At 39.7% G+C, this 116645-nt stretch overlaps 1 protein-coding gene across 2 annotated transcripts; it reads right to left on the bottom strand.

Annotated features, from left to right (window-relative positions):
• Positions 1 to 45184: 45184 nt before the first annotated feature.
• On the bottom strand, positions 45185 to 113316 carry Ttc21b (tetratricopeptide repeat domain 21B). 2 transcript variants are annotated; one of them, XM_028769272.1, is made up of 29 exons: positions 113213 to 113316; positions 108769 to 108898; positions 108564 to 108674; positions 106604 to 106770; positions 104697 to 104819; positions 100071 to 100228; positions 97560 to 97644; positions 95834 to 95932; positions 94327 to 94519; positions 93895 to 93992; positions 93370 to 93570; positions 90935 to 91064; positions 88764 to 88921; positions 86680 to 86901; positions 85853 to 86091; positions 84087 to 84159; positions 83478 to 83588; positions 82626 to 82764; positions 77792 to 77898; positions 71083 to 71271; positions 69822 to 69932; positions 68627 to 68708; positions 61518 to 61668; positions 61164 to 61325; positions 58210 to 58405; positions 52233 to 52457; positions 49218 to 49338; positions 47030 to 47097; positions 45185 to 45700 (listed from the first exon to the last, which is right to left on the bottom strand). In XM_028769272.1, the coding sequence occupies exons 1-29, from the start codon at positions 113231 to 113233 to the stop codon at positions 45623 to 45625; spliced, it is 3948 nt and encodes a 1315-aa protein (XP_028625105.1). In that variant the 5' UTR covers positions 113234 to 113316; the 3' UTR covers positions 45185 to 45622. The 2 variants fall into 2 exon arrangements, with proteins under 2 accessions (XP_028625105.1, XP_028625107.1); XM_028769274.1 differs by having other exon boundaries at positions 45286 to 45700; positions 52233 to 52454; positions 113213 to 113315.
• Positions 113317 to 116645: the final 3329 nt, after the last annotated feature.

The raw sequence follows: 116645 nt of genomic DNA, 5'->3' as shown, positions 1-116645 counted from the left end.
AGATAGATAGATAGATAGATAGATAGATAGATAGATAGATAGATAGATAGATAGATGATAGAGACAGACAGACAGAGATAGGTAGATAGACAGACAGATAGACAGACATAGATGATAGACAGACACGCAGGCACATGGACAGATAAACATATACTCATTCTTACTCAGCTCAGAATAGCACTCTTTAAGAAAACATTGCAGCCTGGAAAACTTGAACAGTGGAATTTATCTTATCTCCTCAGTTCTAGAGGCAGACTCCAGTTTTGATGGGTACCCTTGTCTGGATTTTCAGCATGCTTCCTGCAGTTTTACACCAGGTACAGAATGTACTCTGACCTCTCTTCCTTATTTTATAAAGAAAGTGACACTATAATGGTATTTCAATTCTGATTTCATAGTTTAATTCTTATCAGTTCCCAGAGTCCATAAAGCATAATATACCCATCAAAAAATACTAGAGAAATACACGAGTGCATTTGGATTCCATGTCTTATATCTTCTGTGTACAACAAAGCTGTATATGCAGGAAAAAATAACAAAATAAAGTGATTCTCATTTTAACGCAATTTTAGAAGCAATGACGGAGCTGTAGCTACAACCCAAGATATGCTGAAAACTTTTTTCTCCATTAACTAATTAATTTATGTATTCATTTTGCATCCTGATCACCACCAGCCCTTTCCTTCCACCACTCCCCCTTCACACAGTCCCTCCCCCAACTCTCCCTCACCCCCTGGGATGTGCTGAAATTTTATACAATCAGTGTGCTGTTAATCTTTTATCTGATGACTCTTGCATGCTGACAACATGATCCACTTTATTGAATTTCCCCACACCCTAGCCAGTCATGAGACTTATCTTATGAGTAAGAAAACCGAAAGCTGAGCCTTTGCACTAGGAGACCAAAGCAGAAGGATTGCCACAACTCATGGCCAACATGAATTGCACAGTGAGTTTCAAGCCAACCTGAGCTGGAGTGAGGAAAAGTCCAAACCAACTAAAAAGGCAATCAGGTTTGAACTAGAACTCCTCTGTGTCCAGGGCACGTCACGTTTGTGCACACAACACATACTACTACAGCCTCACTGATTCAGTTTGTGGGAGCGCAAAGAAAGCTCCCCTCATTTTACACTCCTGCTGTGTTTTTACCACCACTCCCTTGTCCAGCTTACTTTCTTCCTAGATTTCTCACTGCTGTCTTTGGTAAATGGATAGCAAACAACAAGATTGGATTCTTGAGACATCAGATAAGCTTTGTTTGTTTGTTTTGTTTTGTTTTGGTGGGTTGCTTCTGGGGTCAAAGTGCTTCTTACATCTATGTGAGGTTATGAAGAGGGGTGGATTTAAGATAAAAGGGTAGACGAAAGAGGAAAGAAGAAGGCAACAACAGAAACAAGAGACAGAAAAGACAAGAAGGGAGGATCATGAAGTGTTTCTCCAGTACCCTTAATCCTTGAGCACAGTATCATCCTGAGCTGTATCATCCTGTCATCTTGGGTCTCTAGCCAAGTAGGTGGTTTGACGTGGTTTGTCAACAGTTAGCAGAGTCTTGGGGAGTCATTACAGTGACTGAATGACTTTTCTCAGCTACTCTTGCATTCTAATCTTACCCTGAAGTCCTTTGGTTCTTAATCTTGAAGCATGTAAATATTTTACTCTGAGCTATGTTTCAGAAGCCTGTTTTCAGGCAGGTTAATTCTCTCAGTTTGAACAGTAGGCTGAGGTGACTCTATCCCAATTTCCCTGGCCTGTTTCTCTTGCTGTGATGTTATAGTATAGGTGTTCAAAACTGACATTATTTTTATCTACTTGCCTGTCCTATTAATGTGGCAGGGAATGTTGGATATGGGGAAAAATGTTTAAGGTCCAAGCATGCATCCAAGATTTCAATCCACCTTCATTCCACACTTAAAAGAAAGCAAAACAAAAATAGTCATGACTCAAATTGGTTTCCTAGCTCAAGCTTGGACTTTTCTCTACCTCTGCACAACTCCAACATTTATAGAGTCCTTTCCTAATGATCACTCCGGATAGCTCAGGTATTAAGAACAAAAATTCTTAAAATGTCAGTGACCTAAAATGAAAGGTGTGCTTATTACAGATATACTTGACTCTGGTCTGAGTCCTGACTGAGTAGAAAGCCCCTTTCTGGAACACACACAGTCTCTGGTCAGGTTACTAAGAAATCACATTCTGGCCATTTAAATTTCCATCCTTGGTTGTTCATCACAAGTCACATGGAGTCTTCTCACTAGGAAGGCTGGCAAGGAGGTCAGGCAACCCAGAGAAAGACCAAGGATATTTTCAATAGCATAATCTTCAACACTTTTACTGAGTCAAAATTCTTATCTAACTACATTCAACTTGTAGCTTAGATTTCTGCATCTCAATAGGCAGGCAGCAGGAAGAGAGAGTCCCACTGGGCCTGGCTTGGGCTTCTGAAACCTCAAAGCCCACCCCTCAGTGACACACCTCCAACAAGGCCACACCTACTCCAACATGGCCACACCTCCAAATAGTGCCACTTTCTATGAACCAATGGGGGCCATTCATTCAAACTACCATAGCAGTCAACAGTGGCTATCTAATGCGAGAATGGCAGAGAACCCTGTAGCTGCTCCACCATGAAGCTGGATTCGACAGCAGTACCAATCTGACACTGAAGGCCTTGAGAGTTCCTGGAGAACATCTAGTCTTCAGTTCGCATTGGAAGGCTGAGAAACCTGGGTTCTGATGACGAGAAAAAATGGCAGCAAAAACAATGGAATGAACTCATTCACCAGCAAGAAAGGAAATCGGGCCAGGAACCAACACTGCTTTCTTCCTGGACCTCCAGTTATCCAGCCACTGCCCCTAAGTGGTGCCTACTCTGGGGAAAAATGAACTCTCCCAGTTTACATTTCCTGGAAATATCCTCCCAGACCAATTCAGAGTCACGTCTCTGAGTTGGTTCAGGGTATAGTCTATTTAGGTCAAGATGAATCATAGTACCCATTAATTAGCTTGATGAAACTAATAAAAAAAAAAAGTTGAAACTTATGTCTGGATCTTTTTGTTCCAAGACCAATACCCTTCACTTAAAATTGCTTCTTCTCCTGTTCTTACACTGCACTGGTTTTTTGGTCAATGAGGCTATTAACTATACCGTGGGTGTGGAGTCACGGTAAAGTGTTTACTTTTTCACCCATCCATGCTTCCATTTGCTCATCTGTAAATGTAGTTTGTTAGTAGTTCCTATAGCATATTGTACTAGATACAAAGAGATGTGCAGGCAGTACTGAGGAAATAGGAGCCGTTTACTAGAACTCTTATTGGACTAGTGTCTTTTAAGGTCCAGTCCTCATACTATCTTCTGAAGCAGGAGGAGGAGCAGAAGATGAGAAAATTGTGTGAGAAATAATAAAAGGAGAAGTATCGAGGGCCCCGTGATGACGTAATGCAAATCTATGCTAAGGTTTCTCTTGGCAAATACTTCCTTCATGATACTGCCAGCCTTCCCCTACTCCTCACCCCTTTTGCCTATGATTTCATGTCTGTGCCTAGTAAGAAAATATAACAGTATGGAGAGGGACTCACTGCAATCCTGTTGTCGTTAGTCAAACCCAAGACCAACAGTGTGGCAGTAAGAAAAGCAATCCATTATTTGTATCTTGAACTTCCTCATTTATGCAACTTTCTTTCCCTTTGTTCCCTGCATGCTCTTTTTCCATTTTGACCTTTTCATAATAGACAGTATCCTGTGATATTACCGATGGGTCTGTAATGGGAAACTTTATAGAAGATTTTTGTGTTGCAGCTAATTAGGACTATTTCCTTGAAAAGAAATTACATAAGGTAATGCTGGGATGGGTAACAGGCATGAATAGTGGGTTGTTTTATCATACGCATGCACCCCACAACCCCATGCCCTGTAGACACAAACATGAAATGAAGAACTGAGTAAAAGAAGCTTTTAGACAAATAAGTTGAAGTCAGAGTCACCTTGAAGTACCAGGGGAAGTATCAAGTTTCCTCTCATGGCTGGGTGAGCTCTTGCCTCACAGTAAGTCTCTCTAGGACACCACAGCGAAAGTTCCTGCAAACATGTTTAAAGGAATCTGACATTTGACTTTTAGTTTACACTTTTGTCTTTGTTATTATTTTCTGTGTGTATGTTTGAGGAGGTTAGAGGATAGCTTGTCGGAGTCCATTCTCTCCTTCTACTATTGATCTCAGGGATCAAACTCAGGATGTTAGGCTTATGCACTGGGTTCTGACCTGCTGAGCCATCTCATTGTCCAGATACTAATTGGTTTTGTTATCATAAATGAAAAAAAAAAGCAATTTCACAGAACTTCATTGCATCTGTTTTTACTTAAATTTTCTTTCCTTTTTAAAGAGTATTTTGAGAAGGGTAGAGGATGGGTGAATATTGAATTTCCCTCTATCAGTTTACAGTTTACAATTTGGAAACTGTAAAGTCTTAATTCATCCTAGTCCAACAGTGCTTAGGGATAGGTTGTTGTTGTTGTTGTTGTTGTTTTGCACTGAGATAGGTATTTTAACACCTTTTACCTCTATCTGGAATTTTTTTCCTGACAAGAAGATGTGAAATGTGTCAGTCCCATGACCTTGATGATTAATATATTAGCCTATGCTCCGGTAGTTGACATGGGCTTAGCATTAAAGCTTAGAAACCTCAAGCAGCCCAAATCCTCTTGTCTTTTAATGTTGTGAGCAAAGTGTTAGGGGAGGGGAACTCATGCTCCGCCCTTCTCTACCTTCTGACCTTCTAGCATATCAGTGTGCTCCATTGCATCTGCTGTTAGTACACAGACAATTCATTGCATAAATATTGACTTAGCATGTGACATACATACAGGATCTAATATTCTCAGCTCTACCTTGAATCATGCATGAGGAATCTATCTGGGGATAGGAGGAGGAGGGGTAGGAGATGAAAGTTCTTGTTCCAGGAAGTTCAAATGTTAGGCTAGGGCTATAAAAGTTATGTATTGCCTCCAGAGGGGGAGAGAGAGAGAGAGAGAGAGAGAGAGAGAGAGAGAGAGAGAGAGAGAATCTGTGGAAAAAGAGATCCTGGGAAGCCAACACCCATAGCAAACTAGAAATAGAGTGTAGAGTCATGTCCCCTCTCTCCCTCATCCTGGAAAGCATAATTGTTGTCAGCTACAATGCATTGGAGAAATGTACTTCTGCTTACATCATCTCTCCATGACCCAGCTTTCTTGTGAGGAAAGTGATGTAAGAACACTCCTTTCCTTTCACATCTCATGTGGCCTAACTTCATCATGTGAGATGTGATTAATATTGCTTAAATTGTAATCAGGTTCCAAGTGGGATGTTTCATTACACACAGTGTCTGTGCCATCGTCTTATCCCTCAGCCTTTGCTAGCACAGAGTTCTTGTTTTCAAGGCATGTGAGCATGGTGAAGGGTAGTCAGCGATACATACAGAAGTGGACTGAAGGTCTTGAGGACTTCAGTGGTCTAGAAATGATCAGAGTGCATGCAAATTTTTCCAGATACTGTACGCTGGATGTTATTCTGAAGGATTTAAATTTGTGAACATCTTTTTTATGGTGAGAAAGCATCCATATTCTAATTTTAATGCACTGGAAAGATATATATATCCTATTCACCTTAAATCAATGTCCGTCACTACTATTATGTGACATTGTCAACTCGAATTTACTCATATTTTCATCACAAAATTATTCTAGGAACGAAGTTTTGTCAAATCTACTAACCTGAGAAAGTTTTTACTTCAGTTTCATTCTTGGAATTTTATCCTACCACACATACTCACATGTGTGTTCAAACATACGTCATCATGTTTGTTGCTACTTGAAGAGTTGTTGTTGAAACAAAGGAGCCATAGAAATGGCCCAATTCCCCTTCAGTGCAGAACTAATATAATAAACTATGGTACAGCTATACAGATAATTACAGTATACTTAGAGTGAATAGTTTACTTTGAGTAGTTTTATTTCAAGTGATACCTCGGACAGATTTTCAAGTTGTCAAAACTACAAAAGGAAAGAAAATTAGGATAAGGCAGAAAATTCCTGTTTGTGAGACATAAACATATTTATGCTTGTGTGTCTCATGATTCATTCAGTACACTAAAAGGGTGTGTTATCCTGGGAAACTTCTAGAAAGATAAGAAGGAAGTACAAACGATGATTATTACTTCATGACTGAACACACAGCTAAGGCAGCTTCACAGCCTTAAAACTCTTCAACTTTCACCATACTAATATCTTTTTATTAAAATGCTTAATTAAAGCAAAACCATAGCAAATGGAGAAAAGCCATTTTCAGGTCAATTCCACAATGGTCAATAAAAGACCAAATAAAAGCAACTTTGACATGATGTTCATATTAACAAAGCACCATTTCTCAAAACTAGTTTTATTAAAAGGTCACTTTCTAATGACTCAAAATTAATAAAATGTCTTAAATGATAACTTAGTTTTCAGAGGAAGTATGTTTTATTCATGTTGGAGAAAGAGAGAAACTAAATAGAAACTCTTTTAAAAATAGTCTTATACAGAGCAGTGTAATTGCTTTAATTTTCCTATATTCAAAGGCCCAAAGCACAGGGGAGCCCCATGCTCTTCATTGCAGGGCACTAGGGTAATATTTCTCTTTGCTCTGGAGCACAGTTCGCTTTGGGGGCAATGGGCCAACTTTTTCAGTTTCTGCCTTTCATGGTTTCCTTCTGTCTTCCCCTCTGCTTCAGTTCAGGTCAGGCACACAGATAAGCATTATGCCTAGAATAAAACCGGCTTTGTCCATCTGGACTAATAAATGAATGGAACCAGTTATTTTCGTTGGCTTATTCTGCAAGGAAACCAAACTGGTTTCCACAGAGCTTAGAATGGTCCTAAACCCAGCTACTTGTTCTTATTAATAATCAGCAATGACTACTCCAAAGTGTTAAAAGAAAAACCCAATAGTTTATAGAGGTAGTTTTGCAAGCTACTGGCAATTGATCTGTGTTTAGACCTAGAAACTGACACAGGACTCTGAGCATCCTGAGGCCTCTCACATTCTGATGTTGGGAAGTTTGAGTCTCTCAGTTCAGTAGATACCTCCTTCATGTTCTAGAAGTGTTGATGTTCCTTTGGGCAGTGTTCCTTCTCAGACTATGCTTCTTTCTGCTGATGAGCAGAGCATTTGTGGTACAGGCACAAGTTTTTTCAAAAATGCTCTGTGTGATGAAGAAACTTAAAGCTCGCACCTGTATTCCCAGGATTCCGACAGGTCACTCACTAGTTCACATGTGGAGCCTGGAGCAGTAAGCTTTTCCCATGTGCACATGTAGTGAAAGCTCAGGGTGATTCTCACCTCTGTTGATGAAAGGCAAGCACTGCGTCTTTCAAAGGGCATTCAGGTTCTGGTTAAGACCCATGATGACAGAGCCAGCGTCTGACCAATGCAGAGGTAGATGCTCACAGCCAACCATTGGACTGAGCACTGAGACCCCAGTGGAAGAGTGAGGGAAAAGACTGAAGGAGCTGAAGGGGTTTGCAACCTCATAGGAAGAATAACAATATCAATTTTCTAGATCCCCGATAGATCCTTGGGACTAAACCACCAACCAAAGAGTATACATGGAGGGACCCATGTATGTATGTAGCAGAGGATGGCCTTCTCTGGCATGAATGGGAGGAGAGGCCCTTGGTCCTGTGAAGGCTCGATGTCCCAGTCTAGGGGAATGCCAGGACAGTGAGGTAGGAGTGGGTGGGTGGGCGAGCACCTTCATAGAAACAGGGGGGATGGGATGGGGGTTTGTGGAGGGAAAACCAGAAAAGAGGATAACATTTGAAATGTAAATACATAAAACATCCAATAAAAAAAAAAGATTCATGATGGTACTTTTCATTACTGTTGGGGTCCAAACTCAACACAGGATAGGAGTTCTCAACTGGAAGCAGGGATATCTGGAAGGCACATAATAAATATACACTGACTACTTTTGGGGTACAAGCTGACAGGCAATTTTTCAAGTCTTAAAGTTTCTCTTCTCTCTCACTCTGCTTTCTTTCTCTCTCACTCATTTGCTTGCAGCTAGAGGCTGCACACCCTCTGCATTCTCCTGTGCAGTCTGCTTTTCTCCTGTGCGCTTTTCTTTTCCTGAACTCCCATACTCCTACACACCTCTGTGTGTTCCCCTCTCACTCTCACACACATTCTTCACACACATCTCACATACACCTCACACACACCACATGCACTCTCCTTTCACTCACATACACACTCTCCATACGCACCTCACATTCTCTCTTCACTCACTCTTCATATTCTCTCTTCACTCACACCTCACGTTCTTTCTTCACTCACACCTCACGTTCTCTCTTCACTCACACCTCACGTTCTCTCTTCACTCACTCTTCACCTGCTCTTCTCATGCTCTCTCCCCTTCTTCTTGCCCCAGTCTTTTATTGATATTCCAAAAGCAGATAGAAAAAAGGACATTGTATAATCATTGCCAAATCAAATTCAAAAGAATAACCACATCCCACAAAAATTAAGAATTACAATTGTTCCCCAAAGTTTCAAGCTTCCCTATTCCTAGGCCTGTAGCCAAAATAATAATAATTGCAAACTTATCATTATTAACTTTTAACTTATACTTCAGAGCTCAGAGCCCCGAGGTCAGCTACTTGCGTTTTCCTGTGACGCTCTAATGATAAATGACATGGGCAAAGCTGCCAGGCAGTGGTCAGGAAGGATCAAATTAACCCTTAACTCTGCAGTTCCACTAGCTTTCTGCTTCTGTACATTGCACACAATGACTCTCCTAAGAGTCCCAGTGTTTTGACTTAGTTTTACTAGCATAAGATGTTATGTATTCTATACTTCCCTATCTAGAATCCACTCTTAAACGTTATGAAAAACTTATTTCATAACTTCAGTAGATTTTTCCTTTCTTGGGGTTCCAGTGTTGGCTCTATTTCATTTTCTAATAATCTTTTCAAACTTTCTTTGCAAGTCAAGCATTGATCTGGAACTACCATTGTGCAGTTATTGCATTGTTTCCAAGATGAGAACACACAGCATGGGCCTCGGCCATTAGGACTGTGCTGTGCTGTGCTGTGCTGTGCCCTATGCCTCCATTTTTAATTGTTTAAGAATCATTACATCAAGGAACATCTAGTTTCAAAGAATTCACCAGAGCAGAAGGAGAAAGAAGTAAGAAAGTCAGATATAATAGAATAATTATGTACACCAAGGCCAACTGAAAAACAGTCATGCACAAATGAAATCTATGCAGCCGTTGTCCAGGGCTAAGGTTAGGAGAAATGGGAACAACTTTTTTTTTTTAAACAAAGAGCTGCCACGGTCTCCATCCCTGACTTACTGTAGGGGGACCCTTATTTCAGATGGTGGGTCCTCTGGAGGGATGTGTCTCCCACTTCTCAGGGTCCCAGACACCATTCTCTTTACAAGGAGCTGCCGTGGGCTTCTGAGATGTCTTCATCCTGGCCTACTGCAGGCAGTCCTTGTCATTGTATGCTGTCCCCAGCACATTACACTTTTAATACGTTGCCTAAATTATTTTATAGAATGTGCAGAAAAGCATAATTGTGTGGGGAGCTGACAAAACGGATCAACATCCTCACATAATATCCCAGGCTGTCCTGGAACTCACTATGTAGCCCAGGCTGTCTTGGAACTTGGAGTAATCCTATTTCAGTTTCTTCTTCTTCTTCTCCTTCTCCTTCTCCTTCTCCTTCTCCTTCTCCTTCTCCTTCTCCTTCTCCTTCTCCTTCTCCTTCTCCTTCTCCTTCTCCTTCTCCTTCTCCTCCTTCTTTTTTCTTTTTTTTTGTCTTTTTTTTCCAGAGCTAAGGACCGAACCCAGGGCCTTGCACTTGTTAGACAAGCGCTCTACCACTGAGCTAAATCCCCAACCCCCTATTTCAGCTTCTTATGTGGCATGATTACAGACATGAGCTATTACATCTGGTTTTAACTATTAGCCCACGTTTCAAAAAATTGGAATTGTTGTTTCATAATTCAAATTTTGCTTAGCTGTTGCTGTCAGTTGTTATTGCTGATATATTAACATACTAAAGAAATTATTTTGTACAGGGAATTTAAATCAATATCAATATAAACTTGCCATAATATATATTATATATACATTTAACTGAAACAGATCCAGATCCTATCTGTAGTCCTAAGCCCCCAAAGAAAACTATGGTGAAAATGTCCCTGTGTCTTCATAGAGACAGCAGGATGGCAGACCTTAGGGAAGCCCAGATATATTTAAAGATAAACAGGATCCTCCAGAGAGGGCTCGGGACATACTGTCCTTTGGTGTGTTGATTATTTTGAGGTGAGATCACTTGGAAAATAGCAGGGGAGAGAGAGCTTTCTGCTGTCTCCTTTCTACCTAAAAATAGACTCCATCACTTTGATGAGGAGAGAAAAAGTCCTGACCATCAGAGACTTCTATGGCTTTTGCTCAAATTCACTACTATAACGTTGTTTCTCCTGTGGGTCTTTTAGCACCTTTCCATAATTTACTGCTCCTAGAACCTCAGCCCACTACAGGATCACTCTCCTCCTATTAATAACAAACCAGTCAAAGAGACTGGTTACTGGTTTCCATTTAGTTGATTTATACTGTACACTATAGACAAACATTTAAATAATTCTACCGTAGACAAACACTACCATCATTCCGATTCAGCTCTTCCCTAACACTACCACAAACACCTGAGCACATTTTTTTCTGATCATCTTTTCAGGTTTCCTTTCTACAAGTTACTTGCGATCCACGTTTAAGTTTTCTGCACTGTATTCGCAACATGAAAATGTTTAAATTGTTGAAGAGTAGCTCATATTTCACCCAGAAGTTACTCAGACAGAAATTTTAGGTGGAGGAAGTGGAGGTGGAGGAGATCAGAAAGTGATGCTTGATCTAGGTAAAGATATGAGAAATTGGAAAAACAGTAAAGCTGGCGAGATAAAGCAGGAAGATACTGAAAGACTGTGTGCCGCTGAAGGCCAGAAACAACTTGAGGTTGCCGGCCTGCAGGAGAAAAAAATAAAACAAAACCCTCAAATCTTTGGTCTGAGTGAGGGTAGCTTTACAGTTATGTTCAGGAGACCGGAGACCGGATGAGACAGCAAGAGAACATGCCTACAACTGCTTTCAAATATTACTAACTTCTCAGTAGGCAAAAAAATAAAAGCCCCCTTTGCTAACTACAATTTAAAACAATCTCTTACCTTCTTTCCCCACTCTTAAGTTATTTAGATCATGACCTGCTGGGTAGACCTGATGGACCAGTATCTTCTCAAAGCAAATACATTTAGAAAAAGAGGCTTGGAAATCTTTCCAACGTGAATTATGGTTACCGCTTACACCTGTTTAAAATCCAGGGGTGTCTGTACAATGGCTGAAATCACAGAGGTGATTCAGCAGTTTTCCAAAATAAGGGCCTGGTCAGCACTTGAATAAAAATGTAGCCCTGTGGATATTATTTCCCTGCACTCCTCACTCCAGGACCCACCCTCCCCAAGGACACCTATATGACCCTGTAGGGCGTTTCCTTCAGTCTTTGTATAAGCCGCAGGCAGACCTTCTGGGCAGGACCCAAGGATCAGAGAGTACGCATGCGCTTGTGGTGAAGTTCAACAAAGGAAGGCCTGGCCACGTGGTTTCACTTGGTAAACCCACATTCGTACCAAGTAAAGCAAGGCTTGGTTCCTGCTCCGAGTGACCGAGATAAATACTCTTCATCAGGTTCTTGGATACCGAGATAAATACTCTTCATCAGGTTCCATTTGAGTTTTGTTTTGTTTTGCTAGAGCAATGCACACATCCTAGCTTTAAAAAACTAAACCAGTACATGAAGACTCTTAAGAAAATCACTTCTGAGCTCCAGCATCCCGGGTCAAAAGCAAGATTTTTTTTAACACTTGATTTGTTTATATGCTTCCCCAGATGCCTCCACTACCTGCTTGTTCTATGAGATTTCCAATTTGGGGCATCAGTATGAATGGTTGACCTTCATCTATAATGACAACAATTTATATCCAGGGCTCTGCCACATTCTTCCTGCCATGTACCAGAACGAGATTTTTTTTTTTTTTTTTTTTACTTTCTCATTCTTTATAGCACACTTTGGGGTTAAGTCAAAGTTTAATTTTTACCATTGCTATGACTGTGTCAATCACTTACATCTGAACCATACAGTCCAGTCTTGTAATTGATACTGCTTGTGTGTGTGTGTGTATGTTATAGACCTTAAAGTAGCCTTGTCTCCTTACTGTATCTATCATTAGTCAGGAAGTCTCAGATTTTGTGGTGCTTCTATTAGACTATTAGTAAAATCAGATCTACTTCAGTGAACCGCCCCTGGTACCTTCTCCCAAGATCATCTTCCTGCAGCTGTCTGTGGTTCAGTAAATGACGTCGGTGCTTAGTCTGAAGATCTCACTTACCCTCATCTGTAATTAACCTTTTTGTGGTTCCATTCCCATATATTTCTTTTTTATTCACTTTCCCATTTTGAAGAAACAAATTGTTGAGCAGCCTCTTTCTGTGGGGCTGTTGGAGGCAAACATGTTGGAGGAATCCAGGAAAGCACCTGCAGTTTCCCCTCAAGCTTGGCTGTGGTTTGGCAGGGCCAGAACTTCTGGGTTGGAAGTCACATTCCTGAAGAATCCTGGAGACAGGAATATGATCCTGATCCTGGATGCTCTTGAAGAAGTTTAGTGAAATTCGATCCTGATTCTAAAAAGATAAAATGTTTTTGAGTTGTTCTTTTATCTCTAGTGTTCTGATGATGACCCAATCTGAGTCTTTCTTCATACACACACAGGGACGTCAGCCCTTCCAATTCATAAAGATGTACTTCAGTTCAATTTTACAGTTTCTCCTTTTTTTTTTTCCTTTGATAATGCTGCTGTCTCTGTTCATCTCTTCCTTGTGGAATTATTACTGACAAGATATGATGATTTCTAGTTTTTGAACAGCTAATTGGATCTTTCAAGTCACAGATCTGGTCCATGTCAATAGCCTTGCAGACTGTCTTAGACACAAAATCTGTTCTTACCATATTTTATATCTCTATTTTTAATTCTATTTATGAAAGTTTTCTTATATTGTAATTCTTTTGGTTTTCTTGGTAGTACTGTATTTTCTTTCTTTTTTCATTTCCTTTTTTTTTTTTTTTTAAATTTAGAGACCTCTGTCTTACTGAGTGTTCCTTTCAGAGAGCACACTGCTATTTTTCATGCGTGCATTCTCTACTTTTGCCTCTAAAATCATTGCTTCCATGTGTTTGTTGTACTGCTCTCTGATGGGATCCCAGTTTCTGGTATAATGCTGAGAGCTCAGACTACAGATCATTCCAAAGCCAGCACCAGCATTGTCTTCTGCCATTAACTTTGGGCAAGCGATCTGGCCTCTGTTTTTCTCAGTGAGCTGGAACAGGGTATTTACTGGATAGGATGATAGGAGATAGGAGATACATGAGAAATGTGTGTGTACCAAGCACTGAGATTACAACCAGGAAAGAATAAGCCTTAATGATATTTGTCAGACTGTGTACACTTCCTGTTTATGCTTTGTTAGTTTCAGGCTGTATCTTTTTAATGTCAAATACTGGTGATCTTCAATTCTTTGTTTCTGTTTAAGAATAAAGAACTAAAAGCTGACTGGATTTTGTCAGAACATGTTGGACTTCTAGACATGTTAGCATTTCAGGAAATACACAACCTTATAAACTCAAAAGAGTACTTTAAGAGCAAAGAAATGAATGAGAATTTCAAAGAAGCCTTCTTATAAACGAAGCAATCCTCTTAAAGCAAAGATTTCTTTAGTCTTAAGAATTTTATACATGCATACAATGAAATATGATCATATTTAAGCTGATTGTCTAAAGGCCTACATGTTTAAACTATAGCATAACTCTCATACTGGGAAGGATAATTTTGGACTTTGAACATCTTGACAGAGACTTTGTGTCTAAGATATATTTATTTCAGTCAACAGACTCTGTTTACATTTCCTTGCTGGCTTTATTTCCAAGGCTCAAAACGAAATTAGTCCTCACTCACAGAAGCCATTGGTTTGAGGAGAGGGAAGATGCAGAGTAGTCAGGGATCTCAAACAGGGAACTCAGTAGCTAAGCATCCAAACTGGGAAACACTTTGCAGAGCTGTAAACCATATTATCAGCCATTTACCACATAACTGGCAATTTTGGCTATATTCGCTGGCAATTTTACTCCACCATTTATTTGATATGTTTCAAAACTCTTAGCTTAAAATGAATATAATAGTAGGCTAGCAAGAAAAATTTTTGCCTGTTTTAATCACATAAGGTTACAGTGAATATGAGGTAGTACTATGTAAGCTACGTGAGAGATATTTATTATTTATTGAAACTACTATCAACGCTATTCACAGGCCAATCTTTAATATATCAGTAGTTAAGTGCTGTGTTTCAGAAAGGGAAGATGATAAGGAAAACTAACCATTGTATACAATTTATTCGGTAAAAATGATTGATACCTTTAAAAATTGTATTCTGTCTCCATACCATTATAGCTGTTGCTTCACTGGATCACCTCCATGTGAAGAAGACTGTGGCTGTGGACTGTGGTGTAGGACAGCCACAAGGAGAGCTGCAATTCTTATCCCACATGTCAGAATTACCCAGAGAACCAGCTACTTATTCATTAGTCTTTAATCTGTATTAGAGACTAAGAATTTACATTTTAGGAAAGGTCTTGGGTATTGCTATTACCATCTGCTCAGGGACCATTCCTTTAAAATTACTGAAACACATCTATTCTATTCAGTTTGGACAAACAAATGCTAGGTGGTATCAAATAATTCCCATTGACCATTTATTGATACAACAAACCCGGCAATTTTGAAAGGCATCAATTTCATTCTTTAAATGTGTCTCCATAAAAAAAATAAGAGAAGAAAAAGGCAAGTAAGTTTGAGCTCATTTAGAGATCCTAAAATTTAAACCTAGATTGGGTGAAGCTCAGTAACAATGGCTTTCATGGTCAAGTCACCTTTAAGCACCCTATGTACTTCACATCGACAAAAACATTGGATGAATGTATCTATATGTCTCTGTACATTAAGAAAAACTGATGCCTTAAAGGAATAAGACAGGCTGACAAGCATTCTGCCTTGCGCAGAAATTCCCAAATCAAGGAATCCTGGACAAACCAGGGTGGTTAATTGTCTTAAACAGGAAGGCAACTATTTTCCAACTGATATGCACTGAAAGTCGGAGAGTGTGACCAGGTTTCTAGTATGTCCTTCAGGGTTATAGGGTGGGCTTCCACCCCTGCCATTCAACCATAGTCCTGAGAGATGCTCACTCTGTGTCCTCAGCGAAACAATCAGAACTAGAACCTGTACCTCATATAATACCTTACATTTACAATAGAGGAAGCTGGTGTCTGGAATGGACTGTTTAATCAAGATGACCTTTGACATGACTTTTGAGGATTGTCTTTGAGAATGAAACAGATTATTTTATTCTTTACATTAGAAATCCTAATATTTGAGAAAATAATGTGTCTTTCACAAAGAGATCATGTTTCATATTGTTAGTCATGAATGATAAAATATATAAACTGTAATAATGTGTTTGTTGTATTCTAGAACAGTTGTTTCCAATAGAGAAGAAAGCAAGGGATAAGCCAAACTCTAAAGATGTATAAACATTGATAAGTAAGTGAGATTTTGTGAGACATACCCAATATAAAAGCAGAACATATGGGTGTGAATGTGAGCAGGAAGGATGGGCAGATCACTCACTACATGCTAAATATATATGAAGTGCTTGTGACACAGCAGTCCCATTAAAGAAACTGTGCAGTGCTGTATGGTAAGAGCTCACAGGGTCGGGGGAGGTCTTAGCCACCTGGGAAAAGCTAGGTTTCTAGATGACTCATTCCTGAACCTAATTCTGAAGGAAATCGTGGTTGGTTAAGGAAAGACACACAGATGGAGACAACCAGTTTGAAGAAGTGCCTGTGGAGTTGAAGCAAGGAATCACTGTGAGCTGATAATGGGGAAATCAGAGATAAGTCAGAGATTAAAAAAAAAAAAAAGAGCACTAAGTAAAACAGTACCCAGGAGGTATTTGGGAAGTTCACAGACTAGAGGGCAGGCGAGACAATAGGTTGCTTTTAACCAAAGTGCTAGTGTTTCAGTGCCTCTAGCAACACTGATTCTATAGTTACATCTGTCCTTATCACTATTATGGTTTTTTTATTTAGGTAATCTGCCTCATTTTGAATAACTATATGCATTACCTTATGCTATGTGCAATACTGCAAGGCAGGTGTAATGAAACCAATTGTGTGCATGTGTGTGTGTGTGTGTTTGTGTGTGTGTGTGTGTGTGTGTGTGTGAGAGAGAGAGAGAGAGAGAGAGAGAGAGAGAGAGAGAGAGACAGACAGACAGATAGACAGAGACGAGGGGGTTGGGAGAGGGAGAGGGAGAAGGGAGAAGGGAGAAGGGAGAAGGAGAAGGGAGAAGGGAGAAGGGAGAAGGGAGAAGGGAGAAGGGAGAAGGGAGTAGGGAGAAGGGAGAAGGGAGAAGGGAGTAGGGAGAAGGGAGAAGGGAGAAGGGAGAAGGGAGAAGGGAGAAGGGAGAAGGGAGAAGGGAGAAGGGAGAAGGGAGAAGGGAGAAGGGAGAAGGGAGAAGGGAGAAGGAAGGGAGCGGGGTATGCCCTTCCATGCAAGTATATATGAGCAAGCCCTAAGGGCTTTGAGATGTGTTTTGAGAAATGGCGCCATTGGAGTAATAGGCATCCTTTTTCTTCCTGGGGTCGTGCTCCAGAGAATGCCCTTAATGTGTCTGTTGGATCGGAAGAAACACAAAATTTCACAGAGAATCAAAGCCCGTTTTGATAAGGACATTTGATAAATATCTTGAGCGGTAGTTATGCTGGGATCCTAATTACCGAGAAACAGAAAAGCCATCTGCACAAGGCTTTCTGTCAGGCATGCCTAACACTGGCCAGACTTGTTTGCTCATCCATTTCCTCACTGAAGCTCAGAGATGTAAACCTTTAAGGCACGTTCTGAGAACGGGAAGCTTTAAAACCTGGTGAAGACAAACTTGATGTTGTGACTACTGTACATTTGTCAGTTTTCTCTATTATTATGAGAAAAGGGGTAGTTTTTTTCTCACACTGAGGATTGTGTTGTGTCTGACACCACATTACAGATTAAATATCACTAAATGACCATAGAGATGGATGCCAGCAAAAGCTTGAACTCTCGCTGGACTTGGTGACACAATATGTTGCATTATTGCTTAAACCTGTTCTTCTGTTGTTTGCAGCTAAATGCATTATAGTTGATTCTAGATCGATGGATTTACTTCCAGTGGGGCATATTTTTTACAATAACTACAATATGCTTTTTTTCCCCCTAGACAACGTCCCACTGTACTAGAAGATCTAGGAAACCCTATTAGTAATTGGAAATTACTCTCCTGTGCCCTGCTGGGTGTGGAGCCATTAAAAAGACAGTGGTATGGGTGTCCAAAGAGTTTTAACAACTTTTTAGAAAATACCTAGAAAGAAGCTTCCTTTCCTTAGTTACTGGGAGATGCCAGAGACTAGAAATAGCTTTCTTTTTTTTTGCCTAGGGCAATGATGGAGACCCCTTTCCCTTTGTTTTTGTTCTTGCTTTTGCTTTGCTTTGGTTTGGTTTCCTTTGTTGCTTGTGTGGATCATCACTGATCCTCATATCAAATTTATACTTTTAAAATATCTACATTTTAAAAGATAACAATACAGTTAATGATATATTTTATTTAATCCAATATATCCAAGTTATCATTTCAAAAATTCAATCAAAATTTTACAAGTTCAATTACAGTACTCATTTCACACTGTCTTTCAGATCTCATATGTGTTTTATACTTCTAGCATATTTCCACTTTGGCTAGCTACCTATCAAGTGTTCAGTAGACAGTAAGTACACAATTAGCCACACGTATATCTTCTCTGTTTCAATCACAGCATATAATACTCAACACATAATATATAGCACCAAGCTGTATTACCTTGCTCTCTGAGGAAGCACTAGATTAGTGTTATTCTGTTCCCATTTCGGATTTAATACAATCTTATATATCATACTTTCTAATACTGAGGTGAGAGCTAACCTTGATAGGCACAGGGGATGTCATGACCTCATCTGTCCTTAAGGATGTTCTTATTTTCTATTGAATGTCACTTCACAGCTATTGGGCAGAAATATTACAATCCATCCTAGGAACTCTTATCTTTCAACTACACATTGACCAGAAATATAAATGAACTGCGTACTGGTTTTCTCTGAGTCAAGTAGAATAGTTATGCAAGGAACAAATGACTAGACTAAAATCAAATCTTTGTTCATTGCTCTTTGGGTTTGAAGTGTTTTATATATGGTTACTTAAGTGGCGAGTATCTTAGCAAATTGATTAAGAGTCCAGACATGTTTTATTGTAGAGACCATAAATTTTAATCAAACAAACTCTGTTATTTAATGGTAACATTTAGACATCTTTATTAACTTCTTACTCATAGAACAGGAGCCGTAACATCACAAATAGAACTATTTGTATAAACCTAAACATATTTTTCCTGTTCTTTGTCATTTAAAAGCGAATCTCTCAAACTAGCTACACCCATATGCTTCTCAGAACAAAATCCCATCTCTGGACTCCCCTGCAGCTCAGTGCATCACACAGTCGATTTCTGGTCATCAGAGTACATCATAGACATGTGTCTCTCACTTCTGACAAATAGCCTTAGAGCAGAGGGGAGGGTGATTTCCTTTGTGCTTTCTGTGGCATCCAGAATTCAGGCAGTAGGCAGAGTTGGGGTGGCCACTGAGCCATACAGTGGAACATACATACAGTGGGACATAGAGAGAGAAGAGGCCTGGGCTGCTCATGAATGTCATCAGGGCAAAAGTTCTCGTCTACCTACCTGGGCTTTCAGAGAACATCAGTTTCCGGTTTCTTTCATCTGCTTACTGATATTTATTTTCTGTAACTTGCTACTGAAGCTAACACATGTGTAATCCATAAGACTGTTTTGAGAATCAAATAGACTAGCATCTATGCAGATCACTTCCTGTTGTGTCTGGCACACAGAAATGCAGGTGCTTGATACATGACTGCTGTTCCTCAGGCTGCTGTATTGCCTTCAAAGGTTACTGCCAGAGTCAAGTGGCAACTGTAAGCGAACATGCTTTCTAATCTGGGAGTCTGAGAAACCACGGTATGAGTGTTGCTTCTCTTTATTAAATTAGTGTAGGGAGTTAGCCAGTGGCCAGTGATCTACTTAGATCAATCTACTTAATGAACATTGGATACAGCCTTTTTTGCTTTTGCTGGGTTTACTTAGCTTTAATCAATTATGAATGCCTGTATCCTTGTTGTTACATTTTAAGCTAAGACACTCTTCTGAGTAGTGGAGAGAAAGCTGTTAGATCTCGATGAGACTATGGCCTATGTCTCCCGTTTACCTTTACCTTAACACACTCACTACGACAGGCTGGAGAGATGGCTTAGCAGGTAGCAGCACTTGCTGCCATGCTTGACAAGCTGAACAATTTTTTTTGGACTGTCCTGTCAACGGGTAAGACATACAAGAAAGTATTTGCTTTTAGGCATTTTAAAAACTTATAGAGATTAGCCAAGGAAATGTCTACTGTGTTCAACTTGCAGGCAGCTAACTGTACAGCCTTACCTGTAACTACAAGACAGTGAGGTCTCTGAGTGGTTCTCAACCTATGTGCTGCAACCCCATTGGAGGGCTTACATGACCTTTTCACAGGGGTCACATATCAGATACCCTGCATGTCAGATATTTACATTATGATTCATAACAGTAGCAAAATTACAGTTTTGAAGTAATAATTGAAATAACTTTATGGTTGGGGATCAACACAACATGAGGAACTGTATTAAAAGGTCAGAGCATTAGGAAGGTTGAGAGCCAGTCCTAAAGCTTAAGAGGAGCTGAGGGAATTTGAGTGTGGAGGGGGATGGAGGGGGTTCCCAGGAAAGCAAGGCAATTATGGCTAATTTGGCTCTGGAGCAAAGCAAGCTCTGTGTGACAAATCCTCACCCAACAAGGGCAAACAGTAAGTTTCTCTTGGTTGACAGAGGCTTTCTCCTTTTAAATCTGATTGCTTTGCCATTGCCAAAACATTTTATGTATAGTTACACTAGAGCTGAAAGACGACTGGAAAGGAAGAAAGGTGGGGAGGGAGAACAGGAATTTTCAAATGCAAACATACTCTTCAGTAGGAACTCAGGTAAATGATGTTAGAATAAATGAATCCAACCATACCCCCTTTCCTGAGCTGGAATATCCAGAAACTTATATTCATAGAATGTCAGCCACATGACATCACCACCCCTGTAGGATACCACTGCTGGAGGCTCAAATTAGCATGCCTCGGTGAGAAATAACATCGGTATCAGAAACATTTCGTAGTTTTTGCTAGTTCTGTGAGCTTGGAATCCATTCCTCACAACATAAGGAAAGTTCTGTGCATGGAAGAGGTGACACCTTTCCATGAAGCATCCTCCACGAGCAGGCAGCTTTGGTAATTTGTACAAAGCCCTTGTTGGTGGAGTCTCACTTGAGCTGGCTGAGACACCAGGGCTGAGTGGTGTCCAGTAGTAGCATCACATCCGTCAGCGTGTGGTGTTCTCAGAGTTACAGAATCAAGGAATTTTGGATAAGCTTGGAAATTATGGACTCTGTTTATTTTATAGTTTTGAAAAATGAAGTACTTTTAACCTAAGTTTATATGGGCAATGATCTTTTTAGTAAATAATATTACAATATTAAATGAGTTTCTATAGACTTATTTACTAATACATTGATTTTAAAGGGAGGTGGAGGGTGGTTGAAGAGAGAAAACCTTAATAAAACTTTGAAATCTTGGAATGGTGGCTTGCACCTATAATTCAAGTACTTGGAAAACAGAGGCACAAAGATTTCTGCAAGTTCTAGGGCAATGTGGCCCATCACATGGAGAGTGCCAGGCCAGCCAAAAAAACACAAGAGACACTTTCTCAAGAGGAAGAAAAAGTCTGGAGGTTAGGCTTATTTTGCTTAATTTTTAATCTACATGAAACACTCATATTCTCCTGTAAGATTTTAGGAAAGTGACAAAACCATGGTATTGATAAAGAGACGACAGAGATGATTGAGTCTGAGAGATGATAAAAGGTTTCTGACTAAGCATCACTACTAAAGTCCAGGCAACTTCTTGTGAGTGAATTCTATGACTCCAAAAGACTGGAGAAGATGTCAAGAAGACCAATTGTCTATGTTCACATTCAAATAAAGATTTTCTAAATTCTTCCAAGGGATAAGTGTGAAGATGATGGTGTCAATATTCTAATCTTAGCACCCTATGGAATTCTTCATACATGCTAGACAGCAGAGAAAGAAATGGACTTCTCTGGAGTACATTTAAATGTCCATGAACTTCACTGAGAAGCTGACAAGTTGGTTTTATAGTAAATAACCCTTTCAAAGATAAAACCATACTGATTTTACATACATGCACAACCAGACACACAGAGAAAAGATAACTTGACCCATGTCTTTCAGCAATTATGTGTCAAATTCATGTTTCCCATCCTTGTTATGTAGAATCCCCTAGGAAATCTAATTTATAAATGTATTGAATTTATTTTTAGTGCGTGTGTATGTGTGTGAACATGACTTTAGGAGTACACTTGCTGTGGCACCAGTGTGGAGGTCAAGGGGCTGATTCTTTTCTACTGTGGCTTGTGATGATCAAACTTATATGGGAAGCTTTTTTACCCATAGAGACATCTCAACAAACACTAATTCTTAATTTTAGGCCATATAAGAAGCCCAAGGAAGCTTGATGGCCAACTAGGCTAAGCAACCCTAATCATTCTATATTAACAACAACAAACCAGGGAATGGACTGTGTAGTGAAACAGGATTGTGAAAAGGCCACTCATATAAGAGAACACCAGATGGCTGATACAGATATGGTAGTGTTAAACCTTTCTGATAACCAAGAGGCTCAAGTTAAACTGAGATTTCCCTTATGCACTGTGAGTCTGTTAACAGTACAACCTTCCAGAATATCAAGTACTGTCTAGACTGAGACATAAGAACTTCATTACAAGGTTATGGCCTCTAGAATGAAGTCAGTTTGCAATATTTGGAGAAAAGAATTAGTGTGCATACCATAGACCTTGTAATGTCATCTACTATCTACTTTATAGGTTATGGGAACTGGTTACAGATAAGATTCAATGTGAAAGGAATGGATAACTAAAATGTATTGGAAGCATACTATGGAATAATATGCAGTGAGTAGGTGGAATGAGTTATGACATATAGCCCCATCCTAACTATAGTGTGGAAAGAACTCAAAGTAATCCAGAGAACAAGATGTATTGTTAAGTGTGTAAATTAATTCCACGCACATAATGAGTTTGCTTATTTTGTTCAATGACAAATATGTTTATATATTCAATGACATGCATGAAAATTTCTATGATGCCTAACGTGGAGGAGGGGAAATGGAACTGAGTTCAGGAATGAATTAGCTAAAGTATAAAAAATGCAAGTATGAAGGCATGAACATAAGGCCTTAGTCGCCTGTGTGTCTCTGTTAGGGTTTCTATTGTTGGGATGATAAACATCGTGACAAATTACAGTGATAAACTACAGCTGACAGACAACTTCAGCAAAGTGGCCGGATATGAAATTAACTCAAACAAATGAGTAGCCTTCCTTTATACAAATGATAAACAGGCTGAGAGAGAAAATAGGAAAACAACACCCTTTGCAGTAATATAAAATGTCTTGGGATAACTCTAACCACACAAGTAAAAGATCTATATGACAAGAACTTCAACTCCCTCAGGAAAGAAATTGAAGACCTCAGAAAATGGAGAGATCTCTCATGCTCATAGTTTGGTAGCATTAACATAGTAAAAATGGCCATCTTACCAAAAGCAATCCACAGATTCAATGCAATCCCCATCAAAATTCCAACAGAATTCTTCAAAGACATGGAAAGAGCAATTCTCAGTTTCATGTGGAAAAACAAAAAAAACCCAGGATAGCAAAAACAATTCTCAACAATAAAAGAATTCTAAGGGAATTACCATCCCTGACCTCAAGGTGTACTACAGAGCAACAGTGATAAAAACTGCATGGTATTGGTACAGTGACAGACAGGTTGATCAGTGGAATAGAATTGAAGACTCAGAAATAAAACCACATGCTCATTTCATCTTTTAAGGCGTTCAATTAAAGACATGAATAAAATTTTACCTATCACAGCTCTTGAATTTTACCAGTGAGTTTGAAATATTTTTTCTTTTCTCTCTTCTGCTAACTGTAGTTTATCGGAAGCTTAAAAAAAAAAACCAGTGAAATTTAGCATTCGAAGGTATAAGCATTACATAATTACATAATCTGAAAAGACTTGAAGAGAAGTCACAGCCTTTCTTCACATTCAAACAGCACCCTCCAGATAGCTAGAGTAAGAAATCCCCATGACTGTAGCTGTGTCTACACATCCAGCTATAGATAGGATCTGGAACCTGATCACATTTTTACTGAAAGTCCTTTGAAGCTGGACTCTTAACATGACTACTGATACCCAAAGTGTGCCCTGCAAACATCAATCCTTCAAATACAAAAGCCAGGGTTTGCCTTAGTGGTGGGACATGCATTACTTTCAACTAATCTTAAAATAACCTTCACCAGTGAATGCTGTTATTTCATTTTTAGAAATGAAAATAATAATAGTCACTCGGCCCCAATGGACACAATGACAAAAGATGGATCTGATTCCCCGAGCTGCTCAGCTCGGAAGCAGAGGCATTTCATAGTGTGCTCACATCAGTCTGTGTTCTTTCATCTTGCTCACCCTGATGCATCAGACAGCAGCTCTTTTTGCAGAAGTGTAATTGTTAAAGAAAGGTTGGGTGGTCTGAGCTCTGCACCATGTATTTGATGTGCTACCAGTTCAATCAGATGACCATTGACCAACTAAAGGGCAAGTAAGTTACTGCAGGAATCATTCTAAATATATATGAAGCAGCTATTGCTACACAATGCAAACCACACTTAAAAGGTTTACAAGACTGGGCTTTGAGCAAATTCCTATAGTTAAATACAAAGAGCTGGGCATTTTCTAATCCAATAATTTCTTAAAGTAATACTAATAGAAAACAGTTTTCAAAGGCTTTCCAATTGCTTTCCAGAAACAATTGATGATCCTTTAATTTTTACTTTCATTTCTTTAAGGTGTGTGTGTGTGTGCGCGCACGTGTGTGTGTTTGCTTGTTCATTGTTGGGAGGTACATACCTGTATATGGGTACACACGTATATATGTGTGTGCTGTAGGTCAGAGGTCAACATCAGGTGTCTTCCTCAGCTTCTCTTTACTGTGTGTGTGTGTGTATGTGTGTGTGTGTGTGTGTGTGTGTGTGTGTGAATCTTTAAATTTTATTCATTATTGTGTGTATGATGTATTTTGTGTATATATGTATGTATATATGTTTCTTTAAATTTCATTCATTGATGTATATGATGTGTATGTGTGTGTTTGAGAATTACTATGGTGTATATGGGGTCAGATGACAGTGTTCTGGAGTTGGTTTTCTATTTCTTCTTTTGCTTAGCTTCTAGGGATTGAACCCAGGTCATCAGGTATAAGCAGAGCAACAAGAACCTTTCCCATTGAGCATCTCAATGGCTCTATTTAGTTTTTTTTTTAGACAAGATCTCTCACTGAACCTGGAATTCACTGACTAGCTTATCCTGATTAGCTGACCAACAAGTCCCAGGGATCTAGCTGTCTCTGCCACTCTAACACTAGGGTTTGTAGACTTAGAGCTTTCAAAACCGAATTTATTAAGGGCTCTCAAAGGCTTTGATCCCCCTTGTAGCCCACCATTCAAAAGCAGAAGGGAAAAGATGGTAAATAGGACAAGGGGATGTGGGCGTGTTTAGAAGTGGTTCTTTGAGACAATTCCAATCTCCGCTTGTCAGGATACCAGCTGTCCAGTTCAGTAATGTCAGGATACCAACAGTTGAGTTCAAAAGTTTCACCAAACACTAATCAGCAATGGTGGCATGATCCAGCAGAAACCACCAGTCATCTGCAGAATCCGGATGAGTCAACAGGAGTGTCCAGGACCAGCTGGAATGCTGGGAGTTCTTTTCTGTGCCTCTCTCTACAAAGTGAAGACCAGAGAAGACCAATGAAGTCTTGCAAGGCTAGCTATGCAAGCACCTCATCACTGTTCATTGTCTCACTTATACTCTCTCCAAACATCACGTGTCCTCCCACAGGTCTTGCCTCAGCAAAACATCCCATGAGTCTACCTCAGCAAAACACTACATGAGTCTGCATCACATGATACAACCAGAAACTTCCACTTCATGGGCTATTGAGGGTTATCATCAGAGTAGCTTTTATGTGGGTGCTAGGGATTGAATTCAGTTCCTCATGTTTGCATGGTAAGTGCTTTACAGACTGAACCGTCTCCCCAGAGCCCCTCACATCTCCTTAATATTGCTTGTTACTGATATACAAGGCCAGCAAGATGGTTCAGTGGGTAAAGGTGCTTGTTCAGTGAGCATTGTAAACTAAATTCAACCAGCAGAATACAGGTACACATGGAAGGAGAGAACTGACTCCATATACTTATCCTTTGATCTTTATACACAGAGAGAGAGAGAGATTTTTTTTTTTTTTGAGGGAGGGAGGGAGGGAGGGAGGGAGGGAGGGAGAGAGGGAGGGAAGGAGAGAGAGAGAGAGAGAGAGAGGGAGAGAAAGAGAGAGAGAGCGCCATAGATACAATGCACACACATAACAATGATCGTATAATTAAAATCCTGATGTTTAGCTAACCCTGATAAAATGATGCAAAGCTAGTATCTATATGACACTGCCAAAGCATGAATATATATTATGCTTAGTCCTCCCCCAAAGTGGCAAAACTGGCTAAGAAAAATGAAAAGATTGCCTAGTAGGAATGGAGAGCAGAGTTCAATTCCTAGAACCTACCTAAGCAGCGATGTGTGGTAGGTCATGCCTGCAATCCTAGCACTGGGGAACTAGAGGAAGGCATCACTAGAACTCCATGGCTGTCGAACCTATCCTTACTGGAGAGTTTCAAGCCAGGGAAGATCCTTTCTCAGATAAAAACAGAAGACCACAAAAGACAGATACCTGAGGTTTCATTTTGACTCGCAAATGAGTACTTTCCATTCTCATGCCCCCCCACCAACATGAGTATGCCCTACATGTACCAAATTGATAAACCATTTAGGAATATTTCTTTGTGATAAAAATATTACCAATGAGTGATAAAAATTTTTAATGTTTCTTTTATTTTTGAGATTATAATGCAAGTATGTCATTTCTTTCTTCCCTTTCCTCCCTCCAAACTCTCCCATATATGTTTCTTTGCTCTTTTTCAAATTCATGGACTCTTTTTTTTGTAATTTTTGCTACATGAATATATGAATATGAGTATATATATATATTATGGGTATGTATATGTATATATGTACACATATGCTTATGTATATGCATACTGTACATACACATATATGTATACATATACATACACATACATATATACTGAATACACACACGCACACACATATATATGTATATATATATATATATTCATTTCTAAATAAACTTACTTGATCTGTATATTGTTATTTGTATATATGTTTTCAGGGCTGACTATTTGGTATTGGATAACCAATTGTTTTCTCTTCTCTGAGTGAGACTATTTTTCTTGTTCTCAGCATGCTTTAATTCCCTATAGTTTTGTGTGTGCGCATGTGTATGTGTGCATGTGTGTGCGAAGAGCTGAGGCCATGTAGGCTTTCCCTCTTCCATTTTGGCATGCTTGATTAATTCGAGCTGCAAGGCTTTTCCTTTGACTTTTCTAGTTGAGTTTTGGATTTTTCAATTCCATCTTCATTTCAGCTTGTCTTCTTTCATGTTTCTATCTGACTTTTGAATTTCATTCTTAAGCCTTAGATTGTTTTATTATTTCCATTCACCTTATGTTTTTGTTTTCTTGGGTATCACTCAAGCATTTATTCTCCTTAAATTCTTTCTCTTTAATTAATTGACCTGTTTTCTTGTGTCTTTTTAAAACTTCTTGAATTCCTTGATGAAGCTTAGGATTGTTCTTTTAAATTCTGTGTCCTGTCTTCATCTAAGTAATTCTTATTGCCAAACATTTCTGCAGGACTGGTAGGCTTTGGAGAGAAGATACTGGCTTGATCTTTCATGTTGTTGGTATTTTTGCAATGACATGCATGTGACTTCTTTTGTTAATGCTAAGTCTGATATGAACAGAGTAGGCTCGGGGAGAAGGACAATATATGGGTTGGTAGGACTTAGAGATCAGAAATGGCTTAGGTAGAGTGAAGTCATGTGGATAGAGGGGGATAGGTTGGTGTATAAATACATCCAGGAGGGTTAATGTTAGTACAAATTTGTAAGTATTGCAGTTTTTCTCTTAACCAGGCTATCTTTCAAATAATTGAGATAGGACTATTAGATTTGTTTAACAGCTTTAATGTTCAACAACTGAGCAATATTAATCTATTTTAATCTTCCAAACTAATATGGCCACCTTCTAGCCCAAATCCATGAAATACTTGCATTTTAGTACTGATCTGACTTTCTCATCTTCAGGTGTTTTTTTTCATGGTGTCTCTTGGATCCTCTCCTTCTGGAGAATCCCTACATTCTTTCTATCTCTTTCCCTTCCCTGGCTGAGAAGAAGTCCAGCCCTATTCTCTCCTCTGCTCAGTCATTGGCTAATCAATTTCTTTATTGACAAATCAGGGAATAATTGGGGACTAGTGTTTATGCAAAACTGAAACATGAGATTCTCAGAATAAGGATTGCAACCAGATATGGTGGCACAGAAATCAACATCTGAATAACCCAAGGGTAATCTTTACACAGTGCACAGTATTATGCCTACAGGTTAGGGTAGATCTAGGCAGCTGAAAATGTCCAATATGGCCTGGAGGCCTGTGACTTGAGGAAAGGTAGAAGGAGTCCTGACAGAAGTTGAGAGACATGTTGCTTTACAGGCAAGGTGGACAGATCAGTCTGAGGTACTATGTATCTGCTGGTGATTTGGAAGGGGTGCATAGATGGGGAGTCTCAGGGAGAGTTGCCAGGCTAGACCCTGGAGAAGGATGTAGGAGATCTGGCTGGGAGAAGAGACTGATTGTGGCACCAAGTGATAAACATTTCTGATGAGGAAAATTCAGAAAAAAATTTGGAGAAGTTGAAAGGTGAAAGTGATAGAATGGTCCAGGCTTGATGCTTCTGTAATACAAGATTTTTTTTTTCTGTTCAGTGATACAGACACTAACAGAAATATTCAACTTTCTCCTGCCAGACACATAAACCACAATAAATGTAATGTAAATTCAAATTTAATATAATTTAAATTTGATTTAACAGCACTCATTGGAAAGGTGCTTTTGGACTTGCTATAATAATCAAAACATGAAATTAAAAACAAATATGATCAAATTATGTTACTTTTGTAGACGTGCATGGTATGTGCTTACTGATAAGTGGATATTAGCCATAAAATACAGGTACCAAGTTACACTCCACAGACCCAAAGAAGATAAACAAGCACGGAGGCCCAAGTGAAGATGCTTGAATCTCACTTGGGAGGGGGAACAGTCATAAGAGGCAGATGGAGGGAGGGAACTGGATAGGAGAGGGGTAGCTTTAGGATCAGGTGTGGGAAAGGACAGGAAAGATGGCTAGATGCCTTGAAAATGAATGGAAATCTGCAACTGAAGGGGTGAGGATATGGGAGACATCTCCAGGATGAGGCAGAGACCTGGGATAGGGGAGACACTCAAGAATCAATGGGTGTGACCTTAATTGTAACAGCCTACACTGGGGATATGGAACCTGAAGAGGCTACCTCCTGTAGCCAGACAAGAACCCCAGTGGAGTGATAGAGACACCAACCCACCCACAAAACTTTTAAACCAAAATTTATCCTGTCTACAAGTAATGCAGGCATGGGGGAGAGAGCAGAGACTGAGGGAATGGCCGACAAGCTTGAGATCAATCCCATGGGCATGCACCAATCCCTAACACTATGAATGATACTCTGTTATGCTCACAGACAGGGGCACGTTGTTCTCTGAGGGGCTCCACCCAGCAGCTGAGTCAGACAGATACAGACATCCACTGCAACAGTGAATGGAGCTTGGGGACTCTCATGGGAGAATAGGAGGAAGGATTGTGAGCCCTGAAGGGGATAGGAACTCCACAGGAAGAACTACAGAGTCAACTAACCTGGACCCTTGGAACTCTCAAAGTCTAAACCACCAACTGAAAAACATACATGGACTGGACCTAGGCTTCCCTGCTCATAGGTAGCAGATGTGCAGCTTGACCTTCCTGGGTCCTGAACAACTGGAACTGGGGCTATCCCAAAAGCTGTTACCTGTACATAGGATATGTTCTTCTAGCTGGGCTGCCTTGTCTGGCCTCAGTGGGAGAGGAAGCACTTATCCTTGAAGAGACCTGAAGTGCCAGAGTTGGAGGAATACTCAGGGCCCCACCCCCCGGCTCAGAGGAGAAGGGAAGAGGGATGGGGAAAGAATTGTGGGAGGGGATGACAAGGAAGGGGGCAGTGACTGGGGTGTAAAGTGAATAAGCAAAAAATAAAATTAATTAAATTATATACAAATATATAAACTTATCAAAATAAAATAAAACAGAAAAGAAAAGTTACAAATAAGCCCATTTTGTGTAGCTAATATGTATTAATAAACATTTAAAATACGTAACTGTTGCACTTTCTACCTTCCCAGTCTGAGGTTCCTCTGGCAATCTGTCACAATTTGACAGCATACATCCATGCTTAACTCATCTGTAACTTCCCTTCAGAACTCAAGGACGAAAGGTCCTTTCCAGGCTATTAAAAATATTTTCTTCCTATTGATGTATAGGAAGAAATGTTTCTTCACAGCCTGAGAAACTGAGTGAGAATCCCTACTACCTGTTTTTAGCCTAAAATCAGAAGGGCTGGATGGGGGGCATGCACAAGATCACCCTGGTCATCAGGTGGCTCAGGAGGTTCATCTGTATTGTCTTAATGAAGGGGAAGAAAATCAGTTGTTGGTATTTCCAGTGAGCAACTTTAAATTGAAACCTCCACCTAGTCATCTAGATATGCAACTGTGGATCACGCTATAATAAAGTGGTAAATTGGGTTGTTTAGAAGCCCAGCCAGAAAGCCTGAGGTTCTGTCAGTGGCCTGGTTGAAGCTCATCCCTGACATAGCAGCTAAGATACAATGACCCATACAGCCAGGACACAGTGACTTATATACACTGGGCACCAATGCAGGTATTATAACATCAACCAGAACTCAGCACAGGAGAATGGTTTCAGACTGGGAAGAAATGAGTATCACAAAGAAAAGGAAGTTGAGTGTTGATTTTAAAAGGCCACCAGAGGGATATTAAATTATGTGCATATATCGCCACACTACTTGCCCACCAGAAGTTCAACCACAAAGAAAAAGCATTCAAGGGAAATCAGAAAAACAAACAAACAAACAAACACACACACAACCGTGTGATGACTAAGCATTTGCACCACCACTTTAGAACATTCTACTAACTGATCTGAATGTTAGAAACAAAAATCCTCTTCATAGTGGAAATGTGTTCTATAAACAGTAAAGCACCCGGAGAGCCTATAGCTTCCTCATGGGAATCAGTGTGCAGTTTGCATTAGCTTGGATGGTGTAATCTACAGAAAGAAAACAGCCAGGGAACTGATGAGTGTCAAGCTGAGAAACAAACCGCCTTCGCTTCCAAGGAGGCTCTGTGAAAGATAATCAAGTGTCCCCTCTTTCCTTCTGTTATGTTATGCTTAAAATTCAAATTAAAAACATCCCCAGTGATCTTGAAAACAGGCTTTTTTTCCCTCAACAATTATATACTATAAATCTCATCCAATAGCTACTATTGAATATGACTCACGGCAAAACTATAGTGGCCTGCATTTCAGTAACTGGTGTAACAGCTCGCTCTTGAGTTTCCTGTGCACTAATTGCATCTGCTCCTGCTCATAACAGGTTCCCTCTCTTTTATGTCTTGGCTTATCTGATGCAGCCCTATCCTCATAGCAGTCACAGTGATCTGCAGCAGTAAGCAAGAAACCTTTCAGAGAGATGATGTGAAGTGTTCAACCTCTCCCCACCCCCCACCCCGGATGGCCCTTGCCTTAGGTGAACATTTTCTCCAGAGCTTCTGATGTGTGCCCCTCTGCCCTGCGCTGTAAGACCCTTCCTCTTTTGAAAATCACACATATCCCCAAATATGAGAATGGACTCTCCCTCTCTCATCTTTGAATGAAGATAAAGGCTTCCAGTTTTTCTTCATGCTGATGTTCTAGAACATGTATGTGTGTGTGTGTGTGCGCGCGCGCACGTGTGTGTGTGTGTGTGTGTGTGTGTGTGTGTGTGTGTGTGCGCTCACACACATGCGTGCTAGATGCACTGAGAAATGCACCAGGAAATGCACTAGCATTTAGGAGAGCTCATACTTGACTGATTTTCATGTTTACAGAGGATTCACATCCGTCCAGCAACTTGGTTGTGACCCCCACCATAAGATGGCAGTTTGGGAATTAAAAGGCCAGGGGAAAGAATGATGCTTCTCTTCGGATTATTTGCTTAGAAACTCTAGCCAAAGCCAGTGAGCCGTAGATCAAAGCAGGGTTTCATCAGCAATATTAATGGTAGCTTCAGGTCTGAGTCAGTGACCTGGACCATTCATTTGCTCAGGCTGTCAGGAAAAGGGAAGGGAGAGGTCAGGTCCCTGCTGGGCTGAGGCTGCATCCCCAGTAGCACCTGAAACAATTAGCCTGTGTGCTGCAGGAGTCTGCAAGCACTTCATCTTCCTCAGAAGGCAAATGGCTAGATGACATAAGCGCATCCTTCTAGGAAGGAAGCTTCATCCCACAGCTTTTCTTTCTCTGCCAGACTTGAATATATCTTCACCTAACACTGATCTCATGCTTGTTTACATATCTTGTACATTGTTACTTTTCACCATTTTATATCTTTTCCATAATAATATATTAATCCCTTCAGTATTTTGGCTACAGAATATTTGTGTGGGCCTAAATAGCCTTTAGGAAAGTGCCTCACTCACTCACTTTAACCTAGCTCTACTAGGTTGGCTTCCTCAGGGACAAAGGCCTGTCTCCTTTGACTTAAAAAGGCCAGTCCTGAAAGGCCATCCCAGCAGCAAGGTGTCCCCTGCAGGTCAGCAGAGACCTGATTCACAGTCCAACCCTGCTTCTGACCAATCTTTCTCTCATTAGTGTTATTCCGAAAGTTGCTTCCTCAGGTGAACATTTGCCTGTTACTCCTAGATGATGCCAGACAAGAGAAATGAATATGGAGGCTCGGGGTGTCTGAGAAACTGTCCTCTGTGCTAAGAACCCAGGTTTGGCTGACTTAAAGTCACCATACTATCCTACAGCCTAGGGCCTAAAGAATGGGCATGATCTCAAGAAGTCAAAAGTAAGGACCTCAGCAATCTTCACACACCATCCCGACACACAGCTAGCAAGGTTCTGTGGTTTCCGGGTTGTAGGCCTGAGATGATTCCAACCATGTGAGGAGCAGAGTAACTCTCTTTCTCAGAGATCTCACATCCTAATCTCTAGAACAGCGAGTGTGTTCACTGATGGGGCGAGAAGACTGAAGGTGTGACTGCATTAAGTAATGGGAGAGCACCCTGCTTTGTCCACAGGAAACCATTATAGCCACAGGGGTCTCCTAACTAGGGAACGCGGTGATGGCAGCAATAAGTTGGCGTGATGAGCCCATGGGCACCACCTGCCCCCCCCCCACCTCAGCACAGGAGGGTTCTGGAACCTGGGGAGTTGTTCAAAGAACTTCTAGAGGAAGACAGCCAGATAAGACCCATTTCAGACTTCTGACCTGAACTTGAGGAAAATAAATTTGTGCTGTTGTTGGGAGCCAATCGAGGTGACTGTGCAATGATCTTATCCTAACAGCAGTGGGAAGCTGATGCGGACTCCCTAAGGATAGTGCTTTTTATCAGGACTTCTTGGCTCCTGTCACTCTGACTTGATCCTTAATTTGAGGGGAGCCCTAGTGCAAGAAGAACCAGAGACACATTTAACGAAGCCTCCCCAGTTGTACTATATTAGTCATTTTAAAAAAGAGCTCAGCAGTGTTCAAGGATTGATTATCAGTACTGGTACAGATGGCCATGTTCTTCCAACAGATGGAAGTCTAGGCTGGGCGGGACATCTACACGGAGGCAGAAGGATGATTGACAGCGAAAGGCAAGCACCATCCAGGAACCCTTTCTACAAGGACATTATTTTACTTTTCTGATTTCTCAGTAATATTTTGCCGGATTCTTCAGTAATACTGTCCTGAATTTTCTAAAATAATATTTTAGAAGCATATTTTTTTCTGCTTTTCTGGTTCTGTAATATTTTTTTCCAGTACTAAGACTACTGCTTCTCCAGAACTATTCAGTGTGTGGCAGTGGAAGATAAACATTCCTATTATTTGCATCTGGAACCAATAGTTCTGTGTTTCTCTTGTTCCTTGTTGTACCGCGAAATGGTCTAGTCTCAGATTCTCTTGCAGTTGAGCAATAAAAGACTGGCTTTGGTTTACACTGTTAGAGTCTAAAGGACAGCAAGGTTCATTATACAAAATCTGAAACTTGTTGGAGATTTTTTTAATATCAGTTATATGAAAATGATAAAATTTCTTGGATTAGATCCACAACAGGCAAATGTGGAGCATTGACAAACTATCTTAACCATAAACAGAAGAGAGTTGACCTTCATTCAATAAAATAAAGGGTTCTTCCTTGGAGACAGGTGAACAGTAACTCGTTTATGCAAGATGGGAGAGGAAAACTGAGGCCATCATAATTTTACAGTTAAATAGGTAGGACCTTGAATAACCTTGCAATGATAGTTTTACCCTAAGTATGTGACAGCAGACTTCAGTTCTACAGTGAAGCCATTACCAGACAGAGCCCTAGCGTCCATCCGGTAGATCATCTTACCCCCTAAGGCCCAGCATCTTTGCTTGCCTCCTGCCTCTCCTGATAAGTTCACTTAACCAGATAGCATCTTGTTTGTACTGACCTGAGGGAGTGATGCTCATCCATCTCCTCGAATTGTGCTTCTGTGTTTGAGTGATGCTAGCTCACAATGCCCCAGGACAGACATATGAGCCCAAGAAGATGGAAGTGTTATTATATACACTTGGTGAATGACATAATAGGGAATCCTTAGGGCTCAAGGGAGACAGCCTGACTCGATCCTCTCCCAGCTTCTCCTCATCTTTCAAAAACAGTTGAGAAGGTAGCTAAGGTGCATTTTAACATGTCGATTAAACAATGCATAAATATAAAACTCATAACACTGTAAGAGCAATGTAAAATTAAAGCATATTGTTCTATATCAACATAGTACTAAAACGCCAATCATGGATCTCTATGACTGTCTTGGGTTTTGAAAGTGGGAAGTGGAAAGCCTTTACCATAGACATAGTAGAAAGCAGACATCTGGTAGAAAGAAAATAAATGTAATTATAAGGTTAAGACAGGTGTGTTGGTTCACTTTAGAAGGCTAGGGCAAGAAGATCACACACTTGTGGCCACCTTGGGCTGCTTAATGGTACACTGTCTTAAAAATGGTCAGAGAGATAAGATAGTTCAGTGGTTAAGGGCAGTGGCTGCTCTTCTAGAGTAACCAAGTTCAGTGCCCAGCACCCACGTGGCAGCTCACAAACATTTGTAACTTCAGATCCAAAGGATCTGGTGTTTTCTTCTAGCCTCTGAGGTCAATAGGGACATATATGGTACATAGACATATGTGCAGGCAAAACACCAATATTTCTAATTAAAATATACTTTAAAAATTACAAAATAATGCATATTTATATATGCATTAGTTTGTTTTCTGTTGCTATAATGAAATACCTGAGGGTGGAAGCTTATGAATAAACAAAGCTTATTCAGCATACAGGGTTGGAAGTTGCTGGTCAGTTATGGGCTACCCCATTGATCTGGCTTCCAGTGATCATGGTTTCATAACTTAATATAGTCGATGAGAGATCATAGAGTAAAATAGGAAGCCAAAGCACAGAGACGGACCCTTTTAAATAATAATCTAGTTTTGGGGGCACTAATGAGAGTCTTGGGAAAAACACCCTCCAGAGGGGAGTACTGAGGTGACTAAATCACTGTTCGCTAGGTCTCACGTCTGCAGGTTTTGAATACATTTTAGTACTAGCACACTAGGAAACGTGCCTCGAGCCCATGAGCCCTTGGTGTGTGTGGGGTCACACTATATAAAATTGTTTATATATATATATATGTGTATATATATATATATATATATGTATGTATGTAAATATATGTACATTGGTGAATGGATGCGGTAAATCAGTCATAATCTGAGCTCCACCCTTATCTCTTAACCATAAGGACTGGGTTCAGTAGTCTGAAATGTTTTGAGGGAAGTGAATTTCATAAGCTGTGCCAGTGACTTGCTAATTACCAGGAAGCACACTGTTGTTGAAATGAGTGCCCTGCCTTTAATCCCAGCACTCAGGAAGGCAGAGGCAAACTCATCTTTCTGAGTTCTACGCCAGCCTGGTCTACAAGGTGAGCCCAGGATAGCCAGGGCTACACGGAAAAGCCCTGTCTCGGAAAACCAAAAGAATAGAGGAAAGAATAGAATGAGTGCCCAGAAAAGGCATTTGAGAAATGTATGCATGTTGCATTTTATATTACTGACAGCAACACTGACCACTCCATTAGTGAACTGCATTTGGATGTCCTTGCCCTCTCTCTTCGCTACAAGAGTAAAGGCAAGTCATTCAGTACTGCAAGTTGGCAGCTGTGCTGGGAGCCCTCGATTGAGCTGTAAAATGCTTCTTGTTTGAAGTGGTCCTAGAGGCTGACCCTCAAGGGATGCCAGTGTCAGGATGCACAGCCGATCACATAGCAACCAAAGTGTGTGTGAAAATCTGCAGTGAGGCTCCTGTGCGGGTGTGTCCTTTTGGCTGGGATTGCATTATTACTCCCATATTAAGCACCACGTAGAGCGTTTACCACCTGCTGTGTGAGCACTTCCGGCTCAAGCCAAATTCCTAACAGCAGGTCAGTGTTGAATCAGCTGTTTCACATCTATCAGCTTGTTTGCATGTCAACAGTCTACTCTTAAGTACCGTTTTACATACCAGAAAACAGAGACTACAAAATCTGCCCCAAGTCGCACTGCTAAGGGGCCAAGGAGGAAAATCCAGGTTGTCTGGTTCCAAAGCCCAAGATGCTATGTGGCCTCTCTGTTCTCATCAGGATTAGAGGCAGGTCACACTAGTACTGAGCAGTGTGCCTCACACTCCTTTAAGTCAGAAAGACTGTCTATTAAAACTATATTGATCCGAACCAAAATGTGCTCCTCCCTTCTGCTGTGTGCTTAGAATATAATGATAGAGGGTAGATTATAAATGATTTTAAGAGTTGTACATAAGTATTTTTACAATGTGAATCTCCAGCTGACCCCTTTCATTTTGTGTTTTTAGCGCTGTTTGAAAGGGCAGCGTATCTTGTCCAGGTCTCAGCCATTGATGTGGGTTTTACTAGTCTGTAGCTTCCCCGGCTCGGCTAGTAGGGTGTTTCTGCCACCCACTGACGTTCAACTCTCAGTTGTTGAGGAAATAGCAGAAGGATTCATTATTTTATTTTATTTTATTTTTTTAGTTCGCGAGGATAAGAGGGAACAGAGCAGGTTCCTCCCAGATGCTGATTTCTAGTCAGCATGCTGCTTGGGTCCCCTGGTTGAACATATTTCAGCCATCCTGTGCCTAAGGAGAAAAACACCGCTATGGGCTAGGGTCGCTATGGTAACCGATGCTCAGCAGGCAGTTGCTGTTTCATTTAACATTACTGGCTTTAAGAACTTGAGGGGAAAGTATGCTTTCATATAAGAGAAAGAGGAAGCTGGGCAGTTTAATTAATGTATCTCAATCTAATGTAAGGAAACAGGTCACTTGCGCCGTTTGACCACGTTGCATCAATGTCTATTTTATGTCTGTATCAGATCTCAAGGATCAAAGGACGGGGTCTTTCTCTCATCATGTGTGAAGTGCACCGAGTGGGCAGGAGAAGAGAAACAGGGGTTATGCCGGACCCTTTGCAAAGGATTTTTCACTTTATAAAGCCATCTCAGCTTGAGAGTATACAGAAGAATTGCTTTCTCTTCTCTCACCCACAAAGGAGGCCTGAGAGATGGGTTGCTAGGCAACCTCACACCGAAGTCTGGGGCACTTTGAAATTAACATAGCTGACCTCCCCATCATCTCTGCCGCTATGCTATTCAAAACCATTTTATGAGTCTGTAGGATTCAAGAGAGTAGATATAAAATGTAAATACAAAATAAAGAATAGGGGAAATAAATCCCTTTCAAGGAAAGACCAAGATTCACTCAATGAGCTGGTCTGAAAGGATAGGTGGAGCGGAAAGTAGTGTTGGCTGCTATGCGTCAGAAATTCATAGTTTTAATAATATAGGAAGACAACATTTCCCTCAGAGTTCTTTTGTAGATATTTATAACTGCCGTGTAGAGCATCACAGCAGAATCTGAAAATATTTAGGGTCCATGGAAAGATCAATCAGTTTCTAATAACACCCGTTTCCTACACATTTTTTTTTTAAACAAAAACGCTCAACTCTCATTCTTCACCCCATGGTGCTTTGCTTAAAGCTCCAGAGTCTCCTATTCACCTTTCTGTCACCTCATCGTTAGTATGACACTATTGACGTGGGAAAAGATGGAATTCATTTTGCAAGGAGAGAAACTCTAGGAAACGGCAAAGCTGCCCTATAGAGCACAGCATACACTCTTATCAGCAAGAAATTCCTCAGTGTGACTTTTTCAATGCTTCGTGCTACTAGGATATGGTTATGGGGACATTTTAAGATAGGTTGCATTTACCAGTACTGAAAATCAAAGTTGGTTGTGTGCGTGTGCGTGTGCGTGTGTGTGCGTGTGTGTGTGTACTGTAACAAACGGGGTTCAGTGGGTTTGTTTGATATGATTATTTGGGTGAGGCAATTCTGAACTTTAGTTGAATTAATGAGAAATAAATGTGTTAGGATTGGGATTTCAGTGTGAAGACTCATGTAAATAATTCTGTCAGAAAGAGCTCTGTTGAATGAATTGGAATTGATGTAATTTTTATGATTCCTAAAATATGCATGTATACATGCAACGTACACCCATGTGATCCATATATGTGTGTATTCACGCTTGTACATGTTTACTGACTGCAGACAGGACACAATATTATACTCTGGGATCAAAAAATAGATTTTTTAAAATCCACATTTCAATTATTTTTATATTTATTTACTTGTTAGTTACTTGTGTGTGTATAAGAATTTTTCTATGAGTGTGTGGAAAACAGAGGACACGTCTCTCCTGTTCTCTTGGTTCTAAGGATCAAACTCAGGTCATTAAGTTTGGTAGAAAATGCTTTCAACCTGCTGAACTTGCTGTCTCCTATCTCAGATTTTTAATTTCAAACACCAACCCCAATAAAGGGAATCATGCCTTTTCAGTTTTGTTTAAATGTCACAGCATGGAAATGGTTGGATTACAAGGCTGGGGGCAAGGTAATTAGATATTGAATCTCTGCATGCTGGAGAATAAGGGAATATTTTTCTCCCCAACATCCACCCCCTCACATACACAGATGCACACACAACATAGATGCACACAAAACATAGATGCACACACAGATGCACACACAACATAGATGCACACAAAACGTAGATGCACACACAGATGCACACACAACATAGATGTACACATATACAGATGCACACACACACACACACACACACACACAATGAATGATGCACTGTGTTACAAGGACACAGGAATTAGCTGAAGGTTCTCTAGCTGGCTAAACCTGAAAAAATTTTACGCACCAGAATTATTAAGGACATTAACAAATTATGAAGGATTTCGAAACCCATGAGCCTACGTATTAAATTATAAATTTAAATACAAATAATATTCTTACCCATGGTAAATTCCTGGTGGCTGACCATTATGTGCCAGTGGAGAAAGGGATGATGTTAGAATATTATCATCTATGATCATCCTGAGGAAAACAAGAGCAGCCAAGACTCACCATACAGTGAGCAAGGATTTTGGAAGAAGAGTAAGATGTGTCCGTGTGATCTCAAAGTGTCTATTTATAGATTAATAGTTGCAAGGAGAAATAAAGCTATACATGGAGAACTTGGGATGATCAAAGCTAATTCACCTGCAAGGCAGATGGACATGTGTGTTTTCAGGTGTGATTCCCCGAGAACACATCAGTCATGTTGTGTTCTGGCCATGGATGCTTAGGATCTCAAATGGAATTATCAGACAAACTCAAAATAAGTATTGCAGTATAAAAGTTCCAGGTGCTGAGGACTGTAGTTTCCTGCAATATACATGATATAAAAGACAGAGAAGTTTGAAATTTAAACAAGGCTAAAAAGACATGAGAGGTACATGTGATGTCTGACTAGAGGGTGGATCTTGACTTCAGGGGTAGAGTTGAGGAAGGAAACAATTTGATCAATCAGCAGTAAGAGGTAAAAAGGTACTGTATCCTTTCTGAACCTTCAACATTTGATAACAGCAGTTTGACTACAGAGGAGTCTAGCTTCTTGGGGGAAGACATCCCACTGAAATAATTAAGGACAGAAGATTGCACCTCACATGCTACTCAACCCATTCTTGGGATGCTCAGAAAAACCAAGCCACGTGTTTGTTTTTATATATGACTGTGTAAATGTGCATTTAATTTGTATTTGCACAGAAAGATAAAATATTAGAGATACTTTTGCTAAGTCTCTGGGTAAATATTTGTTTTGGTATGTGGGCTCTCTCATGTCTTCTCTTCCATGCAACTCTGTAAATCTGAATTGATTCCTAACTGAAATATTTATTTCAGAAAACAATTTTAAAAATCTGTTTGTGGAAAAAGTTTATACTGGAATGCAAATGGATGCTTAACCTTTTAAGAAACCTATGATGGGATGGAGTGATAGCTCAGTGAGTACTTACTTACGAAGTGTGAGGACTTGAGTTTGAGCTCCCAGAATCCACATAAAGAAAGCGAGGCATCATACCACTCTTGTAACCCAATGCAGGGGAGGATGAGACAGGTGGATTCCTGAGGCTGGACAGTCAGCCTAGCACCAGGCCAATGAGACACTCTGTCCCAAACAAATAAACAAACAATGTGAGTGATACCTAGGCATGAGAACCAAAGTTTTTCTCTAGCCTCTATGTGCCTGAATACACATACAGACACATATATACATCTATACATATCCAACACCCTATTCGTGTGATTATACATGTGAGTGTACGTGGGGGAACACATACACACACACACACACACACACACACACACACAAGAACAAAGAGAGACAGAAATAGATGAATAGCTAACATTCAACAAGACATAATGCTTTACAAGATTTGTTTTGACTGCAGAGAAATGATACCAGTATATATGATGACATGTCCTATCCTCTCTCTTGTGTGGCATGTGTGGCATGTGTTCACTCATTTTAAATTTGCAACACACACACACACACACACACACACACATTTTCCTCTACCCTGTGATTCTGAGGTCAAAGTATCTTCTATATGTTGTGATTTTGGTCCTGGTGGCAAGTGAACAGAAAATTTCAAACAACAGTTACCAGTTTTCATACATTGAATCAGTTGATTTCGATGATCTCACTTTAATAACACTTTTGCAGTTCAGTATTTTGGCTCGCCATTTTTTGAAAGCAGGTAAGCCTTAGTGAGCCTTTCAGTGTGTGCCGAATCTGAGTGTGATGCCGCCAGTTACTCCATAGCAATGGTCCTGCTGCAAGTGTTCTCTCAGCCTCTTACATCACTTCCCACATCAAAAATACGACTAGGCTGCCTTGGGCAGAAACGGAAGTAGTAATTACTTTCTCAAAATATCCTTGTTTTCTTAAAAACAGTTTAAGATTGCCAAGAAAAAATTTGTTTGAAAGAAGATAAAAATAACACTATCTGAAAAAGGAGTGACTTAAAGACGGCTTCCTCTTCTGAGGTTGTCCCCTCGCAAGGAGGCATTCAACACTCCTCTGGTTACTCAGTTTTTCTCATTTACGGCCTCAGATTACATTCACACGCACGCACGGTGCCAGATTCACTGATGAACAAGCACAGGGAGGCAGATTGTAAAGTGAAGCGTTTCTCTTAAAAAAAAACACCTGGTTCTGAAGAAAAATGTTAGGAGGTAGGCGGAACATTTTTGCTCGTAAGATTTATGTATGATTTATCATGTCACAGTGCCACATCCTCCCTTTCCCCAGCTCAAGTCTGGCAGGCCGACCTCCAGCAGCTACAACCAGGAATATGGAAATAAGTGAAGAATCCCTCAAGTCCAAGCCAAATGGAGACCAAGACACCATGTTTCTGTAGGATAAGGGGCTGCCCTTGGTCAAAGACTGTTTTACACAGCTGAAGCTCGTTAGTAAGAGGGTGTCTTTATTCACCTTTGCTTGTGCCATCTCCTTCTGAGTTTTGTTTCTCCATTTCTTTCACAGAAATTGTGCACCCACCCCTTACTCATTCTAAAGTTCCAAGGCCCCGGTTTTTCTCCTTATATTTTCCCATCTGTTATTTCTTGTACCTTCCTTTTTTTCTGATTTTCCCCCCATAAATATTTCAATATACCAAATGCATCTATCTTAAAAAGTAATCAGGCAAATGAAAACGTCTACCCTGTCTTTCCTCTGTCCTCTTATCTAAATATATTCCTATTATGTCTTCTCACCTTCCAGTCTTAGGGTGTCACTAATCTACCAGGAAGGTTCATTCAAACATGAAAGGAGGGTGTCTCCTTCTCCTCATCATCAACCAAGGAGCCAGTGACATGTAAGACTCTATTTGTACCTTGCTCTACATGGTGCAGTACATAGTCAGGTGTTGTGACCTTGAATGACATCAGTTATTTCCACCATTCCAATTCATTTAATGTGGTAAGATCGTCATTAAAACTCCATTACTACCCCCCAAACCCAAAGTGCAGGCAACTGGCTTGCTCACAGGTCTGTCTGTCTTCCTAAAGCTGTTCTTTAGGAAGACAGACATGTTCTTTGTGTTCTGTTATTCAGTTGTTTTCAACTGTCATTTTCTGGAAGTCTCTTTTCTTTCTTCTCTGGCAATCAAAGGGGATTAGAATATATTTTGTAAGAACAATTGGAAAAGTTTAAGAATTGAGGGCCAGCTTATCCCCCTCCCCCATCTTCACCAAGAAAAGATCTTTAAACAGTGAAAAGGAAGTTTGCAAAGGTTACTCTTAAAAATTGTAATTAACTTTATATTTAATTGTACATGTCCTATTCTTAGTATAAAATGCTTATTATAGTTAATCTTCATCATGGTAAAGAAAAATTATAATTTAGTTAATAATTGGGTTATATTCAGTTTGGTGTGTATGTGGTGACTGTTATATATGGGTCTATGGTTTTTGGCAAATAGATATATAACCTCAATAATTATACTTTTATAGCTTTTAAAATTTTGACAGTTAAGTATCTTTGAAAAACATTTACTGTTTGAAAATAGTTAATTCTATAGCAATCCATCATTAGATAAATGTGAATATATTTGGCCATTTTTTTAAATGTGAACAATTTTAGTTCAGTAACACCGGAAGGGGGCAGGGATGGGCGATGCCGCCCCCTTCCCCCCATCCCAGAGTATTCACAATGGTGCGTCTCTAAACAGGACAGTTGCTCAGTTCCTTCCCATGCTTCCTTTATAAAGAGGGATAAATTATTCTCCTCCGGTGAAATGAGTCAATTCAAGTCAGATTAGAGTATATAAAGGCAGGTTTATTGGGAGGCTGCTCTCCAGCGGGTTCACTCGTCCCTAGGAAGCCAGAGAAGTCTCCATGGGGAGAGAGACAGAGGGGAGGGGGAAAGAAAGAATGTGCACATTCAGGGAGAGAGAAAATGCAGAGACAGAAAGGAGAGGGACTATGATGTCTGAATCATATAGGGAGGAGCTTCTGGGGGAGGGAAAGCCCACCCCTTGGGCTGCAAAATTCATGGTAGAAGGCTGGATACGCCAGCCATCACAGGTAGGGATTGAGAGATGTTGGGAGAGCCTGGAGGCCAGGTCCACTTTGGTATGTTAAATATGCACCTCAGCTCCTTGAACCAGGTGTGAAACCCAACAATCTCAATCAGCACCAAGACAGCCAAATGACCCTCTTTAAAACTGAATCTCTTCTCTGGTCCTAAAGTAGGATGGCTCTCCTCAGATCCTTAATCCGTGCTAGGATTCCCATCTACTTGAACCCTGCTCCAAAGTTCGACCTAAATTCCTCCACCAATCCTACAGGAAGCCCTTCCTGGGTTTGCACTGGGTTGATGGAAGACACTTATTTCCTCCAGGCTTCCCCCACTTCTCACACTAGATTTGTTAAAGTCAAAGCAGAGTAAACTTCCAAACACTTCCTCCACCCCCACCCTCCCAGGACATTTATTCAGATCCAGGCTCCACGGGAGCTTCTTCAGCCAGGTTCTCTGACTCCCCTCCATCCTGAAGGGAGGCATGACCTTCCAGTCAGTGCAAGGCAGTTGTTTAAGCTGCAATCTGGGGTTATAACTACCTGGCCTGGGCTCTAGACTTCATGTATTTCTGATTGAGGTATGTCACAAAAATTAACTCTCAGCCAAGGAACAAATTCTGAGTCAGTCAATGTTGTAGAGTTTAGATAGAGTGGTTGGAACCAGAATGGTAGGATGGCTACATTAAACTGAGTATGGACATGACAATGGCTTCTCTAAACTGATAACGAAATTACTCAAAAGGAATAAGCCACCCGAGGTATGGCAAACCTGCAATGCTACCCTCAGTGATGTGCTCCCTCCAGTGAGGCTGTACCTTCTAAAGGCTTCATAATGTTCCCAAACAGCACTACCAACTGGGGACAAAGCCTATAATGGGGGCATTTCTCATTCAAATCACCACAAGCACATGTTCTTTGTTATGGAAGGAACAGACAGGCTTTGGAAGTTGGAGGTGGTGTGGAATAGCTAATTAGGAGTCGCTTCACTGAGGGGAGAATAATTGTGTCTCTCTGTCTCTCTTAGCAGTTGTTAATTGCCTACAGCTCTTCACCTAGGGATTGGACAGTTTGGAATCTTTAGAATAGGAATAATACATTTTCCTTGGCTTGTGATGAACAAATGCTGTAAGATATGTTAAAGTGTTTATTAGCTACTAAATAGATCCTAAATGTTATTATCCATGTTCTATGAAATGCTATGAATGCAATTTTGGTGATGAATGATTAGAATTTTATAGCACATAATTGGAAATAAAAGGACACTAAATTCATGGAGATATGATCCCCAAAGTAATCTATTTTAAAGAAAAGCAAATTATTAAAAATATTTTAGTGCACATAAAAATACCGCTGAAGACTACTGTATTTTTAAAGAACTTAAGAAGATGTAGATACGACATTGAGAAGAATGCTAAGGACCACGGCTGTTAAGATTAGGGTAATTTGGTGTAAAAAATTGGAAGTCAGCTATCAAAGAGTGCTATTTGGCAGGGCACCCACCCTCCACCCACCTCCCATCCTAGGCTTTGTAAGTCTCTGATGACTGAAAGCAATTTTCACTCTTCTTCACAGACCACTGTCTGGGACACATTAAACTCACTCTTGTGGCTTCTGGTTAAATATTGCTATGATGGCTTACCTATTCAAACTGGTAACGAATACGAATCGTTTCTTAAGATCACACTTGCTTTGAGAGTAGGAAGCATGAACATAACAGACAGAGGCAAGCATATCCTGTATACTTTCCCAGGAAAGATTTTTCTAATTAATGTCATTTCCTTCAATATTATTACATAACACTGCAGACTGTCCTGTATCTTTTAAGTTCTGAAAAATTATAAACCAGATATTCACAGAACTCTTTATTAAAATATACATTTAAAATACGTATTCTTTTTTCATAAATTACATGAGATTATATCACAAATTATAATAAAAATTAACAGATAACAGTAGACTTTAAATAGAATTGTTGGAAAATCTAATACTCTTCAGAAAAGATAGATAACCTAGACTTTAACAAAAATATCCTCTGTAGAAATGAGCTAGGCTGGATCACAGAACTACCATTTTTGCCTAATGGAAGGGAGAAAGACGAGCTCTCCTCGAGCCACTCCACCAAGGATACCACAGAGCAGCGTTGTCCCTGGACAGCAGCAGCCTCTGCTGGAGAAGGCAGGACCCACTTCTGTGACACTGTCAGCTGGAGCCTGTGTGAACTGCAAAGGCTGCAAAGGCTGAGGGATCCCTGGCATCTTCAGACACTTCAGTAAAAACAATCACTTTCAAGGTCGTAAAGATGCACGTGCTTTATCAAGTATATCCTTTCTGATTTTGGGGTAAGTTGGATGTGCTTCAAGAACCTGGGGAAACAAAACCAAACTAATTTGTAAAATATGACTCTGACTCTAACTGGGCATTATGGCCAAGAGTTCACTGTATTAACGCTGTGACTATCACACTTTTCAAAGGTGCTAATCACTGCATGAGTGGCGACTCATTGAGATTAACAGATAAGAGCCACAGAATGTGGAACCATGCATGAAAACATCTCATACAAGTTTCCTTAACAGACGACTTAGAGGATAATATACTTCTTAGAGGATGAGTTACTTCTGTAACTTAGCTTCTTGCCATGTCTAATACCGTCTGGGAGGGTGATACTAACCGAGAACATACATCAGACTTATGTGGGCTGAGTTTGGAACATTCTGATTCCCAGCAATACTATGTCTGAGAGGGAGGAGATATTCATTTAAAAAGATAGAAGTCTACAACTGATTCGAATGCATAGGCTCGCTTTAGTGTTACCCTACCTTAGTGAGAAACACTGCCTCACAGAAGTAAGCAACCAACAGCAAGCCCCTAGCCAGGTATTGGCAGCAATAATAAGGGACATAACAATCTGAAGTAAGAGTTGTGAAAATGGTAAGGCCCTCCTCACACGGAGTACCACTGGGACATGGTAGACACAAAGAGCTGTGGAAATTCTAAAGCTGGAAGGATGTTAAAGATATCATTTTAATTGTAGGGTTTTAGTGGGATGAAATGCAAAATACTTTCTAAATTATGGAGTATTTTTTAGCTATAATTTACAAATAAAAATGTATTTAATAAATAAGTTTAAATATAATCACAAAAAGTTCCACTTAATACAATGACCTGGGATATCGATACTATCTTCAAATGTGTCCCTGGTGCCTGCAGAGGCCAGAGAAGGATGGTGGAGGCCCTGGAACTGGAGTTACAGATGGTTAAGAGCTGTCCACTGGTGTTGGCAACTAACCCCCCAGTCCTCTGCAAGAGCAGCAGAGGCTCCTGACTGCTGAACCATCTCTCCATCTTTCAAATACCTTCCAAACTGGGTTTTGATTTACGAGTTTTTCCTACTAGCCTACATCTTTAAATTGATACAAATACTTTACTATCTGAACCCCAATTATAAACATGTCCTTGCTTTAAATAGACATATTTTTAAATTTTAACTGAACACTAATAATTTCTCCATAATTTATTTAATAAACTAGTTAGCTAAACAACCATGTCTCCTATTCCTTTCTATTCCGTGACATTTGAGAGTAGAAGGAATTGTGCGTCTGTACTTGTGGTTCTGAGCCTTAGCCTGTAAGGCCTGAGCCATCTTTCCAGCCTCCACCTGTCCTATTTTAAGAAACTGTAATGTAAGCGTTTACCTGGTGACATACGTCAATTGCATCCACATATCGTTTTGCTTTTAAGTAATTAAATGCCAATTTGTATCCTGTTAAGACAAAAAAAAAATATCTGACACAGTGGTACATGTTTTTCCCTCTTTTGTTGACTCACTGGAGAAGTCCTAAGGGAGACTGTTGGCCAAACTAATACAGGGAAAAGAGGCATGGCAAGAAAAAGCAAAGTGAAATTAAGATGAGCAAACAGAAAGGGACAGAGTCGGAAAAAAGGAGCCCAGTGGGTAGCTGTTGCGTGGGAGCACTGCTGCGTGGGAGCACTGCTGCGTGGGAGCACTGCTGCGTGGGAGCACTGCTGCGTGGGAGCACTGCTGCGCCACAAGTGTGGGCTCTTTTGCTTACTAAAAAGGTCAACGGTTCAGTGATTTCAGGGTACAGTCGAACCTCATCACCAGGCAAGTGGAAGTGAACCCAGGGTCTACTGGCTGCCATGTAGCCTGAGTGGAGGGGAGAGGAGGTCCTCTGGTCACAGGCTCTTGTTCCTAGTGTTCTCCTATTTTAAAAGTTTTCTTTCACTTTAAATGTGTTCTTGTGCATATTTATACAAGGAATATACATACATATATATATGTATATGTATATGTATATATAATATATATATATATACATATATATTATATGTAAAATACACACACACACACACACACGTTACTGGCATATCTATTTGGAGCCATTTACAGTGATAGCATCTGATTCAGAATTCTATGGAAACAGTGTGTGGATTTTGAGGGTTTCTTGACAAGTGAAAGTATAATGTTAATTTGGCCAGCCAGAATGGAGTAGTGGATAGAGTGACAATCTTCAGGGGCAAACTAAATAATTGAAAATGTCAGAGGAACACCTAGGAAAGGAACTCTGGGAGAGCTGCCAAGATCACTCATAAACTATAATAATATAAGGGAAGAGCTGGTGAGTTGGAGTCTCTGTGTTTTCTAAAGCTTTCTAAGGAACAGGGTATATAAATAACTTTGAAACATATTACTCTGAACGAATAAGTTTTCAAAATGATTTCTGTTTCCTGAGTATTTAATACATTTTCATTTTACAAGGTAACTATCTCGTATGATATATAATATGAATATATAAACAAAAATTTATAAACTATCATTAGTTCCTATACTTTGCCCAATCTAGCAATTTCACAGATCCTAAAGAAACACAAGTCAGAGGCCAGTTGGACAAATGGCATTGAGTGTGAGGAGGACTGTGACTGCAGCCAAACACTGTGCCGCAGCTGGTAAAGACTACCGCCATCTTAGGTTAAGTCAGTAGCTTGAAATCACCTAATCTAATAAAAACACCAACACCTTTATATTCACAGTGAGCCAAACCATGCTTACAAACACACTCACATGCAGTAAAACAGTTCAGAAGGGATAGACTGAGCACAGTAATTTCTCATGCTTTGTGGCCATGGAAACTCTGCATCTCTCTCAATTGTAAAAATCTCACCAATGTTTAAAGGGAGAGTTGGTGAACCATGGTTAGTGGTGTCAAGGAATGGTCTCAAGCAGGGAAAGATGACAGCTCTCTGAGAGAGCTCCACAGGAAGTCCTTGAGCATCACCTCAGGAGAAAGTTCCCACTGAAGGGCCATCCTCTGTGAGAGGAAAGGGAGTCTAAATTGTATCACAGAACTGATCTCCATGGCTTCAGTGAGTCAGACTCAGCTCAGTGGGAGGAGCCCCATTGCAGGAAGCTGAGGTTGGTCACTGAGTCCACTACTGATGCCACTCAACTGCTCAGACACTGTAGACTAACATTCCCCAAACAAGAGTCTACACTCACAACTCGAGTTTCTAGATGCTCAGGAGAAAGGTAACACCTCAAAAACTGTACTTAAGTGTTAAAAGGCTTTAGAAGATCTACAGTAAAAGCACCTTAGGTGATGATGTAATGTAACCTGTGCATGATATATTTGACAATGGGACACTTTTTGTCCACAACATTATCATTTTCCAAATAGAAGGGTGAAGGGAGAAGAAAAAAGGCAGAATGGACCTAGTAATCAGGTAATAAATCGCCATGAAGATAAAGGTTTGACAACAGAAGTTGGGTTGTAGCATGCATTGTCCTGAAAGTGCATCTCAAAGAAATTTACAAATGATACACCATTTCTTGTGAAGACACTGGGTCCAGTCTGCTGAACTCACCCACTGCTGGATTTGTCTGGTTGCTATGCTTCCATGCCATCTCATAGTTGAAGGCTGCATCTGTATATGCTTGCTCTTTCTCCATAATGTACCCCATATATTCAAAAGCCTTGCAGCAGGACTGAGGGGAAAATGGAAGATATAAACAGATTAAGCTCCATACGAATAAAATTTTATGGGACGTGTAACATGCATAGCAGTCATATTAACCCATCTAAATGGTGTCTAAAGGAATGGCTTTCCAGCTTTTGAGTATACCACCAAAGTATGGAAAGGACACAGTGAAAGATTTTCATGCCAAGAGCCACCCCAAACCTTTCAAAAGCAGAATTGCTTTTATAGTACCAGGAATACATACCATTGTATGGATAGTTTAATCACAGACAGGCACCCAGTTTATTGTCCTAATTTAAACACATATTTAGACTTAAGAGTATAATGAACTCATAACTTTCCTTCAAAAATTAACTATTGACTCAGCTCCTGCCCCATACTAACACTTCCATACTACCAAGAAAAGTATCCCAGGCATAATTTTAACCATATATATGCTAGAATGCTATTCTAAAAGATAAAGACTTTCTTAGGTATCACCCAAACCATGGCACACAGAATATACTAACTTCTTACTCACCCATATATTCAGACACTAGTCATATTTAAAATGGTTGAAATATAATTTATTGTTAAAGAATTTTTTTTTAGACTGAGAATCCAATCCACGTCACAGACTGAGAGTGGTCTGAAATAGTTCAAGTCTGTTTTGACCTGGAGAATTTCTCTTCTGTGTCTATTATCTTGATTAAAAAAGTATGAAGACTCTTTACAACTGTATTTACACACAGATTTCCTTGGTTGCATTTTTGTGTGATTTCTATAATACAGTCCAATACCATTGATATTTCCTGCTTTTTGCACTGATTCCAAACCTTCCTAACACCACGACCCTTTAATACAGTTCCTCATGTTGTGATGACTCCTAATCATACAGTTACTTTCGTTACTGTTTTCTGACTGTAGTTTTGTTACTTCTATGAACTGTGATGTAAGTACCTGACACTCAGCATGGTCTTAGTCGACCCCTGTGAAAGGGACATGACCCACAGATTGAAAACCATTGTTTTAGGGGCTCAGTCTGGATATTTCCTTTATAGACCAACAGAATTTATTGTAACATTTTTCACTGTTCTAAGAAATTTCATCAGTAAGTATTTTCACTAAAACCACTTTCCATTAAAACACAGCAAAACTCTGGGAAAGCCCCCCACCCCAGTGTCCTATAGTTTAGCACAGTAGAATCTTAATGTTTGCTGTTACTTTTCACTTGATTGAAAATAGAGTACACTGTTGTATTCACCTGATTATTGTGTATTTTTCTCATCACATTCCATCTCTGTCACAGACATTGTGTTCTTCTATGACAAAGCACAGGATGTCTTATTTTCTCCCTTTCTGTAATATTCTGCCCATTCATACACTCATCAATGCTGAAACACAGTGATATCTATCACTGATTATTATTTCAAAAAAATCTCTACATTGGTATGTCTTATCAAATAATTGACTACAAGTACAGTTTATACAGAAAACTCAGGACAAGTGCTGAATTCTTCTTTCTCCATCGTCTGGCAGAGACAGTTTATTAGCATACTGCAGTTGACTAATTCTATTTTCTTTTTGTATTTTTATTCAGTCATGTGTTTAACATATTGGTATGTGTTAATCCATTGCAGTTCTCATTCCTTGTGGTACTTGGTGTCCCAACTCTGGCTGCTGGACTGTCTTCCATGTGGCTCCTGAGTGCCTGGCACGACTCTTACTGCATTTGATAGCTTTTGTTGCCATCTGGTATGGCAAGATGCTCTAGTGCCATTTTATGCTTTCTTGGTTCAAATATCAGTGATTTCCCCTCTAAAATGATATAATTCAAGGTTCCTAAGCTTTGACTCCTGAGCCTCATGCTTTCAAATAGACACACTGAAGCAACAGGGCTGAATGTCTGAAGGAGAGACCAAGTTTAATCACATACGTTGTTGTTATGTGGTCAGTGTTGATGAAAGCAGGGTTCTCTCTGTGTCAAGCCCTTGATTCCTATTCAATGCAGATGGGTAATCTCAGACTAGGTACATAGTGTTCAACTATACAGTAGTTTAGATTTTAAAGCTTACCAATAAGTATGTTATCTTCAAGGCCAATTTAAGTTAAAATAGATGAAATTGGTCATTTAAAGCTCTCTACCAATTGATAAAAGACATATATTTTAAGTTTTTAACTCCTAAGATTATCTTAATACTACTAGGTAGTCATACCTCCTCCTTAAAAAGTAAATGATCCATGTTTTACTATAATTTGCTTAAAGAGAATAAAAACAGATTTACTGTGATTAGCATTTTTAGCTAATTGGTATAAATATGTGAATACAAAAAGCCTCAACTTTCTAAGTCAACTGTAATTATTTCTCAGCACACAGTAATTTACTCCTAAAGTTTAAAACACATTCATAATACAATATCTTCTTTATATGTTTAAATAACATAAGTAAAAAGGATTTACACTGTACAGACTTGAAGAGTTTCCATTTTATACCTAAGGATAAAGACTTTCATTAAATTGACTTAGAAGCCCCCAGACATATTATGCATACTGGTCTAATAATGTGGAGATGACACGCAGCTGCAGTAAGTTCATTATGAACACGTCTTAATGGGAGGGACAGACGACCACAATTAATACTCTGCAATCTTCATTAGTTCTGGGATGAGATGGGTAATCATGGCGAATGCTTGACATTCCAAAAGCACTTCCTGCATGGAGAGTATCACCAGCTGAAACTTGAAGCTGCATAAATCTGTCTTCCCACTTCCTTCAAGGGAACACAGCTTCTTTTTCTAATCATTAGTATTCATTTAAACATTTAAAATTCAAGACACAAAGGAGAAACATCAGAAACGGACCCATTGCTCTACTCTAGGAAGCTTTACGTAACACAGTTAACCACTGTTTCTCGTCACCTACCCGGTTATGGCACAGACACCGTTTTAGTAATTCTTCTGCCATGTCATATTTTGCTGACTGAATATAAATATCAGCAAGCAGCAGCCAGCTCTTCTCCAGATCCTCGGCTTCAATAGGATTCCAAGTCATTTTTGCAATCCGCTTCAGCTGGTTTCTGGCTTTCGGAGTCTGTTTCAAGATCATGTAAGCCGTTGCCATTCCCAGAAGAGCTGGGACATGGTCCTTCTGTGAGAAAATGAAACTTCAGTCCACAAGCTGCATCACAGGGGAAGCGGCAAACGCTCACCTGTGCCTTCTCTCTGGCTCTGAGCTGGGCAAATGTGACCAGTACTGTTTAACATAGCAAGTCATCTGAAGCCATGATGAGGAAATCAGTAAACATGTGGCCCAAACAAATTCACAAACTACGGAGATGACAAAGCATAGGCCCAACCATTAGTAGGACTTCATCTGTTATGGGACTGACCTGCTGATGCCGTTTTGTACGTAACAGAAAGAATGAAATCTGACTTCACTGGAACACTTCCTGAGCTGTTTCGTTTTTAGATTTACAGTTTTGCTTCTGTGGTTCTTTTCCCGTGTAAAACATAACACATTCATTTCTTAAATTCACCTTACTGCTATCTTCCCCTACTTTTATTAAAAACAAACAAACAAAAGAAACCAAATCTCTTTTCCCAGTGAAGTCTGGCCAATGAAATGGCACAGATAGGGTGTGCCTTAAATTACTTTCACAGTCCATGGAATAGACTCATGGCTTGAAGACCTTTAGATGCAGAGTCTGTAGTCTCCTGATAGGGTCTATACAGCCCAATATACCTTCAGACAGAGTAAAAGCCCCCGAAAGTCAGTCTTCTGTAAAGCTAAGAGGTTAGTCAGAACTGGCATACAATGGAGGCCACGAGAACCTACCAGAGAACAAACTCAAGCAACAGCATACTAGTCCCTGACTAAACTCAGCAGAGGGATTATGACAGTTTCTAGAGGAGGGTCTGTAAGCTTAAAGTCTTGAATCTGAAGTGTGGTAAGAAATTGCAATGGTGGGGCCATAACACTGGTTGTCTCTAAGTCTACAGATTAGAGCAACAAATGGCAAATATCCAGAACAGAGTATGAAACGGTCATCTGTTCATGCCCAAGCCCGAGCTTGGTTGGAAGTTGGAGAACAGCAAAGCATTGAGACTAATGAAAATGGAGGAATATGGTACTTTCTTGTCTCTACTTTTCTTTTCTTCCTTATTTTTGTTTCTGTTTGTTTGTTTGTTTGTTTTGAGACAAGGTCTCTGTATAGTCCTGGCTGTCCTGGAACTCATTCTGTAGACCAGGCTGGCCTGGAGCTCAGAAATCCACCTGCCTCTGCCTCCCTAGTGTGAGGATTGAAAGTGTGTGCTAATGCGGCTTCCCCTCTTTTTTTTCCCCCCAAAATACAGTTTGTTCACCCAAATAAGGAGGAATAGCAAAGGGATTTCATTTTATTACCAGATTCAATCAAGCTGTAGTAATTTTTGAAGAGATAACTGGGCCGTGATAAATTATGAAACCTTACCCTACTCATAGGGTAACCACTGTAATAGGGGATGGTATATCATGGTGGCCCATCATGTGTCTGTCAACTAGTCCTAAAAGGATCTCAGAAGAGATGAGTCCTGCATATTCACATGAACTAAGATGTCCATGTGGCAGAGTTAAAATAAGTCTTTGATTTTATAGCCTACAATCTGATTAGGATGAACCAGCTCTTCACAGCTTGGATAATGCTAAGTGAACATTTTCATGTGTGTGTGTGTGTGTGTGTGTGTGTGTGTGTGTGTGTCTGGCTGTCTGTCTGTCTGCCTGTCTGTCTCTGTGTAGGTCTGTCTATCTGTGTGCATGGAATCCAGAGGCTGATGCCAGGCTTCTTTCTCAGTCAGGTTCCAAATCTTATTTTCTGAGTCAGGGTCACTAACTGAACACAGAGTGCAATAATGTGGTTAAGGCTGTCTGGTCAATAACTCCAGGGATCTGCCTTCCTCGGCCTCCCAAGTGCATCTCTGCTTCCGACTTTTTATGTGGGTTTTGGGGAATCTGAGCTCAGGCTTGTTTGACAAGCACTTTACCAACAGAGCCATCTCCCTAATCTCCAGGAGTGAAAACTTTCTGAATCTGAGAACCGAGCTTGAACCTCAGCCCGAGACTATCAGGCCTGCATGAGCTTCAATGTGGACTTTGCACTTTCCTGGTACAGCCTATGAAGTGCAGTTCTTTTACTCTCAGTTGCCACAGAGGACAAGTCTCTGGTGTGGCCAATAAAGGGTCCTTCTAGTCTCTGTACATGGTTCAAGCGGTGCCATAAGATTAGGTGGAGAGCAGCAGGGGCCGAGTGCACCATGCTCCGTCTCCTCCATGACCTCCTGCGCTGTCCTGAGCAATACAGTGTTTTGTGTTAGATATGTTTCTCTGCCTTTATGGATGTGTAAAAAATGCAAACTTCCCTAGATCTTGAATCACACCTGTTTCTAGAATCCCAGCTTCCTTTTAAGAGTCTCCTGATCTCCTCAGAGTCTCCGTCACTCAGGGGAATGTGACTGGAAGGCACGGAAGAAGCAGTGCATGGCGGGTGTACTAAGCCTGTTGTGCACTGTCTCACCTGCTTCGACGGCTCCACTCACATGCAGAGGTTATCACGGCACTTCACTGGCCAGGCTGAGTATGACTCTAAAGTTTAGAGCATCACCTATAGTACTTTCATTTGCAAGTCCAGGGGAGAATATAAAGCATTTTCTTCTGCAAGTCCAGGGGAGAATATAAAACATTTTCTTTGATTCAGATAACCATCTTATTCAGTACACTTATCATATTTTTCTTAAGATTATGAGAAATGTGAAGGTAAGGATGCATTATTTACTGATTCCCTCTATACTGAATAGATGCTGACTGCTTAATGAATATTCATTGTATTAAATATATCTGGTCTATGAATTAAGTGGAAAAAGAAGCAACACTAACACAGTGCTCCTGAATTGTAGCTCATCCATCATTAGCCCTAGGCTGACATGACAGATTTAGGGTGCTGTCTGAGCAGTATAGACAAGCATCTCCATGGAAAAGCTTGCTTAGTCTTTCTAGGAAAGAGCTGCAATGCTGTTAACTTTATCTGGCTTTTATTTCTTTTAAAAGTTACAGTAGGGATAATGGATTTTCTAGATATAAACTCCTAACTATATGATACAATGCCACCTCACAGCAGTTGGTGGCTGTGACACCTTGCTGCAAATTGTACCTTTAGAATTTTTTAGACTCACATGAACACTGCATTTCCTTTCTTTCAGTAGCTGACATCTACCTGTTACAGAATGCCAAATCAGGGGAGTCCAATTCTTATTTTTCTTTTTATAAAACACACTGCAGAAACAATGTTTGAATATATATATTTCCTTACAAAAAGTACAATCCACAGACCAGAAGAGGCAGAGCCCAAGGGGGTGACACTAAAATTTTATTGAAAAGGGGAAATAGGGGGTGAGTGGAGAGAGGGGGCTAGGTGGGGGAGGGGTGGGCATGAGAACAGGAGGTATCAGGTTTAGGGAGGACTGAGGGAGAAAGTTCTGAGAGAAAACAATGGCATCTTTGGGCCAAGCTAGAAACCTAGCACAATGGAAATTTCCGGGAATCCATGAGGGTGACCCTAGCTAAAACTCCGAGCAATGGGGGAATAAGAAGCCTGAAATAGCTACCTCTTGTAACCAGGCAAGTTGTCTAATGGAGGGATTAGGACACCAACTGAGCTACAAAACCTTAGACACAAAATCTGTCCTGCCTACAAAATGTCCAAGAGTAAAAGATGAAGCAGAGATTGAGGGAATGTCTAATCAATGACTGGCCCAGTTTGAGACTCATGCCATGGGAGGGAGCCCATTTCTGACACTGTTACTGATATTCTGCTATACTTACAGACAGGAGCCTAGCATAACTGTCATCAGAGCGGCCTCACCAGCAAGTGATGGAAACTGATGCAGAGACCCACAGCCAAACATTATGGAGGTTGGGGAATGTAGAAGAGCAGGAGGAAGGACTCAAAGAGCCAGAGGAGTCAAGGACACCAAATGAAAACCTTCAGAATCAACTAACCTGGACCCATAGGGGCCCACAGAGACTGAACCACCAACTAGAGAGCATGCAGGGGCTGACTATATTGTCCTCCTTTGGATACCTTTTCCTTAACTGGGTTGCCTTGTCTAGCCTCAACAGAAGAACATGCTCCTGCTGAAAGGATGGCTAAGTGCTCCAGCCCGATCACAAATAAAACGGGGATCATTTCTTTCTTTTAGTAAAACAGGTCTGTATTATCTTGACTATATGTTTGCTTGTTTTATTGCAACTTGATATGCCAAGGCTGGCTAATATCCATGGGAGGCCTCCCTTCTCTGAGGAGAAGGGAAGAGGGCGTGGATGGTAGGTGAAGGGAGGTGAGACAGAGGAGGGGAAGCTGAGATCTGGATGTAAGGTAAATAAATAACTTAATTTTAAAAAGTACATAAGATGACGCCTTTGCTGACTTTGAAGTTGGACTGCTCAACTTTTAAATGGGGACAATAAACTTAACATCCTCTTAAGAGTAATGTCCTGAAATTAAACCAGTATAAGAGCATCTTATAAAATCTGTAGCAATATTTCTAAAAGCTATGATCTAACCTATAATACACAAATTTACTAAAGAACCCTGTGACTTACTTCATCGAATGTCTTATGTTACCAAAGGATAATTCTTTCCCTTTATTGAATGAATCATTTAATATCACATTTCAGGAGTTCTTTAGACTATTTTAATATTTTATAATTTATTTTTCATGAGAAAATCTATACAAATCAACACTTCATTTAAGGGAGTTTTCATGAATGTCTTTTCCTGAGTTTTAAGCCAGACCTGACCTTAACAATATCACATTCTTCCTCTGAGAAGGGAACTGAAGCCATCCTGCAAGGCATATCTCCCTTTGTCCCCATTCCATCTTACAGGATATGAGGCAATACTTTTGAGAACACCCTCTTGGTATTTGCAGAAGGGCTCTGCTCTGTCTTGAGGCTAGCTTGCTGTTTGTCCCATAGTGGCTTACAGTGAGTAGAAGCCATCTAAGGCAGCTCTACACAAATTCATGACATTTTACTCTTTCTCAGAGTCCTGAGAAGTTGGCAATGGGAGCATGGTCAGAGGGTTTGGTAGTCTATCTACCACTGTTACCTCCAAGCCAAACAAAGTAGAAACACTTTTAATATCCTTTGAGAGGCACATAGTTGTGAGTTTTCAGTGACCTGGAGCATTGCTCAGTAGAATGGCAGACAGATCAGTGATGGCAGTTAGAAGTAGGTATTACTTACTAACTGGGACTATCCCTTTTTAGTAGTATTGTAAATACTACTAAATACTTTTTAGAAGTATTTAGTACAGGAAGGCCTAACTGAACACTCAGGGAGGGACTCGATTGGAGTGGAGTGGAAAAGGAAAAGGAAAAGGAAATAACCACAATAAGAAGATTCCAGGATGTCATTTCAGTGTTGCTAAAGAGAAATCATCGTGTGCACAACTGAATTACACATTGCCAGTCCTGATCCCACTCAGTTCTTCTGCTGGAGAAATGCTGAGAACACCTGGGTAAGAAGGTGAACCATTCGGGCAGCCAGGCCTTCCTCTCACTTAGTAAGTTAGCCTCCACCACACCTCCAGCATGAAACCCACCAGAATACAAAGCTATTCTCTTCAGAATTATCTTGTGCTCTTCTGAAGAGTTTCTTTTCTGTAGAACATTTCCATGTTCCCTCAGAGAGCAACACACAATAACACAGCAAATGGATGGTCCACCATGTAAGGTTATCCAAAAGTGTGTATCAACTTTTTACTCAGCGAGCTGTTAGGTCATGTTCAGGAACTAATCAGCTATCCAAAACAGCACTTGTTCTTACCTGCACGAGGCAGGCAAAGCTGAAACGGAAATCCACTGACCTCAGAGGCTGCTATTTCGGTGAAGGTGTTCAGTGCCTGCTCCACACTTGACTTCTGCTTGGTAGCCATTAAGCAGCAGTTTTCCATTATGCGGAGTTGCAGGCGGCCCTGGACGGTCTGAGGCTTCAGTTCCTTAAGGAGCTTTTCTGCCGTCCTCACTGCCAACTGCACAGACTCTTGCTTCTCTGGGGAAGTGCTGTGGACAGGAAGGATAAATCACGTGTGACTGTTACTCAAGGCACTGGCTCCTTTTTATCCTTCATTTAAAGACTTCCCGGTGAAGATCACTCTTCATACCAGGAATGTGGTATAAGCAAATTTTAACCAAAATTAGTATGTCCTCAGTAAGATACCATTAAATCCCAAGTCACTTTAAAATGAAACTTAGACAATATCTCTACATGATGAACATGTCAATGTTAGCTAATATCTAACCAGAATAAAAATAGTCTCTTCATGGGCCAGTACAGGTGATGTCCTGGGTTCAGTCCCTAGCTCTGCAAAAAGAAGAAAAATTCTAAGGGGAATAATGATAGTGTCCAATAGTGTTCTATGCTTAGAATAGACAAGAGACGAGAAAAGAGAAGAAAAGGGACAGACGCTGTATGATTTCCTTCAGTGTATGTTCCTTCTGTATATGCTGAATGTACTTTCTATTTGGGAAGACTGAGAGTCAGAAAGTAGAACAATTTCTCAAAGATCACAAATAGAAAACTTCCATATGAGTCTAAGTTTATCAAACACACAAAATCTCTTTCCTTCATCTTGTTACATCAGACACGTAGAAAGGAGATTACACGTGATGTAAGGTAGCAAATTTCAGGCATAGTAACAATTCAAACATTTGATAGAAAATTCACTACACATACACACTCACCCAGACACACGCTCACAAGCATGCACAGGAATGCACACACGTGTGTGCACATAATCACTCATGCATCAGTAAAATCACTCACTCTTCCTTATGCTTGAAGCTTTTTTCTTAAACAATTATTTCTTTTAATGTATATGTGATGTGAGTGCTAATACAGTCCAGAGTTAATAGATGTCCCACGGAGCTGGAGTTACAGACAGTTGTGAGCCAGCCAATTTGGGTGCTAAGAGTCAATCTCAGGCCCGCTGCTCTTAACCACTGGGGCATCTGGCACAGGCCCTCCTGATTATAACCTTACTGAAAACACTTCCTGCTCTTGCCGTATTCTCTTCTGAAAGGTAGCCACTGCTTGTTATACACCATTTGTGCGTATGTTTTGGCTTCCATGATTGTACAATTTGATATTCATTTTTGACCTTGAGATCTCTAGCCTTAGCATGCCCCAAATCTGGTCTGTGTCCTGTGGTTACACGTAACAACTTGCACAAAGGCCCTTTACCCAGATCCAACTCTTTCAGCTATGTCCCAAATCTCTTTGTACTAGTAACTCCTCCCGAGTTCTGATTTGTATTTTCAATTGTTTAGTTGAGGGTTTCCGCTCGGGTGCCCACAAGTATACAATAGCATATTTATTACCTTAACCTTCCTAAAACAAACAGGTCAGTTCTCTACTTAAGTTTTACTGTCCTCGCTAATTGAATCTTGAGATTGTCCTTCCTTGTTCTAATGTCCCTCCACTCCTTGCACCATCCACTGACAGCTATGCACTTCGTGACCGTGCCCTCCTGCAGCACTGAATGCCAGCATCCTCTCAGATCATTGTTTGTGGCGTGGCAACTGAATGGCCTCAGATATTGTCTTGCATTAAAGACAGATTACATGCCAGTGAAAGGGAGCCCCTGCCTGGTCCACATCCTTTGTATCGTGATCTATCCCCACTTCTTCTGGGAGAGGAACAACAGGCACAGCTTGAGGGGATGCTTACTTCACAGTGCTCTGACAGAGCTGCCATAAAGCTACTATGTGTTAGGTTGGTACTCGTATCCTTTTCTTCATCTTGGTTTTGCAGTGTGTGTGGTTGTGCATGTGTGTATGTGTACATTCTGCATGTGTGATTTTGCAGTGTGTGTGGTTGTGCATGTATGTATGTGTACATTTTGCATGTGCTCATGGGGAAGCCTAAGGCAGACATCAGGAACATTCTTCAATCACTCTACTATATTTATTTAGGCAGGCTCTCTCATCCCCAGAGTTTGTCTATACAACTGTCTACCAAGACATCTTGCTTCACAGATCCTCTGTCTCCGGCCACTGAGTGACAGACCAGCCACCAAGCCCACAGAACATTTATGTAGGCTCAGAGATTTGAACTCAAGTACTCATACTTGTGGGACAAGCACTCCATGTACCAAGGCATCTCCCAAGTGTCAGCCATTGCTACCATTGTGTGGAGAGTTTGTATTATGGTATTCAGACTCTGTAATTTATTTTATTTTTAATTAGGGGAATGCCTTTGTAATCCAATTAATATGATTTAGGAAATGAAAAACATTTCGTACCTAATTGTTTTAGTTATTATTATTTTTTTTTACTGCTATGATAAAACACCATGACCAGGACAACTTAAAAAAATGAATGGTTTAATTTGGCTTATGTTTTTCAGAGTGTTAGAATCTGCGAAGACCTCATATATTGTTTCACAACCACTGGGCAGAGAGAGCTCTGAGAATCTCCCAAGCCTTTTGAAACCTCAAAGCTCACCCTAAGTGACACACTTCCTCCAGCAAGGCCATACCTCATAATCCTTCCCAAACAGTTCTACCAACTGGGAGCAAAGATTCAAATCTATGAGTCTATAGAAGCTACTAGTATTCAAACAAGCACACTGAGATGGAGAATCATTATTTTAGGCTCTCTCTACATATATATTAAGTATAGAAATATATTTATACACATATTCAATCCATCTTTTCCTCAGCATCATGCTAGAAGGTGACCTTTGTTTGCTTTCCTGCTTATTTTCCCCAACATATGTCTTAGAAATGATTCTAAAATAATTATGCAAGATGCTACTCACCCCAGGTCTCCATTCAGGTTTTCAAACACTTCACCTCCAATAGTTTCATTGTCTGGATTCAAGCAGATTTCTATCATATTATAAAGTGCATTTTGACCCCAGTCACTATCTTTCCGAGCTTTATTAAAATGTCGAAGGGCATCATTTGGTTCTCCAGTATACCTTATTGATTGAAAAAAATTCAATTACTAATTACAAATTTTATGCTAGATTATAATACGATTCACAAATAAAGCAATTAAAACACTTCAAAATGCAGGGTCTTTTTTAATATGGAAAAGAGCCTTTTCTACTTTCTGCACAATGAGGGAAAAAAATCATTATACTGTAGGATTTATTTGCCAATAGATTTACCAAAAATGTAATCCTTTACAGTACTGAAATCCTGGCTCCAATTTTGTTCGGGAGTTGTGTTTCTCAGCCATCAAGAAAAATCTTGGAACATCATTGAGTTTCCCACATCTTCTCAGGAGATCAATCAAACGAGACAAAGTCATAAAATTATCTAGAAATAAGCAAGACTTCAGGTATAGATCACATGTTAAGGCATTTGTTATAAAGGATATTAATGTATAGTTTACTCCAAATGAAACACATATAATCAAAGGACTATTTCATTCCTAATACATTCCTAATGAGGTGTACAGCCTGAATCATCTGTGAAATGACACCTGCTTCGTTGGGCCAGCTACTGTGGAAGAAGGCACAACACAGGCATGTCTAGAAAAGGTTCATTTCTGATGACTTTTCAATTTTCCTAGAGCCTAACCTTCTAGAAATGGGCGTCATCTAAGGCATCTAGACTGAAATCTAGGAAGGGTGATTGACAGCTGTTCCTGAGACTCTTTTCATATTGCAGATGGAAGGATGGTAATGCAAGTGCTGGATAGTGACAGAGGTGAGCAATTACAAGTTTTATTCCAGAATCTATTTAACATATGTAAATGTTGAAGACTAGACTCAGCTGATCATAATGCAGCCTTACCACACTAGTCACGGGAATTTAATCTTCTTTCACCTTTTCCTACAGATAGTAATTCACTCAGTTCTCTGGTTTCCACTGTAACTTTCTTCTAAGTTCCTTCTAGTTTTCCCTTATTAGTAATGTACTAGGATTTGAGCATGATTTTGACCATGATTCATGAACACCAAAAGAAGGAAAAAAATATACAAAATCATGTGTAGAAAAGGAAAAAAAAGACTCATTCTCACAACAGAGAGAAAAGTCACATATGCATGACTGATAGCCAACTATTTGTAAATGAAATCTTGCTGACACTTCGGGTTTTGATTCAACATTAAACAATGAATATTTAATTATTATTAAGTAGCCTTCAATGCTTTGATTTTAACAGTTGCCTATCAGAGTATCACATTAATAGTTAATTCTCTCAGAGTTTGTTTTTAGTCTTTGGGCTCTTGTGTTTCAATTATCATAGAACATAGAGAATTTGTTAAAACTCTTAGACACACTACTGTGAGGACTTTCTTAGGGTGAATTCATAGGATTAAAGTATCTTCTTGAGCAAACAAACATAGCCCTAATTTCAAAACAAATTATTCTTGATTCTAATTTTTAAAAATGAACGCACTATATCATGCGATGTATTAATACACTTATGAGGCCATGCCTAGAGCAGCGAATAAGATCTCAACTAGATATCTGTGCACATATTCAGTTGTGTTATTCGCAATAATCAGGAAGTGGCGGGGAACTACTCATATGTCTATTACAGATGACAGCTAAATGTGATATATACATGTATAAAACATTAATGGCTTGAAACTGTAAGCAAACTCTTAACATGACAATGGGGATGAACTCTGAACTATGATAGGTGACATAAGCCAGACACATGGCCAAATCCTGTGGGATATCCCATCAGCCACCTGACCTTGCTAAGAATCATAGAAGCAGAGAGCAAAATGGAGAGGTGGAAGGGAACTGAGAAGCAGAGTTAGTTTAGGAAGATTACAGAAGCTCTGGGATGGATGGGTAACCACGGCTTGCACACGATGTGAACATACCTAATGCCACTGAACTGTGTGCTCAGAAATGGGTAATATGGTCATTTGTATGTTACATATTTTATCAGAATAAAAAATTAGGAAAAGAACTTTGGAAAGTTTGCTTCTATTCAGTTACATATGTGAAAACAACCAAATCCTTTGCCTTCTCTAAAACCTAATTGTGAGTCTGTATATTTTGTTTATTATTATCTGCCTTTTATTATCATTACAAAGAACAAGAACCAGGAAAGGGAATTGAAAACTGGCCTTCTCTTCTATCACTATGAAGACCAGTACACAATCTGTACCTAAAAAATGGCTCATTTTTCTCAAAATGATGGCCTTTAGAGAACTGCAGAAATGAAATCAAATGAAGGTATGAAAGCGATGTGTAAACTCCCAGTATGATTAGCTGCATTTGCACCTTTAAGTCTTTGGACAGTAGGCTGCATAATCCACTATAAAGCCAAAGAGGCTAAAAGTAGAATTGAACTAAGCAAGGACTCAATGTTAAAGTATCTGGCCAAATTTTTGTATGTTATTGCAAATATATGTGAGACATATTTTGCAAATATCTATATTCAACACTAGAAAGACAGCTTCTTGAAAACTTCCATCTAGCACTGATGACATGTATTCATCCTTAGTTCAAGGCAATAATGATCACAGAGAGACTAAATTACATTGCCTTTTCATTAGCCATGACATTTAGAGAATGAAGCGTTTCACTTTTGAAAATGGCAATATATCAATATGGTAAAAATAGCTCGTACAGTTTTATTGATGGATAGATATCACAACACATATTTCTAATATGGGCATGTTTACCAATAAAAAGCAAAGATCACTAGCTACATAGGTACGAGAGTGACAACTAATCCAGATTACACTGTGTTTTCCCTTTTGTTTCTGCCCAAGTGGTGCATGGGAGATGTGGAGTGCAGGAGAACAGTGCTGTGGAAATACAAAGCACCAGAGAGGCCAGAAGTGCTTTCTTCAAAGAGCTGACCTTTGAGCATCCCCAGGGATGGGAGCCCGACAGTGCCAGGCTGACAAAGGCATTCTCAGTAGCTGAGAGCATGCGCACAACCAAGCAGGGTGCAGCCTGGGGCGCACGGCAACCTCGACGCTACTGAAGAGCAGGAAGATGTAAGCGGAAGGCTAACCTAGGCCACGACATTATTAAAATCATGCTATAATGCTAGGCTTTGCTCTGAAGCATGAACCTACTTTGAGCAAAGGGATAGCGTATGGGTTTGAATACTGGTCTGATGACATGACCTCCGGCAGCATCAAGTGCCCAGGGCTGGAAGAACAGGTTGGGTGACAAGGGTATTAACTGTGGCAGTGGGTCAGAAGAAGATGACAGACTGGTTGTGCTATTTAGCAACTAAGCAGACAGAACTAGGGGACTTATTAATTAATTAAAACAAAAAGGGAGAAAACTCAACATAATTGGAAAAACTTGAGGGGAAGTACAATATGTTAAGAGCAAATATAACGGGCACTTTAAAGTACAAATGAAATTGGACAGTACATTTCTTTTCTTAAAGATTTTTAACTGTGTGTGTGAGAGAGAGAAGAGAGAGAGAGAGAGAGAGAGAGAGAGAGAGAGAGAGAGAGAGAGAGAGAGACAGAGAGAGACAGAGAGAGACAGAGACGCACACACACACAGACACAGAATACACATGAGGAAGGTGTTTTCCAGGACAGAGGCATCAAATTTCCTGGAGCTGGACTTACAGCTACGCTACGCGACATGGGTTTCTGGGAACCAAATGTCCTTAACCATGATATAATTTCATTGTTCCAGCTCCTAACCAGTGTATTTCTAAAATAAGCTAAATACAGCCACAATTTAAGTTATTCTACTGGATATGATCAACAACGCACACACTGAGCACGGGTACGTTTTAGAAGAAATCACAAAATAAATTGTTAGATAAGTAGGTAAAGTCTTATCAGGAATAAAGCATACATTATGAGAAAAAAAGGTCATGGGAACAAAAATTTTAACTAAACTTTAGTAAGTTTAAGAACTGACAGCAGGGCTGGAGAGATGGCTCAGAGGTTAAGAGCACTGACTGCTCTTCCAGAGATCTTGAGTTCAATTCCCAGCAACCACATGGTGGCTCACAACCATCTGTAATGGGATCTGACGCCCTCTTCTGGTGTGTCTGAAGAGAGCGACAGTGTACTCATCTACATAAAATAAATAAATAAATAAAACCCTGACAGCAATTCTTTCATTGATTAATGGATGAATGATACAATCAATGTATTCTCTAATGAATTCACTCATTCAAATGTTCTTTGCAAATTTTGTTCTCCTTCCTCAAATTTCCAATATCCTTTCACATTCTCTTTTCTCATCTAACAACCTCACTGCTACCTGAGTAGAAAAATATGAGCAGCCAGAAGAGAACTCTGCTCCCTATCTACTCCCATCCTGTCACCCACACATCCTTTCAGTCAATAATCATTGATTCTGCACTACGTGACTGGTCTGTGTCTATCAGGGACTTAAAAGGAACACGTTATTACTGACCTTGAAAAGTACACAGTGACAGAGAAGACAAATATAGAGACAGTATATACTCATGTGAATATTAGCAAACACTCTTAAGTAACAAAGAGTTATTTATTGACAATGTGATATATGGGTTTGGGTGATTAGGTCATCTTACTTTCACCTGAAATTTTCTTTAGCATGGACCATTCAGGATCTAGGGCGCTTGTAGTCCTGGGCCAAGCAGAAAACAAGGTACTCAATGCACCCTCAAGGGTGATATATTTTAGAATACATAGTGAGAAAGAGAGAGAAAGAAGGAAGACAAAATGTGTTACAGGCAAGGTTGGAAAAGATCTGCACAAAGCCTTAGGTGTGTGGAGTCATGTCTTTCAGTAATGCTGAAGCCCAATGTCCTTACATTGAAATTATGAATAGAATTAAAGTAAACACACATAAGTAGGGTAGAGCAAATTACCTCACATCTCTAAAACCCATGTCAAAATGTAAGAAGTGATGGCATAAGCCCATAACCCAGTGCTAAGGAGACAGACAGGAGTAGGATCCCGAGGCCTGACTGGCCCGAGAGTCTAGCCTGATTCATGAGTTTCCACCCAGTGAAAGACTGTGTCTTTAAAGAGATGGGCAGCTTATTGAGACTAATGCTCAAAGTTGTCCTCTGGTATCCACAATGCTCTCCTCCCCCACCATTCCCCATCTTTCTAACACAGACAAGCATCGAAGCACATGTTTTCAAAATCATGAAAGTAAAAATGGTGCTGTTTGAGAGAGGAAGGGTATTAGGGTAACGGGGAGGGACAGAAGAGGTTAACAGAAATGAGTATCATGAACGCACATTGTCTACATATAAAAATGTCATAATGAAACATCGTACTTTGCACAATTAATATATACTTGTAGAAAAGAAAAACCATACTTGTATACAAATGCTCCAAAGCAGCAAGTTGACTAACTCAATTAACAATCAGCTGTTTACAAGAAATGCAGTTGTTGAGTAATGGAAACCTAGGTGAGAGGAAACCCACGTGACACAAGAGAGTGTCTCTACTGGAAACTCGAGTGTGTGAGGGTAATGTGGCAAAGAACAGTTTAAAACTATTCACAAGGGAAGAAAAGTCTGTACTTTAAAGAATACATAAGAAAGAAAGATTAGATAATTTCTCCATAAGAAACAGGAACAGTGAAAGAGAAAGATGAGAGCTGGTACAAGAATTGGTTTGCAACCTCTCCATAGTTGTCAATACTACTTCCTCCCATCTTGGGACCATTAATTGGGTTATTTTTGCTTATTTCTTTTGGTCCCTGGGCCTTAAATAGGCTGACTAACTTTGTGAAACAACATATAAATAACTTGGTAGCAAAACCTATTCAGATACATTATCATAAGTTAGCTATGGAGGACCAGAAGACTCAAGATGAGGTTGTTACTCTATCCAGGGTGCTCCCAAAACCCATCTCCACTCAACCTAAAAGAGGGGACTTCCGTCCCTAAACCAAGCCACCCAGAACCCCCTTTGACTGGGGATCTGAATTCTTGCTTAGGCTGTGAGGCTAAGCACTGCAAGGGAATATAAATAAAAGTTAAAAATATCTCTCTGAGTTTCCTGGGAGACAAGTCTGACTGCATAGGGGTTGATGTCAAAAGTTTCCCCTCTTCAGGAAAAAGACATCAGGATGGGTATGGCCCTCATGCCTCACTGGACAATGACAGGGGGACTGGAGCCATTACAAGGTCCCCTTCAAGTGCTGGAGGTCAGGCCTCTATCCCTGCCTTCGCAAGTTTAGAATTGCCACAGCCCTTCTATACTTAGAGAAGGGAGGAGATGTCAGGGGCAGCCCTGCTTATACACTGAAGGCCTAAAAGTAGCCATAGGCCTAAAATCAGCAATAGGCCTGTCATACATGTATACTAATACCAAGTCTTGGGTCTCTGTGGAAAAACATTGAAACAGATGGCTATAAGCTATTGTAAACAGGCAGCTTTTGTGGAAATTTAGCAGCCTGAGTAGTCATAGACCTTGTAAATAGGTAGCCTTGGCAGATAATACCAACTTAGATAAGGACAAGTGAATCATAGGTAGAGTCATAGTGACCTGTCCCCTGAACCTTCACCCAACCGATACCCTCTTCTGAAAGATATCTGTACTCTCCCTGAACACCCATGCTCTGGTGCCATTCCCTTCCCCACATCCTGCTTTTTTGTGTTTATAACCCATGTGTGAATAAGTAAAAATTATGATTTGATCTAAAAAAATAAATTAAAAAAAAGAAACAGGAACAGTGAGATAGAATAAAAACCGAGTTTGAAATGGGAAATTGAAAGGTATGATGGGGGCTTAGCAGGAAATAAAGGGAGATCTGGGCAAAGTAAGTAGGAAAACATGATGTCATTTGTGTCAGAGTTATCACTGCAGAGCTATGTGCTGATCGGGGAAACTAACACCAGAGAGAAGATACCACGGAGCCCAACCCTTTGGTGGCTATGGGCTGTGTGCGGTGCACACAAGGAAAAATCACCAGCAGCAAGCAGCATCAGACGTAGGAAGGATGGGGTTGGAGTGGGGTGTTTGGGACTGGGAATGGAGACTCTCTCAATTTGGTGTGTAAGGATTCAGGTGAGGAGAAGTGAGGTGGCAGCAGTGCTAGAAATCTGAGGAGATTGCTGGAGTGTGAAGTCACTGAAGTAACACAGGGGACTGCAGGCCAGCCCATCCAGGATGTGTTCACAGTTCACCAAGAGAGCAGTAGACAGTGGGGTTTTTCTGGAAAGCCACGTGAACTACTTAGACCCAAGTGTGGGATTAGCAGAGTTGGAGGCAATTGACTACTCCTTCCCCAGCAGTTTACAAGATAAAAAAGCAAAACAAACACAACCTAACGAGACAGGAAGATGAGTATTTCTGAACAATTAGTGTGCATTTACCTGGTTTTCGTTCTAAAAGTTGCTGCAAATGAAACACTGCTTGTTCATAGTCCTGTTTTCTGAACATGAGGTCGGCCATCAACTGTAAAGATAAGCAGGTTCTAAAAACAGCACCACCTTTTTACATAGTATATTCTTTTAATGAAGATTTAGCACTATAATAATACTTACGAAAAAACAGGAGGGACAGAAATTTATAAAAGCTAATCAAGCATGCAAATCAGATACTCTCTCTGCTCACAATTTTTAGCCCCCCAAAGTTTCAAGTAGTGGTATAAAAACAAATGTGAAGGCCTGCAGAGATGGCTCAGTGTTTACAAGAGTGTACTGTTCTTGCAAAGGACCAAAGTTCAATTCCCAGCACCCACCAGGGGCAGCTCGCAACCACTTGCAACTCCAGCTCTAGGGAGACGCCATGCCTCTCATCTAGAGCACTGCACTGAGGTAGGTGCACACCTCTAGCCCCTTTACACTGTACATACAAATGATGAACATAAATCTTTAGAAACCATGTGAGGGGTATTTAGTATTTCATTGTGCTACTGTAGCGACATGCCTCACCACACTAAAGTGACCGTGAAAGGATTGAAAACAAGCTTAAGTCCTACATATCTTTAATGTAAAACATGCAAGACCTGCCCAGATTTTCCATGTGTTTTAAAGCAAGATGCCTTACAGTTGTAACGGTAACCTTAAATGAGCCATGTGCAATGTCACACGGACAAGATATTTAAAAGCTCAAAGAAGCTTCAATACATGTAGGAAAAAAAACCCAAACTGTGAAACGGGCCATCGAGAGTTACAGTGACACAATAAGGTTCTGTCCTTGTTGTTCCCTGTGAGTCCAGTTCTGCTGACATCTTACATTAGTTCGGAATCTGTGTAAGTATGTCAAAGCCAGGATTTAGCAAACCGTGTGAAGGTGGACCACAGAACTACACCTGTCCCAAGCACCCCTCGGGCAGAAACAAAAGGGAAAGCAAAGTGCAACCTGGACTTGTTGTCACTCCTGTCCCTAAAGGCTAATGATCTCTGCTTTGCATTGGTAACATGTCCATGTTAGAAATATGTTATTCTTCCAAAAGCACATAAGAGAAAGACTTCCTCATCTAGTAACCGTTCTGTGGATGAAATGGGAACATTCCTCACGGAAAATAACACTCAACTGCTGTGCAGCAGAGAACTCTAGACTGACCATGGTGGCGGGCTCGTTGTCCTGGTCCCTCTGGAGAAGCAGTGCACAGTGCCGCAGGGAGGCGTGGAGGTCTTCTTGGGCCAGGTATAACTGTGCCAGTTCCAACATTATCTAGGCAGCAAAGTCAGGAGTCATCAGAAACTGACTTCAACATAAAGTGAATAAATGTTTGGATGAGATTAAACTTCATGTGTCCGAAAGTTACCACAATAAAAACGCCATGTACAAGAGGCAAGATGAATGACAGGTACATTCATCACTCCTGACTCTTCAGGAAAAGACAGAACTGCAGGTGATAATTCACTTGATAATTATAAACAAAAGGTACTGCTGATTTTAAAGCAGCATATGGAATTTCAGTACAAACTTCTGTGAAAGGGCCAGAGGAAACTTCTTCAAACATGTTTTCTCATTAGTTAAATAAAAAAGGTTCAGCTAGGTAGACAGCTGCTAAGAGACGCTTCTGAGCACAACTAGTGTTTTGACTCTTAGCCACAACTGAAAAGGGGCCTGCTTGTGTGCACCTTAGCAAAGGCTACACCATCAGTGACCAGAGTGACTAACATCCCTTTCACAGTCCCAGCACCGAGGAGCCTCTGACACACAGATGCTGGAGTGTATGGCACTGCTTACCTACCTGGATCTATGCACCTACACTGAGACATCTGGGACTACAAACAGCTTTAAACTGACTATTAAGGTAAAGAAATAGCAGATTTGGTTTACATTACTTATTCCACTACAAACTGTGTACCTATGTGCTCATGTGTGTGTGTGTGGGTGTGTGTGTCAGAGGTCAACATCAGGTGTAGTACCCTGTCACTTTCCATAACATGTTTTGAGTGTGTGGTGCTGTGCTCCACTTTTCCCACAGCTTCTTGGTAAATGCAAGGGATCAAACTGGGGTCCTTATGCTTGTGTGGCAAACACTTCACTGATGGTGCCAGCTCTGCAGTCCCTCCAGTGTAAGGCACCATTAGGTTTTTTTCCTTTGATTTTGCATTGCTGGAGACTGGACTCAGAGCTGATTTTGCATAGCTGGGCACAGTCTAGACAAGCACTACACTGTGCAGATCTACTCCTAGCTCCACATGCACTCTGAGAGTTTTCCAGAAACACAACTGTTTTTATAAATGTATTATTTTGGGGTGGCATTTAATTTAAAATCTTCTTTATTAATAATCTAATAAGGCTTCTACATCTGAGTCAATTAGATGGTACCTGAAATAAAGGTACTTACCCTTGTCACAACAGTACTGACCTTACTATCTGTTTCACAATGAACCAGGGCCTCTCTATAAAATGTAATTGCTTTTTCGTAGTCGCGCTGAGCAGCGGAGTGTTTTGCAATCTCTGCACAAATTTCAGCTGCGAAGTGTTTCTGTGAAGGAACTGCATCTGGCTGCTCCATCTGAACTCGCTTCAGTATCCGAGCCTGCAGTTCTCGAGCCTAAAAAAAAAAAAAGTAATCGTTAAAACATAAGAAAGAATTGGGAAAGAAAAAGATGCAATTTCCAACAGTTTATATAACAGTATAATTGTAGTATAAGATTTATATGAGTGTTGATGGCCAGTGATAGAACAAACTAATCCTCCTGTCCCACAAAAAGAGCCTTTTAAAGATCTCAAACAAGGAGCTACGTGCAAATAAGGCAGCAGGCAGTAAGTATCTGTCCAACTGGAAACTGCAATGTTGATTCTTTTTCTATGCTATAGAGAAGAAGACAGAAAAAAATCATCACAAAGGAAACACAGTGATGGATTAATTAGGAAATCCTTAGGTATTATTGATAAATAAATGCTAAATATAATGTAATAAAAACCTAAATATTGGTAGATTACAAGTAACAAGTACATTACATGTTGATAGTTTATGAATTAGTCAAATATATTTTTTAAAACATACCAATACTAAAAACCAAGTAGTCTGTTGAACTAAAGCTTTTCTACTCCTGGGAAAGTATCAATGATTTATTTAGAAGGGATGGAAACAAAACACACAGCTAGTTATCCACTGTAAAGAAGAAATACTGATGTTATAAGATATAAAAATAACAAAGAAATGATACCAGCAACCCAAAACTCCCTGAGGCAACCTAATGATGGGTAATCTCCTGACATATAAACACAGCCCTATGCCATGTTATGCACAGGTACCCTAGATTGAGGTATCCTTATCTCCATAAGAATATTAAACCGACTGTTGGATTAGGAAGATCTCTTTAGGCTATGCTTCTGGTCTGTAGGACATTAATAAGTGAAAGAGAATGCCTTCTTTAGAGCTTAACAAGTAAAATCTAATCATGAGCTATTAACAACCATTCACTGTGACACATTTAGCAAACACTGAGTGCCTGACATACACCATGGCATAGGGCACTGTTTCAAGGATGCCTGTCAGTTGTTGGTTGACAATTTATATTTGATGAATATGATTTGTAACATTTAAATTTTTCATTTTGAATCAACAGTTTAGAGGGTTATAACAGTCTCTTAGAAATGAAATTAGTGATACAACATGAATCTACATTATATAGCAAAGAGGAATTCTCTTTCATGAAATTTTAATTTTGATTACATTGCATATATGTGTTTCTGTTATACACCTATGTATGTATGTGTGTGTATACATACATACATACATACATACATAATACATACATACATAGAAAGAAAATTGCTCACAGTAGGAAAGAAAAAACGAAAAAGAAAGTACAAATAGTATTGGCTACAGAGGCTCATGGCAAATGCCTGAAGACAAGCTCGCTCTTTAATTATTTGAACCTTGGAGGTAGCCTCAGTTTATAGTTGCTTGCCCATTTATTAATAACACCACCCTCTTTTTTATTTTATAAAAGAGAAATTTATCAACGTTGCAGAGGCTGGGGACTTCAATATCAAGGCATAGTGTCAAGCAAGGGGCTTCTTTCTCTTTGCCATCCTATGGCAGACGGTGAGACGATCAGAGAATAGGATGCTGATATGAAACTAAGTTCTTTCCTAGTCTACGTTAATCCACTCATGATGGCGAACATTTTAAACACCCTTCACAGGTAGAACTCTCAGCTCTGTCTGATAATTAAATTTCTAACATACTTTCTAAGAGACATGGGTAAACCATAGCAACTACTCCAAACAAACACAGGGTTTAAGTCTTTGATGGTGGTCATGACCAACACCGAGTGATGCAATGTTGCTTTGTTTTATAATTTGGGTAGCATGTGATAGTCTAGAAGCTTCTACTTTGTACCTGTAAAACATTTGCTCTACAGACGTACTTTGAAAACTTGAGTATTTGAATCACCAGCTGGGTGTGAAAATGTTTATTTGTAAATTCCCACATGATACTGATTCCAATAGAAACCATTAGTGCAGATGGCTGGATGGCCCTCAAGCACTGCACCTGGCACACGGGCTGCTGTTACAAAGACGCAAGCATTCACAGGTGGTGAGCACAGCAAGTCAGCTGAATGACTGGTGGTTCTGAGATCCACTTCATACCAAACAGTGGCTTAAATGTTAAATGAGATTATGAATGTAAAGTTGTTAATTCAGAGCAGGTTATATGGGCACTCAGTGAATACGACTATTTTAGCTCTTTCTGATTAATTGTAAAACCTACTCAGCACACTCACTAGTTACTCTTGCATTTTTATTTTATTGTGAAATAACTAGGGAGTATTAGCTTTTATATCTATTTTAAGTTGTTTTTATTAAAACATTTAAACTTAAAATATGATTACAGCACTTCCCCCTTTTCCTTCCACCAGCTCCTTTTGTGTCCCACCGCTATTCAAACTGGTGGCTTCTTTTTTTGTTTTTATTGTTACAATATGTATAAACACATGAATATATAAATACAACCTGCTGAATCATTTTAATGTGGCTCCCTATTCAGAAGCTCTATGATTTGAATGATAAACTTTTTGAACAAAAAGATTTGTAAAAGATATGCAATTTATGTAATCTGAGTTATATCTTTCCATCAGCTAAACTTCCAGAAAGTCAAATAGTGTATTGCTATGCATCTCAACTGTTTGGCTCTTTGGGGAAACTCATTCATAAATGTGTGTGTGTGTGTATGTGGTGTGTGTGCAGTGTGTATGAGCCAGAGCCAGAGAGGGGGACACACACACAGGGTGGGGGGGGGAGAGAGAGAGAGAGAGAGAGAGAGAGAGAGAGAGAGGGAGAGAGAGAGAGAAAGAGAGAAAGAGAGAGACTGAGACTTTGCTATTTTTGTAAGGATGAATACATAAAAGATACCTGTATAAAATAATTTTGAAAAGTTTTGTAACTAAAACATTTTATAAAAAATGTTAAGCTGCTGCAATAATAAATATAACCATTGCTAAGAAAAATTTTCTACAGAACACATATTTATACATTTCTTTTAAAGATTTACTTTTATTTATTTAAATTATGTGTAGGCATGTGTGTCTGCATGTCAGTAAATACATATGAATGTAGGTGGCTGAGGAGGCTAGCGGTACCTAGTCACTCCCTGGAGCTGGAGTTACAGATGGTTGTAATCTGAGAACCAAACTTAAGTCCTCTTGACCATTGAGCCATCTCTACAGCTCCAAAAATACATTAAAAAATTAGTATCATATTATGTTTCTTTTTAGTTTTCAGAAGGAGTAATGCTAAATTAATTTGTTATAATAACAACATAAGCCTTGTTACCTTTACTTTTTAATCCTTTTACATTTTATAATATACAATTCTAAAATCTTTAAACTTTTTAGCTAGAAAAAGTGTAGATATGAACATTTTTAATTTAAGAGTAGAAATACCATTGCCTTTTTTTCTATAAATCCATCCAACCAACTCCAATTATACAATGGTTTTCACAGGAATAGAAAACAGGATACTGATTCAGTCTTGGAGGTCAGGTGGGGTTTTAACACTGGCTTGTAATATTTTTTTTCTATTTTTGTAGCTTTATGTTGCAAGCATTATGATTGCTTCAAACCAAAATACACCATTAAACTTAATGTAATATTAAGTTTTACAAAAAATACACATGGCAAAACTATGCACATTGGAGAAAAACAAATGTTGAATATAAGAATTATAAACAAATATAATCTACGTATATTAGAAAATCTTATCCAGTTATGCTGTGGAGTCAACAGATAGTGGATAAAAAGGCAAAAAGTCAATTAAATAAGAAACCACTGGGCCTATACACTTGGAAAACACAGATTTGTTAACACTTTGAGAAGAAATGACTGACTCCTAAAGAGAACAGTAAGATCAGTGAAGGACAGACAGGAACAGACAGCTGTCACAGCAAGAGGAAACCAGGAACAAGAGCTCCCTGTATGTTTCTTGGGGATGAGGTGAGAGAAGAAAAGTACTCAAGTCTTACAAATGGCTAAGTCTCAGATCTCTTTTTAAAGTTTGTTGACTAGATCTATTGCTTTGTTTTCTGGGGTGGGATGGGTGCACATGTGGGGGTTGGTTCTCTACTCCACCAAGTCGTGGCCTCTTGGGATCAAACTGCTGAGGAGGTGAGTCTCACAGCCAAGCACTTTTACTCACTGGCTAAGCCATCTCGCTGTTTCTTGCCTCTACTTTTCTAGCCATTCGACTTTGCATGCAGTGTACAGTCAGGAGCAGATGGTCACACCATGGAGGATGCCCATTTGCTTAATCACTGCTAAGTCATAAATTGGTATTCCAGAAGACCTCTGTCATGATTCTTCAATCATCTGTGCCACTTAACAGATTAAGGTTTTGAGACTCAATGGCTGTGGATAAATTCTAGATAAAGGTAATGGAGCTACAGTCGTGGACCCTGGGTAAGGAGGAAGCTAGCCTTGCTGAGTCATGCTGCACTGTTCTGAATGCTGGATTATATCAGGTGATACAGGCAAACGAATGCTCACTGGAGATGATGGGTTTTGCAAAATTTGAACCTCTTCTAATGATATTTCTGTAATATACAATAATGTACTTTAGATATCTAAACACTATATATTCAGATATCTAGAAATCAGGGGCTGGAGAGAAGGCTCAATGGTTAAGGGCACTTGCTCTTTTTGCAGAGCACCTGGGTTCAGTTCCTACCGTATGCATCAGGTGACTCACAGCTGCCTATGACTCGAACTCCAGGGGACCAAATGTCTTCCTCTAGCCTTCATGTGTGACTTCTGCATGCTCATGGTACATATATACACAGGCACACACACATACACATAGATAAATAAATTTAACTACGAAATAATTAGAGATTAGAAGAAGTGGACAGTAGGTTGAGCATGAAAGAAACTATTAAATAAAAGTACAGGTGGTAGAAAACATGAATACATAGCAATGCTTACATAACATGCGGAGTTATTATATAATTACCTACTTGGACAAAGGACTTTTTGTTTGGCTTCAGAGGGAAATGAACTGTGTAGTGTTAACTATAAATAAACTTTCAGCAGCCAGTTTGAAAGGGATGAGAACCAGGATGGGAAAGGGAGAGCTGGAGTCAAGGAGAAGGGTAAGCTGAGGGAGCACAGCACAGTTTACACAGCACTCACAGAACACTGAACCAAGGCATGGATAACAGAGCACGGAGGAAAACGAACTGAATATAAAGCAAACAAAAGTCAAGAAAAGAGAACACGACGTTTTAAAATTTCAAAATGAAACCAAGTTGTAAGATGGTAGACAGAAGTTCAAATATAATCTACAATTACACTGCGTACAAGCTAATGAAACAGCCACTTTGTAAGAACTACATGCACTCAGCTGGCTCTTTAGTTTTCATTTTGAAAGAACATCTCAGTAGGTTCTTGGGGCTGGACTTCATCTTGCTCTGTATCCCAAGCAGGCCTTGAACTTTCGGATTACAAACTTGTGCTACTAGACTTAGTAATAAATTAAATGTCCCAATGAACAGATTAACAGAAAAAAAATTGTCAGAGCACATAAAAAGTACTCAGTGTTGGCCTTCAGATCCTCATTATAAGGAAATGGACATTGAAAGTAAAAACATATTCTGTGCAAACAAGAACCACAAGGAAACCAGAATCAGGCAGAGAGATGGCGACCTGGGTAAAGGTACTTGCCTAGCAACTCTGTCAGGCTGATACTGACAGAGGTACAGAAGGTAAAACTAAAACTCACTCTACAGTCATCTGACTGTCACATGTGAGCCATGGCATGTACCATCCCTACAAAGTCAACTGACATGCCACAGTGGCACTGGCATATGCTGACCGCTCCATAATGCCAGAAACCCAGCACCAATGTCCACAGAAACTAGTTCTCAAACTCAGTGTCATAGAGAATAGAAGCAAATGCCAACAAATCTCAAAGGATTGGGTCAGTCAAAGTATGACACCGGCACAGTGCAACTGCAGAAGTCAGGACATGGTCCCGAAATCTGGCCATCCCAAAGGCTAGCAGTCCAGTTTTCATTTTCAAGCCTGCAACGATTTATTAGCCATTAAAATATGTGCATACAATTAACTAGAAAACTGCTTTTCAAAAAAATTTCTAATAGAGTAGCATCATGTAGTTAAAACGCAAGCAAGCATTCATGGAATGCAAAGGGAAGAGAGTGATTCATTAATAATATTAATAAGAATAAACCTTTGCGTGATTATCAAAATGGAAGGCAAATAAAACTAAAAATATCAAGACTACAAACGATACCTTTTTATAATAGATACAGGCATTCAGAAGATGTTATTGCACTTGACAACTAAAAAAATTATTTTTAAAAACATGACCATCTAAACTGACAAAAGAGGAGTTTTCAAATGATCAGTGTAAAATCTATCAAAGTTATTGAATTAAAAGATAGTTTCTATAAAGGAAGTGTTGAGGCTTCAATGGTTTCAAAATTGATGTGTTCTCAGTATTAACCATCTTTAGGCATGGAATCACTGTTTGTTTTGGTCTATCCTCTGTGGGTATTGGGTCAACAGAGAGTATCTCCCGCCCTCTGCCCAGAGGCGTACACACCGTACCTGCTGTAGTGCGGCAGTCGCATCGTCGGGCCTCTCCATTTTAGAATAGACTTTTGCTAGAAGGACCTGGGACCGCCCATCCACCATGAGAGCCGACAACTCATTTACTAAGAATGGAATGCAAAGGGGATAATGTCATCTTACATAAATGTCTATATTTCTTTACATTAACAAAGGTCTTTAAAAGATTTTGACAGTGAATAAGTTAAAATTTAGACAGTTAAAGTATAGCCAAACCTTTTTTAAAAGAAGGACTTACAATAGTAATTGACTTTTAAGAAAATGTAGAGTATTGAACTGTAACCAGCATTTGTTTTTAGACATGTATTAGTAGGTAATCCCATCACTCATATCAAGATTGCAAACTGTAAGTGTGTAAAAATGTCTGTTTGTTGAAGCCATTAAAATAAAATAGCACTTGCATACAATTACAAACAAAATTGCTTAAATTTAAGAAATTAGCATCATGAATGTCACAGATTGCAATGCCAACAGGCCTGGTTTCTAGTCTAGGCTCATCTTTAGCTTGCTATGTAATCTCCGCTTCCCTTGTCAAACAATACTACCTACCTAGCATGCTTACGGTAAAACTTCAAATAAGCCAACTTGTGTTAAATAATCCAATCTTAAGCATGTAGTGATGTACGGAATACTTTGTGACTTAAGGGGTATGTCAGACCCTAAATGTGGAAAAAGTAAGTTTGTTGCACCATGTATGGAGTGTACAATCGGGCCATATTGTGCTACAAACGTCTATGTTCACCTTGGACCTGTGGCGGTCAGAGTACTCCTTGTAGGAGTTGGTTCTCTCCTTCTTTCACGTGGGGCCTGGAGTTCACCATCAGGGTGTTAGGCTTGGCATCAAGCACTTTTACTGTCTGACCTATCTTGCTGCCTTAATAACTTGTTTAACATTTCAACCTGAAAGGTAGTGTTTTGTTTTTTAATGAATTTAATTAACAAATCTAGGTAACAAAAACTCAGTCTAGCATGAATAGATTTCCAAAAATAACAATTTTGTCACCGTTGCTTTACATTAAGAAAAGCTGTGAAGTGGGCATAAGTAACAAGTTTTCAGCGACAGTGTGAATACCCATGTAGCCGTTGTCTTTGCTCTGGCCCAATGAGAGGGTCAGTGTGGGCAGGGCTATAAAATGATGTAGCTGGATTTATTTGAAAAGCTTCAGATCACTTCTGGATTCAGAGGCTGAAGCAGGAGTGTGCAGTTGAGGATGGAATCAGGCCGGCCAGCTTCCATCCTAATCCGGGAGAGACAAGGGAGAGAGGAAGTAGAAGTGGAGTAGTAGGAACAGAGATTCAGAACTGAGCCATCAGCTGTTTAAACGTAATGACAATGCAGGAGCCAAGATGTTGATTCTTACCAACTATAAAAGAGAGAAAAACTGTAAGGGATGAGAGAACAGTTCCACACACACTACACTGAGGGGGTGCATCAGAAACTTAGGTTTCACCAGTGTAAGTTAAAGACCTATGTAAGAAGCCAGGTACTAGTATTTACTAGCTGTGGAAACCTGTAGAAGTGAAGGAAGGAAAGTGAACTGTAGGTTGCTGACTGGAAAACACAGGGACAGTTTAAAACTAGTTAATGCAATGCCAGAGGAAATGTATGTGAAGGCATGCGTATGCTTCAGACTGTATTCAGCAAACATTCAGTGAGCATTTCCTATACAAACACAACACAGGAAACTTACATAAAATACAAACTTGTTTCCCTTACAATCTTAGGCCTTTTTGTATTTACTAGCTAGATCTGACAGACCCATGCATGCTGTTTGGCATGAGTAAGAAATCACACACTCAATGTATCCATAATTGGAAGGATTTATGGTCAACTTTATTAAAGCTAAACTAAGACCACTTAGGAGTGTTAAAAAGTGTAGGGTAGACTCCTCCTACAGATGGAAACATACACGCTGGTAGCAGAAGGAAATCAATGGAATTAAATTAAGTTTCTTATAGAGTCGTGTGTGTGTGTGTTCATAAGAAATAAAGGTGGCATTTGAACAAAACAACTAAATTTAAATTGACTATCCATTTTGAAGATGATATGAAAAAACATCTATGTGGTTTAAAGTTCTTAATTAAAAAATAAAAAGGCTAGGTGACATGTTAAAAGAGTTTTAAAACACTGACTAGGAAAGCTTTTTCAAATATAGTAAATTAGAAATCAAAGAAGGAAGATGGTCGGATACAATGTGATAAGGCACAATAAATAAATTTGGTAAAGAAATACCAGCTCCAGCAAGACGATCTAGAAAAACAGGCAAAGGATTAAGGGCAAAGGGGACATATTAAAAGTAGATTGTGATCCATAAATAGTAAAACTGACCTCAGTCATCAAAGTGTATATTAAAAGCAGGTTTATGTTTTATTCTCACAAGGACTGCTACACAGTACTTGGGCATTTTTATCTTTTTGTTTTGTTTTTAAGATTTATTTGCTTATGTATTTTTGTGTATAAGTGCCCTATCAGCATGCCAGAAGAGGCACCAGATCCCGTTATAGAGCACCGTGAGCCACCACCATGTGGCTGCTACGAACTGAACTCACAACCTCTGGAAAAACAGCCAGTGAGCATTTAACTGCTGAGCCATCTCCCCAGCCTGGGCATTTTTATCTTTAAGAAAGTATAAACTTTTAGGCAAGGTGGCTCATGAATTTGGGCAGCTGAGAATGGAGAACCAGCATGAAATCTAAGCCAGTCTGAGCTTCGAGTGGGATCAGCCTTCCCACAAAGCAGAAAAGACAAGAGAATGAAGCAATATTCAATTCTTGTAAGTACACAGAGGTATACAAACCAAAATCTTATCTGATTTTTCTTATTTTTCTTCGAATCATAATTAATGCTAATATTCTGCAATATTAACACACACTAGCATGCATATGTTTGAAATAGAGGGCTGTACTTGCAAATAAGGAAAGAAATTATAAGAAAAAGATTCATCACTACAGAATTACACATACACTATAAGCTATTTTACATATATAAACTATATGTGCACATTATGTATAACTTATCATACACAGTCTAGTGTGCACAGCTGTTCCTCCTTTTCCTGGGCGATTGGTTTCAAGGACATCCAGCCAATACCTAAATCCATGGGTGTGCAAGTCTGTTATGTGGGTGATGTAGTATTTGCACGTGACACACACACGTCCCCTGACATCCTTTAAACCATTGCTAGATAACTAATAACACCCAACACAATGTAATATTACACAAATAGCTCTTCTACTGTGCTAGCTAGGAAATAATGACAAGAAAAATGTCTCTACATGATGAGAAGAAGAACAGCTTTTCTTTGAAATATTTATGAGCCATGATTGGTTGGGTCTGTGGATTCCAGAACATTAACAGTAACTGTGTGCATCAGAACAGAGACAGGAGTATGCTAGCTTAGGAAGTATTCAGGCATTAAATGGAGTTTCTTCTTGTGTGTGGGAGGAAGAGAAGCCTTCACTTACTTTAACAATCTCTAAATTCTGACATGAGTAATAAGTAAGCACTACATTTTACTGAACATAAAAAATCTTAAAACATAAACCCTGGACACTTGTAAAAATACAGTGTGGAAATATTGGAAAAATATAAATGCATAAACGTTTTCCCAGCAATTTATTCTTAAGAAATTTAAGCAAGTATTGGGAAAGATGGTTGAGTGTTAAAGATGCTGCCTGACAACCTGAGTTCAATCCTGGATCATATTTCCCAAGCTGTCCTCTGACCTTAGCACTTACACAAAGCATGTGTGTGCACTTCCAATACAGACTATAAATCCAAAAGTAGCTCAATGGAATAAACTTAAGAACCAAGTAAATACCAAGGATTAAGATCTAAGGATATTAGTTGTCATGTAGTTTATGGTACTAATATGCCAAAGTAAAACAGATGCTCAATAATACCAGTAAAATTAAAAAACTCCAAGTTATAAAACATTAATGCTATTTGGTTAGATACTACAGATATCAGCATATATTTCCTTACATTCTATATGGAGAAAACATTTTGAATACTGAGCTGAATACATTTTGTTAAACAGGAAAACCACAATGATCACATTTGTACAAAACACAAATAAATACATAGAAAATATATATTTAATCACATTCTACCTGTATGGAATGTAATAAGAGAGTAAACAGAATTTATGGAACAATAGCTGATTTGTGCATTATTATACTTTTATAATGCCTGAAATCTGTTGTGTGTGAATGTGTGTATGATATAGAGGGCATAGCCAATATCAGATCACCCTAACCATTGAGATAGGGTCTCACTGACTCTGGAACTGAATAACTTGGTCAGAGTATCTGGCCAAGATCAAACGGGAGTCCTGTTTCGGTTACTCTATCTTTGAGAGGAAAGGTACATAGTGTGCCAGGCTTCTTAAAGCTGGGGACCCAAACCTAGGTCTTCAAGGAAATGCTTTACCATGGAGTAACTCTGCAGCCTCTCAAGATGCTTGAGTTCTTTTTTAAAAAATGTAATATTTTTTAGAAGATAAAGATTATACAAGTGTTGATGTGCTTAAATATCAGTAACTGTGATTACTATATAACTTATTTATATCATTTTAGGAATTTTATAATTTTTTTCTTTTATAACACAATGGACTATTTATTAAATCCGTTATTAGGTTTAAAGCCCACCCATTTTGTAGAACTAAGTTCTAAGAGAAGAAAATACACATGAATTCATACAGCCAACTCCATGCAAAAATATCGAGAAAATCAATATACAATTGTATATTATAAAAATAAATAGGTCAGATTTATCAAGTAATGTTTTTTACAATCAGAAAGACTTGCATACCAGGCTCATGAGCTAGAGAATGCTGGAGAACTTTCTCTGCTTTCTCGTACAACTTCAGTCTCAGTAGGAGTTCGGCCAGGTCATAGCAAAGGCAATTCTGCTGTCCACTTTTCAGAGCAGCTTCATAATAGGTGATTGCCTAAACAAAGGCCATGTCAGTTAGGTCTAAAAAAACACAGAAACTTCACACGGCTAAGACATAAGGCACATCTATAACTAGAGAAAATATATTAAGCATTTTAGGCATGTATCCCTGCTGCCAGTCAAGTATGTCACTTTTCTTAGGGAACCATAGATCACATAGCAACTAGCATCTTTTTTTAAACAGTAAAGGGATAATGGCAAAAATATTTCTCTAGAGATTATCCTAAGGTAAGTAAGCCTTCTCAAATGCATCTGCTTTCCTAGTTGGTGCACATAAACTTAACAATGACCAGGAATGGCAAAAGAGTACACAGTCAAGGAAAATCTTTTATCCCTACTAGAAACAACAACAGAACAACGTCTAAGCACACAGCTTGACCAAGCTGCTAGAGCAGAAAGGAAAATGACTAGGCTACATTATACTGTGTATTATACAGCATATTAGTGACTTTATGGCCATTATCTGGTTGCAAAGACTGAAATATAAGAAACTTAAAATAAAGTTAGCATCAAAACAATCTCCATAGAGTGCAGCACTGGAGGAAGTGAGTCACCAGGAAAATCTGACTTGACACAAATACCAGTTTGTTCACACAAATGTGGAGCTTAAAATCACCAAAGACGTGGAGGTGGCTGCTGCCGACTTCTCTAGAGCAGGTCTCCATCAGCCTGGCTCAATAGGTGTATCATACACTGTGAAGCACTTACCTTTGAGTAATTGTGAGTTTTGACAAGTGCTTTCCCAATCTTTCTCGCCAGCGTTCCATCTTTTGGGTTCTGGTTCAATGCTTGCTCATAGGCCACGATGGCTTCTTCAGGCTAACGTTGTCAAGACACAAATGACAGACTTGAACAAACAGCTTAAGATAACATATTAAAGAGCAACACTGCCACAATTAAGCCCCTCCCTCTTTGGAATACTTTGTTTTAAGAAAGTATATATCAAACAATATAAAAGCATACAATTCCAGATAGATGACTGAACATTGGCCAGCTATTCCTCACTGTAACCAGACCCACAATGATCACTCTTGGCAGTCATTATAACAGTCAATAAATCCCTCTCCACCTTCCTGTTTAGAGGAGACCCCAACATTCTTCTAGGACCATCTCTATTGGATATAAGACAATCATTGAATTAAATCAAGATTTTAAAAATATTACAGAAGCTAACTGCTTATTTGCCACTATCAGAATTCAAATATTAAACATGATGAAAAAACCAAATTACTTTTGACAGTCAGTTACACTTATTGCAGAGTTCTATAATTTTGATTTTTTTTTACACTCTGAGTTCTGTGGAGTTAGAAATTTTACCTCTTGAATGTTCATGTATGCATCGCCGAGGAGCAGGAAAGACCGGGGGCTGGGCATTCTTTCAGCAATTTCTCTGGAATTAGAGCAGTACTACTCAGTATACTGAAAATAGGCAACATTTACAACCAGTAAGATGTTAGTTCATTAAACTCAAGAATACAGTGGCCCTCAGGATACAGCCAGCCATGTAACCTTGTTAAAAGCACATGCTGTGCATGCATACAGTTATAAACTGAAATACACTTTTCCTTCACTCTTTCCATTTTGTGACGTGTATGGAGCGGAGTAAAGGGGGACAGCAAACATACAAACTCTCATGTTCCAGGACTCCTTAACAGGAGGAACAGATTGTACTGACCTTCTAGTACAAGCCGAGCTCTCACCTTTAAGGTAAAAATTAGATGATGAATTATCTTAAAAATACCAGGTCTTTTGCTTCAGGGTCTGCTGCTCGTTTATTTGCAGCTCCACTGTCCAATGTGCTACAAGTTTACAACCCCGTGTTGGGCTGTTGTAGAGCATTAAATATATCTTATTTAACTGCTTGAAACCTCTATGATAATGGTAGTTATTATTTCATCTTTACACATGTTGCCGAGAACGCATGTCTATAGCTAGTGTATTAGATTCGTGAGAAACACACCATGCACTCATTATTACATCACAGCACATCCAAAAGAAACTGAACCGTTTTTGGTTTTGTTTGTTTTTCTGTTTTTTTTCTTTGTTTTTTTTTTTTTGTTTTTTGTTTTTGTTTTGTTTTGTTTGAGACAGGGTTTCTCTGTATAGTCCTGGCTGTCCTGGAACTCACTCTGTAGACAAGGCTGGCCTTGAAACCAGAGATCTGCCTGCCTCTGCCTTCTGAAGTGCTGGGGTTAAGGCCGTGCACCACCACAGCCCTTGTTTTGCTTTTGGGAGACAGAATCCGACTACAAAGTCTCACTGGCCTGAAACTTTTGCATAAGGCAGGCTCTTCTCCAATGCTTTCACAGCAATCCTCTTGCCTCAGGCTGCTTAGTGCTACAAACCACCATACTGGGCTCCCTTAAAAATAGTGCAGAAACATACCTCCAGCACTTAAGCTCCTCCACCACCAACAGAAGATGCTGGCTTCTCTGAATACTCAATACTTACCAAGAATCCAAGCAAAGTTCTTGGTTGGAACATTCGATGATACTTGATGAGCAAGGGCTGACTTAGTCTATTCACACTCGGCCACATGCCGAGTGTGTCTGTGTAATTACTGTTTTCGTCTGTGCTGAAGAATAGCAGCATGTATGCTCGTGTGTCCCAGTACCTTTACAACCTCTGTTTGACAAAGCTATTAAAGCTATGCTCACTCACAAAAGAAAAGGTGAATCCACACCTTGGAGGCTGTAGCATATTAACTTATATTTTCCTCTTCCTCAGCAGATAACGCCACGTATTAAATATGCCTGTCTATCCCCTGGATCACTGCTGTATAACGTTGTTATCATACTACATCTAACTCTTGTTTTTCCTTGCCCCAAACAAATCTAAATTTCATATTTAGATCATATCTAAAATGAGCATTTGATGAGATCTGAGAAACTACCCGGCTAGCACTGAAGCCACTCTAGTTCTGTTTTAGGTTAAACCCCTTGATGAGAGTGGTTCTAGGCAGAAGGAAGAGATCATCTCCAGACAAAGATCTGTAATGAATTTGTGGCTTCCATGACAGGTATAGAAAGCAAGCTTGCAGGTTCATTTCAGGAGGGACGTGTGGGATGCAAGGACCTGCTCACCTGTAACAAGTGATATACAACATCTTCTCTTTCCTATGCTTCAGATAAATATCTGCCATTTTTTCTTTGGCCTCTATAAAATAAGGCTGTTCGGTCGTGACATTTCGAAGCATACTTAATGCACGCTCTGTATCTCCTTGGGCCAGAGCCAGGTCTGCATTAGCAATTGTGACACGTAATTCTTCACAAGTTCCAGAAAACTCATGGATGGCATCCTGTAAAACCTTTGCTGCCTCATGCTGTAATGAGAAAAAATGAAGGACTGTTCAAATAGGCAACGAATTACCCGAAGAAGAGACTTACCTATTCAAACACAGAGACTAAAAATACATGTCAGTACATTCATGGTATTTAAAAATAAACTGATACATTTTTATGAAAAGTCTGCAAATGTATAGAGACTAAAATCAGGTGAGACTATAAATATTAATTAAATGGCTGTTTTTTGCTTATTTGTCTGTTTTTGGGCTTTTTGTTTTTAATTGTACAACCAGAATAAAAGAGTCCCTGCTATTATTCTGGAACAGAATCATAAATTAGATGACTGCATTTCATGGTGGCCAACATAGGCACACTGAGAAAGTTATTCAGGAGCAAACATTTAACTTTCAGGCATTTGCAGAATACACATGTTTTAGTAAAAAGTAAGGAAAAATAAGTTGATAAATTTTGACAGTTGGTCAAGGGACCTCTCTATATTACATACATATATGTAGAAAATGATTCAGCTAGAAATACGTATCTATATTTCATGTTACACCAAAGAGTAGGGAATTAGTACAAACACGCACATACACATGACGAGGCCCCAATCTGAGTTAACGTACCTGCTCATCATTTAAGCGGTGAACCTCCACCAACTCCAGAAAGATGGATAAGCGATGGCTCGCATCCACCTCAATTCTGTGCTTTGACTTCGAGGAGGCTCTGCTTCTCCTCATTCCTGGCAAGTTCATTGCCATGTGCAGAGTCTTAATTGCTTCTGCTATTTCTCCCATTTTCTTTTGTGACTGAGCTTTGATTAAATGATATAATGGGTAGTCTCTCACCTGAGAAATAAATTAGCAACAGTTCTTTGGCGAGCACACAATGAAAACCAGAATTTATAACCACTCAAATAGGATATTAAGTTCTGGAGTATAGCTCATTTGTGAGCATATCCGCAAAGCATGTTCCTGATCTCTTATTTTTTTCACTTCATAGTCATAATTTTAAATTAAAATTTCATTAAAGGATTTCCAAATAATAATAAAAAACCTCACATACTGAAACTAATCAGACTGAAACAGTATACATCTCAATGAAGTATACAGTTGAAAGCCTAATCATATTAACTCTTGACATTCAGGGAAACTGTCAATGCAGCCTCTTCTTTCTTGAATGTCAAATAGGTAGAACAACTGTTTTTTTTTTCTTTTTCTTTTTCTTATAGGCTACCAAAACATCATAAAATTTGATTTTTCAGTAAAAGGATGTCTTTATTTGAGGCTCCTCTAGTAGAAATATGCCTCTTAGATTTCTAGAAAAAAAGTTTTCATTTTTACTCTTTTAACTTTCAAGGTGTTTTCAGTAAACACTGGCCTTTCCTTTTCATCCTACCCCAAATCACAGAATAAAGAAACTTCCATCTGTATTTCAGGTGTAAACAGGACACAGGGAACAGGGAAAAAACTAGAATGAGTAAAGGAAGATAAGCCAGAGGGGACACCCCTCAGTGGGGTGTCATGGAAGCCACCAAAGAATGAAGGAGCCCCAGTTCTTCATGGGCTAGATGCTGTGCACCTGCAGGACGAGAGAGCACGCACACCTTACTCCTCCCCCAGAAGCTGATGCACAGGGCATGGGGGGAGCACTGACTGTTCCTCCAATCTGGACATCTACTGTCCTAAGAAAACACAGGGACAAATCTGGACTCTTAGAACTTGACTTCTCTAGTTCATTTGATGATTTTCCCTTGAGACTCTGGGTGAGTCATCGACTTAAGGCTTCCTTCTATGAGTCTAAAGTAGTGCTGAAAGCAGCTCCTGCTCACAGAAAGTAACCAAAATTTCCTGGATAGTAACAAGTGTTTTTAGAGCTTTAGACGACATAATGTTCGTTTCCAAAATTACTGTGTATTCTCTGACAGTGAATCTAAAAAGAGACTATGGGAAAATAATTCTAGGAGGTTGTGGAGCTCTTAACATGTGTACTCCGAACACTTGGGAGGTGGAGGCAGGAGGATTGTTGTTTCTTGACAGGCTGGTCTACAAAATGAAACAAAGACCAGCCTGCCACTAAAAAAAAGAACAGAAAGAAGGGAAGAAGGAAAGAAAAGAGAGAGAAAGAAAGGTCCAAGAAGAAAATAAGCAATACCATTTACCAATCTTATCCTTTAAAATATTTGGTATATTTCTCCATGGTCTAAAATTATTGTATATGTAATTGCTGCATTTAATTCTCATTATAACAACTGCTATTCTACAAGTTATATAGAAAAGAAAATAGGCTTAGAGATAAGTAGTCTAGAGACTGTTCCCTGAAAAAATTCATTACCAAACTCATATACATTTATTTTATTTTTGAATTGGTGTGTTTGTGTGTGTGTAAGTGTTCTGATGTGCTTCCATATTGTCCAGGCTGGTCTGAGGCTCCCAGTCTCCATCCTCCTAAGTACCTATGATTACAGACACCCTCTGTCTACGAAATTTGATATTGTGATGGTTGTGTTGGGGCAATTCACACAAATTTTCATCTATATCAAATACATCTGATTTTTTCCTCCTATTTCTTGTTGTATCAAAATTCTATTAAAATAATTTCTTCCAAAGCATTTCAATTCACATGTAAAATAATTGAACACATACACCTTCATTAAAAGTTCAAGGTCAGTAGTACGTCTTAGCCTGGAATCCTAATCTGGAATACTTACATTAAAATTGTAGCTCAGACACAGTTCAAGCGACTGAGAACACAGCTTGACTTTGTCTTGGGACAGGTACACCTGAGCCATCAGGAGGTGAGCCTCTGCATAGGAGGGGCTGTGCTCCAGGCAATGCTGCAGGTTGTTGTAAGCTGCCTCAGTGTCACCTAATAAGGGAAGCAACGCCTGTGAGGCTTCAGCACTCAGAGCCGGAGCCCCAACAGGACCCAGAATACAAGTAGTTACACTCTGGCTGTTCAACTGTTCATGAACCTTGCTCTGTTCCTACTTGCTCCAGCTAGCTTCTTTTGTGGTTACTTGAAGAACAGACCCATATGTTAGTCAGGACAAAAGTTGGACACAGCAAACCAGGGAAAATATAAAGGATGACAGCAGGTCCCCATTATTACTAGCAGGACTAAGAATCTACCTTTATTTTCCTTTTAAAAAGGTTTTATTTATAACACCATTAAAATGGGTTTCAAGGCTGTGTTTCAATGAGAATTCTGTCCCATAGGCTTGAATATTTGAACTCTTGGTAGCTAGCTGGGGGCACTGGTTGGGGGTGTTTAGAAGTGGTGGCCTTGCTAGAAGAAGTACATCACTTGGTGCTGAGAGGTTTAATGTCACTCCACTTCTAGTTCACTTTCTGTGCTTCATTTCTGCATTTGAAGATGCTCTCAGCTGGCTGCTCCAGCTACCATGTTTGCATTTGGTGTCCTGTGCCCTGCCATGAGAGAGTCTTATCCAAGTGGAAAGAACAGCCCTCATGTCTTAGTTAGAATTTCCATTGCTGTGAACAGACACCATGGCCAAGGCTACTACTCTTTATAAGGACAATATTTAATTGGGCCTGACTTACAGGTTCAGGTCCATTATCATCAAGGTGAGAACATAGACATTTATAAACCTAGAAGGCTGCAGTGTCATTTACACTAACAAAGAGGACACATCCTACAAACAAGATGGTAGATTTTGTGTAAACCAGGAAAAAGTCCAAGGATACATCCCTGAAATTCTAAACCATGGGATATAGATTAAAATGCAGCACCAAATGAAATAGCAAACAATTTGTAACACATATACTATGTATCTAGAAATCTAAAAAGAACTGCTTAACCTTACAACATTGGTTAGGATGAATGTGAAGGTGAAGTTCCAGAGGGAGAGGACTCTTGAGTCGGAAAGAGGCTCCCCAGACATCCTCTATGTGCTACACCTTCCTTGTGCTGCAGTGCACATGGACTTTTATGCTGCTTTCCAGATATGGCTTAAGTCAATATAAGACGGCCCACTTCCCACCCCACCTTCCTAGAAGAGGGGAAGAAGAGGTCCTAAGTTATTTTCTGTTTAAATATACTGCATCTTTACCTGTTGTCAATAGAAGAAAAACATGGTAAAATTCAGTTTCCTGGATTACAAGAGCTCAGTCTACGAAACTGAAATCACATAATACCATTTCACCCCTCAGAGGTAGAGAACTAACGTGCAAATTACTTGCAGAGCTAGCACAGTAACTTCCTAAACATATTGTTAAAGTCTGGCAACTAACCATCAACAAGATCAACAGTACCTCTGGGGTCGTTATTATTGTGACGTCTAATACCTAGAACTGTGAAAGTCAAGGGGATGAGAATGCTAAGCACAGCACAGCACAGCACAGCTAAGGGTGTCAGTGCTGCCTGACCCAAAACGGAGTGCTAATACCAATGTGTAGCCCACAACCCACAATATATTGTGAAAAATAAAATTTAACAAAGTAGAAGCAGTAAGTGGCTAAGGTCTCCATATGTAGTGGTTTAGCTATTTACCAGCTGGCATCGCAAGAGGTCTTAAGTTACTAAGCCTCTGCTCAATGTCTTTACAATACGCCTTTAGTTCACTAGAGCATCTACAACCTGCACTGTAATGTTTCTGTTCACCCTCAAATACACTTTCAATGTTTGGCTAGATTCTCTTACTTGTTAATAGGTTTTCCAGTGAAAACTGTTTAATATGATGAAAGATTAATAATAATTTATTAGGGCTGCTTATATGAACATGGGGTAGGAAACAAATCTAAAATATATATTGTACGTGACTGTTCTCCCCGGAGAGGAGTACAGAACCTATTTACACCTGTCATTACCAACACCACAATCAAACTCCTATGTTATATTAGGTGCTAAGGCATATATCACCTGACAAATACTTCACTTTGGCCATTAGGAAGACAGCTTGTGGAAGACCTGGTACACTTCTTATAATCGTCTCCAGGACGGAAGAACAACGTCTGAGGACTGGGGAAAGAGGTTGTCCAGGACCTGCAGGCTAAACAAAGCAAATCAGATCATTTTTTAAGTTTATAATCAATGTAGCTAGGATTAAACACACATTAATTTTAGTGTGACTGATTATGATAAAAGAACCTAGTGTTTTTTTTATTAAATTTCTCTTAGGTTTTTTCATACTACTTTCGCTATATAATTGCACAAATATTAAATTATTCCTTAGTTTATCTATGAATAGATTTACAAATTTTTGTTGAGTTCTGTGCAGTTAATTACGGGATTGTTGTGTAATTAATATTTCGATAACACATGAAAGTAGTTATCGGTTCAAAATTTACCAGAGAAACACCTGTTGAAAGAAAAGACACCCAAGAGAGAGAGGTGCAGGTAGCATCACCCAAATAAAGCCAGCCATTGTTTTATCAATGTATCCTTGTATAAGCAAAGATTAAAACAGAAGCTTAGAGACAATTTTTGAGGTTATGCTTGTTAGATTGAAAAATTTAAAAAACAAAAAACAAAAAAACCAAAACCCAACTATATGTGAAAGAGGCCAATGAACAAGGAACAGAGCTGAGGCCAGTGCTGCCTTTCTTGAATGTTTCCATGAAAACAGCATTATGAAGCTGACCAAGTTACAACATGAGGATAAAAACTGCATTATGGGGAACTAGGATGTGCAGATAGATTAGAGACCTAGCTACCAAGAGATCCTCTGAAATACCCTAGACCGGACACCTTGCCTGTCCTTGCTGCTCCACTCAGCCTCCGTTCCTGTGAGCATGTGCATCACCTGTTCCCTTAGCCTCCAAGCAGCTGTCCCCACAGGTCCCTTCAACTCTTTGTCTCTTGGTGAGGCCTACTCTGACGCTCTCACGTACATTTTCACTTCCTCTACCCTGCTCCATTATTTCCTTAGAGCATACACCACTATTCATTCCAGTCTTGTTATGGTACCTGCTTTATCCTTTTAGACTATATCTCTTGGAGCAAAAGTTATAACTTGTTCCCCAAGCATATTCTGCTAGCTCCATGTAGTGTGCCAGATGTGCTATAAAACATCTGCAGAAAGAAGCCTAGATGCTGAGTGAATATTGAAATACGCATTCAAACTACCAAGCAACTTGCATGGACTTGGGAGACTGAGCTCAATCAATCTGAATTGACCAAGTGTGGTTCTGAGAGATGATAGTTTTTAAAGGTTATAACGGCTAGGGAAATGACATGGTATTACACAATATGCAGAGCTCCCTCGGGGAAGATCATTTCTCTTATTTTCATTGTTAATATAGCATCTAATGCTGTAAATCGGGGGGGGGTTGCTAATAATTTTAGTCTTAGCCATGAGTACTGAATAGCCCTACCTGAAAAGCCTGTGTAGAAACATGAGCTGAGTACAAGGAAGTCAGGTTATGTGTGCTTACTGCCAGTACCAAAGGGATGCTGCCTAGTGAATACAGGTCATTTTGCAAAGGATTCCCAGGTAGTGCCACACAGGAGTCTAGTGTTACTACTCAAAAATGCTAATACTCACAAAAGACCATCAGTATCTCCAAGCTAGATCAAACAGGGAGCAGCTGACAATAAGGTTCCATATAAAATAGAGATTAAGAGCTAAAAGGAATATAATTGAAGGGTACAAAATAAACAAGAGAAAATGGCAAGAAATAAATCTGGAAATTATTCCACAAATAATCTTTAACTCAAAGGTCTGAGTGTACTATGAGTAGGTCATTTGTTAACTCATAGCTCAGCAGGCATATACTTTTTAAAAATGGCAATGGCTTTCCATGCAAGCATGCAGCAGAACACAGGGAACTTCTCACACCAGAAGCATCCAATCTAAATCCAAGCATCTACTTTATGAGGGAGAAGTGATTCTTCTTTGGACTAAGTAACTAGATGCTCTCCGTGTCATTCCAAAGAGCAGGAGGAAGAGTCAGCGGTCCACTTCTAACACAAAGGAGAGTTTGAGTTCCTGTGGGAAATGGTTTCATCAGTTTTACAAAAGAGCTCCGGTTTTGAGTTTGCCCAAGGTGAGAGGACACTTGGTGATGCTATCAATCAGATTCAAATATGTAGCAAGCATGAGAATTAACCACCTTGAATATCTCTAAACAGAGTCTTAGGATTTAAAACATTGAAAATAATTCTTTACTAATGAATACTATGATGATTTGGTAGTAATCCTTTCTATAAAGACTGCTTTAAAATGGTTTCAATGAACAGAATTATGAATGTTAATTACAGATGCAGATACACTTGCACATGTTCAAGAGAACTTCTTAGCACCGTCCATGGGACACATGGATGCAGTCTTGGGAATAAGAGGCAGAATTCCCTACCTGAATCGGACAGAGATTCAGATACTCAGTAACAACTTCTAGTAAGAAGTCAGGGTTGAGTTTCTCAAAATACTGTATGCCGAGAGGGAGGTCTTCCAAGTGTGAAAAGTGAGTGTTCACGACATCATTCAACACATTTATAACTTCATCCTGACGATAGTTTTTTTTGGTAGCAAGAACCGCATGCAAATACATTAATTCCTGAAACATAAGTAGAGTTCCTAAGTTATTCCATTTGGCTATAAAGCCATATAGTTCTGTTAACATTTCAAATGTATATCAAAGTACTATTTATAATAAAGTATTCAAAAGTTTGATATAAAATCATTCAAACCTAAGTGTAAGCTGAATGGAAATTTAGGATCATGGAGAAAAGCATTTAAAGTTGCAGAGAGGTAAACTAACACATGGCATTGCACATTAAAGTCGGTGCTCATGCACCATGTAGAGCGAAGGATGAACGAACAGTCACTTTCATGGTTTGTACATAGCAGCTGCAGTCTGCCATCTGATAAAATGCCATACCGCAGATTTTCCCATTGACTGCTGGAATTCACTGAAGAACTCCAACTGCTGGTCTGCATCTTGCAACTGCCCTTCTATTAACTGACATCGAATAAGTCCTGAAATCAAACAGAAACAATCAGGGCCTATTCCAACTGACAAAACTAAGTTAAGGACTGGAAAAAAACTGAAATAAAACACAGCAGGAGGAGGGGTGGGGAAGAAAATAGGTAGCCAGGAACTATGTAAAGTCTTTTACAGCACAATCCATAACTTGATAGAAGCAATCCATTCTTTCAAGATAGTATTTGAGAAATAAATTGCTAGTTTTAAAGATACAGACTTTTCCTTTTATGTGGAAAGAGTTTAATTATAAAAATATTAAATCTATATTCTCTGCTTCAGTGGGCAGGTCCTTGAAGTGAGTTCCTGTGGAGGAAGTTGTCAGCCTACCGGTGACCGCAGCGATGTTGCTTTCATTCAGCGTCATGGCGGTCCTGTACCACTTCCAGGCCTCCTTCATTTTGCCCTGGAGAATCATTTGGTAGCCGAGCTCTGTAGCAATTTCTGCTTGCTGAGGGGTTAAGCTAAATGCTTTTTCTAGGAAACTTTGGACTTTTTGAAGAATGAGTTGATTACGTCCACACTGAAAAGAAAACAAAACCGATTTAGATGAGAAGTCCAGTCTCAGAATATCAGACCAATTTTTCTCTACTTTTACATATACAGCTTGAAATGCACAGGATGGAAGAAAGGGGAAGAAAGATTATTTAAGAAGGAAAGGCTTTCCATCATCGAAATGCTATATCAACAAAGAGCATATGATCCACCCTTCACAAGCTGTAGATTTTAATAAGTACTGTTTAATGACATTGCCATCTTGACACATAGTTCTGTTGTACAAAAACATAATTTTTTTTTACAAATTAGATAGAAAAATCTTTATTTTAAGTTTTCTAAATAAGTGTACATAATTAAATAAAAATCCATTTTCCCCTTAAAGAGAACCTGTACCAATAAGGAAAGTATTTTAAAAATATGTGGCTTATATTTTTTTTTGGAAAAAATACCTAAAAATTTGTTGATGCCAATGCCGTTAAGTAACTATTGAACCTATCAACTTTTAAGAGCAACACATTCTTCTAAATATTTCAATAAACAAAAATTCTATAATCATTCTAAAAAACAGTGAACTTGTGTCTGGTAGTATAACAAAGAAGAAAATATCTTAATTTATATTTTTATATTTTTTCTTTCTTAAAATTCATACAGTTTACATGTTTTAAAATAAGATAATTGTTAGACGTCAGCAATTAATATCCTTAATAGTTTTTTTCAAGTTAGCTTAATAATTCTTTTACTTATGTTTATTTTTCCCATATATTTCTGATAGTTTATTTTACTGTTCAAAGCTCTAATTCTTTTTATTGGCTTTTGCTATTCTGTTGTATTTTTTCTTCTATCCTTGTCATCTTGCCTGTATAGAATATTCATAATAGAAACATATAACATACACTGCCCTTTTCCTTCACTGAAACACTCCATTATCCATTTTAACAGATTTTCTCAAAGGTTTTATAATAGAAGCACATAACACCACTAATTCTGGCTTCCTCTGTGTGGAAGGCACTCTCTAGTTCCAAGAGCCCCTTCCTCATGATCCCTGAAGGCTGGAAAACGTCTGCTAGATTCTCCTGGGTGTCCTTTCGTGGGAATGGATAAGACACTTAGAGCATACCCATTTCACTGCCAGCCAGATGTTCCTCAGCTCTCTTTTTTAGACTAATTTATTTGTTTTATGTATGAGTGCTATATCTGCATGTACACCTGCATGCCAGAAGAGGGCATCAGATCACACTATAGTCAGCCACCGTGTGGTTGGTGGGGATTGAACTCAGGATCCTCTGCAGCCCCAACTGCTAACTCTTAATGATAGAGCCTGGCTAGTAGGCAGTCTTACGGTTCTGCTGAAGGCTATTGTAATCTTATAAAAAAGTTGAGCATTCTGTGGTTCCATGACATCCAATGCATTTCCTAAATTTTCCAGCTTTGCAGCAGCCTAAAACAAAATAAACAGAAAAAAAAAAGAATTTAACACATGAATATATACTCTGATATACTATTACTGATATATTTTTAAAGATTTACTCATTTTCATCTTATGTGTATATGTGAGTGCCTGAATGTACGTATACACACCATATATGTGCCTGATGCCCATGGAAGCCAGAAGATGTCAGATTCCCTGAGACTGGAGTTACAGATGGTGGTGAGCTGTCATGGGGATGCTGGGAAGTGTATCCAGTCTTCTTCAAGAGCAACAAGTACACATCACCACAGAGCCATTGTCTCCGGCCCCCATTACTCATATTTTAAGAGACCTTTGTTTTTATAAATATGTGTGTATGTGAACTGTGGTGAGGTACATGCATGAGCAGATGTCTGTGTGCATATGGTTTTTGTGTGTACACATCTATGTATAGAAGCCAGAAATTACATATTTATTGTTCTCTTACTTTTGAGACAGGATCTCTCACCAAATCTGGAGTTTATTAATTCTGCAAGATGAACTGGTAGGTGAGCTCTAGGTATCTTCCTGTGTTTCCCTCCCCAGTGCTAGGAATATAAACATCTGCCATCATGCCTAACACTTTATAGGTGCTGGAGATGCAAACGCAAATCTTCATGATTGTGCAGAATCTACACACTGATTATTTTCCCAGATCTGCCAATGGAATCTAAAGCTGCTTTGCTTTTTTTTTCTTTAAAGCTCCAGTAATTACATGTAATTATTTCTTATTAATACACATCACTGAATAGAAGCCTCTGGATGGGTAAAGATAGACATAGTTATTCAACAAATGAACATACTGAACTCTCTCTAATAATGAAGCCATGCCACAAAGGCTGTTTGAGTGACAATCAATTTACAAAAATGTTACATGAGTCTTTGGACTTCATAGATAGCCTGGCTCATATTTGAAATGGTTTCTACAGTGGAAAAATCTTGAAAGTGATTAGTATAAATAACTCTTGTTGTTGTTTCTGGTTAGTTTCTTTTGAAGATGAGAATCAGCCTTGCACATACTAGACAAACCTCTCTCCCACTGAACTGTAGTCCCAGCTCCAAGTAATAAACAAGTTCATAGAAGATTTGATCCACTAAGATTCTTCTAGTGTCTACTAAAGTATTTGCTAGGTCCTGTTACATTAGCCAAGTTCAACATGCAGCTCTCTTGTCTACAGATTAGGTTGTGCACTCCTTTGCCAGTGTCTAGTGAGTGTGTGCAGTAGCATTGAAACAGGTGTACATTATTGTAAGAATTTTGTCCTATGTTCATTAACTCACACAAATTCAACTAAGCTGCAAGAATACTGTTAATCTCACTTTGCATATGTATATTCATCACAGACAATGCTACGTACTAGCACCTTATATAAAATATATACTGTTATTAATAATCTAAAAACATTTGAGAGAAACTTCCCTACATACTTTTGCCTTACTAGATGGTAAAAGAAGCTAAAGTCTTTGTAATGGGTGTATTTCTGGCAACCACCTAAAAGCTATAAACATTCTGAGACAGAACTTCAAGCTTCAAATGAATATGGTCACATGCATTTATAATGGTGTGTGATGAAATTCACCTTGACATAGGCAACTAATGTCACACAAGACAATTTACCTTCTCTATGTCCCCTTCTCTACACAAATAATATAAAGCCAGCATTCTCAGCGCCTCCACATTGTGACTGTCCTGAAGCAGCAGCCTGAAAGAAAACAAGGCAGTTAATAATAACCTTTTTGTTGTTGTTTGAGGGTTTAAGAGTTTTATGGCTTGACTCTTCTACTACTCCAGTAGAAGTTTTATCCAGAACACCACAACAACGATTACTTTAGTTAAAAAGTTGTCCGCAATTTATTCATTTATTTATTTATAGGCTCCAGATTTTATTCCCCTCCTGGTCTACCCTCTGGACTCTTCCACATCCCATACCTTACCCTGTCTCCACAAGGATGTCCCTTCACCCCACCTTACCAGACCTCTAAACTCCCTAGGAGCTCCATTCTCTTGAGAGTTAAGTGCATCTTCTCTGACTGAACTGAGAACCGGCAGTCCTCTGTTGTATTTGTTGTGCCTGTCTCATTTAATGGTGTGGAAATGCTACTTAAAGTATTAGTTAACCATACACAACAGTGTATTAAGAGTTGAGTTCAGGAGCTGTAGACATGGCTCAGTGGTTAAGAGCCTCTGCTGCTCCTATAGAGCACCTGGGTTCTGTTTCCAGCAGTGCCAGGGGCCCTGACACTTTCACCTGGTCATTAAAGGAACAGCATGCATGTGGCACATTTACATACAGGCAGGCAAAGCACTCACATACATAAAAGAAAATAAGTAAATAAGCAAAAACTTAAGTTGAATTTACCTCAATGTTTTCATTCGAGAAATTCTAAGAATGCCAAAATGAGTGAAATATTTACATATGTATTAATTTATTCAGAAATTGAAAACAGATTCCTATGTGAAAATACAAATTGGAAAATTTGAAAACATTTCTTAATCACCAGGAAAAAACAGGCATAATTCTAGCAAGATACAGTCTATGCTATAAGAATTCTTATGGAATTTTATTAAGTGGCATAACAAAAGTAATTGTTCAAAAGAGGTTATGTATAAGGTATCCTCTCATGCGTATATGCAACAATGAATTTCAGATTCACTCTCTCCCTTCTGAATGTGTCTTCCGCCATGCAATTGTGCAATTCTTCTCTGAAGATGTTGGAGTGTGCTATATTGCACTGTGAGTACAGACTGGGCTGTTTTGTTGTTGTTGTTGTCCTTTTGTTTTTATTTAATTTTTCTTTTTTGGTTTGGCCAAAGGAATGATGGCAGTAATAGTTTTCCTTTATCTGCCACTGGTGAAATGAACCAATTCAAGCCTGATTAGATTATATATAGGCAGGTTTACTGGGAAGTGCCTTTCTTGCAGGTTCATAAGCTTTTAGGACCTAGGCCAGAGAAGTCACCATGGGAAGAGAGAAGGTGGGGAGGAGGAAGATAAGGAGAGAAAAAAGCATGTGCAGAGAGAGAAGGGAAGGAGAATAAGAGGGAGAGGAAGGGAGAAGGGGAGAAGAAGGAGAAGAGGGAAGGGAAGGAGGAGAAGGAAGAGGAAGAGGAGGAAGAGAGGGAGAGGAAGAAGAGAGGAAAAGGGAAGAAGAGAAGAAGAGGAAGAGGAGGAAGAAGAGGAGGAAGAAGAGAAGGAGGAGGAAGAAGAGAAGGAGGAAGAGGAAGAGGAGGAAGAGGAGGAGGAGGAAGAAGAGAAGGAAGAAGAGGAGGAAGAGGAGGAGGAGGAGGAGGAGGAGGAGGAGGAGGAGGAGGAGGAAAGGAGCATAAAAACTGTCTGGATAAAATAGGGAAATCCTTTGAGGAAAGGGCAGCCCAGCCTCTGGGTTGGAAAGTTCAGGGTTGGGGGTAGAGACCGAGGGATGCTGGGAGAACCTAGAGGCAGGTCTATTTTGATACGTAAAATATGCACCTTGTTCCCTGGTCAGGGTCCTCATCCAAACAGGCAGGACAGACAAAGACCTCAGCCTACACTGCATAGGCAGTCTGTGTTTCTGTCTCAGCTTTTGTGTCTTTGCTATTTCCAAGAAGAATATTTCCTCTGTGTAGTTACTGCTGGTTACTGGGGTCTGAAACTTGAAGGAGAGTCCCAGCAAATCAAATCCTGCCTGAGATCAGCCAGTTTAGATTATACAAATGAGATGCCACTGCAGACTGTTTTATTCTTTGAGATGTGTAGTTGTTTCTTTCACTCCAACTGCTGTCTGATAAGATACTTCTCAGATTGAGTTAAAATAGATTCCCCCAAATAGGTAGTGTTGGATAAAACATTTGACAGGTTTATATCTTAAGTTTGTTCAGCATCAAACTGGGAAAACTAATAATTATCAGGCTTGACAGCAAACACTTTAACCACTAAGTCACCTCTCCAGCCCCATTTTCTGTTTGTAAAAGCATTAAAGTTTTAAGTACTTTTTCAATTCTATGCTGCTTGGAATAAAAATTACTCTTATTACTTGAAAAATTAAATTTTACGCTGTGTAAATTTTGTAATGGACTGAACAAAACCTGCTTTTTTTTTCTCATGTATAACTAGATCCAAAGAGGATGTGATATCATTTTCCACATAACCTTTGTGCTGTCTCCACTGTCTGATCCCAGTCCTGCAAAGCCAGTTGTAATTTCATTTTCTTCTCAAAAGCAGGAAGGAAGCTTGGAAAGTTTACGATTATTTGGCTCACGGTCTCCAGAGCTCCGGAATAGTTCTGTCGCATCTCCAGGCACAGTACCTAATGGGAGGAGAAAAATGATGTCAAAACCATGGCCTTGGACACCAGGCCCTCTCAGGTCAGCCTAGGCTACAGAGTAAATTCCAGATCAGCCTGGGCTATGATCAAATACTGCTGATTAACATTTTATGATATTTTTTCAACAAGGAGCAAATCATTTTCTGTATAAAAAAATAAGTGTTTTTTTTTAATCAAAATTACACCTTAAAATATCACAGAAAAATTAGCATACATACATCAGCAATTTTACTCTAAAAGAGACTTTTAATGTATTTATTAACCTGTTAACAGGATAAAGCTTAAAATACTGTGCAGAAGTAATAAGAAGCTGAGACAGGAAGATGGCCATCATTTAGTCAGTTTGTCTCTTGTCTTTCTACATGGCTAGCCTGAGATGTGGTACAGAGTTACACCATCACAAAAATCAAACAAGTAAAAGAGAAAAAGAGTTGTTTGTTTGTTTTTTTAGAAATACATTTCTATTTAGAATGGAAGAAATACCTTTAAAGAATAAAGTATCTCTAGGAGATTTTTAAGTAGCATACAGAATTAAAGCAATTTTATAAATGTTACACTGTATTTGGAAATGCTACTTTAAAGTTAAAAATAAGTTCTACCAACTGCCATGAGCTCACTTCAGTTCTAGGAATTCTCTTAAGGAAGTAACTGAAAGAAAGACATCACAAAGATGCACACCCATGGTGGTTATTGCTCAGCTTTTGGTGTAGAAAGGAAAATAAAAATTAATCCACAATGTCCATAAAGGAGACATTACCCAAGAGATCACTTATTTAGCAGATTAGGTGGTCCTAAGAAGGACCGCATGAATTGTGCAACTTCTATTCACTGACATAAAGAATATCCATCGCAGCTGACAGGTAGTAATAGTCATTCTCTTACTCAAATGTTACTATGTTTTCTGGAAATATGTTTACAGTGCCTGTGCCTTGCTGTTTCTTCCAGGAGAAAATAAGCTGTAAGTGTAATCAGTATATTGAAAATCCATGGTGGGGTCTGCAAGATGACTCAGTAGAGCAAACCATCTACCACCTTTTAATTTTTTCTTCTAGATTATCTTTGCCTCAGTATATTTCCATTAACAATTAACATTATGTCTTAATATTCTTTTTTCATATAGTTATAGAAAAATATAGTCACCAATAAATCCATATGTCAAAATAAAATAAATTTCCAGATAACTGACAATAATAAAAGAAAGATTAGGCTAAATTTTAGTGCACATTCTCTCTTGGAATCCACCTACATAGCAGTACTGAAAACAATGAAGCCCTGCCACAGAGAGCTGCAGTGTCAACATCTGTACTCTCTTCCTTAGGCCCTCCCATAGGAACACCCAACGGAGTCTTAGGCCACACTAAACCAGCCTGCATTTAATTCTGAGTAGGAATATTAATGTGGCCCCTCTTCTGCTGAGTTAATTGAAAAGTAATCACATAATTATGTACTTATTAATTAATCAAAAAGTAAGTACGACATAATTATTGTCATGCAAAGTAAGACAATGGATTTGCCAGAGCTCCAATTTTTTGTCTCCTCTAAAACTGACCTTGAAACCTAATTGCCAAACCAACAGTTGCTGGGAGGTGAGGCCTGGCAGTCCAGTCATGAAAATGTAGTGCCACTGTAAAAGGGCTCGTGGTGATAGTGCCTACTCTTTTGGTCCACCCTGAGGGGAACAGACCTTCTCCATTAGGAAAGACTGTTCAAGGAGCCATTTTCAAAGAGATAAGCCACTGACAAGACGACACACTTGCTAGTGTCTCTATTTTGTACACCTCGGCCATTAGAAGTGTGAGAATAGAATTCTGTTTCTTATAAACCATCAGCTATCAGACTTCTTTGTTTTAGTTGTCTTTCATGGGGTTGGGGTTAGGGTATGGCTTCTAAAACAGCTTTCTATATAGCCTAGAATTTATGGCAGTCCTCTGACCTCCCAAGTACTGGGATGATAGGTTCAAGTCACTATGTCTATAATGTCTCTGGTGTCTTTGTCACAGCAAGATAAAATAGATAATACCACAGTAACTCAGATAAATCATTTAAACCAATAATTAGCATTATGGTAAAAGTTCAAAGTCTTTCATATTAACACCTAAAACAGCCTAAATCTGGAAGGTTACAAATTTTCTTTCCTTTAAAGAACAGATTGCAGGAAGACAATTATGAAAAACTTGACAATCCCCGACTCCTATAGCATAGCAATGAGGAAGATCTGGAATCCAGTCACTCTGAATGCTAGTCTGCAGGTTGACTGATGTCTGAACAAACTCATCATCCTTGGAAACTGAGACACATGTTGATGCTAACAAGAAACAAATGCCCGTCCTCACCTGTTTTTCTTCTTTATCATAAATAAGAAACTCTTTTAAAATACATTAGTCTCATGACATACCACATACTAACCTTGATCTGCCCATTACTACCTTCCAATTTCTCAGATTACAAGTCTACTACCATGCCCAGATTAAATTAATTCTCAATTTTAAAAAAATTGAAAAGCACTAGGAATATAGCTCAGTTGTAGAGCACTTGCTTAGTCCTGAGTTTGTATGAAGTCCACAGCTTATAATATAGATTAAAAAAACACAGAACAAAACAAACAAAACAGTAGTTTGAAGATTTGTTTATAACTATGTGTATGCGTGTGTCTTCGTGGGAGTATCTACACATGAGCAGTGTTGCCCATGGAAGCCAGAAAACGGCAGTGGATGCCTTGGAGTTGAAGTCTCCGGCAGTGGTGAGTCTCCTGGCGTAGGTGCTGGGAACAGAACCAAGAGCTTCTGCAAGAGGTTTTAAATGCTGAGTCATCTGTCCAGATCCCAGAATGGCAATGAAACACTTTTCTTTTTTTTTTTTTTTAAGTTTCACTTACGGTGGTATTTGAGTACGTATTTGAGTACAGGTATGCAAGGTCCACAGCACATGTGGAAGTCAGAGGACAAATTTGAAGAGCCAATTCTCTCTCTAGTTGAGGCATGGCTTGTCTTACTGTCTCTCCCCATTGTGCATACCAGGATAGTTAGCCTACAAGCTTCTCAGCAATTTTTCCTGTCCTCTTTCCTCATCGTACCAGAGAATGTTGGGATGATAGCTCTCAGCCATTGCATCAAACTGTGTGTGTGTGTGTGTGTGTGTGTGTGTGTGTGTGTGTGTATGTGTGTATTTAAGGGACAGACATCACATCCTTATGTTTTCACAGTGAGCATTTTTACACACTAATCCATCTCAGGAGTCCCAATCCTTTATTGCTCCTTCATTCATTCATTTTGTGTCTGTGCCTGCAGGTGAGTACTCAGACACCCAGATGCAGGTGAGTACACAGGAACACAGATGCAGGTGAGTACACAGGCACCCAGATGCAGGTGAGTACACAGGCACCCAGATGCAGGTGAGTACACAGGCACCCAGATGCAGGTGAGTACACAGGCACACAGATGGAGGTGAGTACACAGGCACACAGATGGAGGTGAAAGAATGGCTCTCAGGAGTCTTCTGAGTTCATTCTTCCCATTGTGTGCATTGTGGAGATTAACTCCAGTTGTCTGGGTCTGTGGCAGGCTCTTTTAATCTCTGAGCCGCTTTGACGCAGCCCACTGATCAATTCTGAAACGTGTTCAGAAGACAGTAGTGGAGACAGATGCAAGGATAAATAACACAAATAACACAATAACACAATTCAACAGAGAGTTCTTAAAATTTCCAATTGTTTATTCTCAAAATGCAAGTCAGACGATACAACTTACCTGTTCAAGCTTTGCACCAGCTATCTCTCACATGCAAGGCCAGAGCCATAGACACATGCCTGTCTCTTAGATCCACCTCTGACCTCAGCTCCACACTCTCCTTCTGTCCTCTGACATGGATTGCTGGCTATGCCCTTAACATGCCTTGAGTTATCTGAATCTGTCACCTCTTATCGTTATTGTTTCAAGCCATGCTTTCAGGGCTATACCCTCATTATCTATCTATAAGTCTCTGGTTCAAAAGCCAGATGTACAGACTATCTCAGCTCCACCTGCAAATTCCTGCCCCTACTCCTGTCTCCCATCCCAGCTTTACTTTTTACTGGCCTTATGACCTATGGTCTAGTTATACACTATGTAATTAACTTACCCACTTCCTCACCACTCATCTCTTTAAGAGAGGAGAATCTCCATGACATGAGGTGTTAGCCTTTTACATGTCCTGCTTCTTCTCCGGCGATCCCTCACACATAACAGATGCAAGCAAACACTGCAGGAACAAACTCAAGGACCCATCGCCACCGACATAATCAGGCCCTTTGGTAGAGAAGTCACTTCTCTAGCTGTGTCCTACACGGATGCAAGTCCCTCTGACGGCTGACAATAGGACCACAAATACTGTCTTTGGTGATCTACTTAGTTTTATTACATTTCAGGTATTCTTCGAGTTGTAAAACAATTTCTTCACTTGGACTCCGACTCACCTTACCCAGCAGAGCGAAAATATCGTTTCCATCTTGTAATCCCTCCTCAAAATACCGTAGGGCTTTTTTAGCATAAGGTTCCTTCCCTCTTGTAATATCAAGCCAGGCTTTCAAAATGGGTCCCTGGTAAAGAAAGATCCTACTGGGGTCAACATGAATAGCAGCAAGTTTGTCAGTGATTATGCTATGGCTGTCCTTCTCTAAGCCTCGGATAGTACACCATCATGATAACTGCAGCCTTATCATAGCTACTTCGTGGCTCACTCTGTGAGTATGTGTTGCCTCTCTTTGGATACAGCCCCAGTGAGCTGGGGTAGGACCAGAGATGGCACTTTACTTCACGCTGGATAAAGACCAAGATAAATGCACAGTGATCTTCACAAGCTCTGCAATAGTCTAGTGAATTAGATAAATTCCTGGGAAATGAAAAACTGAAATCATGGATGTTTTCAATTGATTGGAAGGTTTGTAGGATTTCAAAGAAGACATTTTGTTTTTAATGTCACATAAGAAATGGAACATGGCCTGAGAGATGGATAAATAAAAAGAAAAAAAGAGAAAAAAAGAAATGGGATATGTTCTAGAAATGATCTTTAAGAGTAACTCATAGGCATTTAATAAAGGTTATTCTTGCCTCCCTGAATATTCACCTGAATATATGGGCCAGACTCTTAACCAGCTCCCCTGCAACTAAGCAGACCACTTTACAATCTGAATGGGTTTCAAAGGGTATTTCTGTGAAGTAATTGACAACGTATAGTTCTAGCCTGTAAACCTTCTAAACTTTAGACTATAAAGCCTTCCTTTCTTTTCCTGAAGCTCACCTGCTATTCTGCTTTGCCACCACTTGAAACACAGCACATGTCAAGAAGAACATGTCACCTCCCTCTCTACCCAGTGTCTTAGCTCAATACTTTCTCCTTGATGTCAGGACCCTGAGACTCTCCTTGAGCGCATGCCTTTTTCCTCTATGTGGATCAGCTGACAATCCTGGTGGGCAACAGTTTTGATTTGTACTCCTCTAGTCTCTCGATATCGTCTGCTAGAATATACTACTATTTTCCCCAAACTTTAGTTTCTGTCTGAATTGGTTCAGCCTATAAACTATTAAAATAACCCTCTTGATCTGTGTTGTAAATAACGTAACTTGTATTATTTAAAGCCTTTAAGGATTTCTCAATGTCTGTTAAATCATCTACAGATATTCTTACCTGGTAACCATACTCTTCTATCTCTCCATGGTTTTCTTTTACCTTTTCGCTTAAAGTTTACAATCATTTACTTCATGTCTCTTCAAAGGTAGGCTCTCAAGGCAAACTGAAAGCATGTCTCTTCAACTCTCCCTATCATTTCCAACCTGGGGGTAACTACACCTCCTTTCCAGGTTTCCTGGTGAAACTGAATGGTTTGTAGGTCTTGTTGTTGGGTTTAGATGAAATGCTATTTCCTTTGTAAACATTTTCCCTCCATCACTTAACCTTACAGATGTAGCCTTTCTCAAAGTAATGACTTGAACAGATTAGGCAAGTAACAAATGTCTCCCTGAGCACTTGAATCACATCTCCTCACAGCCCTTCAAGTTCGTCTCAGAAAGTAACACAGGTGTGTGCTCCATGCTGATTCACCAAGAAAATAAGGCCCGTGCTCTTCTTATGTTTCCAGTACGAATGGGAGAGATGCGGTGCAACAAGAGGGAAGGGAGGGAGGAGGGAGGAGGGAACAGAAAGGAAAGAACAAAGCGGGACATGTATCTAGTCCACAGCTACTAGTGCAGCAACAAGAAACCTTAGCCTTACCACCCTAGTTATGGTACTTCATATATAGTAAAGATATTTGTAAGTTAAACAGAGGATGTTATTACTACAAGCTTTCTTGAACATTAGTTTTAAAATAAGAAAACTGGTCACCTCGTTGCTATCATGTGGCATTTTTGACATTCTGTCAATATATTCTCTCGCCTTATCATGGCGACCAATGTGCCATAAAAACAGGCCTGCGTGGTACAAGGCTTTGCGTCCGGCTTCCTTCCGTTGCTCCTTCATTTTGGTATCTAATTCCAGGATAGCTTCTCTATCTGAGAGAGGAAAATAATATTAAGTCTAGACTAAAATTAAATCCCAGATAGTGTTTATTAGAGATCAGATGACAAACCAGGTATGTTAGTTATTTTCTCAAGGGCAGCATTATTAGAAACAAAACACATGCTGTACATGCCAAATACTAAATACTAAATACATGCTAAATACTGATATTATTGCTGCTTCATTTAGGAATGAGCAAAATAAACCTTAATAATGTCTTATTTAACCAATTTAAGTCCAAATTAGAAATACAAAATTAATGAGCTTGCTGGTTTTAAAAACTAATACTTTTAAATAGGCTGATTAAGTTTCCACCAGAAATAAACAAAAAATACATATCATTAAACAGAGCTGAAAAGCAGATCCATACATTCAACTTGTTCCTTATATAAATCGTTTAATAACTGGGTCAGGTATCATATTAGAATTTAAAGAGTAAATTAAAAGTTGGGCTGGCTAAGGTGGCTCAGTGTGTAAAAGTGCTTCCAGTATAAGCCTGGTATCAGGAATCTGATCTGCAGACCCACGTCAAAGGGGGGATGTGGCGGCATGCATGTCTAACCTCAGCACTCCTGCAGTGAGATGGGAGACTGACTTTGCTGCTTAGTTGTATTTCAACTTAACATTAATCATTTGGGAACCCCAAACAATTATATTATTTTTGTTAGTGAAATGTATATAAAAAAACTGTAATATTCTAAAATGATACAAATGCCAGGAGTAATGCCAAGACTAGCTCTCAAACTACCCAACGCTGCAATCCAATTTTGAAGCCCATATGTGTGGTTCACTCACGACAGCTTTTTTTTTATCTTTGAAACATATTTAGCACAGTCCTAACAGAAGGTACATAACCGTTTACTTGTCAGTGTTTTATTTATTTATTTTTAATCTGTGTATGTGTGTTTGCTATGAAAGACACATGTGATTTTTTTAAAGATAAAAATGCTTCTAATATTTAAGAACTCATTCTATGACATGCAGCTTGTATAATTATTTAAAACATTTACAGTGCAATTAATTGTTACTGAGCACACACACACACAATGTATTTTTAACTTACTTAAAGCTTGGATTCTCTTCTGTCTCAGCCATACCTTACATTACTTGCTAGTACAATGCAACTCAACTTTAAAGACCATTCTTTCCACAATACAGCCACATACATGTCCCAACTACTACTTAGAATAACATTCTGTCCACAAGACAGCCATGAATCCCAACTACTACACAGAATGAAGTTCCTTCCATAATATATCCATATGTTCCCAACTACTACCAAGAATCATGTTTCTTCCATAATAAGGCCATATGTCCCAAGTGCTATACAGTGAAACTCATAATGCTGCTTCCATAACACAGCCAAAGGTCTCAACTCCTACACAGTGAAAATTTACTCAACATTTCTTCAGGAGCTACGTCCCTTGGGAACTGCCAAGGCCTTCTAGAAGCTTACTACGATTTCTAAGGAGAGAAACTGCATATTGTGACATATTTGCACACAAACATCTTTCTATGTCACTCTGCTTTAGCTGTCCTTTTGTTCTATGAAGCAGTTGTTAACATACACACACACAGTCAACTTTGTTAATGCAGATCATTCGTATGCACCATTGAAATATCTGTCAGAGGACTAGGAAAGCACCATGAAACGGATGAATTTACCCTCTGGCCAGGAAGATCAAACATTACATGAATAGCATCATGGATAGAAAACTAAAAATCATTAAGTCAAAATGAGCAGAACATGGAAAATCTATCCCAACACTATACTTAAATACTGTACCTGGATTGGGGCTCATTTTGTGGATATACATCAGTGCCATCAAAGAACACAGTGACACATCTTGTTTATTTTTAATGGCCTCAAACTCCCGAAGGGCTTCTTGAGCTTTACCTGGAAATCAAGATTGGGGTTTGAAAAAAAAAATATTCTTAGTTGAAAGCTAGGATTCAGAGACTATGGAAGACATCTGGTGGTGAGCACATACCTTCCATTAGAGTGCCGTAGGCATGGTAGAATCGGAAGACTGGGTCACTGCTATACTTCTTCATCCCTTCACTGGCAACAAGGAGCACATGGTGATAATATCTCTCTTGACAATAGTAATTAATCAGTGTCTACAAGGAAATGACAGCTAACAGTTAATAGGCATCTAATATTCAGAAGTAGACATCAATCTTGGATAATCCAGAACTTAATACATTTTCTTCTCTGCTCTTGAAAATGCCATCAACAATGGACACTCAACAGTAAGAATGAGACTGAAGGACCGTGGAATTACTCGCAAGTCAATGCTTTTCTTTTTCAGTGTAATTTCCTTCCCTCCCTTTAATTAGTTTTTTTTCAACAATAATGGAGTCATACTATATTTACATTTTACCTCATTTGGCTACAAGTTCTAGAAGATTTTAGAAAACAAACAGACAAACAAACAAAAAGAATTGTGAACCAAGAAAACGAAGAGGCAAGGGCTGGTTAGTTGTCCTTGGTGTTTGCTATTTTTTTTTAAATTTGGTTTGGTTTTGTCAACTTGACACAGACTAGAGAGTCATCTGGGAAGAGGGAACCTCAGTTGACAACATCCTTACATCGGATTAGCCAGAGGGCAAGCCTGTGGGGGCATTTTCTTTACTAATGATTGATGTGGTAGGCTCCAGCCCACTCTGGGCAGCCATGGTAGCCATAAAAAATATACAAGTGTGTGTGTGTGTGTGTGTGTGTGTGTGTGTGTGTGTGTGTGTGTGTGTGTACATACACGTTAGACATGAAAAGCAAATCAGTAAGCAGTAAGCAGTGCTCCTCCTCTGTGGTAGGTTGAATGAGAATAACCATCTTAGGCTCATATATTTGAATGCTAGATCTCTAGTCAGTGAAACTGTTATGGAAGAATTAGAAGGTTTGGCCTTGTTAGAGGAGGTATGTCTCTGGAGGTGCCTTGTCTTTGTCTTTGTCTCTCTCTCTCTGATTCTCTCTCCTTCTCCCTATCTCTGTCTCTCTGTCCCTTCCTCATTTCCTACTGCTTGTGGATTAGGATGTAAGCTCTCAGCTACTGTCATGAACTCTAACCCTCTGAAAATGTAAGCAAGCTTCCAACAAATACTTCTACAAGTGGTCATGGTGTCTCTTCCCAGCAATAGACAAGTCACTAAGACTGTTTCAGTTCCTATATCCAGAATGATCCCTTGATTTCTTGCCCTAATAAATTACAATGTAACAACTTCGGAAGGATAGGGCTCATTTCATCTTACAGTTTGTAGTGCAGAGAAGTCAGAGTGCCACAGAGGAGCGTGGTTTACTGGCTTGCTCAACCTGCTTTCTTAGGTCACAGAGAACCACCAGCCCAGGACTGCACTGCCTACAGTGAGAAGGGCCCTCCCGCATCAAACAAGAAAACTCCTTGGATACTTAACTACAGGCAATCTAATGGAGGCAGTTTTTCAACTGACGTTTCTTATTTTCAGATGACCCTGGTTGTGTCAAGTTGTCATAGCCAGGACACAAGCTGTGACAACTTGGGTCTACTTTTCTTGAAAATGCACACACTTTCTCCAGCATTGTAACTGCCCAGTTCCCTTACTTCATAAACAAAGGTGAGGAATCCTGTGCCACTGTCTGACTGCATCAGGACCACATGAGTAAGAAACAGAAGGACATAGGTGTGAGCAGACAGCTCTTTTACAGTCTGGATTCTGCAGGGCTACAACTCCCCTTTCTAGATCTCAGTCATTCAATGTTCTCTAGAACTTCTGCTCTGCTCCCATCTTGTGGATCTGCTTCACACTCCTTCTCCACCTCATTTCTGGAGAGTGATTCATATTCCACATCCCAGACAACTGCACCATATCTCAGCAAAGTGCAGGGTTTTTTTTCCCCCATCTTCCTCATGCTCTAGGGTCAAAATGAACTAACCTTCTTTCCTTCTTCCTTCCTTCCTTCCTTCCTTCCTTCCTTCCTTCCTTCCTTCCTTCCTTCCTTTCTTTCTGCCACAATACTATCCTCCTTGACTTCTGTGCTGCACAGAAAGTCATTCACAGACTACAGCCCTGGAAGCCAATGGTGTGGCATCACAGAGAGGACGTGGATTTACAGGTGCAAAGACACCTCCAGTCTTCATCTGCCTGACACCTCTGCTCATATAGAAGCTACAGTTAGTAAAGCTAACATAGAGGTGGATGTAAGGAGTACTTGATAATGCCCTGAAGGTCCTCGTCTGAAAACCTAGGAGTAAGCTATGCCAAACTCTGCTGCCTGGCCAACACCTCTCTCCTCAGCTCCGAGTCCATACTTTGCCACATGCTGCCTAAACCATCAAACCAACCATGACCCTCTCTTCTCATTTACCCAGCCCTGCCAATCAACCTAGTCTTCCAGTGCATCCCTTTCTCTGGATTTCATGCTACTCTCCATACCTGCTGGTACTCTTGTGGTTCAAGTCCAACAAACTTCCTTTTGATTTCTGAGGTAGGATCTCATAATGTAGCACAGGCTGGCTCAAACTTACTCTCCTCCTGCCTCTTTTGCAGAGTGCTAGGAATAGTCTTGCATCCCCATGCTCAGTGGTCTAGCAAACATTTTCGGACTGTCTACTTTCTAGTACTAGGTATTGGGTAAGATACTGAGAAGAGAGTAAAATCTATACTGTACTATACTATACTATACTATGAATCTAAAAATAAGATGCTAAGAAATGTTAGTAAGAGTGGTTACTGTCATGGAAAAATCTTGAACTTTCAGGTGAATTGTAATCTGGGACACAATGCTGTAATGAATGAAGGGGCGGGGTGGTGGTAATATTTCGCTTTTGGGAATACAGAATACTGTACTCAGCTTGGTTACTGTGGGTGACCATGGAACCCGCTCCTGCAGAGGATGCTAGAGCTGATTCTTCAATTATAAACCCATTACTCCGTCTCCTCCACATATAACACCACATTTCTCTTTGATTATTTTTGAGAAAGGCCCAGGAGTATATAAAGCAGAAGAAGAGTAATATGGAGATAAGAGTGTGGTTCCCGGGATGGGTGTGGTGATGGGCGGGGCTAAAGGCCAGCCCTTATTCTACAATAGGGTAGGAAACCAGAGTGATAGGTCCAAGGGTAGTGTAAGTCCAATGTGTGTCTGGCTTCCTTCTCACTTGTTTCTGTATGGGCAGTGAGCTAAAAATAGTTGAAGAAGAGGGAAAAACCTTTTATCAACAAATTTTCGAGCACATGAAGATTTACTGGCATGTGAGGATGCTCACGCATTTCAGTACATCCACAGCTGCTTCCCAACTACACTGCAGACGGACAGATACTAAAACAGGGACCATCAGGCATTTTGTAGAGGGTGTTTGCCACTTCTTGTTTGAGAACCTTGTTCTACATAGAATATTGGACTGATAAAGCTGGAAAGGGAAGAAGGCAGGGTCAACAGTCTCATTTTAAGGACATGACTTGCTCTTGTGCTAAGTGATGAGAAGTTTAATAACGGTTTTGTCACTAATGTGGTTTTATTGCAGAACTCATTTGGAAAACCTGAGGGATAAAAAAATGAAAAAGAGTTGGAGGAAAAACTTGAAAAGGTAACGCAGAAATTAAAAAAGAAAGAAAGAAAGAAAGAAAGAAAGAAAGAAAGAAAGAAAAGCCGAACTTTCCAGTCTTCCCTAACTGCTAGAGCCCATTTTCCTCTCTACAACCAGCAGTTTACATGACATTCATGTGTTTAACACCCTGTGGGTCAACCCTCATAAATCAAGTGAAAGTTGCAAGACCAGGCACCTTTACTGCAGTATCGTAAGTACTTCGAAAATAGTGCAAAACACACAGAAGGCAGTCAACCCATGCTTGTTAAACGCACTACGGAGTTTTGGATTCTGAATGAGTACATCTGATGTCCAGGAGGCTGTTCAGCTAACTCCAACTTCCAGGAGTCATCCAAGAAAAAGCGCTTCACAAATATGGAACAAGTCTCAGAGAGGATAGAAGAGAGGGAAAAAAAAATCATCTGAAAAGGAAAATTCTTGCACTTCCAAACCTTGTCCCTGTTATTCACCGTTTCTGAAATATTTGATGAGTGCATCAATCAGAAGACCATTTTCATTAACTAAATACTCCTCCTTTTAAAAGCCTTTTGTTAACCGTTTGCATATCTTGTCCTGCTCCTTTACAGGTGAGTGCAGGGTAGAGGACATTAAATGGCTAAGTCCCTAAAAAAAAATCATACCTTCCGAGACTAAGCAGGCTTCCCAGGGAGAAGTCCAAAGCCAACACAAGCAAGAGGCTGGGGGCTGGCCGTTAACGGCAAGGCAAAGGCTGCGCCCCGGCCTCGGGATCATCCCGGGGGTCGCGGCTTCTCGGCCAAGGCCGCAGGCCCTCACCATCAGCTGCCGGTGCCACCCTGTACCTCGCAGTGTCCATTCGCCCTGCCCACGCCCCGCGCCGCCCGCTCACCTTCAGCCCCTGAGAGTCCATGGCCACCGACTACCAGGAGGGTGCCCACCACTGCACGCCGCAGGGTTAGGGGTTCAGACCCACTTCCCGGGCCCTCAAACCCTAAGGGACGCGGCGGGCGGCACGAGGGGCGTGGCCCGATCTTCATTGGCTGCCGGCGTGAGAGGGCGGAGCCTAGTTGTAAGACTGAGAGGGAGGGGGCCCCGGGGCAGGCGAGGAGGGAACCCCGAGGGAGGATCGCGAGGGCGACCGAGGTTGGAATCCTCAGGGCACTGAGTGCCACCGAGTTGTGGGGTCACATGAGGGAGATCCAGCCTGGAAACGGCGCGAGGAGGATGGAGTGGGTGGAACAAGAGATATGAGATTAAAGAATAAAGATGATGAAGCAGGAAACGGGAAGAAGAGCAATGCCGCTTTTCATCCCTGCAAACAAAGACTGACTCCATTTTCTCAGCATTTTTTTTTTTTCTGTCGAAGCCAATTTGCGCAATGCGGCTTAGAGGCGTGCTTGACCAGGGAAAATGATTTACCTGACACGTGTAGTAATCGTGTCAAGGCCACAAGGTGGCGCAGAAAAATCACAGTTTGGAAAAAACAAAAAACAAAAAACAAAAACCAACCCTTGAAGCCTGGCTTGGGCTTGTTCTAAATCTTTTCAGGCGCTGCTGTAATTTTGCTATTCGAGTGCTTATTAAACTAGTCCGCCAGATTTCCACCCCACAGTCTTATTTAAATTATGTAGTTACCTCTTTTAGATTTTTATTTCTTGTTTGCTAGGGATCTAAACTGTCCCTCAAAGATACCTGTGCTTGAATGCTTAATTCCCTAGGCTGTGGTGCTGTTGGAAGTGGTGGAAGCTTTGATATATGAAGGCTAATGAAAGGAGTTGAGAAGATTTTCATGTGCCCTTGAAGAGGATAGTGGGACCATGGACTTGCCCCCCTTTCTGTTTGCTTCCGAGCAGCCTTCTCTAGATGTTCACCAGTGTATTTACATGAGATTCAGCAAGCTGACTGACACTGGAATCTAGACACACTAACTTGTTTCTGCTTCTATTCTTTAAAATAGATAGGAAGGGCTTCTATTCTTTAAGCCTTTAAAGTGAAACAAGATTTTTCCCTTAAGGTACATTACACCCAGTGGGGCACATACTGTCACTGTGGGGATTGTTTCCAATAATCTAAATTCATAGTCCAGTTAATTGCTCTGGTGATGGGCCATTGGGAAAGGTACTCAATAAAGTGTGTAGTCTTGAGACCGGAAACTTGAACCCAAGGGGGAGAATCCAGCTGAGGATCACAGTTTCAAGGACAGATGATCAGCTTGAAACCTTGAAATTCCACATGAGCGAAGACCAGTGGAACTCTACATACTGGAACATATTAACTTAGCTTCTTGGGCAGTTTCTGATGGTAAATCATTTAATAGCTTCTTGTGCAGTTTCTGATGGTAAATCATTTAACACTAAACATTAGTTACTCATGGTGACTTGACATTCCTGATGAGGTCTTGTGTAGGGAGTTCCCTTGAATTCTATCTGGTACATTCTCTAACACAAATGTTTCTATATATTTTTTAATATTGTCTTTTCTTTCTATGCTCCAAGCTTCTCTCTCTCTCTCTCTCTCTCTCTCTCTCTCTCTCTCTCTCTCTCTCTCATACAGTTTCAGTGAAACCTATGAAGATCACCACAATTGCATGGGTCTGAGAAAAACATAGGGGAAAACCATCTCATCTCCAGGCCTGAGGTGGAACTGATCTATGCTGCTTAAATTCTGTGACCTGTGAAGAGAATCTGGGGGAAGTGGTAAGCATATCGATCCCATGAGTGTTTAGTGCATGTGATGGCATCAACGTGCCCATTCAATCATGTCTGTTTGGCTTTTATCTCTGCAGTTCTTATACTGGCCTATCTGTGTCTGAACTATGCATTATGCATCAGATTTTTTTTAAAAAAATGGAGAAAGTGTAAATGGTTCTGGTGAAGACAAAAGTAGAAGTATTGCAGAAGAGAAATTAAACTATGCAAGCAAGATAAGATATGTATATATAACAAAACCTATTTGTACATAATTCTTGTGGCTGTTGCTTCTGTTGGGAAAGCATGCATTTTCTGCCCACCTGAGAAGGACACCTTCCTGTTTTTCTAGAAGAAGAAGAAAACTTACAATATCCTGTCATCAGCTGTTCGAGATTATGCCCAAGTAGCATGCTGTGGAGTCACTCTCTATGCTACCCTTCCTTCCTTCTCTTTGTACCTTATTGTTACAACTTATTTGCCCAACACTTATTACCTTGAAAATCTGAATGCTCTACTTAGTAACAGTTGGGCCAGGTGCTCATCAAAGTATCCCCAGATATGCATTGTTCTCTACTGTGTCCCTTAGTCCTTCAGGACAAGAGCCTTTCCATCCATGGTAAAGAAGCTGCATCTTATTCAATAGCTGGTACTCTTTCCATATCCTTAAATGTGACACTTTTCCCCTTCGAAGGGAACTCCTACTCCCTCTGGTGCAAAGACCCCTTTAGCACTGTCTAAGTAGCTGAGTGAAAACAGCTAAACAGCCTCGTTCATGAGTCCATTTGCAAATGAGGGTTTTTTTTTACAATTTTGTTTTTAGATTTTTAAAAATTTTATATATGTGAGTACACTTTTATTGTCTTCAGATGCACCAGAAGAAGGCATCGGATCCTAATACAGATGGTTGTAGACCACCATGTGGTTGCTGGGAAGTGAACTCTGCAAGAGTGGTCAGTGCTCTTAACTGCTGACCATCTCTTCAATCTTCTACTGAGTTTTAATGTGTCCCCTCAAATGTTTGTCTCCAGAACTTCTAATTACATTGAAAAGGAATATTTCTCTACTCTTCATTAAAATGCTATTTTGCAGTCTTCTTCATTTTCATTGTTTCAAGTGCCCAAGTAGGCTATTTGTATGTCTCCTCTTGCTTTGCTCATTTCGACAGACAAGAAATCAGAGGACAGCTATGAGGAGTGTGTTCCAACCTTCTATCTTTATGCAAGTGACAAGAATCAAATGCAGATCACCATTTTCATAGGAATCTTCTTACACACAGAACCATCTTGTGCGCTCCCAGGAACTTTAATGACTTCTAAAACTAAATTAGCTTCATTCTACAGGCAGGTCCCTAGACTACGGGTACAGGAAGATTTTTAAAGATTTTTCCCTGAATATGGAAGATGGAATATAAAATAAATCATTCATCCACAAATAAAAACTACATAATATTGAGAGACTGTGTTTGCCAGGGGAATCCAGAATTTGCTGAATTTGAGGAATGAATTGGACATAGATACACAAATGTTCTGGTAATACACAACCTCTCAGAAAAATGTCCAAAATGGCCATACTTTCTAAGACCTAGAAGACAGTTTAAAAATTTGATACTCCCCTCCCCAAAAAGCCTGTTGT

This window comes from Grammomys surdaster, unplaced genomic scaffold, assembly GCF_004785775.1.
Source record: "Grammomys surdaster isolate TR1022 unplaced genomic scaffold, NIH_TR_1.0 191, whole genome shotgun sequence".
NCBI classification, from domain to species: domain Eukaryota; kingdom Metazoa; phylum Chordata; class Mammalia; order Rodentia; family Muridae; genus Grammomys; species Grammomys surdaster.
This window is presented reverse-complemented; position numbering and strand designations above follow the sequence as displayed.

Bases quoted from the DNA above. Each gene is read 5' to 3' on its own strand.
- Ttc21b (XM_028769272.1), bottom strand. From the start codon at position 113,233: ATGGACTCTCAGGGGCTGAAG. The intron at 84,160-85,852 runs GTGAGCAGGTCC...CTCTAATTCCAG, and splicing joins TTGTATATCACTTGTTACAG to AGAAATTGCTGAAAGAATGC. The intron at 71,272-77,791 runs GTACGGTGTGTA...TTTTTTTTTTAG, and splicing joins CGACTGCCGCACTACAGCAG to GCTCGAGAACTGCAGGCTCG.